A 144179-nucleotide genomic window follows, 5' to 3' on the forward strand; every position below is an offset into this window, starting at 1 on the left:
ATTCACAGAAGCGTGAGCTGAAATGAAGGGTTTTAAGTTTCCAGTTAATGGGTAAAAAGCTTGCTCAAGCCCTAAATAAAAAAAAATCTTTTGCCCTCATTCCCTGTGCTACAGTGTTTGGCAGGAGAAGCTTGCTTTTATGTTTTCCCTTGGCCAGAGCTCTCTTCCCACCCAGCCCCACTGTCCCCGCGCTAGCCTGTTCGTGTTATCAGAGTTCACCCCCTCGATGATCTGTTACCTGGTTCTCTGTCCAGGATATATTAATTTGAAAAAGAGGATCATCAAGTTTAACAGCTTTCCTTATCTGTGCCAGCTGCCGTAATTTCTCCTGTCACCTCTGGGGATTTTAGCTGAATAGTGAGACAAAACCATGCAGGAAAGGTAACAAAGTCCCTTGCTTAAAGTGGGCTTTTCACGAGGAATGTTCCTCTTCCCAGAATAAAGGCTGGATTCTCTCCTCTGATGTGTAGGAACGGCCAGCTGAAATGTATATATCCGAGTACTATATTTTGCTGAATGTTTACAGTTATGAGATTTCTGATGAGATGACTAGATGACCTCCTAAAGCCCTTTCCCACCCAATTATTTATGATTCTGGGCTGCTCTAAGTTCTCATAATGGCTCCTTTATGACTCCTTACATAGTTTACTCGCTATTGAAGTTAAATGAATTGGTTAGTAAATTCCTGGATGCCCCTTTTTATAACTCAGTTGAGTGCTGTATTTTGTTGCTCTGAAATCCTCTGGCACCTCATCTGTTCTCCATGAACTTTCAAAAATCACTGCTCAAGGTATCGCGCTTGCCTCTATTAGCTCTGTTAGCAATCTTGGATGCTGTCATTCAGTCCTGTGGGTTTATAAATACTTCCCCAGGAATTCTTTTCATCTTCCCCTTTGATTTGCTCATGGCTCAATCGAATCATCGGTAGAATCCAAGCCCCACAGTTCTCTTTTATTCTCTTTGATTACAAAAAGGCAGCAGTAATTGGCAAAGAGACCTCAGTTTCCCAACACAGGAGAAGCGGTCTTAGTTAAGGCAATCAGCTGAGACCCTGGAAGGACTAATTCCTGCTGTACATCAAACAGCTCTGTTTGTGATTGCAACCAACACACTGGTCGGAGAGCATGCAGATCATCCTTCTATAAGGGGCCATTGTTGGTAAACTATGAGCAAACATTCGATCTGAACATCAAAGCCATCATTGCTTGAAGAGCTGACCACAGCTCGTTAAGTATTTTTGTTTCAAAATTCCAGTTCTGGCAGCGCAGCAACAGATCAGATGGAGTATAAAAAAATGAGATTGAAAAAGTTAGTGTTGTAATCAGAAGAATGCAAATTAGAAGTCCTTAATACCTGTAACAATCCAGTGACGTTAAGTGTCCCGATAATGAGATAAATCTGATCAAATCTTGACTGAACTGGACTTAGTAAGGAATACATAGGCAAAAGCTCCCTTGAAAGTGTGAACAATTTTTAGTAGTTTGGACAAAGCTTCAGTAAAACAAAATAAGTAATTATTCAGATTAGTTTTCAGTGGCTCCCCTTTGTTACAAACTAATCTGTAGTTGAGTTTAGATGAAGACTAATGCGCCGTTATATAAAAGTACAATTAAGCAGATGAGAAGCAGCGTTAGCAGCAATCAAAACATTAGAATAAAGACAATAATAGCAGTAGTTTCCTGCTTATCAGAGGCTTTTCTGTTCAGTGAATCTCGCAACAGTAAACCCGCTGTGGCTGGACCAGCCGTGTGTCTGGGCATGGGCTGCTCTCCAAACACTCAGCCTGAAGGAAAGGCTGTGCAGGTAACTCTGCCCCAAACCCCTTGTGTGCAGTGCGCTTGTAACAATTTTAATGTGATCCAGAGAAAAAGAGTGCTAAGGTCCTAAATTTGCACACATGCATATGTTTACAGCCACGGGTTAGATTGGGAATGCTTGAGTGCAGAAAGCGTAGTGTATGTGTTGGTCTCTGCAGGACTGAGGTGCCCAGACCTGGTGCAGATCCTTGACAGCTTGTTTTCCTGCCAAGTGTTTACCCTGGGCTCTGAGCGGGCCAGCACTCCCTCCCTGCAGGGCGTGAGTTCCCCCTCATCAAGCTCTGAGATTTCCCAGAGCAGCTCCAAAAATATATCCTCTACAGAATTGTTTTTCCCACCTTCTCAAGTGTCAATCCATGTGACATAATAAACCATTTCTCGTATGTTGTGTCCCTTCTTTATAGGAAAGAGCAACACTGGCTGCTTTTCCTCTTGCAGGCTTCTCCAGAGGTGCACTCCTTGTACTTCAGCAGCTGTTCAGAACAGCGGTCTCTGTCCGTGGATGTAAGGCACAGCAGAGCTCTGTGTCATCCGTCTGTACTCGCAGACCTTGAATCTTGCTCTGCAAGTGGCAAGAGTCGAGAGGGGCTTTTGTAGAAATAAACAGCACTTATTTAGCCAAATATTGTTTAGTCTTCTGAACTCCAATAGTTACAAACAGCGAGAACTAGATTATTAGATTTCACTAAACTGAGACAGTATCTTGATGAGTGGGTGTCTGTTGAAAAATAGTGTGTGATCTTTAGAAGAGTCAGTTGCATGGTATTTGCAAACAGCCCAAATCCACATCGTCGTAGAGCTCTGCTCCTGTAGATGACAGCTCTGTCCACATGCTCCCTGATGTGTTCCTTCTGTTTGAGTCTTCCTGCTGGGACAAATTCTATCTAGTAACTATATTTTGCCGAGATCTTCAGTAATCTTCAGTAAAGCACTCTTTGTCCTCCCTTCTTCCTCCCCCACAGTTTCATTTGCTTTCACACTTGCAAATGTCCCTTCTACAGCTGATGGCTTACCTCCTGTTAAAGAAAAAATAACAGAAATCTAGCTGGGAGATTCATCTGAGGGAGACTGCTGGTGCTTAAACATAGCCGTTGTGCCCAGAGACCGTACCGAATGTGTGATGCGCAATTGTACCAACTGGTGTTTACAGCTGAAATATTTTCTGTGTATGTGAACAACAACAAACTGTCCTTCTGTATAAACACAATCCTGTACATCAGCAAGCAGGGACTATCCATATTCATGAACGTAATTGAAGATTTCTTTCAGTTAGCCGTTTAGATGGCACTTACTGCAGAAATTGGTGCTATTGTTGAAATCTGGGCACAGGAAAATGAAAGAGGGTGGATACTCAACATACTTAAACCACTGTCATTCCTAGAAGTATCACATTTTCTAAGCTTCCTAAAAGTGTGAAGTGTATCTCTGTTTCCCACACACATTACTCCAGAGACATCAGTCATCTGTTAAAATAGGTTCTGTAATAGTCTGAGAAATGCTGCTGTATCTCCCGTGTTTGTTTTGGCATTCGTGCTCCAGGCAGATGCATGGGAGATGGGACGGAGGCAGGAGGGGGTGATGGCTGTCCAAGGGGCCTGGGATAGCTGGGGACAAGGAAGGAAAGTCACAGAGTTTGTGAGAAGAAAGTCAGCTCTCCCAGTGCTCTCATTTCTTAGAAAGACAAGTGGATCAGCAAATCTAGGGGGACAGGAATATACATATTTGTGTGTGCGTGCATGTATGCATATATAGGACCTCAGGCCCAGGACATTTGCATTGGCACCTCCACCTAAGCAGCTGAACAGAAGAATTACTTTCAAGGTGCCCAGCAGCAAGCCCGGGACACCCAAAATCCCAGCCATAGCCCCTGGGTTCGTCTGAACCAAACTGTTACCCAGTGCTGGGGTAAGTGAGTGCCAAGGTGCATCCCTGAGAGCTTCGCTTGTGAACAGCCAGAGCCAGGTTGCTCCGTGTGTGCAGCCGGAGGGAATGCTGCGGGTCGCTGAGCCCAGCCCTCATGTGCGACTCCTGCTCAGCCTGGGGGCTTCTGAAGTCTTTCCCTTGAGGGCAGTTAACAGGAGGATGTCACACAGGGATCAAAAGGGATTCTCAGAGTATTGTGCTCTTAATTTAATCATCCTGTTTTTTTCCATAGAGTAAAACAGCACGTGCTAGATATTCAGTCCGTTATTACGTAGAGGAGCTAATAAAGATCTCGTCTGATCCCAGCCTGAAGCCTGGTAGTATTGCAGGGATTGCAGCTGGACTCGGGTTTCCAACAAGTGGGTAATCCCTGAGCTGGAGAGAGAGGCACCAGCAGCTCTTGCTGCCCGGAGCGCCGTGCTGCGGTTTGCCAGTGGGGCGAGTGGCTGGTGCTGCTACTTGCAGATGCTTTGTGCTGGGGGCGAAGCAGCCAGGAAACATCTCCAAGCATACTCTGTCAGTCAGTTCAGCAAGCTTCTTAAAAAAATGAAATCTGGTTTGAGTCTCAATCCACACAGACCTATCAAAGCCATGTATGGAAAGGATGATGTTCCTATGTAATTCAGCGAAAACAGAAAGGTTAAGTAACAGGATGCACACTGCACATGCATTTTCAAAAACTCCAACCCAAGCAGCGGCAAAATGGGCTGTGAAATAAGTTAACAGCTGTGTCTTTCTGTTCCCAGATGGCCTTTGGCTGATTGGTGCTTGAGTGTGCAGGGATGGCAAGGTGCACTCTTCTACCTTCTTTCTGTTTCATCCAACAGTGAGCTTTGTAGCGGCAGCAGTAGGAGTTGGAAGCAGCAGGGAATGGCATAGTTCAGTGTGCTTGTGCTTCAAGAGGGTGCTGTTGAATAACTGCTTAGCGATCCAGAGGCCCACTGCATCACCAGTATTTAACATGTCCAATTACTGCAATCTTTGTATTTTATGATAGGATATTATTCACCAGTAACGCACCCGAAATCAGAGGGACAACAAAGAAAGCAGTGAAGAGCTCTGTAGCTCTCATTTTTCCTAATGAAAGGGATTTTCTGTGCATGACAGCTTGTACACCTGATAGAAACTGTAGCAAACAAAATCCGGGTGTGTTGCTTGTGGTAAATCTCTGTAGGTAGCACGCATACACCAAGGCACAGATCTGCTCTGTAAAAGTCCTCAGTGTTAAGAAGCGCTTCCTGCAAAAATGCTTCTTTTTGCCTTGTGATAGTCCCACACGCTGAATTCTGCAGACATTCCAGACATGAAATTATCTGAAATTGGACGAGTATCTACACAAAATAAACAGCCGGAATGCACAGATAGAGAAAAATTTGGGAGCTACTTTTCAGTCTGCAGCAGTCAGCCCTGAAAATAGCAGGGGCTGGAAAACATACCTTAAGATAATGGCTTCTCAATGGTAAGCTTCAGAGAGGAGCAGGCTCTTCTTTCTGAAAGGGCTAAAGAGGAGTCTCTTCTCCTCGTGCACCCTCCAGCCACACTGTCGTGTAAGTGCCGCGGCGGGCTGCACTCCCTCTGCTCTTTTACAAGTGGACTGTGTTAGCGGAGCGTATTCATAAGAAAGCGGCAGAGAGACAGCATTTCATTCAGATGCTCCTCCTAATGGAGTCTCATGGCCTGCTTTGCTGTACCCTCCTGGCTATTTTGATGAATGCAGAGACCAAAATTAATCAGTGAAAGGAAGTGGACTTTTTTTTTTCTTTTTACTTTGCATTCTTACTATTGACTCTTCATCCTGTTAGCTGCTTCCCCCCTTCCCCTCCACAGCCCTGCAGGTGAAGGCGTGCTGCCGGCAGGTGGCTGGCACCACCAGCGAGACCCCGGGCACCGCTCCGCCAGGCAGGGAGGTGCCAACTCCTCGGCAGCAATTAAACTGAGATACCTGGAGCAAAAGGAAACGTCTCGCTAAAGGGTTCACGTGTGGAAGGCTTGACCCCTGCTTTTGGGGCAGGGAATTGTGTAAACGGAAAACATTTGTAAGCTTTTAGAGATTTTTGTTTTAAATTGCATAGCTTGTGATCTCAGTGTCCTCTGTGTGTGTTACAGGGAGTGCAGGGCTTCAAATGTGCACACCCATCAGCCTGGCTGGAGGGTCACCAAGATGTTTTTTGTGACTATGAAGAATACACAATAACATGTCGTAAATGAAGGCAGTCAGATAACAAACAATACTTAGGTGTTGAGGAGAGAGTCCGTCTAAGACTACGTGGGAGCCTTACTGGTGCATTAACGTGTATCCAGGATCCCCAGGGATGGGATATGCTCACCAAATGGGAGCGCAGAAATTCAATACTTTGTGTGTAAATCCGAAGTGTGACCTGGTCACAGGCACAGAAACAAACACATGTAATGCGTGGCAGATCTGGGAGCCACAGGGAAGCGTCCCGTTTCACTGTTAGCCATGCAAACTGCATTTCAGTTCTGACTGTGTTGTTTTGCACAGCACTGAGTAGCAGGATTTGTGCCAAATCATCCGGAGTCAGGAGGGATGAACGCCTGGCAATCCAGGTAGTCTCGTTTCAGAGGTAAGCGCCGTCTCCAGCACACTGTAGTTTGAGGGAAAGCATATAATTTTGTCATAAGGCAAGAGGATGCTTGAATTTGGGATGGTGTTAAGAGTTGAGCTGCTCTAGAGGAGATCTGGGGATGGAGGAGCGTGGCCCGGAGCTGGCACTGAGGGGAGCTGCTGGCCCACAGAGCAGAAGGGGAATGCCTCTGCTGTCACATGGTGGGGCGCATGCGATGTGGTGGAGAAATGAAAGCTGCCTTTTGGTGGTCTTGCCTTCAGCCTTTTCTCTGAGTGTGAGGTGTGTTGTCGCTGCAGGACTTGCACACCCAGGGTTTGTGCTGGGTTGCTGATTTGGAAGTTATCCATACAGTTATTTCTGCTCATGTCAGGGCAGTGACTCAGCCCATTCACAGAAAAATGCTCAAAGGTGAAACCAAATATTTGTTTGTGAAACTCAGGAGAAAACAGAGCCCCCCGCCCCTCCCCCGCCCCTTTCATCTATCACTGTTTTTAACCCATATAAATGAGTTGTAATGCCAGTTTCAGCAACACAGATGTTTGCAATAAGCATGCAGTTGGGAAGTGTAAAGTAAAGATGAATGTATCATTATTATGCGTAAGTAAACTTTTGTGGCCCATTTGTCAGATCAGGCTGAATTGCGTTCTGTCTTTCCAGATTACAAATGGCTTGCATTAAAGCAACAGCTTTTTAAGAAGGCTGGGAAAATGTCCTAATCTGATTGCTCATTGTAAAGACTTTAGTGCAGAAACTTTGCCCGGTCTCTTCCCTCCCGGCTTTGGAAATAAAAGCTTAGGTAAAAGCACTATTATTTCCAGTCCAAGATCCTGGCATGTGAGAGGCTGCCAGATCCTTTCCTATCAAGGAGAGATTCTCGTAGCTATCAACTATTGCATCTATGACAAGATGCTCCAGTGATATATAGATGCATTCCTCCATTTATTTTTAAGTTGCTCTTAAACACATTTTCTTTGGAGCAATGTTTCAGCCAAACAAGACAGGAAGGTGGATTTTTTTTTTGCCTTCAAACTAGTGAACATTTTTAAAAGTGAGCTATGCTTCAGTGTTTTTTGGCACACAGAATCCATCTTAATGTGGAGTACATGACAAAAAGTGCCATGCTTTCTATAAAGATCTTAAGGAGAGTGACTGAGCCCCAGTACCACACTGTAAATTAACTATTGTCCTTTGTCAGCATCAAGTGTGCCCCGTCATGTCAAATAACCCCAGTTGGCATTCTGTGTATGAGCATGGCCCATTCATTCAACCCAGCAGTGAATAATTCATATAGCAAGTTTTACCCTGGGCAAAATACACTGACATCAAGAGTCACTAAACTGTAGTCATTCACTGAACAAAATAGTTATTCATGCTTTCAATGTGAACCATTAAATCTTGCCAGTTAAATTTAAGAATGAATCAAATTAATTCATTTAACGTCTTCTCAGCTCACAATAACATTGTTGCACACTTGCTGTGCTTTGCTCTGCTTTTCCCTTATTTTTTTTCTCTCCCCCCAAATGTTTGTACCTGGCAAATGAGATGCTGCGCCAAGCACCTTTCAGTAAGCCCTGGCAGGGGAGACCTCAGGAAAGATGATGACCATTAAGGCCCAGCGCAGCGCCCTCAGCTTACAGAGCTTCTTGCACCACAAACCATCAGCTGCTGAACGGGGAAGTGGGTGCTGGTAGCAGGAGGCAGAGCTGAGCCAGCCGTGACCCCTCCTGGCCAACCGGGAGCTACAGAGCAGGGCGAGCTCCAGCTGCTTGATCTTCAGGGTCACCCCTCGAAAAAGGACGAGTAGAAGCATGGAGATGAGTCTTCTGGGGTTTCTGTACAGGAAAGAGACTGGCTCTTGCATGGCAGCTCCGTGTTGTGCATGTAGCAATTGAAGAGTGAGCGGAGTGTTGGAGCCCTCCTCACCTCCCGCGGGTCCCTCCTTGCTGAGGGGCACTGGCAGGGCGCTCTTGGGGCTGTTGCAGGGGCCTGGGAAGGGGTTTACGAGTGTTTTTTCAAAATGCTGTCACTGGGGGGAGGAAAAAATGTCTCCGTTGTTCCTTATTGGGAGTTTATCGGAGGATGGTAAACAGTGGAAGTGAATTTTTCATCTGCCATCACCAAGAGAGCTGGTGGGTGGGTGGCTGGTGGTGGTACGGTCCCACCTAGTTGTGTGGAGCAGAGATTGCATTGTTAGAGCTGCAGGCCTGCCAGCTCAGCCCTTTCCAAATCCCAAACACACAGAGGTGGAATGGGAGTGGTGCCTAATTAGGGAAAGTTAATAATTTACTCTTTTGTGAATGAGGGACGTGATGTTTGCACTGCGGGCTCTCTCCCCACTGTAACCCGTTGGGTGCTGGTCATTTCAGAGGTCCCGGGCACCCTCGGCCTAGCCTACACCACGTTTCCTAGTCAGGAAGGGATTGTTGTGGATTCATCTGCCCCCTGCCTGACCAGGTTTTCTCCCCAGCCTGCAGTACCTCTCTGTCCCTGTGCATCCCCTGCTATTGCAGCTAGTGCTCAACAGCTATTTCATTTGTATTGCACAAGGTCCAGCACATTTTCTGATTACTTGCTTAATTTTCTTCCCAGATGTGTTTAAGTTGCTTTATTTGGAAAAGAGTGATGAAAAGATGCAAGGGAAAAAAAAAAAGTGTGGTTGGCCCCATGTTGGCTGTGAGTGAAGCTGCAGCTCTGGTGTGGGCTCACCCGATGCAGGATGCATGCCTGCTGCCATCACCCATCCTGCCCCGGGGTCATCATCGAGCCTAAAGTTTTGTGCAAAATCCTGCTTGTCTTCTGAGCTGACAAGGCCTCCTTGGAGGCCATTTGCTTTAAAGCAGAATGTTTGGGTGCAAAATAATTAGCTCAAAAGTATTTATCACATCCTCCTGGAAAAATAGATCATATTCCCAAACACCTGCTTCCCTCGTAGAAATCGCAGCTTCTGATCTGTGTAACTTAACACGGCCAAGCCCCGGCTGCTGCTTTTATGGCGATTAAGGGCGCGTGTGCCTGGCTCAGCCTGCGAGCAGTGCTGGGGTGCAGCCGGGCTCAGGGCAGGCACAGCCAGGGCACGGCTGCTCTGGGCTGCGGGGGCTTCGCTGCCACAACACGGCTAAGCAGCGTTGTGCAGAACGAGCCCCACAGTTTCTGTATCAGCATTTGATCCCGTGAAGAGGTCGTCTCTCCTTGGTGGAAATGTGGTTTTGGCTATACGAGCCCTTGCTAGGAGCCCAGCTACATTTGCTGCCAGAACACAACGGTGTGGGTGCAGGTTAACAGGCAGGACCAATCCGTCACGGGCTGCTTTGGGTTGTGCTTCACCCAGGAGAGCTCCCATGGAGGCTGCAGAGCAGCAGGACATGGGTGCCAGGGTGGGAAAACCAAGCTGTCCCTGCGTCCCATCCTGCTGCCCCCCATGGGAGCTGGGGGTCCTCCGGGGCCAGCTGCAGGGGGCTCAGGAGCTCTCTGCAGCTCCTCAGCTCTACCAGAGACAGGAGCTCCTCATGGGGCACTCGACGTGGTTTAGTATGTGCATCCCGTTGTAAAACAACACAGAAGATAGCTCACTCTCCTCCAGTGATCCAGTCCTCATGTGGGATATATGCCTGAATGGGAAATGCAAGGGGGGAGTGCACTTTTGGGTGGCTCATCTAGGGACATGGGCTGTGTGGGGGCTTCTTTTCAGGTGCTCCTGGTTTTGAGGGTGCGAGGTATATCAAGTGTGGATTGTTCTTGTCAAAAAAAGAGAAATTTCCACTGAAGGCATGCTCATATTTTAGTAACTTGGCTTTCTGACCCCATGTCCTCACAATTGCTGTGGCATCCCTCCAAAAATTGTGCTGGTGGACAGCAGCGGAGCCCTCGTCCTCTCCTGTAGCATTTACCCAGGGGCGGCTGAGGCTGGGGGCTGCTGAGCACTGGCAGGAGGCAGCCCTCGGTGGCAGTTTGTCTGCACACGGACACATCTCTTTGGCTTGCTCTTGATTTGTTTATACCTTAGTCTTCCGGCAGCTTCAGGACCAAGTAATTTATTTCTGATTGCTGGTGATTTTTTAACCTGGCAGAAAAAGGCACGGGAACAGTCAGTGAATAAACATTAGAGCCAGACAAATTTGGGCTTGGGAGAAGGTGACCATTTTTCACAGTGGGCATAGTTAACCATCAGGGCGACTTGTGTAGGGATTTAGTGGATTTTCCATCACTTCAAGTCTTTAAATCAAGACTGCATGTAATATAATACGCTTTAAGCAGAAGTTGCAGACTTGATTCAGAGTTGCCTGGGTGAGATTTTTTGGTCTGTTTTATGCAGCTGGACGGAGCAGATGGTCAGAAAAGCTATGAAAATAACTCCCCGCAAGAGATCCGTGTTTAAATAAGCAAACAAACAAAACCCTTGAAAACGATACCCACACATACAAATGGATGAAAATTACACGTCCGTAGCAATACTGGGAAAGGAAATGTTTGTGTCTGCTACAGCTGACCATTTCTGCTGCTCCAGACACGGGGTAATTCACAGGGAAGCACTGCGCACTGCTCCTGCCGAGCGTGGGAGGGTGACCCCACACCTCGCACCCCGTGGTGGCGATGGGGCAGAGCCAGTGCAGCAGATCCGTGCCCCTGGCTTCTGGCTCCCTCCGGGGCCTGAGACCTTCGGGTCTCTGAGCAGCACCACCAGGCAGAGCCCCAGGAGGTGTGTTGGGCTGGCGAGACATCAGGTGGGCACCAGGGGCCTCTTGAGAGCCACCTGCCTGGCTCTGGTCAGCCCGTGTCACCCTCCGAGCGCTCGGATCCATCTCCCCTAACAGCTAACGTCAGGAGGCAGCAGGCCTCCCAGAGAATGTCAGTGAACAGTTGGAGCTCTTCATTAGAGAGAACCTAATTAGACATTTATTATTTATGTGATTTTACATTAATGGCCTGGCAACAAGATTTATTTCTCAACGTATTTGTTTCACAATGTGGTTTCTTCAGCAATCAATTGATATTTGGTTAGCTTAATAACTATCTTGTTAAAATTAAATTAAATGCTACTCTGATTTAACTGCATTAAAATAAATGTTGTCATTGTTAATGAAATGCAAATAACTATTTAAATTGTGGCAATGCTTCACTGAGTTGCCACTGCTGGATGGAAGGAGGCTGAAGAATGTGCCAGGGGGGCGCAGGAGGCGCTGAGCGCTGGGACCCCTGGCCAGCACCAGCAAGGCGAACGGGAGCTTCCCTCCCTCGCAGCAGGTCCCAGTGGCTAACCACAGCCGCATGTGAAAGCAAAGTTTCCTTATAGGAAAGCAAAATCCCCTTATAGGAAATAGGAAATCTGTTCTTTGACTTCCACTCCTTGATCTGTCCGCTGGGCTAGAAAACTTGAAGCCGGCGAGGGACTTGTGAGAGCAGACGGGGTCTGTCATGTCTGGATTGGGGTTTTATGAACACTGAATTAAAGCGAGTGCTCCGTAAGCTTTCTCTGCAGTGTGGGATGAAGCCTGACAGAAAGGCTGTCCCCACGTTTATTTGTTTCTGAGCACGGTGAGGTCCCACAGGCAGAAGCCTGAGCACCCTACATCAGCAGATGTGGACTGAGACAGGCGTTTATTTGCCACTGCCCACTACGTCACCATCACACCCCGCTCCTCTGGCAGGCAGCGAGCATCTACCTGGAAAAAGTCTTTAGTCTGGGCTGGAAATACCAAGCCTCCAGCAGGCCAGCAGCTCATTTGCCATGAACATTCCCTGCTCCTCAGGTCTGGGGAGGAATTGCTGGGGCAGGTGGTGGGTACCAAATGCCAGCGAACTCAGCTTCTTCAGCACGTTGGGCTGTGGTAAGGGGAGGGCGTGGATCACTCCAAAGTGTGGATGGAAAGAGCGATGTGCATACAGCAGTCAAAATGTGTTACCAAAACTTTTAATTTATATGAGTGCTAAATGAAACAGGAGAAACAGCAGCTGGAGTCTTCAGGAAGAAGTCTTGACACGTTGCCAAAGCTCTGTGCTGAAGCTATATAATCTAAAATGTGTGGTGTCTCAGGCTGATCCAGCTCGCCTTCTAGTTACTCGTAGCTTGTGTGGCTGTCGTGGGTGCTGGACAGGTCTGACCTGGGGAGAGGAAGGGGGATACAAGCCTGATACTCCTGTGTCCCAGTGTTTTGAGGGGTCTGTGCAGTTCCCAAAGCAAAAGAGAAGATGAAGACATGGTCCTGCACGGGGACTGTTTTTCAGTCTGTGTGTGTGCGCACGTGCAGATATCTCCTTGGTTTGTTTCCTAAGTGGCCAAATTTGTATGCACAAGTCCTTGTTATGGAGCTCCAAGTACTGCAAGCACAGAATTGCAGCAATGCTGACAAAGAAATCCTGGAAATAACTGGCTGCAACGAGGATTGGTGAGAGGGTGAATTCCTCCTCTCCAAAAGCATGTGCACATCGGGCGTTTAGTGTTCACACAGACTGTTAATCACCCGTGCTGAGCAAAGAACAGCCCCCTAACAGAAAGCACACTGTAATTTGTAACATTTGTGTTTTGCCCACATGTATTATCAGTCTTGACAAAAGTGGAAGGAGCACCCTTGTGATGCAGAGAAGTTATGCCAGATGAAATGCAGCACTGCATCCGTATGCCCTCCACAATTGAGACACAGCCATTTCATCACACGTGTGATTTTTTCTTTGCATTTCAGGAAATAACGATGCAGTAGCTCTAAGCCTGGGTGATATCATAGATAGGAGGAAGAAACAGGAGAGAAACAGGAATGAAGTTCAGCTCAGTATGAAAGGTCTAAAGATTTAAACTTGGCGGGGTTTTAATAAAGTTAGATGAACAACACATGATGCCTTGTGCTATATTCATCTTCCAGTGCTTGATGCTTCACATGATTTTCCAGAAGCTTTCATTTATTGAATTTCCTGCTTAGATTTTTAGCGAAAAGCAAGGAAGATAATGAAACGTCCCCATTTTAATTATAGCTTAATTGCATACAATTAGCTAAATAGATCACTTGCTACAACTACAGTTAATGCGTTGTTAAATATTATTTTTACAATAGTGTGCCAAATGACATATTAATAATATTTGGTATCATTAGCGCTAGATTACAAAAATATTTGCCTACTGCATATTAGGGTGTGATATGATGCGTTTCCGCGTTGGGTGACTGTATAGGTGACTAAGGATTATGAAGTAGCTCTCAACCCATATCCTGGATTTTAAAGCTTCCAGATTTGTTGGTTTATTTTAAAAAAAGAGGTAAAGTCAAGTTCTTGACACTGTTTTTATGTCATGGCTTTCTAGAATAAGCGCATTCATGCTTACTCCTGAGCAGCCATGCTTTCATAGTTACATTTAGCCTGCCCCAATTCCCTGCAGTTGGATTTCTTGGTTCCTCTCTATTCCTATCTGCCAAGAATGATGAGGAGAAAATTGATCCTGCCTTGGGGATGAGGGCTGCACTAAATGACTTCCATGGGGCCTTCCCATCCCTATTTTTCCTCAATTCTGTGTAGTCTGGAGCTGTCACACATCCAGCCAGCTCACAGAGGAGTCCGGGCAAGCCGGTGTCTGCGCTTTGTGCACCTTCTGTGCTAAGAAAATCAGAGTGGCGCCGCTCCAGCTGTTATTCGGTGGCTTTCTGTTGTGCTGGTGGGATGGAGAGATACGAGGCTCCCTCCAGGGTTGGGCATTCCCTCGGTGCTGTGGCTGCCCTGGGCAATGTGGAGCTGGGTCAGTCCCACAACCTGCAGGCTTCTTGCCTGGCCCCGGGACCCTGGCTCCTCCTGGCTCCAGGGCTGCTGTGGTGCAGGGTGGTGCCAAGCACCCTTCACTGAGGGGCCAGGGCTTTGTCGGCACACAGTGTGGGCCAGCAACGCACTGCGGAGTGCCTCAGAGGTTGCTGGAGCACGAGAGAGACTCGAGGCACCACATTTCAGCCAGGGTTCAAACTTTGCCTCTCCTGACCCCGGGGATGGCTCACTCCAGGGTTTTGGTCTAGCCCAAAAGTGATGACAGGAAGCGTTTGCAAACTTGAAATGACATTTGGCTTTCCAGGGCCACCCAGTATCTGGGCTTGCCTTTCCAGGGCTACAAGTGCTTCCAGGTGTTTGGGGCAGAGCCATGGGTGAAAACATCCTTTTGGAGACCAATAGCTCTCTGCCACTTGCGCTGGCCGTAACATGGAACCAACAGCAAAAGGGAAACCCTGGAGATGGACAGACAGAAATACAAGTTCTAGGGACTAATTGGAAGTGTGGAAAATGGGTGATTAATTCAGAAGAATAAAAGGGAGATGTTGCTTTAGTGGCGAAGGTCTGGACAGGCTGACCGGGGGGCTGAAGTTGCTGGGTGTGCTGTGCAGGGCAGCAGCTGCCGCGCAGCAGTCGGATGCAGTGTTTACGCAGTACTCTGACATTTGTGATTTGCTTTGAAAATAAATACAAGTAGCTGCAACGTGAGAAATGCACAAGCTCTGCTCCAGAGCTGCCTTTGCTCTTCACAAGGATCTCCTCTGGCAACAGGGGAGTTTTATCTGTGTTTCTTCTGCGGTTCCTGGGCTGGGCATCTGTGCTGGTGGAAACCCCGGGTGTGCAGCGAGGCTGGGGAGGCTGCTTTATGATGAGCTCGCACTGAAAGCACAGTTGCTTTGGCTTTAATGGTGTCCTTCTGTTCTTTTGTTCAAAAGTAAAACTTGAGGATACTTGGTAGAGGGTTTCTGTACTTCCTCCCTTCTTTCTCTCTCTCAGCATCTCAAGACAGAAGTGTTTAACAACAGATCTTATTAGAGGGGAAAGTAAGGAAGAGTAGAGTGAGCAGAGAGAGGTGAAGTGAACATGAACTTGTTTCCGCAGCCTTTGACAGCTCATCTGGTGGGAATAATGGGTAATTTATGTAGCATTCGCCATTCAGATTATTGAGTGGCTAGACTGAAGCTGGGACACACTCCAGGTCCAAATCAGATACAACAAAGGGGATATTTGTAGTCCTTTGTGTATTCCTGTATTGTATTCTTTTTTTTCATTAATTTCCTGATACTGGAAGCATTTGGGGTAGGGACAAGAGGGTCTCACTTCCTGCCCTGTCCTCGTAGTGGTTGCTGGGGATGCTGGGGCCAGCACAGCTGTGGTGGGGCTGCCCCACCATGTTCACATGAGGTCCCTGCGTATCCCCACTGCGCCGTCTGTCACCTGCCTGAGCCCACCACTGCCCTGGGAGGAGAAGCTGAAGAAAGCAAGTGTTTCAGTGTAGTGTACCAGTGGGGAAGGGTGATTTTAAAGTACTGCCAAATGGTTCGCTGGTGTACAAGCGAGTCGCTCTGCCTCTCTGGGTCTGTCTCTGACACTCAGCTCCTCCTGCTTTTCCCCAAAACTTAGATACTGAGAGATGTCCTGCTGCTCAGCCACAAGCCCTGCAGCAAAGCGCAGTCCCTTTCCCTCCAGCTGTGAGGCTGCTCTGCTGGCAGACAGCCTGAGCGTGCAACCCGGGGGTCACACGTGCAGTCCTGATCTTACCCTGCAGCCGGCGCTGTTGTAGGCAGCTTACCCTGTTTTAGGAGACGACAAAGCTCAGAGAAGCGCTTGGGCAGGGGTTTGGCTTCCCCAGCTCACCAGGGCATGTAGGAGACAAATTCTTGCTCCAGACAGCTCAAAGCGAGGCTGTAAAACCTTGGTAGGTAGATTCAGGGCAGAAAAGCAGCGTGCTCCTTGAAAAGCCCCGGTGAGGTGCAGAGGAGGTGACCGAGGCACATGGAGATGCGGCCCCGGCAGCTCAGCTACTCTGCGAGCAGTCGCACTGGGGCCAGGGAGCTGTGTGCGCAGTGCTCGCACCTAGAGCAGGCTTCTGGGGGTCCTGCGCTGTAACCTTTCCCACTGCTCCGCTAGCGGTGGGCGCCCTTCTGTGCGCTTACGGAGAAGAGATGCGCAGCAGACTGGGAAATACCTCCCATTCTGTAAAAACAAACAAGCGGAAAGAACCAACAAAATCCAAATAAACCCCTGAGAGGCCTTTTCCTACGGCAGTGACTCTGGTGTAAGGGTTTGGGAGAGCTCTAGTTAGAGAGGAAAACAGGAATTTCTGCTTGCAATATACTGTGCCTGTTTTGCTGCTAATGAAATCATATGCTACCCGTTACACTTAGGGGCATATTACTTTGCAGATTGCAAACAACCTTTTGGGGTAACTATTAAACAAATTTAAATGTGTCCTAATTACATTTATTCACGGCAGCTAAGATTCTTTAAAGTAATGTTACTTTTCCACTGTAGATCTTTATAGCCAATTTAGCATTTCCATTAGTTTCCAAACGCGTATGCCGTTGAAAAAAATATACCAACAATTCCTCTGAGCCAGGTTCACTCCCACTGCAATCCTTTTACACCCTTGCATCTGCCTTTTGCAGACGTTACTCCGGTTTTATACCAGTGCAACTAGAAATAGAATTAGGTCTCCTACCTCCAGCCAATGTTATTCAGAGTAAATCCTCTTCGACAAAGCAGCAGCCAGCTAGCTGCCAGCTCTTGGCAGGCTGTTGCGGAACCCTGGAATTGATGTCAGTTTTAGAAGTTGAAAATGCACACGAGGTTTAACAGAGAGGTATTATGCATTTCTGTAAAATGAGTGAGCACACTTAAAACCTAAGGCAGCTGTCAGGATGGGCCCTGCACACTCCCCTGAGCATTTGGTAGCTGCTAAGGAAGGAAACTGAAAATGGATCACCTATTTTTTCCACGCTGATGCTAATTTACTACATGAGCGTCTCAGTATCTCAGTTTGCCGTAAAATGGGCAAATTGCTTACCTGGGCACTCCACCACAGAGCAGGGAGGCTTATTAACGTCCAGCAATAGTAGCTGTAATTGTAACAACCTCCATCAGAAGGGCTCAGAGTGTTCAAAGGAGGACCCATTACTCCGGGTTTGTGAGTGGGGTAAATGAAACCGAGAACTGAAGTGACCTGGCGGAGCTGGCTCATGGCAGCAGCAAGGCTCCCTGGGGCGTGAGGCACACGCTCGGGGCAGCCACTACAGACACGTTGGTGGGACAGGTGCTTTCACGTGCATCTGCAAATGCATTGGGTCCACGTGAGCCTACAGCCCTAGGGAACCACCTTGCTCCCTGCAGAGCTTCGCGGGGCATTGCAGGTGGGATTGACTGTGGTCTTCTTGCAGTTTTGGGACTGGTTCTATCTGTTGTTGTAAGCAGAGAAGTATCCATAGCGTTCCCTTGCAGTATTTAGTATTAGGAATTTTGTAATGCAATTGCTTATATATTCTTCCTGACCCAGTTCTGCTTGTATCAGTATGAATTTGAACTTTTTCTCCTTTTAAGCAAAAGGCTAATATTTCTTTCCGTCCCCCACTAACTAAACCTAGAATACCTGCAATTAACTTAAACACCACTAACAAAGCCTCTATGTTTTGCAATGAGCTGGAGTCAAGACGATGTAAAGTGACTCATGGTTTATATACAAGTGTATGAAAGCCAAACTAGCCTTTGGATAGCTATGGATAATTCTTTCCATCCCATAAAAGACTGGTAGTTCATACTGTTTCTCATATTTTAGTTGCTGGGATTTCATGCCAATTGTGGTATTTACTTAAAATAACAAGCTATGTGAGTCTGTCCAATTCCCAAGAACCCCATTGCCACTTTTTGTTATGAGCTACGATTAAGTGACAGAATTACATTGTTCATGTCCGCAGGTATCCTGAATGTTAGACCTGTATCTTGTGTGTAGTTTTCCCTCGTTGTTACCTGGCGGTTGTCTGCTTGTATTCCCTCACCTCAAATCTCTACCAACCAGAAATTATACACTTGTAGAAGAGGCGTGCTGTTCTGTAACAGTGACTCAATGGCTTTGCTCGCAGTCCTCTTTTTGTGCGTTAGCAAAAATCCTTTTTTCTACCTGCAGCATGAGTGCTGTTGCTGATTAAAACTTTGTTGTAGATTTTGAATTGAATCCATAGTACCAGGGTGAAGCTTAAGTGTGCTGACAGCTTGTGGCTCCTTTGCACATTTCGTTGAAGCTGGAGGCAAGAGGAGGCATGGTGGTTGGGTCTTGGTGTCCACTTAGAGAAGGACTGGGTGATGGACTAGAGTTCGGTCTCCATTTCATCTGCAGAAGACGGTGTCTTACTTGCTAATACAAGCTGCTGTTGGCTTAGATCACGTTCAGGTGCTCAGATGAATTCTTGGCCAACTTGTGATGCAGATCTACTGTTTAGATTCATCTGTACCATCCCTAGCATGTAACTTAATTTTCTCATTGGCCTTCACTTTTATTTTAAAAGCTCATACATTTAAAAGGGGGACTCAGCTGCGGCTTATGGCTCCAGTTGCAAATCCTACAAGGAGCACATCTCAATAGCAAGAAGCCAGCAACAGCCATGTTGGCTGTGGCTCCTTGGAAAGGTAGGACAGCCCACACAACCACCCCACGGTTGCGCACACTCAATAAGCTGCAACACTGGACTCACAGTCCCAGAGAAGCTGTAGGTTAATTCAGATTAGAAGTGCTTTGGGGTTTTAGTTACAAGATGCATGTATCCTAGCACGGGGTGTTTACCGTTCTCCTTAATGCTGCCTTCAGGAGCTGTGCACTGCCCTGTACGTGCCTGCACGGTACAGTTTGCAGGGGTGGGAAGGGTTCTTGGTGGTCAGCAATGCTTTTTTGGTGTGTCGTAGCAAGGCAAGTGGTACTCGCCACACATGTAGCACAGTACTCAAAAGACAGGTTCAAGCGGTGTCTGTCAACCAAATATACTTCCATGGGAAACTGACTGGCAGATCATCTAAACACGATGCTTGCAGGAGATGGTAGTCTCTCTATCAGTGTAAGAACAAGGCAGCTTGCGCTGAAGTTAAATTTGAAAGAAGCCTTAATTCGGAGCCCCGTTTTAACATGTTCTTCATTTCTTTCTTTCCAAGTTGACCAAGCTGAAACCAATCTGCCTCAAATTTCATAGTCAAGATTGTGTGCCAAGATTATGTATAAAGTGGGTCAGCTATTCAAAGCTGGTAATTTATTTGAATACTGGATTTGTACTGATTTGTTGTTATCTAAACTGACTAATGTTTCATAAAAACAGACTTCTGCATGTGGATTGCTCTGAAAGTGGCAAATCCTGCGTTCGTGCTTCTACGTTGCTCTGAGGCGCTCCTTGAATGCCTCTGGGCACCCCAGCCAGGCGGGCTTGCCTCCCCCGTGGGGCACTGCTTGCTGAAGCGGGGAAGTGCTCGAGGAGAGAGGAGGAGTCATTTCTGGCACGAAAGAGGAGCTGTGCCAGCTGGGTTGAAACATATTTAGGACATCTTAATGTTCTTTGGGGAAAAAAAAACAACAACCACACAACCACAACCTTTTTAATACGTATTTGCAATCTTCAAGCTCCCTGAAGCTTTCTTGGGGCAGCAAACAGCTGTTAATCAGCACCGTATGCATATTGCACTGGTAAATGTCATAGTGATGGGCGTAACAGGTACATTGAGTTCCTGTCTGTGCCTTGCCCAGGTGTGGGTCATCTTAGCTGGAGTCGTTCTGCACCCACCTGGGAGCTGTGCAGCAGCCCCCCTGCAGGGGTCTGCAGGGAATTCCCCTCCTGCAGCTGCCGCCCTCCTGGCCCTCACCTTTCTGCCCCGTAGCAAAGCCCTTGTGCTCTGGGGTGGAGGCATCTCCCTGCAGAGGGGGCTTGTGCCCCGCAGCCCCCGTTTCCGAGGCACCTCCTGACCGGCCGGTACGTTCCTCAGCACAGACCAGCACACAGGCTGTGGCAGAGCATGAAGACGCAGGTGGGTGCGCACTAAAAGCAAAGGGCCATTTGGCATGTAGTCATTAGCTGTTGCCGAGTGCATTAGTCCTCTTATGTCTTTCAGAAAGTCATCGTTTTATAACAGAAAATTGCCGTTTTGTTCCAAGCAGACTTAATTTCTATAATAAGAATAAAACCCCTTAATTAGGGTTAGGAAGAAGCAGAGTCATGCACTCAGCAGGAAGGGTGGGAGCTGCCAGGCTCATGAGAGGATGGGGAAGGGGCACTGGGGCTGGCTGCAGCTGCTGTGGCACGGTGCAGGGGACAGCAGGGTACAGCCCTGCACCGGGGCAGCCGCGTGGGCACCCTACAGCCCGAGGAGTTTGTCCCGGGCACCTGGTGCTGCTGAGGCGGTTTGCGTGGAGGAGAGGAGTGTTTGCCCTGTTTTGGCAGCAGTGCTTTTATCTTAATGCGTTAAAATCCCAGCACATCACGAACGTGCTCTGCCTGAGCCTTTGGCTGCTGTTGTGGAAAACTCTGCTTTTTGCCCATGGCTGCTATTGTGCAGCTTTGGCTCTATCCAAAAAAGAAGCGTTGGTCATTTGTGTGGTTGTGAAACTGGCACAGCTGATGCTGTTTGCATTGCATGTGACCACTAGTAACACATCGTTTGTTGTGCTTCTCCTCACTCAGCATCCCTGGCTATTTTAATTAAGTGGCACTTGCACCTGGTTGGTGAAGTCCTCTCGTCAGTTTGTAGCTCAGCCTGAGGCTGGGTGCTGCAGAGTGTCTCTGGTGTGGGCAGAGCCTGCTGGAGTGTAACAAACACAAAACCCCGACTGGGGATGTGAAGCCCCAGGGTAGAGTGAGCTGGTCGTGAGCCGTGGGACACGGGAGATGCTGCATCAATTCATTATCAGCCATCACCACCTAGTGGCAAAAAAGCTTGGTCTGGATTCATCTGCAAACTCTGATGTCTGTTTCAAGTTTTTTTTTCCCCAAAAAGAGAATTTTCAGACGGGTCTCACATCTGATGGGCTGATTCTGAACTCAGAGCAGCTTTTAGCACAATGGGAAATGTCCTTCGTTGCAGCTGAATCCCATGGGCTGCCTCTCAGGCACCTCGATGGCACACATGGGTAAAGTAGAATTTATTTTAACTTTTGCCCAGGTGAACGGGCCTTTTCCACCATCCAGATTTCCATGTAATGTAACCCCAGTCCTGAAATCCAGGAAGACAGGGATCCATGATGCAGGTTTTCATCTACTTAGCGCAAAATGAAGAGAAGCCCCTGTCCCTAAAATAAAAATTAAGCTGGTTCTTGGGAGTCCTTTAATGGTGTAGGTTGGAAGATGGGTTAGGAATGTTGTGTGGGATGGGGGTGCAGTGTGCACCCCTGTCCCCTTGTTAACAAATTGTAACCAAAACTACAAAGTTGCTGAAGCCCAGTGAAAGAATAGAGGGGGACAGAGCCTGTACTGGTGCATCGATCCCTTCTTCTTTAGGGCATGCCGTGTTAATCTGTTTTGAGTGCACCAGTTGCGTCTTCCTTTCCATTTTCCCCACCTACGATTCTGGAAACTTGAACTTGTGCCTGTCCTTTAGCAAGTGTCCTGCCAACCTCGCTGGGACCCGGGCTCTGCCTTTTGCTTGCTGCCCTCAGCTGCCCTCCGCAGAGAGGAGGCTTTAGGTGAAGCCCGGGTGATGGCTGCTAACAAATCTGTCTTCCAGCGGAGCAGGACTCGGCAATAAAACCTGCTCTTGATGGTTCAGTGTGGTCACCATGGCAATTAAATGAACTGATAGAGGAGTTGCAGCTCCTTCACTATAGCTCTAATTACGATTTTAGTTTCTTTATTTGCAAATGCTTGAAGCCTGTAGGAGTACGTCCATAGGGCTCTGCTGGCAGACCGGGCTCCCCCTGCCCTTCCTCAGGGCCCCTCAGCTCCCAGCAGGGCTGAAAGCAGGGCTGAAACACCTCCTCTGCCCATGGGGAGGGGCAAAGGGCAGGGGGAGCCCACACGTGCACCCAAACAGCTGTAAGTTGTGTTTTCAGGGCTGCTGCATGCAGTGGAGTTTTTCCATGTGCCCCTGCGCTTCCCATTGCCCCCAAACCTTTTGCAGGGCTGGTGGGAGCCTGAGCAGCCTTGGGAAGCCAGAAGCTCTGCTGGCAGCCAGAGTCGTGCTGAGGAGCTGGAGCTGTTTGGCTCTTTGCACAGAAATGAGTTCAGTTCCTTTAAAATCCGGGTAATTTAGGCTGCTGACACCAGGCTGTAGCTGCTGATGGGTCCTTCTGCCCCAGGCTGCTTCCTGCAAAGTGGCCCTGGCCAGGGGTGGCCCTGCTCTAGGGTGGCTCGGCTGCCATGGCACAGCCTGGCTGCGGGCAGAACCAGTGCTGTCACCTGCTCCTGTCCAACAGGTGCCTGCACAGCCCTGCACAGAGGGGGATAATTAAACTGCCTCGTTTTTAGGAGGTCACCTCTGGACCTCAGGACAACTGGTGGGCCAAGCAGTCTGGCACAGGAACAATTAATATTGTGCTGCTGTGCTTGTCTCTTTGCCTTTTTCTTATTTCTTGAATGAATACCAGGGATGCAATCAGAGGAGTTTCTTGCAAAATTTCATCCTAAAACCTATTACTTTGAAATCAGTAATTAGGCTTCAAAACACAGGTCTAAGGCATGATTTAAGGAGTGAATGTGTCACGTTACATATGTTCTGGTAGGTTGCAGGGCACAAGATGTAGGAAACAGCCGGCAGTAACATGCCTGCGTTGCTGCTGTCCGTGTGGCTCTCATCTCCTCACCTTGCCCCAGAACACAGCAACTTCCCAGGCATCTGGGGATCCCTCTGTCTTCCTTCCTCTCCCACCTCAGAAGAGCCTCTTCCTCTGTTGTAACAGGTTGTAAGGAACCTGCCATCTCTCGTGTCTGTTCTGTCACCCTTTATGAAACTTTCAAGCCAACGTTTGCCTGTCCACAGTGTGCATGGCTAGTACAGACAAGGGGAAAAGGGCTTCTCAAACCAGTGACTGCATTTAACGTGTGCAGCTTGAGCCTCCTTGGAGGGACATGCAGAGGACAATTCAAGAAACCATACTGCAAAAAGTGGCTGACTAGAGGGTGGCAGCATTAGCAACAAACCGGGAAAGGACATTTTGTTCGTGTCACAACAGGATCTATTTTTAAGAGCTTGTTGCATGTTTCATGTCATAAAATCACTTCTGGGATTATGTTTTCTAAAAAAAAAATAAAAAATAAAAAATGCCTATGCCTACTGCAGAGAGCACTAAAATAGTCCACTCCAACCACTTCAGACAGGATGTATGGAAATAATCAGCATTAGCCTGATGTAAGAACAAATAGATGCAACTATTTGGTGACGCAGAATAAAGGGAGAGAATAGCAGGACTTCATTCAAGGAGACTGAAAGAGCTGGTGGCTCTGGAAGAGATTATTAGGGATGATAAAAGTGGTAATTTGTTTGACCTAGTACCTGGTTTAATTGGTGGCCATCCTGTTGAATACAAATACCCAGCTGAATATTTCCAGTAACTCTCCTGGAAACAAAACAAATGTGTTTAATCTCCTCTGGCAGGAGAAGGTTGTTTTTACTGCCAAGGCAGAGGGGGGTCAGATACCATCAAGTGCTTTAAAAACATGTGCTCTCTTCAGCTGGCAGGAGCATCTCAAAATAATTGTGTTTTTTATATGAAGTAGTCTAATTAAAGGTCTAGGTTTCAATTAGTCTCTTGTTTTCCTGGCCGATAACGTTACACGTCAGTCAGAACATTTTGTTTTAAGCAAAGGTCACCTGTAAGGGCCCATCCCGCATACGTACAGCTCCGAGGTGTTTTTAGTTTTAGACAAGGTGTTATTTTAAAATGTGTGCGAACTAGGCGGCCAGGTCCTACTGCATTTCACTTTGATGGGAGCATACAACCCACCTGGATGTCTTCAAAGTGTCTGGAAGGGCAAAATGGGCTTCAATTCAATTTCAAAGATGAGTAGTCAGCTTTGTCAGAACATTTTCAGTTTTTAGATTTTAAAATACTTTTAAACAGACATTTTCCAATTCCGGCGTTATCTGCTCCCAAAGTCGTCCCAGGCTAACACCAGTTACACAGTCTGGTGCCTGGACACATTTCTCTGAGGTGCTGCACCTCTGAGTGGGACATGACGTGTAGGTGGGATATGCACCTTTCAGCACTTGTGTCCTCTTGATGACCAGGCATCCACTAACAGATGGGCTAGAACATCACATAAACATGACTGAAGCTGCCTACATTTCCCAGTAGACCTTCTGCCCTTAATTTTCCATGGCTGCCCCTTTCTCTCCCCACCCCTGACGCAGGCAGGTTGTCTGACCATGTGGCTTACCTTAGGAATTATTTTCGAGCACCATTCCAGTAAGAGGGGCAGGTGGCACGATGTGGGAGCTGTGTGGGGCCACGATGCTGCAGGTGTCTCTCAGGTTAATTTGTAATGCTCTGAAAGATGAGTGGCATTTTATCTGAGGAATAACCAGAAGCCCAAATGGGACTATTATTCATTGTCTTTTTCTCTGCTATTGGGTAGGCTTTTGTAAGAAACATTTCACAAAGTTAAATGTCTGTATTTTCACAAAGGTAAATGACACAGTAACTGAGAAATATATCTTTATTATTGAATGTTTATATTCTAAAAGCTTTTATCCGGGGTTACAATCCGATCCAATTTCTCTCTAATTAACTAACCCAGCATTTGTTCAGCAAGTAACTGTAACTTAAATTGAAAAGTTTAAGAACATGCAGCATCTTTCACTCTATTTTTTTCTCTTCCTCCCCCACTTACAGTCAAGATTTTGGTGCAATAAATAACAAAATAAACATCTCATCTGTGAACTAGTAGTTGCACTTAACTTTGGTGACTAATAGATAGGCATTTAAAAATAAAAATACTCTTTCAGTGTCAAATGGATAAAGGAACATATTAATGTATTTACTTCCATTCTAAAGATCACCTTCATTATCATTTCTTCATGTCTGTAGGATGTGGGAAATACAAAAAACCTAAAGGTTGTTGCTATGATATGGTTTTCCTAGGCAAGTTCTTGTAACACACGACCCGACCAAAACCCATGCAACACAATTGACAAATCCTTTTCACCACACCATGGCAAGTGTAAGGCCAAGTGTGGCCTTGTGACAGTTAAACAAATATTAAAATGTCAGTACAAGCTAAATACCCGAACTGACTTTACATTGTGACTTCCTACCGAAACAGTGTTGAGAAACTTTAAACACGTATGTGATAGTTCCACATCCACTAGTTAAAATAAAGTGAGGAATAATACTCTTTCTTTGTTCTGCTACTTTCAGGGAGCTCTGTGCACTGGCAGATGTATGACACCTGTCGTTACCTGACCTGAGCTGACTGACTGGTCCTCTTCTGCTTTAAAAATATTGCAACTCGGGTGCTTATTGCAGCAGTAATCATAGTGATACACTGCCTTTTAATACTCGGTTCTGCTTACAGTCATAGTTATAAAAATGAAAAACATTTTTCACAAATCTTTATACACATACTGTAAAAATCACCTTCCACAAAAACAATTTACATCTGTTATGAGCATTTAAAAATAATTTACGCAGACTTGTCTCATCTATTCTTTCTGTTGCTTGAGAAAACAATCTCTTCAGTAACATCAACAAGATGTTCGTATTTGTAAACATGGCATGAGGATTCAGGTTACCAAAAAACTGTACACACGGAAAAATCATCTTAATAAATACTCTGATGAATTAAGGATCCTTTTAATTGGCACAAACCACTGTAAACACCCGTACTCCCATCCTGCGGTCATCTGTCTTCATCACTCTTGGACTTTTAGTTGAAATTTGAGGATCCATCTCCCCTGAAAGGACTCTTCATGGAGATGAAGATTTGAAGGGGTTAGGTTGTGATACAGCCCTTTTAGGCCTTTTCCGACCAACCCAAGGGCAGGCACTGCTCAGGGTGCCACGCATGCTGCTCCCTGCGGCTGGCTGCCTGCTGCTGCTCACTGCTGAGCTGCCTCCTGGGGCCCGGCATGCTCTGCCCTCGCTGCTGAGTGACACCAGAGGCCGGTGCCAAAGGAGAAAGCTGCTGGGGTGTGAAAGCTGTGCTTGAGACACTGCAGCAACCCAAACCTGCACCAGCAGGGACCGTGGCTGCTGGCAGGACTGGGCTGCTTAACGGAGGTAACGAAATGTGGAGGTGTGCCCAACTGGGCTTCCCGGTGAAAATCCAGGGTAGCAATCTACTGCTAGAGCAGCCTTCAAGCAGCCCGAGTAGGCTTTTTGTGTCCACGTATGCTTGCACAGGTAACAGTCAATCATTGATCTTACACCTGCCTAAGCTGGAAGAGTGACTATTTGGGTGCCGATTAAATGGATTCTTCTGAACTTCAGCAACAGCATAGATGGAAAATAAATTACCAAGCTACATGCTGCCACTAGAATAATTAAACGTACAGCCACAGTACTGCCCAGCAAGATAACTGCAGTTGTTTAAAATAAGCTCTATAAATAAATAAATAGATAGAAAACCCTCTGTGTAAACTTAATAAAATGTCATTTCTCTAATGTGCCCAAAGAGGGAATGGCGTTGCTAAATAATATAAATATTCCATATTGTATACATTTCTATATATTATATCTTATGTTTTGGCATGGCCAGATGGATAGGAAAAAGTGGGATGATTGACTTCATTCAGTATTTGTTCTGCTGAAGCCAAGCTCCTGTGTTACTTTCTATTGTTAGCCGTTCCTATAGCTGTTTGCTCTTTTTACCCATCTTGGATTTTGCACTCACTTTCCTGGCAGAGCAGACTGGTTCACCTTTCTTTTGGGCTCTCCAGATTTCTCTTGGGCAATCAACAGGTTCGTAGAAGCATCTGACTGGCTGCAAACTGTTTTTTTCTTCCTTTGTTTTTTTCAGCAAGACTCTTCCTTTCTGAAAGGAATGAGGCTTTGTGTCGGGGATGTTGTATGAGGCGTGTTGACTTCCTCGGCTCCTGAAATTAATAAGAGTGATTATTAATAATTATTCAGTCTTGCAAAGTGAAAGCTGCCCCCAAATGTCCCAAACCCATATATTTTTGCAGGCAGAATAGCCTTGCTTTACAGGACCAGGTTGAAAGTTAGGAACAGTTGCAATATAAATTACATTTCTCCATAATCAAAATCATCCCTTGCTACAGGAACTACACATTACTGATGGACTCTTCATGTACGTTCATCTACATTTCAAATGAGGATATGATTCTGCTGATTTTGGAGCACTGTCACCTTGCTCAGGTCTATATCCTTGTTAACTTATTAATCTAGAGATTTTAAAGATAACGCATATTCACAGCAACCTTCTGCAATTGTCCCCGTGTCTCTGGAAGACCACATGGTCCCAATGACAGCAGAAAGTGGGTGCAGGAACTGTGGGGGCTTCTGGTGGGATCTGAGCACTGCCTGGGACTCTGCCAAGTGCTAGGGGACCGCAGCTGCCAGTGGCCAGTAGCTCAGGAAACTCGGCTCTGCCGCTGTGCTGGCCACCCGGGACACTTTGGCTTTGCTTTAGGCTGCGATTTGGAAAGGGAGAAGAGGAAAGGGGAATAGAGAAATTGGCGTGAAGAAGGGAGCAAAATCTTAAAGGCCAAAGTGAGCTGAATTCTTTGTTCTCTGTGCGATGGTTCAGGCCTGGCAGGATTTGATGAAATCGGTGAGCTCAGGAGGAGTTAATACATGGTGGTGCTGTGCGGGCTGAGCCGTGCCCTCTGCTCCGAGATTTGTATTTTGAAACCTCAGTTCCACAGTTTAGCTAAGTCACATACCTTTTAACATCATCTCAGAATGTTTTATGGCGGATACATGTAGTGTAACAGCAGCACAGTGGATGTCAGACACCAGCTCGTGTCTGCCCAGATGCTGTGACTGAAGTGAAGAACAGATGTGTGTACTTGTGCGTCAGTCTCTTAAGGGCTCCCACAGGGCTATTTTCCAGAGCTCGTCCTTTCTGAAAACCTATCTGTGCTGTTCTCCTGGGAGCTGGACAGTACTGTGCATTGGTAAGGCCAGTTTTGGAAAAAGCTGCAGTTGTGTAAGTACCACAGCACGAGCCCTCTCCCATGAGGATGTGCAGCCTCACTCTGTTCTCCCTGTGCCACCCTCCCAGCTGGTCCTGCTTTACAGCAACAGCCATCAACGTTGCACTGTTTTAAAGCTACCCGATACTTCTGCATTCCCCTCCTCCTCACAGACTTGCAGAGACCTTGTTTGAATCACACATGGTACCAGCAAAATGTGTTGCTCTTCATGTGTCTCTCTCCAAATCTGCCCTCGTTTGAAGCAACCTCTGTGAAAGACCCGCAGGGTGTCTTGAAAACCTCTGCATGTGTTGGTATGAGGCAGTGAAAGCCAACTGTCAGCACAGGAACTGAGCCTTACCTACAGAACGGCTTTACCTGCTGGCAGCTTTGTTAAAACCAGATCAGGTCATGGTTAAGATGGCAGGAAGGGATTGCCTAAAAGAGCTGAACTGTATTTAAATTAAACCAGTTTGTGGCAGAGGAGATGGATTTCTGCCCCTAATTAGTAATCAGGGTGAAGAAGGTATTCAAGCTGGCTGAAGACACAGGCCATCGCACGCTGAAACGCAATGCTGCTGGCTCTAGGTGTGGGCAACGTTGCTTCACGGAGACAGGCAGCTCCTCAATACAGGTGACTCCGAGATGCTGAACTTTGAATCATGGGGTCGTGTGGGTTGGCAGGGACTTAAAGCCCATCCATAGGCAGAGACACCTCCCACTGCATCAGGCTGAGATTTGCTTTATACCCAGAGCAGGCAGAGCAAAATAAACCCTCCCTACCCCACTGAGCATCTTCTCCTCTATCCTCTCTGCTTTGTAGGACAAGTTGGGCTATTTTTAATCTGATAATTCCAAATAAAGGCTACCACTGAATGCTAGTTTTGCCAGTGTCTTTTAAAGGAGAACTGTATCAATAGGCAAACAGAAACCTCTGAACAATTTTACATATTGATCTCCCACTATTTGTCAGCAACTAATGGATCTTTCCAAACTGGGTTATACTCAGGCCAAAGACTTTACCTTGACAAAACAGCCCATAGTAGTTCTACTCCCAGAACAGCTGCTTGAGTAACCTGAGATGTTGCTAGCAGCCGTACTTTCTCAGGACACTTGTTTGCTTACATGTGATTAAGTTGACAGTGTTAGTGCCAGTTAGGAAACGACAACTGTCTCTCTCCTACCTACAGAATGTAAAAGATATTTTCAGCTGAAACTTGACTTGCATTTACCAAAGACATTCAACAACTGTAGCACTGCAATAGGCTATTAAAGTCAATCTGAAAGGTATCATTTATTTTACACAAAATTATTCTTCATTTTCCTTTAAAGAAAATCTCATTTTATTTTTGATTTAGCAGAAATCTTTTGATGGAACAGAAATCCTGATTTAGCAGAAATCTCTTTTTCTTCCATTACGTCTCATAAATACAGACCCCGCTAAGGTACAGAACTTGATCCAAACCCAACCTGATTCAGGCTTTTGGATCAATTTGAAATGCAAAAGCAGCAATTTAAGCATGTCAAGTTACATCTTTAAGTAAGAGAAAAATAAAAAGACATACATACAGGCATCTGGGTTTCTTATTTAATGAAATGTCTGTAAACTGCAAAGAAAAAAAGAAACAGGTGGTAAATATTAATATTAAATTATCAAGTAATTAAAGTATGGAGATAAAATATATGCAGTCTTCAAAATCACATTTCCATTCTCACCTGCTGTTAGTACAAGAAAAATGTTCATGAAAGAAACCTAGGGAAAAAAAAAACTTTTTCAGGTTGTGATTCCTCTAACTTACTTAGTTTTTAAAATTTGTTGTTAGTCGTTGGACTTTTCCCCGTTATTTTTGTCATAATTATAATCACAGTAAATTGCTAAAGAAGTGTGGGTTGAACAGAGATGCTTCACTTTAGATTAAACAATACGGTACAATGAGAAGTAATTATTGTGTTCAAGATAATTAATAAGGGACAGTGCCTGAATAAACTGTATTAAATTAGCTTTCTCTCAGAGCCTTTAATTTTGCAGTGATGTGTTTCCTTTACACAAGCAGCTAGAAAACCTCCACTACCAGCTCTTGTCTCTGCCTCCAGCAGCACTCCGGGCTGGAGGGCAGGAACACCAGTGTTTCTCTCCCTCCCTACCCCAAATCTCAAGACTAGCTAGGAATAGCGTAACCTTGGTGCCAGCAGCATGAACTTTGCATGACTTCATTTATTATGACCGCCTGATGGACAGCTTGGAATCACTTTGTCTCGTTCCTCTTGTAGTGGAGGTCAGGAAAGGAGGCATTTGATGCCAGCTCAGCCTAAATCAGTCTGCGTTCCTACAGGCTTCTGTGTATTGATCTCCCATCAGTGTCACTAGACCAAGGCTTTGAATATCATTTAATGAAGTCGCTGAGCCAAGCAAATGTTCCCTCTGTCCCTGGTATTCTCCATGCTTTGCAGATGGATTTTTGCCCAGCCTGACTTTGCTTGTCATACATCTTGGATGGGAGTCTGGAGCCATCCCATGCTGTGCTCTTCTGTAATTACCCCCGAAGGTCAGGCTGGTCAGTATTTGGATGGGTGGCCTTAGCAATGCTGAAGTCACTCATAGAGCAGGGCAGCTGCCTCAAAAACTACTGCCTTCCCCAGGGGACAGTGCTGAGCCAGGGACCCCAGTAAACATATCAAGAGCATGGGAGATTTAATACCGAGGCCCATCTTTACACCCCCCTCAGCGTTCTCACAGACACTGTTTGAGGTGCCCTACACTACATGTCAGTGCATCCACTGATTTGGTTCTTGCCTATAGGTCTTTGTCTTCCACGTGGTTACAGAAACCTTTGCTTTCTGCCACTACAGCCCTCTTTCGTGCTGTGCATGATGAAATGCCTCTCATCTCACCTCCACGAGGGTGAGCAATTACTTAGCATAGGCAGTATGTGGTATTCACTGAAACTGAAATGTTCTGGAGAAGTCGTGGATAAAACTTGCCATATAAATGTAATGCTTTGTAGGGAGTTTAAGAGGTAATAATGAGGGCTTTTAAAGAAATAATGTTATTTTTAAAAGCATTGTTCAGACAGCAGTGGTTTCTAGTCTGTGGAGTCTAGTCTGACAGGCCTGTGGGAATCCATTCACTCTTCCTACACGTCTACTGATAGGGAACTACAGAAAGCAAGCTGAAAGCTGCCAGCAGGTTTACGTGTCCATTACAGGGATCCACATCCTTTCTGAAAATCTTTAGGGATCTCCAGAAGACTGCCAAGTCGACACAAGGGAAACTGTTTCCAGCAAAGGTAACATCAGCAATAGCCAAAGCTGGAAAAAAAAAATCTGCCAAATATTTTATTATTTTCTGCTCTCCTTCTCCCATCTCTGATTACTGTTCTCATCCTCTCTGCTTCTTTGTTCAAAAGGAAATAAAGTCTGGCTCAAATGGAGTCCAGATGAGATAAACTGAGCTTCTACATGTTGTTCCTACACCCTTTTCCATGCTGCTGCAGACCCAAGAGGTGTCAAGAAAGTGTTCTCTGGGCAGCATGACTACCCATTTGGCCATCCCAAATCAGTGCAAGACCTACCCTGCTTTTTATTCCCAGTTTATCACTTCCAGTCTGACCCCGTTAGTCAAAGTCCCACTGCTGGCTCTGCAGGAAGCCATGACAAGCACAAGGAGTGGGAATGTCTGGTCACCAACAGCACTGAGGTTACCACAAGGCACAGTGCTTGGTTCTGCTTTTACCTTTTCCTCCTTTGCCAGGTTAGCTGTCCTGCCAGGGTCATTTTTTCTGCTGTACACTTGCCAGGGCCCATGAACAGCCAGCTGCAGCACCCTCGCAAAGGAGGAAGGAAGCACCAGCCTTGTTTTGTGTGGCTCAGGGTACCAGCAACGTTTACAGCCATCGCTGCTCTTCCCATCCCCAAGGTAGCGGTACCTGACTGCAGCTGTAAGGGCACAAAGCTGGAATTCTCATCTGCCTGCTGCCTTTGTTCATTACCCTATGATTTGGTTACAGCTGCAGGTTGTTTTCCACACCACCCATTACAGTGATGATCAAGAGCTCTAAGCTGCAAATAAAATTCATGTGAGTGAGACCCAGAACTTTTAGGTTTCTATAACGAGACTCAAAATTGTTTGAAACTCACCTTTTACTACTTAACACACACTCAGTGTAAGGCATGACAAATACGAGAAGTGGCGGTTTAAAACATAAATAAAACATAAGTCTGAAGAAGCATTTACAAATCCAGATCTGTCAGGAGTAGCAATTAGCCTGTCCCACTGAGCCTACTCACACTGAAAGTCAAGCACTTTCCCTCTGGTGGTGGGTGAGAATTAACGAAAGGACTTTGCTGGCTTACCACGTGGTCGCTGACATCCGTGTGGCTGCAGGCGATCTGCTGGTTTTGGTAATACTCTAGCTGCCTTTCCGCCAGGTCCACGCGCTGCAGCAGGTTCTCAATGAAGTGCTGGAGCCTGGCTTTTCCCCGCACTTCTTTTTCTGCCGCTTCTTCGAGGAAGTGGTTGAAAGTAACAACTTCTCTGTAAGACCAAAATATCACAGAGAGGCAACATGTAAATAATGGGGAGAGCCCCGGTCTCACTGCTGTCATAAAATTACTGATGGCTTCTCCTCTTCTGCATGGTGCTATCCCATGGTAGCTAATTACTGTCCTTCCCCTCCATTAAGGGATTTCAATCGTTTTGCGGACACTGACTAAAGATCTGAAGCCCTGAATGCTGAATTTAAGTTTATGGACAGTGTTTTTTGTTGTTGTTTTTTTTGTCACACTCTCAGAGCTCCTGGAAATAGTCCATAGATCCTGTTGGTCCACAGACCGCAGGGCAGAAATGCTTTCATTAAGCAAAACCATTCGCCACTCAAGGTACCTGTGCACAGCCTTAGCCACTTACCCAAAACCAGATCTACCTTCTCTTTTCTTATTTATAAATGTGCCTATCCGTCCTGAAACATGAAGAGAAGCGGATGAAACCCCCAGATCATCTTCCTGGTTCATCAAAATCTTACAGTGGTAGTTTAAAAGAGCCGCTGTGGTAGTTCCTAACTTAAAAGAGCTGCCGTGGCCATTAAGCTCTGTTTTGGCTGCAATCCTGCAAGTATTTCCAAGTGCAGCGCTGTGAGCTGGAGCTAGTGGGAGCACAGGAGATGAAGAGAGAATCTAGAGATCGTTGAGCAAGGAGTAAGTGTGTGGGAAGACCAAGGTTTAGGTCAGGAGTTTAGAAATGCTTCTTGTCTGGTAGCACAATTGGAAGCAACAAATAGCACTGCTGACTGTGAAAGGTCCCAGCTATGTATGGAGACAGAGCACATTTTGAAGGGCTCTGCATACCCGTGGTGCTAAGTGAGCCACTCTTTGGGCCTCGTTTCAGGAGTTCTGGGTGGGAAACGTTTGGATACAGCCAGCCATGTATTACAGAAAATGGCAAATCTGAGCATGCAGGATTTCCCCAGTTACTAGATGCCTGGATAAACAGTTCCTGCTCTGCCAGTGAAGCCACATTAATTTTTGCTCTGTACAAAACTCAGGGTGTGGGAGTTGGAGGAACCAACGCTTGCCAAATGAAACAGGGCATGATTGTTCGGTGGAAATAACAGCGCCTGAGAAAATAACATTTTAAGGCAAAACTAGGAAACATTTTGTAGCAGTAATAGCCTTTCAAAGCTTTGCTTGTTTATAACAAATCCAAATGTTCTCTGTGTTTCATCAAAGATTGTTTTAACTCAGCATACTTGTAGATAATGATTTTAAGTGAGCTGGTTTTGTCTTACGAAGTTAGGCATAAGTGGTCAACCATGGAAATCTGCCATTTAAACTTCACGCTGCATCTGCCTCCTCTAAGCCACAGCAGAGTGCGTCAGGAGGCTGTTTACATGGCTGATCCTAGCGGCAGGAATGAGCTAAAAACCAGCACGTACTGCTTGGATGAGCACACTCATGAAGGTTAGCTTATATGAACTTACCACAAAGTCTGGCTGAAGAAACTGAGAGGTACCTTGTTTGTTAAACTCCTGTTTCAAGGCTTTGTAGTTTCTGTGACTGCTCAGAGTGATTTGGTAATAAAAAGCCACTGAAGGATGCTGAGGAGGAAGCAAATCTAAACTCAGTAAGGTCACATTGAGGGCTTTGTTCTCACATCACTTAGAGCACTAACTCCTTTAATTTCATGAAGCTACTCTGGATTTACGAAGCCAATGGCACTGCCGCAGGTTACTCTTTTGCAGTGGACAGGAAGCTCAAAGGACAGAAACTTACCAGGTTGGCTCTAAATCCCTCCTTTGGGGAAGGACGGTGAGCTGCACGCAGCCTTCCAGCAGAAGCGCTGGGGCAGAGCAGGGACTGGCCAGCCTGGGACACCACCAGCACGTCCCTGCCATGGCCACGCAGCCAGCTTGTGTGCTTGGCTGTATCTGGAGGCCATAAGCATCACATCAAGGACCCGGCATTTGTTTTTAGGAGGCTGATAGTTCAATGAATGCTAATATTTGTAATTGTGCCAGTAAAGGTAATTAAAAAGGATTCATTAATCTCCTGCTCCATGGCATGAATATATTACCCATAAATTTTCCTTTCCTACGAACATGTAGTTAGTGAGCAGCACATAGGGAGATGGGGGAAAAGGGAATTTTTTCTGGAAGACTTGAATCACGCTCAGGAGAACAGGCACATAAACTCAATAAACTCCCTAGTATTCTCCTTGCTTTCTAGACTACTCAAGGTAACTTGGCATCCTACAAGTCACTACTTGTAGCAACTGTTACTAGCAGCAGCAGCACCATTTTGTTATCTGTAGGATAGCAAGAAAAAAAAAAAAGGAAAAATGTATCCATCGTTTTTCTCTGTTTGTTCAGATGTCTCGATACAATCTATGAATCTGCCTTGAATAACTTTTAGATAAAACTTTTCCTTTGTGCTGAAATTGTACAGCCACTCTGTAAGTTCCTTCTATGAAGACAGGAGCCGGAATATGGAGCCCTATAGAGAATATAGAGAGAGAGGAGCCCTCTCTCTACAGTCCTATTTCTAGTATCTATTTTTAATAGATGTGCTGATTTTGTTCTTATTTGTTTTCAATTTATTTCTCCAGGCCTCTGCCACATTTTGGGGGAATGTTATGCGATGGTTTCTGTCTTTTACTTTGTGCTCTGGCACTGTGGAAAGATGGATGTTCCCAGCAGGTCAGCTAATGACTCCTAATGAAGTTGGGGGAAGGTGGGCCTGCGAGTATTACAGGGCCCACTTGGTGGAGGTGTAAAACAGAGAGCACAGCAGCACAGGCCTGCTGGGCTCAGTATCTACAGAACAGCCTTGTCAGCAGCAGTCACCTGACAGAGGACTCATTTATTAAAGCCTGGCTCAGACCAGAAGCACTGCCCTTTCTGTTTGGAGGTCTCTGCTACCCTATGCTGATCCTTCTACATCTGGAGTGCTGCTGCTATATTAAGGAAAGGTTATGCAGAGCTGTTAGCTCCCCTGGAGCCCCTCTGCTCTCAGAAGCATTTCCTTCCCACTCTCCTCTGCTCCCGCTTGCTCTCTGCTCCATCAGCCTGCAGCCTCCTGCCTCTTCTCGTTCAGCACCACTCTGGTCTTCGCTGTAGGCGCTAGGTCCTGCCACCGCGTCCTCTGCGTGGACTCGATGATGCTCAGTGCAGCTCGGACATCTGTAAATGTCTGTAATGGGCAGCAGAGTGATTTATCCTGTTTTCTTACAGGATGCAATACTAATATTAACATGGGTTGTACAGCATAATGGTTTGTTGAAGGGCTATGACTGGGCAGCAGGGAGAAGGGGCAGCTCTGTCTTGGGTGCTGCAACCTCCATCAGACAGATGCTTTTATAAGGAGGGATGACTGCTCCTTCCCAGAGAGCAGAGGGCAGCAGTTTGTGGCATGGGGGGGGGGGCATGTGGCATGTCCAAGAGGAGCAGCAGGTGCCCGTGCTGCCAGACAGAGAAGAGCTCTTCCCAAACACAGTGTCAGATATGGTAAATAAAGTCGTAAATCAGAGCAGCCTAGGTGAAATTCATTCTTTCGCCTTCACCACTAGATCACAGGGTGGTCCCTGCAGAACTAGTGAGCTGCAGTTGTTGTTTACCAGGGCAGTTGCTGGCATGCGGACCCTGCAGATGCCCTTAGTGCTCGCTTGGCTTTCAGCGGATGAACACGTGATACGCAGAGTAGATGCAGAGGTTGGGACAGCTCCAGCTCCTTAACAACTGACAAGAAGGGATAATGGTTTCACACATTGCAACCAAACCCTCCTACAGATACATAGCGCTGGTCCCAGGACTATTTACAGCAACTTGGACACCTGCAACTGCTCCGTAGGTGGAGACAGGCACAGGGCTCTGGGCAGACTCTGCACCCAAGCATCAAATCCCTTTACAGAATTGCACTTTGCCTAAACTGGATAGAGAAACAAATTATGCTATTATTTTACCTAAAGACGGGGAAGTTCCTACCAAAGCAAGTTTCCATTTACTTGAGAAGCTATTTAAAATATGAACAGTCATTAAGTATGAAGGCTGCTGACCCGATCCATCATCCCTTTGGCTTCTCTGCCTGAAGGCTGGTATCTGTTGCTCATTAGGCTGCGGTTTCACATTCCTACACCACTATCAGCACATTTGATTTAAGAGGTTCACACCTCCTCCTCTCAGAAAGTTACTGTCCCATCGGTTGCACCCATTCGCTGGGTTGTGGTCTAGATCTGAGCCCTGAGCTTACTGGGGTGACACTGTGAGGATTAAAATGCTTTATTTCCCAGACCCATTTTGTGGGCTAGTCCTGCTACACTTCAACCAGCGCAGCTGAGGGGGGAGCAGTGGCTTGAGTGGGAAGATGAAAGGACATGGGGAAGAGGGAGCAGGACCCCATGAAACCAAGGGTGGAAAACCAACATCTAGTTGTGGTCATCAAAAGCAAAACTGGTTTGTTGTACAAGTGATACTCATATTTAAAGGCAAGCTGTTATTTCAAAGAAGCCAAAATTGCAGTGATCTTTAAAAGCCAGCTCTTAATCCCATTGTCAAGCTGTTATTTGAACAAATAGTTCCAATAATTGCAAATTTCAGGTGAAGCCAGTAGCAAAAATAACCACTGACCACAGTAGCTATTCTGAAATAGCCCTTTTATTGCAGGCTATGCCAGAGCAGAGGCATGACCAGATGGTCTTAAAACAAATGTAATAGATTGATTAAAGAAAATACTGTCAGAGATATGATGACTTACTACATGTATGCTCTTGCCCTATAATTAGGAGACAAAGTGAAATTAAGTCACCACTGAAGACTGTAACTTCAAATACCCTGTTTAGACCCAGTGAAGAAAAAGGTCAAACTCTGCTAGTTTCATTGTTTTTACATGACCTCCAGAACCAAGCCTCTAGGTGTCCTCTAGAAGGAGTTCATAACTGGTTTTATTTTCAATGGTTTTCTTGCTGTCTTATTCAATACAATCTTACTCCCTTTGGGAAGGCTCCTGTGTTAGCTTTAACATCACAGTGCTCACATTGAGTTGCATTCTCCTTCATCAGACATTGAATAATCCCTTTCAGGGCACATTTTCTAATTAAATCATTTGTTTGCTCAGCAGCTCTGCTGAAGGCTTGACGCTGTGGCCATCATTCACCAAAACTGTTCAGGGTCCAACTAAGGCAGATTGGTAAACTGGGACCTGCCTTTAGTAGCTGTGCCTGCTTCTCTAGAACATCCTCTGCCTCCCAGATAGTGATAATAAAAAAAACTTTGGTCATTCAACTTTCTAAGTTTGATGAGACTAAGTGACACAACAGCACCTGCTCTAGGACTTCTCAGTGCCTAGTGTTACTGCTTTAACTACGTATTACTATAGTTAGCGCGGTACCTCCACCTGTCCTACCCTTTACAACTCACCTCCATACCAGCTGCCAACTTTTTCTCAAAAAAAAAAAAAAAAACTCTAAAGGAGAGTTTCTGTGACCTTATCTAAGAGTTGGACTAGAATTTTTCTTTTTACAATAATTTTCTTTTTTAAACCCACAGACTGATCTCAAGTAGCCCTGTCTCTTTCTCTGAGATCTAAAGTGCTATTGGTAATAACCTGTTTCTGTTTTTTCACATGCACCCTATTCCTGATGTCTGGTAGTAGGGGAAACCATTCCAAACCCAAAGGAACACTGCTTTCCTTTACTTCCTTTGAAAAAGGGTGACAGAGACGTTTCTGGGAGGAAGGTGTTTCCTTTTTCCTCTTTCAAAGAGGACAGAGGAACAAGTTTTCAGCTATAGTGGATCAATATCAGTACTACTTTTGAGAGAAGTTATCCATATTCACAAGGTTGCTCATGGGAAAAAAAAAAATAGTCCAAAGAAACTGATGAAAGCGTTTGTTTCTGAAGGTCAGCAAGTATCAAAGCAGTCCCTAAGGGCTGCCTTTGACTTTTCACAATCTGCAGTGAGAACTCCTGCAATTTCCATTAAGCAGTCTTGTTTGGCTTTCTAATCATCTGGACTTCTTCCAGAAACCAAAGCCAAAGCTGAGATCTTCCTTTTTGAAGGAGAAAGTCATTTCAGCACACCACATAAGTTTCTGAACACACAGAGGGATGAATATATAGACAGGTCTCAAAATTTACCAGTGGTCCAAGAGAAAACCAAACAAGTGACACTGTCATTCCCAGAGCCATGAAGATCTGTTTTTTTCCCCTCTACCACAGCATACCATGCAGAGCTTCCCTGCTAGCATCACAAAACTAAATGTCCCAGACATTTTCAGAGGTTCAGAGTCAAGATGCTTTTACAAAGCATTATTTATGTCTTCCTTCTCAATTTCCTAATTATGGAGTCCTAATTCAAGCATCGTTGTATTCAATTGTTGTATATCAGTTTTCTATGGTTGTATCCCTTGCTGTCCCCCAGGATGGGAAATGCAGAAGCTGTCTGAGCAACAAAAAATCAGTTTTTCTGTGAACTCTACCTGTTCTCACACCCTGTCTGATCCTCCCAGCCTCCTCAGAGTGCCTTGACAGTGCTCTGCACTGAGGCAGCAACGCAAGGAGCTGAGAGGTCAGGGCACCCTCCCTTCTATCCCCTTGTCTCACCTCAGCTCCAGATGCAGGGCAGGGAGGGGGTGAGCAAGCCCTTGCTGGTGCTACGATGAGGTGCTGCTGGTGTTGCACGACTCCTCTCCCACGCACATTCTCAGAGATTTTGTGTGGGACACAATTCGTGCCTCTTCATTTTAGATATCCCAAGTTCAGCATCTTGCCTAAAACATCTGCTTACCTGTGGTCCCTCTCTAGTCTGCAAAGGGAAGAACCTCCACAGAGCAATTCCTCCCACTCTCAGATACTCTTCTAGAAGAGGTAGGATGAATCACGCTGTGACAGAGCCCATAGGGGGAGTTTGGCTAGATTGGAATATCAAAACTACTTCAAACTGTAAGTTACACATCTTCACAGCCTCTTTCCAGCATGCTTTCAAGTCTCTCTCTCAGTTCCACTATTACCTTTAGCTTCACCTTGAGTCCTTGAATCTTCTTGTCCATGAAGTTGACCTAATATTTCAGAAATCAGAGGTGCTGAATATCTATCCCCTCTCCTGGGGATCAGTTGCACTGCCTCACTGTCGATTACTCCTACTGATAGAGGAGCCATCAGCATCTTTTCTTTCTAGTCCTTAGACTGCAGGAAGGAATGATGAAAGCCCTCCAAACTTCCTACACTGAACTCCTACACCACCTTCCTTATTTCTTCTAAGATCAGCGTCATGGCAACTAGCATCTCCCTTTGTAAGCTTGTGAATTGGTTTGGAGGCACTCCATTACCAAGACTCTTCATTTGCATTCCTCTAAAATAAGTTGTGCTGCTCCAGAAAGCCTGAAAGGTTTCAGCAAGTGCTGAATAAACTAAGTAGTTCATGTATAAATAATATATCAGCTATCACTACATTTTTAATGGATGCACCACGAGCATATTTGTAGATGGGCTGGGTTAGCCAGAATGACTCTGGTTCCCGTGCCCTGTAAGTGACTCCAGGTTCGTAGTGCTGTCCACCCCAAGCACCTACTTGGTGTGGCCTTTTAGCACCGTGTCCAGCAGGGCTTTGCTGCAGCACGGGAGGAGGCCGTCTCTGTGCACAGGCACCCCTCACGCAGCGGGGTGATTTCAGGGAGGAGGTGCTGCTCAGTTTTGTTACACGTTTCCTCCAGCACTTATCCAGCCTTCTTTAAAAGATAACAGATTAAAGGTGTCAGTGTAAGTCAGATTACGTAGTGATGATAGCTTACACTTGCTTCTACCCCACGGAAGCAGGGTCGCAACACAGGCATAACAAAATTCAACAGTTAGTGACCAGAGAGCTGCTGCTCCCCGAAGCCACTGCTCAGGGGAGCAGTGCCCTACCTGCTGGGGACACCGCCACGGGAGCTGCATCTCTAGAAGTGGAGTCACCACCCGGGGGTGGGCACCAGGCCCTTTTACAATAAACGAGCAACCAAACCGTTCCCTTTCCGCTCCCCCCGAGGCTTTCGCTGCCCCAGGAGCGCGGCAGGCCCGTGCCAAGCCCCCAGCCCTCGCTCTCCACTTACTCCTCTCTCCTGTGCAGCTCCTCCTCGGACTCGGTGAGGCGCTGCTTCAAGGCCGCGATCATCTCCACCGCCACGTCCACCTGCCTGCTGAGCGCCCGCTCCCGCCGCTGCACCTCCTGCTTCTTCTGGGAGAGCTGCACGAACGCCGCCCGCACCTCCAGCAGCTCCGCCGTTTTCTGGGCCAGCTCTCTGGTAAGCCTGTCGATCCGCTTCTCTATCGTCTTGTCCACGGCTTCCACCATCCTGTTGAACTTTTCCCTGACGTGCGCCTCGAAGGAGGCTTTGGGGTCGGCGGCGGCGAGGCCGGCGGCGGGGAGGCCGGCTTTGGACGCCTGCTCTCCGGGCGAGCCGGCGGGCACATAACCGGCGAGGCAGGGCACGGGCCCGTCCGGCTCCGGCCGCCCCTCGCTCGAGGCGTCGCAGAAGGCGGCGAAGGGCGCCTTGCGGCTCGGGGGGCTGCCCGGGGCGCACGGCTCCGGCGGCGAGCCCGGCCCCGCGTCCCCCAGCGGGAAGAGCAGGCTGCCCCTGCCCGGGGCTCGCCGCTCCTCGTAGCCGTGGCCGTGCTGCAGGTGCGCCCGCAGGGAGGACAGGCTCCGGAACCGGCTGCGCTCCCCGCAGCGCGGGCAGCGGAACGGCAGGCACGGGCTGCCACCGGGCAGCGGCTCCGGCCACGGGAACCCGCTCTGCTCCGGGCCGGCCTGCTGCATCCCCGGCCGCGGGGGCAGCCCGCCCCCCGCCTCGGCGGGGCGAACTTGGGAAACTTCGGGGGCCGCCGCGGGGCCCCGGCTCCGCTCGCCTGGGCCGCCCGGGCCTGCGGGGCCAGGCCCCGGCCGCGAGGTGACTGCCCCGGCCGGAGCCGGAGCCGGGAGCGGAGCCGCTGCGGGAGCCGTTTGCAGCAGAGCCGTAAATCAGGCCGAGCGCCGCGCCGCGGGGCGGGGAGGGGCGGGGCGGGATGGGGCGGCCGACTGACGGACGGGCGGACAGAGCGCCGGGCAGCCCCCCGGACCCCCGCGGACCCGGGCCACCCCCCTCCCAGGAGCCGTCTCCCGCCCGCTTTGGGCAGCCGGCGCTCCGAAGCCAAATCTAGCAGGCAGGAAGAGTTCGGCGTCTAGCGCTGCCCCGGTGCGCTCTCAGGGTCCGGGCAGTGCAATACGGACGGGTTTTCCGTGCCCAGAGCGAAGAGCTGCTGCTCTGGGTGGCAGCCCGAGCACGCTGCCCCGCAGCAGGGCGATGTGCGTGCTGCTCGGCTTACTTCTCTGTACCACCGATGTGTGCCTGTTCTTAGATATCTCCAAAAACATGAGCAAGGCTGTAGAGTGGCAGCCTTTCTGAGGGAATAGTGAAATACTGCTCTTCTAAAATCTAGTGCTTCAGGCCATGGTGGTAATATGCTGCAGACTTTCTTTATTACAGTGGGAGAAAGCACCGCAGTAAAGTTTAATCCTGTGCTGACGTATCTGTTCCTTGAGTGCAGCGTGCAGGAGGAGTCCTGAACACTGAGAAAATCCGCTGCATTGATGGATGCCTTTGATGTGATTAAGACGTTCCCAGTAAATGATTCACCAGATGGCACCTCAAAGGAAGTTACTCGAGTTGCATTTCAGAGCTTCAGTTAATCTCCAAAGTGTGTGGGCTACCATCCAGGCTGCAACTTTTTGCACAAGTTATTTGTCCTGTATTAACCTTGTCTGACCGTGGCCATTTCCCTTTCTTTTCTCATTGTGCCTTGTAGGGTGCTACCTGAGGCCACATTCACATCCAGAAGAGCTGATTTCCCCCTGACAGCTGACAGTAATGTGAGCCCTTATAGAATCACAGAATGATTTGGGTTGGAAGGGACCTTAAAAATTGTCCAGTTCCAACCCCGTGCCATGGGGGCTGGTGGGCCCCCTCCCACCAGCCCAGGCTGCCCAAAGCCTCATCCAGCCTGGCCTTGAACACCTCCAGGGATGGGGCATCCACAGCTTCTCTGGGCAGCCTGTGCCAGTGCCTCACCAGCCTCAAAGTGAAGAGTTTCCTCCCAATATCTATTCTAAATCTCCCCTCTTTTAGTTTAAAATTGTTCCCCCTTGTCCTATCGCTGTATCATGGTCCTGGGGATAGAAAATGTTGATGGTGGCTTTGAGGGAGCCAGGTGATAATTCCTGTCTGGATGTGTGGTGCAGTCATTTTCAGAGTACTCGTCAAGGACTGATCTCCCCATGATGCATCAGCAAGTGTGCATTTTACACTGGGGGACATGCATCATCCATTACATGTCAGAGCTTCATTCCCTGTGATTTAAACCTGGAGTGGGTAGAACCCAACACTACCACTCACACAAGCCCAGATTTACACAGCCATAATGTATGACTCATCTCTGAAGCTCTGCCAAGTGCTGGGGGAGTGTTATCCAGTTTATTTGTATGCATCTCTTTCTTTCAAGATCCTTTTAAACACTTTTCAATAAGTCTTCTAGAGGGATAAAAGTTATTTAAATGAAACTAGCATGTAACAACCTGCCTGGTGCTGCACGGAAGGTGGGAATATTGAGAATATTCGGCTTTTTTAGGTAGTGATCCGTACCAACCAGGCCTGGTCCCATAGTTGCTGATTTTGGCTGGAAAATTATAAGTTGACCTCTTCCTATTTTGAGGGTGCTCACAAGGTTAAAATCATATTTCAAAGGTGAAGTAAATTTTGTTTGGCTGATAACTCCACTTTAGTGAAGGTAGCTGAAAAAAACATGCAGTTTGCTTTTCAAGAGTTACACTGGTTGTTTATCTTCCTAGATGGGGAGAATAGGTGAGTCAGTTTTGTTTTTATTTGCAGCCACTTTCCCCTTCAGGCTCACAATGCTGAAGTGTTTGCGGGGGCTTTTTCTTGTGGCGTAGAGCTGGATTCACTACTATCAGTCTGGCTGCATTCATCAGCCTCTGCTTTCCCTTGTTTGTTTACAGCTTTGCTTTGAAAAGGGTTGTCAGGAATTTTTGTCTCTCCCCGGTGTGCCCACACCCCTCTCTGGTCTTTATTGCGTGATCCAGCCGGTTTGCAGGAGACGTGAATCTGTGCAGCATTTCCTTGTGGACGTTTTATTGAACTATACATAGGTATGCCAGGATGCACGCACACAAGCACACGTCCGCTACCACTGCATGCAGATGGGATTTGGAGTTTGGCAAGTACCACAGCCCCCTTGTTCTGCTGTAAACGCTGTGCTTGAAATAGGTATGCCTTTTCAGTTCAGCTAATTTGTATGCTGGAAAGTGCAGTGTTTTTCTTGGGGTTTGAGCGTGAACTACAAATGCACATTACTTTGAGATGCTGAAACTTATCTGCATTTAATATTTATCTCCTTCCTCTGTTTGTTGAAAGGAAGTAACAAGTTAGTCCAAGGGAAGACCTTCAACGCTTGTAGGAATTATTTTAGTGGCTTTTACGGTAGAGGTGCCTTGGACTGGGATTCATACTAGCTTTGTGTGCAGATAAATTCAGGATGTATCAAACATACAACAAGCTCTATGTTACTGCCACAGACACTCATACCACCTAGTAGGAAAAAGACTTTCTGAGGTGCATTTCTAGCATAAGAATTGGGCAGCACGGCCCTTGCAGCGAAAGTGAACTGAAAGGAAGAGAACAGGAATGTACACCTGGTTTTGTGTGGCTGCTCAGTGCTGGCCAGCTTGTTGCCTTCCTCTTGTTAGGGGAGCCTTAGATCTAATCATTGAAAGTCAATTTGCTTGCTTTTTATTTTTATTTTTATTTTATTTTATTTTATTTTATTTTATTTTATTTTATTTTTTATTATTTTATTTTATTTTTTAAGTAAAATCTATGTTTCCGAATGAGTTTTGCTATCACGGTAACAAGAGGCTGCATGCTGTGAGGGTGCTCTTGGTCTGGTAGCAGTCTGTCACTCCAGGCTTGGCAGCAGCTTCCAGCCTTTCTGCAGAACTCCTTAGTGATCCCGTAGGCTACCCCTGGCTGGAGGTGAGAGTTGTTTCACTTTGCTCTTCTCTACCCATACTGATTCATGCTTTTCTGGTTAAAAAAATGGAACAAAGCGTTCTCTTGCATGTTAGTTTGCACTGCTTCGTCCATACCCAGAGCTGTCAGGTCATGGTGGTTTGGCTCGTGGTGGGGTGAGGTGGCTGCAGGTTGCCTTCCAACAGGGTTACTGCGCACTGTGCTCGTTGTAACATGGGAGATTTGTATGGGCTCAAAAGCTACAGCTGGCAGATTACAGATGCAGCACCAACCTGTGAGCCTGTCCCTGGCTGTGTCCTTGAGGCACTGCCTTGTTTTTTGCGAATTACATCCCTTGCTGGGGCCTCCCTTCCCATGTGAAAATGGGGACACCCTACCTGGGCATCCTCAAATGTGCTCTGATGGGCAGCACATGCTCTTTGATGGCAGCCCCGGGCTTGAACCTGTCCGTGTGCTGGAGGCTGCTCCTGCGCAGGCAGAAGTCCTGGGGCACTTTAACCATGAGGAGGAGGCCCTCGAGGACAGGAACAGCCACAGTTGGCACCTCTTTTTCCTAGGGGGATGAACATCTGAGCTGGAAGTTGCAATGTGCACCAGGATGAACTGAGCCTTTTAGTGAAGCTGCCTCTCCCCTGCTCCCCATGCTGGTCCCCTTTTGAGATCCTCAGTGGTGCAGCAGTACCTCTGGCTGCACCAGGAGACCTCAAGGTCTGGTCCGCGGGCACAAGTAGCAGCAGCTGCACAGGGTCAGGACATCCCTGGTGGCAGTGAGGGACAAACCTCTCATGGCTCTCCAGCTGGGGACAGGATGTTTTATATGGCCGCAACACGCTGGGCTTGCTTAAGCCAGCTCTAAGCAGCAAGAGAATTATAGTCCAGGTGCTAATTGTGGGATTAGCTAGCAGATTTATGCATTGAATGTTGATGGAAGAGAGCCAAGAGGTAGAGAGTAATTGCTGTTCCTAGAGCTCTTCTGAAATGAGAGGCAATCTGCTGCAGGAAGGGGGTCATTCTTTTTTGGTTGAAGCTGCCCCACTCGAAAAAAGAAAGTGAAAGACAGCAAAAAACATGCCAGGATATCTTTAAAGAAAGATTTCTCCCTACAGCAAAGCCTTTCCCTCATTGGGACTTATTAAAATATAGACATTTTCTCCAAAGAAGAGTACAAAGCACAGCATCAAAGTGGAATTTCAAGCTATTTCATTCTGATGGTGTTCTTTTTGCAATGGACACCAGATGGTAAGGAGCACTGCTTTTAAAAGTTCATACCAAATGCCTTCCACGTTTGAGGAATTACATTTGAAATAAATCACACTGATTTCCCAATTGTAAAAAGTGTCCAAAAAGGCCATAAGAAGGACAGAGAATTGCCATTAATACCTAATTAGCTCGCTTTGGTGCCTAATCCTATGCACTGGGATTGTAAAAGTTTTCAATTTACATAAGCAGAGACATAAAAAGAACAGCATTGAAAGGCTGCTGTGGCAAATTCAGTCCTCTGCCATCTCCAAATGCGTGGGAGAGCAGTCCTAAGCCCTGCAGGAAGCAGTGGGTCTGTGCTTTTCCTTCCCCCGTTCTGCCGCAACCCTGGCATCTGCGCTGCAGGCAGAGGGGGCTCTTCGCCTTCCGCAGCGATGTCTGCTGTCCAGGAGGTGAGAGCCAGCTGCTTTTAAAGCGGTGGTATTCCCTTCTCCTTTATTGGCATAGAGACGATGCAAGGCAAGTGCCTGTGTTTAGGGGTGGTTCCTTTCTCACACTTGCTTAAGGATCCCCTTGTGCTGTGCAAGGTGATGCCATGGTGTTTTTATCTGCTTACAAATGCCAACTAGGGAATTGTCCTGGTGGGTGGCAATGTTATGCTCGTGCATCTGTATCAGATACGTACCCTGGCTATAGAGAACATGCTGAGGAGGAGAAAATTACATTTCTCCAGGAGGGAGATACGTGTCTCCTGTGTCTTTAGTGTCATTGCAAAGTATGTTGATTTTATCTGATGCTTATGGACAATATTTTTTTTCTCTTTTCTCCTCCTTTTGGGTATTACACAAGCAGTTCATTTTCTAGTTTGCATTCCATGTAAAGGTCTTGGAGGGACCAACCACTGGCCTGCTGGCAGGAGGACAGGTAGGCTGGAGGTTCCTGCACCTGGGCAGGACACTGAATGCATTAATGAACACTGAAAGGAATTAATAGGGCTTTGAAAGCAACTGGAGAGGGGCTCATTTAAGCCAACAGGCTTCCAATATGATGGAGAGAAGGAGGACACGATCTACAATAAAGGGGTGGACTTAAAAGGAAAAAGGAAAGTACGGAACACTTACTAGTTCCTAAGCATAAGTGAGATAAAAAGAGAGTGCTTCTCTCTGGTGTGTTAGCTTTGCTGGCACTGTTCAGTATTCGTGTTGTAGTCAAGCAACAGCCCAAAGTGGGCGAGAAGAGCAACGTGGCTGCATGGCTGGTTTGAAGGGCTTTGCCACTTCCACAGTAGACTGCCTATGTTATTGACAGAAATTTGTTAGACTCACAGGGTGAAATTCACCAGGGGACATGGGGCCAGTATGAGGGCACGTGTCATTTGTCTCTCATCGCAGCCCTGCTCTCATCCAGCCAGAATGTATGGTGGGAGCATTAGGGCTCTCACTTGCTGCAGAAATGTGCCTTTTCTTAGTTCACATAAACTTCTCTTTCAGGCAGTAGGTTCTGAAGGCTGGAAACTGAACGTCTTGACCAAAGGAAAAAATAGTAGTATTGCGGTGGGGTGCATTTTGTCTTTTCCTCAAATTTCTTGCACCCAGATGGGGGTTAGCTACATAATTTGTAGCCACAGACCCTCCCACACAGAGCAGGAATGAAACCCAAATTGATCCCATCCAAATAAGGCTTGTTCTCATCTCCTGAGTAATGGACTGTATGTTAAACTCACGTGAGCCTTTCCAGAAGGTGAAGTATTCCACTGTACTTCTCTTCAAGGCTTACCTGAATGCTGACATTTTACCCAAGATCTGAGCTGGGGCACGTTTTCAGCTTCCCATTCTCTGTTGAAATATTTTATCCTAAAGAGGCTATTTAGTTAGATCAGTAATTTTAGTTTAGAAATGCCCAGAGGTGAAACTATTAGTAACAATGGAAAGATTCTTCCCTTCTAATACAGCCTGGAGAAGGCTGCTTGCTTTCTAGCCAAAGATCCGAATGAGTGCCAGTAAAATTCAGGTAGCTGCACATAAACCAATATGGTGCCAATTATACGTGGGAGTTATTACCCTTAAAATGGTAAAAGATGTTTTTGTTCTCCACCAACTTAGTGATGCTAGTTATTGAGATATTTTAGAAGGAATGTTGAAAAATTCATGCGACTGGGATGCTGATGAGAAAAACCTGTTCATCAGATTGGCAATGTGTGTGCTGACTGCACGAGGGCTGCCACCAAAGTTCTGGGTGCTTCAATGGCTGTCGGTGCCAATCGCCCATTTAAATGAACTCAGCAAGAGCATTTACTTGCCTGCGTGGCCAGTAAATGTAACGTGTGTGTGAAGAAACGTACCCCTTGCTACAGGGGTGGAGAGAGACATGCTGTTCCTGCGCTTCTGGGGAGGGACTTGGAGAGGCACTGAGGGCAGCCTAGGAGCTGAAGCCCCCTTGTGGCTTTTGAAACTCTCCTGGGCTGGCGTTTTACAGGTGGAAATTGGTGCAGGTCTGGAAGAGGCTGTATGGCAGAGTAGCGGTATATTAAAAAAAATGAGAAGGCAGTGCAAGTGTCCTGAGGTATTAACAGTAAAATGAAATGAAAGTGGTCTTTGTGTTAGATAGTGGCTTGCTTTTGCTTGTATTTTCCCCCACAAAATCTAATGCATATAGATGTAAGTAGGATGACTCAGAGTTGCAGAGATTGCTGAAGGATGGGGTCAGGGAAGACATTCCCAAATAGGGAAGGACTAAGAGAAAGCGTAAATTCATTTGTTGGTTAAAGCTGCCTATTGCAGGTGTTATTGCACAAATGGTGTTTGCACAAACATATCTGTAAGTTATCTTAAAAAGGTGATCCTTGGTGTCCAGATCACACCTGGATAACTTCCAGCTTGGGTTTGTGTTAGCTGCTTACAGAACCTGTTATGAAAAAATTATTTGCTGTTTGTTGACTCCACTTTAAACAACATAATTCCACTTTGATGATACTGTACAAACACACAGATAGCATCAAGTGCTAGAAACGGCTTCCTAGAACTCAAATTGGTTTCTGAAATAAGGCAGTAAATATATGTGTGTGTATAACTCATACATGCATCCAGGCATAGCTAGTTATTTTTATTCTTCCAGATTAAATTGCCTGTAAAAACACGAGGTGCTATTTATTGTTACCATTATTTGTAATTTAAAATGCTAACTATGACATGAAGTGTTGTCTCAGCTCATTTAACAGGCCATGAAATGGTTAGAAGGATGATAGAAATCTCCGACAAACCAACCTCAGGTGAAATGTAGTTACTTATATTTGCTATTCAACCCGTTTTTTTCATAGCGGTGAAAAAAATGGGTTGTCCTCTTAAACACATAATGCTATTACTAGTCAGAAATGTTTCCCTCTCACACTGAACTGAGCATAGGCATAGCCCAATTTCATTCCATTCCTTTCTTTTGACTTCAAAGGTAACTGAAGTAACAGAAAAAATAGCTGGACACATCCTACAGTGAAATCGTAGTGGGCTTTAGGAAGGTGTCCTGCCCTTCACTTTGGCTGTGAGGAATTCACAGGAACTGGTTTGCTTTGCAGGCACTTTCTGCCCTTAGATCTTTGTACCTCAGGAAAAAGATATTTTGGTCCCTCTTATGTGCAAATGGACAATTTTGATGGAACAGTTGAGTGATTCAACAAAAAATCGTCACCTCTCTAAAAGGGCCCGTCTCTGATCCAGGTTTGTTCCCCAGAACAGCCTTATGTCCTTGTGCCAGGTCCCAGCATCTGCAGTGCTGTGACAAACCCTTCCTCTTTCGTTTTGTCTCTTTTGGGGTTTCGTGGAGGCAAGCTAGTTCACACTTCTGTGGCACTCTGAGGGGAGAGGGAAATGCTCTCCAGAGTGCGCCAAGGAAGCAAATCACAGCGAAACAAAGCCCCCCTGCCCTCCATCTGCCCCCCTGCCTCCTCAGTACACCACCAGGAGAGCACTGCCTGGCTCCGACTGTGGGTGGCAGGACAAAGCAACAGCAGAGCTGAGAGCTAGGGGAAGTTTTGGTGGAGACATGGGGACCGGGAACATTTGCAATGGGAAACTGGTAGTTCTGCAAAGTTAAATCCTTTTTTTTTTTTTTTTTTTTTCCCCATGGATATATTTCTTTAAAAGAAGCACTTGAGCAGATGATTGCTCAATGGTTTCTTGTGATCTGTTTTGGTGAGAAATAGAACACAGCTGATGTTAAAACATAAGTGATGTTTTCCTTGAGGCCCAGAGGCTTAAAACTTCTGATAGAAATTTCCACCCACAAATGGTTGTTATGTGCCTTTTGAAAAGTATATTGATAGTAATGATACGTTACTTGGTTTTAACTGAGTTTTCTTTCTCTGAAATTTCCCTTAATCCTTCCTGTTTTGGCTCTTCCTCTTTCTTGGCCTGTCTTGCATGACAAATGCAGCTAGTACCCAACTGAAGACTCAGAAACGTGCAGAAGAAATCATAGCTTTGTGGCAAGGCAGGAAGAATTACAGAGCTATAGACAGTTATATCCCTAAGTATAACTGAGAAACTATTGACACAAACCAATGGCACACTGATGAGAAGCACTTCTTAGGGCAAAGTAAGAGTTTGCAGGAAAAACAATCTGAGTGTGTGAAGTGCAAAGAAATAGTGTTTGATTCACTGTGGTCTTACTTCGCCGACCAGGCATGAGCTACTGTGCCTCAGTTATTTGGAATGACAGCTGTCAGCTCGAAATGTGCCTGCCAAGGGACAGTCACTATTTACTGCCTTAGCAATACTATGCAGAGGGATTGTGAGCGCCTGTGGCTGCCCAGAGGGTAGCTGATGTTGCTCAGCCTCAAGACCATATAGCTCTGTCACTTTTCACTCCTTAGATGCCTGTACACCAGTACTTAGAAGAAAAACAGACCAAACTGCAAACTCACTTCAGGCTGAGATCCTTTGCCAAGAGTTGTGGTCTGCAGAGATACTCTAAATTGTATGAAAAAAATAAAAAAAAAAATTGAAGACCATCTGCAAATACCCTGTATCCACCTTCAGACAGCAACCCTGTTGTTGAGCTAGCTGGAGAATCTCTCCCTTTTACTGGGAAATTACTATCAGAAGCAGCTTATGTCTGCTCTCCCACAAATAGATGGTTGGCCTCTGGATAACAAAGGGAAAGGGATTTCTGTCACATTTTTCTCATTTAGGAGTTTATCTTTAGATTTGCAATATTCTCAGAGTACTTATTCCCAGTTTCAAATTCCATATGGCAAATCATTTAAATGGTCCACTGACTTTCCACTTGCCCATACAAGATCAATTAGGAAAAAATCGTAACAGACCTGATGCTAAAAGCAGCACATAAAACACCGGGTGAGATTCTCCTGTAGCACGAAATAGCGACTTCACCAGCAGGCTGCCCAGCCGATGTTCGGATGCAGCTGTCTCAGACTGCACCAAATGTCACCTGCAGTAAATGTATCAGAAATCAAAGCAGGGTTTTGTACCCAACAAAGAAATCCTGTATAAAGGTATGATAAGGAAGCGACAGTGTATAAAACCTCCTAGAAATCCTTTTAATACTGAACATCCTTTCAATATTCAACAGCAGAAAGGACCTCTCCGGGTTTACATAGGACTATCATTTTTGTGTGACCATAAGTTCTGTGTGTGTAAATGTCCCCGTTTGCAGTGCATCCAAGTGGCCAATTTCAACCAACTAATTTTGGTCCTTCAAATACTGCGAAGATAAGAAGCCACGTAGAAAAGAGAGACCATATAGATTTCTAAATGTCAGGAAAGGCTGCAGAACTCATGCTTTATTAAACACTGTGTGTACACATTGACTTCTCAGCTAGAGGAATGCTCTGAGTGAAGCTATCAATCAATCAATCAATCACCTGTGAGGATCCTTGTCCAACAGGATACTTCTCAGGGGGATGGCTTTACACTTATGTGGGGACCACATCTAAGTTGACTTCAAAACCACTGCCCCTGGTCTCACAAGCAGAAACTGAGGAGTATGTGTGACTGGTCTACCTCAGCTAACCTTTGTAACGTTTTTTGTGCGTGAGCAGCTTTAAGACATAGAGGATCATGAAACTGTGGTTTGAAGTCACATAGTGTCACTGACTTTGAATGTTTTCAGGTTTGATCTCAGAAATTGTTTTCCAAATGCATGTGGTGATGGATTTTTTGCAACTTATTATTTCTGTTACAAAACTTATTGGGGGTGCATTTAAACCACGTACAGTGTTTTTAAGAGACTACAGTATTTTAATCAGGAGGCACTTCAGGATGGGATTGACATACAGAATACTGGGCAGAGCCAGTTTCTGGACTCTTATCTGGGAAAAGGAAAAATGATTCCTTGTGTTTTTTCAGCCTTTTACTGTTTATTTTAGAAATCCTCCAGGAATATAAAACTATCAACAGAATAGTTCATTGAAGCACCTGATATAAATGTCTTGTTGATGGTGCCATAAATGTTATAGGAAAGCATTGTACGGAGAGGTGACCCCAGTGCCATTTGGAACACTGCAGCAGCAGGACTGCAAAATACTAAAAAAAATGGAGCAGAAGGTAAAGATACTCTCAAGGTAAAATTAATCTGTGAACACCTGAAATAATGTGTTTATGCTAAGCTGCTATGGCCTCTACGTTTAATTATCAAAAGTATAGATGATGCATCTTAACTAATTTATGCAGTTGCATATTTTAGGGCATCTTCATTGGCTACGTGCCTGCCTTAGAGAAGACGCCTACTTTAGACTGCTCAGGTAAAATGGAACCCTCAGACTTGTCTCTTGCCAATGTTTTCACCTTGGCAGGGTTAGGAAGGAGCTCCTTGTTGCTGTCTAGATTATTCCATTTCACCTCATCCAGTCAAAGCTGCAGCAGACACACAAAACAATAAAGCAGTTACTTTATTCAGTTTGTTGGCCTGGTATCCAGCCCAGTCAATGGGAAGACTAAGTGATGACCTCAGCAGTTTGAAATGAAGGAATGAGTTAAGGCTAACAGTTTTGCCTTTTATCTTAGCCCTATCTTCAATTCAATTCAGGTAAACACCCTAAATTCCAGAGTTTCTGTCCATTGAACCGGACTACAGGGGTCATGTGTGACGGCAGTCAATGGCAGCAGTTTGCTTTTCAGTTTAAAATGCAGTAAGTAGAAATCAGTTATTGAAAGCCTTGCAAATTCTTTTCCATGTGCCCAGTACAAATCTTCATGTATTTCCATTTAGGAGAAATCTAAATAGGAATTGAATAGATTTCTACTGGCACACTCTGATGGTATTCAACGAGTAGGTGTAGCAAGCTGTGGGAACTAAGAAATTAAGAAAAATATTGCAGTGCTGTCAAGAGTAGGTGTAGACATTTTGTACCTGCTAAACTAAAATGATGGGCCTAACATTTAAAATAATATGCTGATGTAACACTCAAGCAGAGCAGTGATTTAGGCAGACAATGATCTTTCCTCTGCTATCCAGTTTCCCTAATACTAGAAGGAAACTAAATGCTTTGCAATGCCGAGAGAGTGGCAAATAAAAGGATGCTGTGAAGGTGTGATTCATCTGAAAAAACGCTTCACTTAAGCAACTCCAGGAGGCAGGATATAGATCCCCTGTTTAATTCACCCGACCTGCTCCTGGCTTCTCTGTGCCAGCGCAGCAGCCCCAGCGCAGGCTGCTCGGGGCTCTCCCCGTTCGGCAGTTGTGCCTCCGCGGTCTGTGTCCCTCAGCGGAGGCTGGCCTGGAGAAGAAAACACAGGGGCAATGCTTCCATGGTTATTGTTGCTGTCTGCTGGGATTACTCTTAAATTAGGGAGCAGAACAGCTGCCAGCTGGCTCCCAAGTCTCTGGATAATAGAGATGGCATTAAGCCATCTGCACTTGGAGTCAGCATGCGTGCTGTGACGGCAGGGCAGCTTGGCTGGAGCGGGAGCGCGGAGGGAACGTCTCGCCCATACAGCTCCTGCAGGACAGGAGGGCGGTTTAAAACCTCGGTCTCGTGTTCTCTGAAGAGGAAGGACTAGGAGTTTGGTGAAACGTTCATTTTTTTAATCAAGCATCTGACAGATTGAATGAATCACGAAGCTTGATTTTATAAAGAAAAAAAAAAGTACTAAGTGAATGCAAGGGAGGACCAAAGCAGAAGCAGGTCCAAGTGTGAAAAGCCAGGCTTTGCAGTAACATGTATCTAACGTAGTGGAAAACTGGGCATTTGGACCAGCTCAAGAGCAGGTCTGCAGCCAGCTTGAGAAGGCGCTGTTCACGTTAGTTATGGCTGCGTCCCACCCGCCTAACTGCCACGGCTTTCTTAGGGGTTCCAGCACAAGCCAGTGTCAGCGGAGATGTGTAAGGGCTGCAGGCACAGGCTCTTCATGCCACTAGCAGTCACATTTGGGGACTTATTAAGACTAGGATTTGCTGAACAGACTGTACTGCAAAATCATTCTAATTAGCATCTAAAACTCTTGGAAAGCTGCCACCGATCCCAGGGAGCTGTCTGCACCACCGGGAAAAATGATTAAGAAAAGGGCTTTAGAGAGGCTGGCTGCCTGAGGCAGGCCGGGACGTAGCTTGTCTTTTGCAGCGGCGTTAGCGTGGTTTTATTTTTGACCTTTTGTTAACGTTGCAGGCAAACACGGGGGCAGGAGCCTTTGCGGGGCTGCCGGGGCCGAGCGGTGCCCACCGCCTCACAGAGGCGCCGGGGGGCGGGGCCGCCATGACGCGGCCGTTGCGGCCGTTGCGGGGGGCGGGAGATTTGAACGGCGGCGCCGCCGGGCACCATGAGGCGGCTGCGGCACGGGGCGGCGCGGGCGGAGCCGGTGAGGAGTGGGGCGGGCGGGAGGAGACCGGAACCGGGGCCGAGCTGGGTCCTGTCCGGACAGGCCGGTCCTCTGAAGGCCCATCCCGGTGCCTGTCGGGTTCCCCGGTTGGCGTTTAGAGGTCGCAGCCCGTGCCCTGGGGAAGGCAGAGGCTGTTCCTCGGGCAGCTCCAGCTGCGGGGCCGCGCGTCTCGCACCTGTTGCTCACCGGCTCCGCAGTGCCGGGGAGAGGGGAGGCCGCGAGGGAGCTGCAGGCGGCATGTGGCAGAGCAATGCTGGGTCGCTCCTTCCAGCCCAGGTGGTGTGCCCGTATTTTTAGATAGAAGCGGCAGGGGAAAGCTGACCAGTGCTTTTTGGTGGGTGTGGAGAACTTCCTATTCTCCAAATCGGGCTGCGAAGTCGTGCCTTCAGATCGGATTGGAGTGGCACAGCTGTGTAAGCTGCGGCCCAGCAGCCATGTACTGCTAGCCTGGAATATTTCACGTGAGGCTGGCTGAGATGGGGCTCAGACAAAATCCGTCGTGCAGCTCCCAGAGTTGCCATAATGATGCATACAGGTGCCCCAAGCTGGGAGGGTTCCTCTGCTCACTACAGCTATGAACCTGGCGGTGGATCTGGTTGGGGTGCCGTGCTCCGTGCTGGGTCAGTGTAGGAGCACATTCCCTGGGAGATGTCAGGGACAAGTGCTATTTCACTCTTCTGAGATGAATTTCAGCTTTATAACAGCTGATGAATACCTTAGACTCAAAGAACGTGTAATTATTTCTTAGGGGCAGTTGTGGGCCTTGCTTAGCTTTTCTGAGTTTTGTAAAATTTGACTTGGAATGAAAGAAGACTGACGAAAGCTATTTGCTTGTCATTCAGGGATGGGAGCTGAGAAGAAGGCTGGATACAGGTGCAGGGGAGGCAGAGGTGTTGGCTCACTGCTTTATGCTGTGCTGCCTGTGGTTGGAACCTCAGGAAGCAAATCTCAGAGGGGAAAACAAGTGGTTTGTCAGTGCTGTTCTAGGTCTCCATGTGTCGGCCGTGGAGAATACCAGTGGAGTTTCCAGCAAAACCCTGCAGTGGTAGCTCTGGGAGGCGTTTGCCACCAGACAGCCTGCTGGTGCCAGAGGGCATCCGTAGTGGTTTCCTGTGCACATCCCAAGCACTTCTCTTGGGCCTGAGCTGGAGAGCTCTTCATTTTGGAGGGGCCTCTATTCTTCTGTGACATCTTCCTTTATGGTGGTGACTAGTCACCGTTGTGTTCTCACATTGTGTCTTAATTGTCTTAAACACTGACAAATTCAGTAGAACTTGGGTTTGTCCTGCTTTGCCTGGTCACACAAGCCTGGGATCTTTATCATCTCAGGGGAAAAACAAAAACAAACACTTAATATATGTTGCCTGAGGAAAATGGGAAACTGTGTCTGTGGGCTTAGTGACTTGCTGGCTTTTGATGTGGGGCAGAAGAAGCTTCTGTGTGGTACTGGGCCCTATTTTTGACAAGAATAAGATGCTATTTGTAACGACAGAGCTGGGAAATAAAACGAGCCTTAACCTGCAAAAGGGTTCTGAAGTGGCTGGAAGTGCAGAGCATCACAGTTTGAGTTGTGCTGTGCTGAATGTGGCTTACAGACCAGAGCTGCTTTTTCTTTAGGGGTAGCAAGTGGAGGTGGTTTGGAAGGGAGAAATGCTCTGTGAGCAGATGGAGGAGCAGCTGAAACATTAAATATCTTTAGATGATGGCATCAGGCCTTCAAAAACAATAAAACCCACTCCTGCAAAGATAGGAGGGAATGGTTGGTGACTGTGCAGTGAGTTTCCACCTGGCTCTTGTGACTGCTATAAAGGATCACTTTCTCATGTCAAAGGCAGCTACAGACAGAGCGAGTCCACAGGCAAGAAGAGAACCTTCTGCCTTGCCCCATTCATGGGCTCTGGTTTTCTCTGGTATTTGAATTGTGGGGAAGTTAGTTCCCTTCTATTTCTAACCTGTTTTGAGGCTCAAAGGAGTTGCTGGTACTTCTCTACCAGCTGGAATACTAAACTTGTAAATTCAGTTTATTGTACTGGTTTCAGGCAATTGCTTATAGATCCATCTGCAGAGCACTTGTTTTGACTTAAGATGTACTACACAAATGAAAGCTGACAATGCTTGCAATTCCAGAGGTTTCTTAGTGTTGAAAAAGCCTCAACACTGATTTGCAATGTGTTTGCAGTACAACTTAGTGATGTAGCGACAGCGTGCTGGTTTGTGCATGTCAGAAATATTGGGTTGTTAGGGATGGCCACGTACTGAGGAAATGGTTATCATGGTCATCTGTGGCATCTAGCACACCTTTGGGAGACAGCGAACAGTCTGTGATCCTTCGCCTTAATTATCTTCTGGCTAGGTGTGGATAGACCTGCTTGAAATGGCAAGTGAGGAATAATGCAATTTAGAAATACCCCATTTCTCTGAGAATAAATAGGAAAAAGTTAATTTTCCATAAGGTTTTACAATACATTAAAAATGTATTTCCTTCAGAAAAACCCTGATGCAGAATTCTAGTGACTGACAGGAAAGCTTGTCTTATTTCATACTTTGGAATGAAAAAATCATTGCTTGCGTGACTGTGCAGTGAGGCAAGGCATGGTTCTTCTGTAATGCTGTTGAAGGTACCGCAACTATCTGACTTCTGGTTCATGGCCTGAAGTAATCAGGTATTGAGATAGCCTCCTTGTTTCACTTCTAGGTGTTCCCTGAATTGTATGTCAACCAGAAGTGAAAAAATATGTTATTCAGCCCTTTTCAAGATGGCCAAAGAAGTGAGACGATTGAATTTCAGATATAAAATATTTCAGATGTTGTCCTGAGGTTAGAGATTATTTAACTAGGGATCGCTATAAAAAGCGGGGTGTTATTTTATAAGCTTTGTTCAGTTAGGACTCACAACGACCATATATTATTATCCTGTGAAAGACACATTGAGGCACATGCATTTTTAGTAAATTTCAGATGCTATGGTGAATTACTTTTAGCACCTGGTTTGGAATTTGCATGCATAATATGTATAACAAATCTGTTACCTCCTTTGTTTGACAGTATTCTTGTCTCTGTCTGAAGCAAGAATAATCATTTTACATTTAGTAACAATTTTAATGGCTGCATATAATTAAGCCTAGGGCTTTCTATCCCAGCTGTATAATAAATAGAGCTCCTTAAAATTCAGAGTAATGTCAGTTGGATTTTTATTTAGTCTTTTTTTTGCGTATCTAGGAATATGACATCCAAGAGAAGATTAACTTTGAAATCCGCATGCGAGAAGGCATCTGTAAACTACTTGCAGTGAGTACGCAGAAAGACCAACTTCTGCAAGCAGTTAAAAACCTGATGGTTTGCAATGCTCGTATACTTGCATACCGGGCAGAGCTACAGAACCAACCTGGAGAGCCAGTCTCAATCGGAACTGAGGGGCGGTGAGTAAAAGCTCTAATTCTAATGGAGCATTATGAAGAGGCCTTTTGTGTTTGTGCATTGTTAAGCAGCCTGTCTAGGAAACTGGATTTAAACCCTTAATTCTGTCTTTCCTCGTGCGTGCATTCCTTACTGTTGCTTTAAATAATTACTTTATAAGATCAGTCTAATATAATCCTTTTTATTTTAGAAAATTAAATACAGAAAAAAACCCTCTACCCTAGTCTGAGAGAACAAAACAAAAATATCCAAGTCAAAATACACGTATTTCTACTTTTCTCTTTCTACTGTTGGTAAGGTCTCTTTAATGATGGAATCATCATGGTTAATTGGTACCCTCTGCTGGTCACTTTGTTAACTACATCAAAGTGATAGAGTACAACTTCATAAGTATGAGGAAAAGGCAGTTTGATAATGTTTTTACATTTTGTTTCTTGAATGAGATAAAGTATACATGATTTATTCGAATCACTTTATTTTTTGCCTAATGGAGTAGATTTTGGATGCAGTGTTAAGAATTGCAGTGCAGGGGTGTTATTACTTTAATGAAATACTACATTGCAATTAAGCATAGAAACTCTTCAAGTATATGTGCTTAGCTCCAGTGAATTGTATCTGTAGGAATAATCCTGCTATTGTTTGCTTTCAGAAATGCAGTCTTACAGAAGAAATTTATTGAAGGAGAGAATTGTATTTTCTGACTACATCAACAGTTATTGTGAAAGCTGATTTTTTGAAAACTAGCACTTGTAACTTGTGGTATTGTGTAATTATTGCAGTTGTATTGCTTTTTTCTATGAAGTGATGACCTTTATAGTGATTCCACTTTTATATTTTTAATAGTGGAATAATATGAAATAAATTTACACAACTCCTGGTCCTTGATGCCAGTGACCACAGGATGGTGATGGCACATGTCAAGAACAGGGCAGAGATACTTGGAGATGTATCTGAACAGCTGCATTGTTTTCTTAAAGTCACGGTCAGCTGTGTTGTTCACTTGACTGGTCTCAGCTTAAAGCTCTGTCTTAATGGGTCCTTTGAATTGTCACAAAGGTCATTTGAAAAAAGATTCATGCCCTAGGGGTAATTTATCTACCATTTAGATCTCATCTTTGATTGTTAATAGTGCATTTACAGTTATTTTTCGCATATGGTGGACAGTGGAATTTTGTTAAAACTTAATCCAGATAAGATGATGGCTGAGAATAATTTCTAGAAGTGACTTGGGTTTTCAGATAAAATTTATTCTTATTTCTTGTTACATGTGTCTGCAGTTTGTGAGTTCTGAAGATATTCCAACTGCCTATAGAAGTCAAGATATTTGTAGTGAATAGAAAGTTTCATTTTACCCTGTTTAGTTAGGTGTTGGGAGCAGTGGCAGATATAGTGAGCAACAAAAATTCTTTTCTGTGGATTGCTTTGATGCAATTTAAGGTTTAGCTTGTGGTTTACACTCTAGCTACTTAGTAAACTGTCTGCTTCACAATATTAACAAAACACCTTATTGTAATTGGTCTCTGTTAACAGGGGAGGAGGCATTTCTCTGTAACCAACAATAGAATTGATAAATTAAGTTGTTCATCGATGTGTACAGAAGGAGTAAAGTTGGTAATGTATTTGATTCTGTTGGAGCTGAAAAAGCCAGGAAAGATCAATCTAAAATTTTCTTTTAATACTCAGGTTAAATAAGCTTTGGAGTAAGATCTTCTAGGGAATTAAGAAAATTGATGGTGTACCTTCCTTCTGTATTATCCTCAAGAATCTAATGACTTGTATCTTAAAGCAGAGAGACCAAATTTGACTTTAAAGAAAAGCCTTTGAAATGAGTTATAATATGGATCCCCTGATTTTTCTTAAATGCTTAAAGGGTTGAGTTACAGAAATGGAAATGTGTGGATATGAGACCTCATATTTTTTTTCCTTCTTTTTGGCAGATTGTCAGGCACTAGGACGAAAGACCGGGTGGCATGCAGAGCAAAAGTTGCTCTATCAGGTAAGTGGCTGGGTTGTCAACTTAACTGTAGCAGCCAATTGGCAGGACAGTAACTTGTAATACAAAATTATACAAACAAGATGATATTTTTGAAGTGCTTTTGTGGTTCAGGGGTATAAATCCTCTTGTGCTTTAAGGTGATTTGTGCTTTTAAGTCGCACACTTGGTTTTAAAGATTCTACGTAGCATTTATATTTTCCTTTCAGGAACTTTCACAGTGGGAAGTGCTTTTTTTCTGTTTGTCACTAAACACTGAATACCTTTTAAAATTAAGTAAGTGTATATGTGCGGAATGTGCTGAAAACATCCTCTTCCTCTTCCCCCTCTCCCCCCCCCCCCAACAAGCTTTTGATATGATCTAACGAACTGCAGGCGGAATTGTAAGTAGTATGCAAATATAAATGTTCTTTAGCTAGTGCAGGTAACCACTAGAGCAAAGGTATAGTGGTATGGCTTTAATGCAAATTAGCAACAAGAATACTTACTAGTGATTTCCAGCAGGCTCATAAACAGTTTCCTTGTCTGGTCTCAAATTTCTTCACTATGAATTTATCACCTTATCTGTGCTATGTTCAGCATGCCTGTAGTTGCTTATTATGGCTGCTCTGCTAGCTTTTCTAACAGATCTGTTTGTGCTTCCTGAGCTGCTGCATTGAAAACATAATGCAGAAGGGCTCACTACTTAAACTGTTTAAGTTCATTCCGCATATTTTGACATATCTTTAAGAAAGGTAACTTCTAGTGGAAGAAGAGTGGTGATCACATGGTACAGTAATGTTTTCTGCCAGCACAGCTGTTTGCAGAATGTATATCTGTCTTTCCTCCTTATGGTAGTCAGATGAAAGCATCTGTTTGCCTGTCTGTGCTATGGTTGTACCTGTCATTGGATTTATAGAGTTATCTGCTGTAGAGATCATATATACTTCTGTTATCTTCAAAACATCAGAATTGCATAAGGGTTTTTTAGTTTTTAAAAAAAATCAAGTTGTGTAGGATGTGAAATACTAAGCTAGTTTTGATGGGACAAGAGGATGCGAGGGTGAAATATCACCATTTATGTGCAATCTTTTAATGATTTTGTTGTGTTGTTAATATAGTGGTTCTCACACTGGTGGTTATGATCCTCAGGAATGTGGAGTAGATCATGGAGAAGAGGTATTGCCTACTTCATTCTGAACTCAAGTCGTACGTGCTGGGATGCTGCCATGCCTCTTCAGATTGCAGGGAGCCTGGCCAGGTCCTGCTTACAACAGGAAAGCCTAACTGGCCTCTGCTTAGAGATTTATGCCTTGTAGAGATCATCTTATTTTCCACTATATGCATCTGAGAAGCAGAGAACTGTTACATGGGAAGTAGTTATGTATGCTTAGCGAGGGCAGGAGCCTCTCTGTGCTGTTCTTGATTAGGAATTCTGGCATGATGCTGATATGTGCCCCCCAGTTCCTCCTTGCATCGTCCTGTGACCCATCATCCTGTGCCCATTTAGCTTGCCAGATCAGGCCCTGTCTGCTTCAACAGCTGCAGTATGTTCACATCTGTGATGTCCCATTATATATCATTCCCTGTCTTTTCCATTCCTTGTATAGAAAATTGAGCATGCTACACTTCTTCCTTGTATGCTGACCCACAATGGATTTGCAGCTGGGGTTGCTCTGCATGTGTGGAAGGCAGACACGCATATGCACACGCCTACCTTGCTGAGAATGCAGTTGTGAATACAAGCAGCGGGAATCAGGAGATACAAGCACTGAATTGGCTGGGAGAGTTTGGAGATGAGGAGTCAATGATGAACCATGTAATATGAAAGGGCATGGAATTTAAGAATTGAGAATACAGAAAGGATTTTTTAGGGAAAACTAATCCATCCACTTATAAATATATTTGTGTCACGTGATTAGTATGCATCAGAAGCTTAGATCATGTGATCATGTGGCCAAAACTGAAAGTTCAGGAACAGCTTTTTAAGAGTACTGAGGAATGCACTCCCATGGAAAGCAACTGTATGTCAGATACTGAGTGGAGAGTGCATTCCTTAATACATAAATTTGCATAGTCCTTTTATCCCCCCACATTTGTGTAAATTATGTAGTTTGTGTCTTACCAATCAATTATTTTGTCAGAAGACCACACATTAAATGTTGATCAAAAAGCATAATCATAATTTAAAGTTATCCTGTGAAGTTCTAATAAATGTCATAAGGAATCATTAGCTTAAAACCTGATAAACTCTAGTGCTTGAATGTATCGAATTTGAATCCACATGGATTTACAGCTAATTGTAACTGAAATTAAGATCTGTGAAAATAGATCTTTGTTTTTGATAAATGGCAGCTTTTTCAATCCACGGGTGAGTTGAAAACTGATTTTCAAGCAACATGTTAAACTTGTTCATGCAATTGACAATCTGTATCTTGATGATTTTTCTGACTAAGGTGTAAATTTTTCAGCTAGTGTGCTATTGAAAGTGGCATACAAAACCAATCTTTAATTACTGTTATTGTTAACAAGAAATATCAAGCACATTAAAATTGTCATTCAAGCAATGCTATGGATAAAGATGCTAAAAGGCTTCTATTGTATTTCTTTATTTTCACATATTTATACAAATTTATGGCCTTTGCCTTTTAGGGAAAAAGTGTTCTGTGCTTTGTCTCTGACAGAAATGAATATTTATATTTATATGTAGTGTTTAAGAGTGACTTCTGCAACTGTTTTAAGGAACCTATTTTTATCTGTTTTCTTACTCTAAAAATAATTAAAGGCTTTTAAAAATGCTTACTATGCAAATACATCTCTAGAAGTGAAAGGCAGTTTCAGAAAAGGGTGATGCTTTGATTTTTAGGAAGTTGTGGTAGTCTAAAGCTGTATACTGATAGTTCACTGTGAAAGTTCATTAGATTTCAGGAACACTTTTAAAATTAGATGACTTAGCAAGTTTCAAAATGGAAATGTCATCTTTAGTGAGATGACCCATAGTAACATAATCAAAATTAGCTTAAATTAGTATTTTTTCCTTTAATTTAACTTCTGAAACAGTGACTATGTTTATGTAGCTTTACTTAAATCAACAAGAATTTGAGCATGTAATTCCATGTGGGAATACATGACAAATAATCTGTTGGAAAAATAGTGTTACTGTTTGGCACAGACTGTATGTGGATTTTTCCATTATCCTCATATGAACAGTGGAGTCAGCAATGCTCCTGCATAACAATATCGAAGATTTTTATCAAAAGACAGCTGAGGTATTGCTGTTCACTGCTGCCATCCTGTGTCACTTAATATATTGCATATACTTTTAAACAACAACATCTTGTACTTAAGAAACCAACTTTGGATTTGTTTAGCCCCGACTGCATTTATCTTGTAAGAAGGGACAAGTAAGAAATTTGGATATAAACTTGTGCCCTCAAAACTGGAGAAAAATATAACTCAGTGCTCTATTGGATTGGGTAGATAAACTATAAAGCTTGTTGAAGAAGATACCTTCTTAATATTAAAATGACAGGCATGATTTAAAATAATGTTTCTGTAATTGCCTCTGCTGCAGTCCTGGTATAGAAGGATATTTGCTATTTAAAAAAAAAAAAGTTTCTATTGTCGTATGCCAACTAAGACAATTCTAACTGGGTATGTGATTACAAGTGGTATTTTCTCTGTGGTTAGCAAAACAAGACTTAAATGCTTGCAATATCAGTATCCTGATTTTTCCATTAAAACTAGAAGTTTTTCCTCTTGAAGTTGGAGGAGTGGTTTCCAGCACCAGACAAGCAGAGTTTGTTACATCTCTGCATAATAATGGGCTCTCAAAACTATGTTACACAGCAACTCTGAAGTGTTATTTGGAGTACTTTCAAATTAGATTTAAAATAGTCTTTATGCTAGCATGATTTATGAAAGAAAATGTCACCAGATTGAACTAATCTATTTTTTTGATATTGATAATAAAATTGAAATAGTTCTATTGTTCATTGGGTAAAAGGTCCTGTTACCTCCATAACACTAGGAAAAGAAAAAATAAACTTTTTATATTTTATTTTGAGCACAGTTTTGCAGTATTGCCTAGACCTTAATTTCCCTGTCTTTTTCCTTCTTTAGATATCCGAATACCATTAATGTGGAAAGATTCTGATCATTTCAGCAATAAAGAAAGTATGTAAGATATAATGAACTGATACAAATTTACAGGCATAAGCAATTGCTTAAAACTTCATGGGGAAGTCCGTACTGATCTCAGCCCTGTTTCCCTGTTTTTTGATCTTTCAGTAGGTCCATATTTTACTCAGCTTGTTGCATAGTAGCTCTTAACTTGAAGTTGTTGATTGTAGCAAGCTGAGGTAGTTCAAAGTCCTATGGTTCTGTATATTTAAACCCTAGCTTTTTAAAAAGTCCTGCAGAGGAGACTTTCCAGAGCAATCAAAGCATAGTGATGTTATTAACTGGATAGCTAATAAGCTCCCAATTAAATATATTGTTCTATGCATTGTCTGCACTTGAAAGGGTATATTGGCAGTTGTTTCCAGTGAGAAATTTAAATGAAAGTTGTCTGTTAGTTTTGAATGGATTATTAGATAGTCTTCAAGTACATGCATTTTGCTGTGTCATGGAGATTAACCCCAAATCCGTTCCAGCTGTCACGTGGCATTGATTTCAGTTTGATTTTCAATAGGGTCAGAGGGGCTAAGCACGGCAAAATAGCCTAATCCTATATAGTGTGTTCATAAAATGATACTGACTCTGTAACAATTTTATTTTTTTCTTAAATGAATTTTATTAAACAAAATGGAATTTCTACTACTGTTTCTGATGTTATTAGCATAAACTGCCACTAGATATCAGACAAAAAAAAAAGATGAGTAGAGGTAGGTATGTGAATGTTGTACCTATACAGGAGCTTTGAAAGTTCAATTATCATAAAATCCTATGGTATAAAACTTAGGGTGCGAATAATTTGAGGGCAAATTCTTAGATGCTCAGATTGCCATTTCTTCTTTGTTGTTTACTGGAAGCACTTAGTATTGTGATGTGTAATAGGTGTAATAAAACGTTTATTTGACTCTTCCCAGGATCACAGCGCTATGCAGTGTTTTGTTTGTTCCGAATGGGAGCTGAGGTTTTTGATACAGAGGTGGCTATTGTGGATAAAGCAATTACAGATATCTGTTTTGAAAATGTAACCATATTGTGAGTATAATTTATCTGTGTTAAATAAAATACAAATATCCTGGTTTACTTTTGAAAGTGGATATGACTGAATATGGTTGGCTGAGATCCACTAAATTTTCCTGTGAGCAAAGGAATCAGTAGAGTTTCTGTTAATTTCAGTGGGTGGTGGATCCATGCCTCCGGAAGTTGTTTTTTTATGTAGAGAATGATCCTGCTTGTAGATATACCACTTGAACTGTGTTTCTTTTCTTTTATTATTTTTTCCATGCTGAGGCATTTTATTTAAAGATAAAACAAACTTGTAACTCATGGACAAAATCATATCAACGTGAAAAACAGAAAGCACTACAAAAATTTCCGTAGGCATGAATGTTGTACCCAGTGTTTTAGGTATTTTGTGCAGCAGGCTATGGTCTCTTTTGATGTTCCCCCAAGTCACAGTTTTCTTAAATCAGATGTTACAAATCAGATGTTACTTTCCACACCTCATGTTCTGTTATACCTATTTGAGCATGTATTATATCTACAGCCCTCATAGTGGAAGAATACTAGACAGGAAATTACTCCTTTATCTTTAAAGGTAACCTGGAAAGGAATAGAAAGGTGTTCTTATTTACTTTTATGTTACTTTATACATTTTAAAGAGTCTTGAGAGACACTTAACTATTTCTCTTTTTCTATTTTTTCTTGTGTGCTGCTTTATTTTTTGTATTAGCAATTTAGATTCAGTCTCCTGAGGGAGACTGACTGGAAATCTAGAACTACTGAAAATGTTAAATCAAGATCTTGAAAACGGAATAGTTGAGAGAGCACAGATCCATAAATCAGACTTGCTCTTTAATGCTTCTTCAAGTTAAGAGTAGGGGCAAAGATTAAAAGTTGATTCTTGAATAATACAACTGTTCTTGGAGAAATGACCGCTCTGATTTTCTGTGAGATACAGTGGGAAAAGTCATTCAAACTTCCCTTGTGTGCCCAGAGATAAAGGAAAACTGACAAAAGCCTTTAGGATAACTTCCTTATGGATACGTAATGAATGATTTGTACCTGAAAGATGAGGTTAGGTAGGCTTCTGGTTTTACTAAGCATGAGAATATGAGAATTGGTAGAATTGAAAACAGACAACAGGGTGTGGGCAGATTGCAGCAGCAGGTAATTGATGCTATGAATGACAAATGTGTTGGTTGTGAGTGAGATATTATTGAAAATAAAAATAAAAATCCTGTGAAGGGGAGAAGGTACAACTATGATACTGCCAAAACAGTTTCTCTGATTTGGGATCAGAGACAGGAAAGGTTTTCAGCCATGTGATTTTTGCATAACAGTAGAGGGCAGATTTAAGTGTGTTTGTGTGTCTTGCCTGTGTATTCCCATGATTTTTGTGTCTTTATTCCAGTTTTTAACCTAAACATCGAATTTCCTGTTTGCAACTGTTTATGGTTTAATTAAAACATCTATCTCATGACTTCAGCACGAAGTTACCGATGTGTACTCTAGTCTTGAATTATATTTTAATGAATATCTTTGTCTGAATCTGATATAAATCCTTCCCTTGATTAGCAATATGTGTTATTTAATGTATATATTGTAGCAGCAGCATTCCTTGGCTGTGTAATACTAAGTGAATTAACAAATACTCTGAAACTTTCTGCTCACCCCCTTCAGTGATGAAGCAGGACCAGATTTCCAAGTGAAGGTTGAAGTGTATAGCTGCTGTGCAGAGGAGTCTTTATATGTGACAAACACTCCTAAGAAACTAGCAAAGAAGTTTAAAACATCCCTCAGCAAAGCTACGGGCAAGAAACTCAAAGCTGCACTGGAAGAAGACAGCACTGAGTCCCTTTTGCTAACTGACCCAGTCATACAGTAAGGCCTACATATGGATATTCTGATTTTTATCATATTTTTAAAATAGAAATGGGCTAAATATATTGTTAATATTTGGAAAACTACCAAGAAAGTGATTATTTCTGTACTTAACCAGGTGGAAAAAAAATAAATAAGAAATGAGAAAGTAGGTGTGAATTCCAGCTATGTAGCTCAGCCTTGGGGCCTGGTTCTGATCTTTAACCATGCAAGTAGACTTCATCTTTGTTCTGTACACCTGGTAAATCCACTATTATTTGCAAACTCAGTAATATTTTGATCTGTGGAAGAAATCAAAATTGTGTGATCTGTCTGCCTGTGTCCCTCTGTGTGTCTACCCATTGTAGGCCTGCCCTTTTCCCCTTTATTCCTTCCCGCATATCATTCTTGCACCTAGGCAATTTTGCTAATTCTTTACAGAATGGTAGACATGTCTAAAAGTCGCAGGTTCTGTGAAATGTCAAAGTGTGGTGTGTAGGCAGGAGAAACCTTTCTTGCACCCTTTCCCCTAATGAAGAAGACAAGGCTGTTTGCTGTGCCTGGGCTGCTGCTGAGCACATGAGGGCATTTCCACTTGCTGGATTTCAGTGAAACTGGACTGGCTAGGGTATTTTACAGTTGCTAGCTGCTTAACAGAAATGTCCTTAATTGACATTAGCATGGAACATTTTAAAAACACTTACTGGTTTCTCATGTTCATAGAAATATGTGCTTTTCCCAGTAATTCACCTATGTTTCCTGTAAAAAAAAATCTTAAGTTTTTCATGAATTTTTAATGAAGTTAACTACCTAGCAGTATTTCCAGGCTCCTTTAACTTCATTGGGATTTAAGCAGGCCAAGTACCTAAATTATAAGTACTGCTAATATTGTTTTTTATTTTTTTTTTTTAATTTTTAAGAAGATAATTGTTACAAGGTATTACCTTTTTTTTTCCTTTTTCCACTCTGGTGGCTGAACAGTAAGGAATTAATGTCTAATTCTTACCAGGTGTTGAGAAGAGTCTTAGTCTTGCTTTATATATCTGTTTGCCTGGATTATAAAAGGAAACATTAAAGCATAGTCTTTGTCCAACTGATATTACTGTGTACTGATATTAGTGTTTTATTGAAAAATACGCATCCAAGAGATCTTAGCCATAGAGCAAGGCAAACTTTATTACTAACTTTCCAGTGTGTGCCACCTAATGACTATGTGTATTTTAACGTGCATCATCTTAGGTGGTCGTGCTTTCCACAGACTCCAGCTGGGTGATGATGTTAGGTACAGTTTGCTTCAGATATAACCACAAGCTTATTTGCTGGCCATACATGCTTGACTATAGTTCATCTGTCTCTTGAGGTACAAGCATCAATAGACAGTCTAAACAGTTGTCTCCTTCCTTGGGTTTTGCTTTGGGTTTCTCAACTATAATTTATTATATTTTGCTCTCCTCCATCTTTAAGTTTGATTTTTCTACTGTAAATCATCATCTCACAGTGACTGTTATTTCTTAACAGAATTGAATGAGTAATGATGTGTTTAATAATGGCTTTGCTAGCTGATTAAAAAAGATTCTCGGAAAGCAAAGTGTAACTGCAGAAAATAAGCTGTCATTTTTTTTGATAGCCTCCTCTTGGGATTTTTATTATTAAGTCCTTGGTATGTAGCACTTAAAAGAGTATGAGAGATTGCATCTTTCAAGTGTTCCCACAGAATTTTACTGGTCCAGCAGGTGAAATTAAACCATAACAACAAAAAAAGAGCAATTTCTGTATTTTAAGAGCACGTTTTCTCTGTAGAGTCCATTTGTATGGGCCTTTTCTTCTCAGAGCACATGTGGGATGAGGTGGTCCCTTTTCTAGAAACTCTGTGATCCCTCTGTGTCAAACTCCTCCACATGGGCTTGTTGCTACTGCCCATTACGTATTGTCCTCCTTTGGGCTGGAGGCATGGCTTCAGCGTCCTGTCTTTGAGTTGGAAAATTCAAGTTGATATTTTGCTGGAAGAACATAGTCTGATCTAATTTCAACATTTTTATATTTGGGTGCTTTTTATGACCCAAAGATCATATTTACTTACACCTTTTATTATTTAAGATGTGATTGGAAGGTGAACATCTTAGGCTTTTTTTTGACTTGCAGATCTTCCACTGTGTATATCTGGATGAGTAAAATAAGAATGGGATTTTTAACAGTAAGATTAATATTCTGGAACAGGTTCTGGAACCTGAGCTGTATTAATATGCATTGATAATAGGGTGATATAGTTACACCTTGTGCCAGTGTTTGCTTAGCAACATCAGTGCCTCTGCCTCTTGATCAGTAAACAGGTTTAACAATGAGCCTTTGCCATAGGCAGGCTGAGGATATTTTTTTTGCAAAGTTATTAAATGGAAAAATATTACAGATATGCAAAGTACTGCATGAGCTGCAGCAGGCAGATTGTTCCTTGCTGTACAAAGAAGCTGCCATTTAAGGCAGTTAGCTACTTCTGTGAAAAGTATAGGCAAAACACACTTAATAATCCTGATTAGCCTGTTAAATTTGAAAAACAGCTGCAGATAAAAACTTCTAAATTATATTGAAGTTGGCTGAAAGGAATGACTGTTATGTTTTAGAAAGAAAATGTTACTGTGAAACATATTTTAAAAGTGAAGTAGCTGATTTTTTTTTGGCAAGGTTGTTGTGGTAATTAGTCATGCTTTAGAAAAAATAACTAAAATCAGCACAGTTTTATCTGTGAGAAGAAACCAAACCTTTTTGTACTGCTTAAGTAGACTGGTAGTGTATAGCTTAACTGGATGGCAAAACATAACAAGTGGAGAATCTTTTGTTAGGGAGCAGTCTAGGAAGGAATATATTCAAATGCTGATGAGTTTTTGTTCAGATCGCCCTCTTGAAATGTTTCATAGCAATGGTTCTTTGCCCAGAATGCTAAAACATATTTAATTTTCTATTTATTGCCTTGAATTAGATGTGTAACAGACCTCTCTGCTAACGGTCTTATTTTTTTGCCTGTTCTTTCACTGGGGTTAGGCTTAGGTAGGCATCTGCTTTGTTCCTCTGCAGAGCCAAAGATTTTAAAACAGAATGTGCTCACTCTGCTATTAGGAAAGATAACATTTGGAAAACATATATATATATATATATATATATAAGTGATGTCAGTTCAGTACTCTGTTCTCACCTTTGGTCTAAGCTATTTTATGCTATACAGAAGATATTTTAGGGATTTAATGCTAGATCCTGTTAGGGGGAGTAGTTAGTGATTCTAAGTGGTTTGTTTTCTTGTGAACTTTGTTTAAACTGCTATTAGCCAGGTGGAATTCTTACTGCATTGCTAGACTGTAAATCTGTTACTCTGTCTGAAGAGTATTTGGGGAAAAAGGTTAAACATGTACCAAATTTATACTGGTTTATTCCAAGAACTGCATTCCACATACTGTGCTGAATTGCAAATGTGATTTTCCCCCCCCCCCCCCCCGGCAAAATCTAAAACAAAGAGATAGCATTCTGAAACCTGCAAGCACAATAAGTGAAAGAGTACTCCATGCTACAAAACTGGCTGTAGGATTTCTACACAGATTTCTTTTCTGCATGCAAAGATTCAAACTATTAGATACTGTTAAGTGTGTGTATGTGTATATAGTTTATAAAAGTTGTTTAATATACGCAGTCAAAGTGAAAGAGCAGAGTTAACATGGAAAAGCAGTATAAAACTTCTTAATTTTTAAACCTGTTTCTTTAAAAAGCTTGTCATCAGTTGTTCTATGGTTATATGCATTTTTGAACCTATTACCAAATCTGGCTGGTTTAGGCCTAGGAATAAAATCTGCAAACCTATTAAAAGTTGTCTGGTGTCTGATCAGAGAAGAGAGATACTTTTCCTGCCTCCTCAAGGTGCAGGAGGCATTGAAAGCACAGCCCTTGTGTCTGGGTTTGGCAGTGACTGGTGCACCAGTACACCTGAGGCAGCTCGGAGGCAGTGGCTATGTGAGCCATCTCCTCCCAGGTGTTGGGTCTGAGGGAGGTGGGCATGGAAATTGCTGTGGGGACTGAGCTGATGTGGCCTCGTGGCATTGGCATGGAAGTCATGGGGTGGGAGGGAACAGGCTACCACATGGGTGTGGTGGTTTTGCTCAGGTTGATGGAGCTGAGCTCCACCGCAGCTACTCTCTCACTCCCCCCTCCAGAAAGGGAAAGGGGGAGAACACCGCAACGGGGTGGAGGCAAGGTCAGAGATAAGGATACAGGAATCAGTTGACCAGACTGTGGGACAGTTTTCATTTAGAACGAAATATGAAGATGTGGGAGCTCTGTGGGAAGAGGCTTGGAGATGGCAACCTGTGGTCACTGGCAGGTGCTGCCTTGCATCTCAGTATGCCCCTGTAATCAAATGTGTTCTTGGGCACCTCTAGACTCCCTTTAATTTCTGCCTGAGCCATGCAAAGCAGAAATTACTGAATTGTGCCTTTTCTTTCATATACAGTGGAACAAAGTACAACTTGCTAGCATATACGACTTTGGGGCTGGAGAATGCTGAGAATGGTTTCAGGACCCACAACCTTACCATTACAGGAAATGGTAAGTACATATGGTACCAATTTAAGGAAATAGAAGAAAACAGAAACATTCTACATTTCTCTGTTTTGTAAACTAAAGAGTTTAAAGAGACTGTTTTTCTTGATATTTAATATAGAACAACTTTAAATAAAATATTTAACTGTTCTAAAACAGGCATCTATACACAGCTGAATAAACTATAAATTGATAAAATTTCAAGTCCAGATAAAAATTTAATTCATTTGGCAGTTTCTTCTGTCATTTGCATCTTGATCTTATGTGAGCTGTAGCCATATACAAATTATTTCCCTGTTCCTCACAACTAGGGAAAGGTATCAGAGTGAAGAACAGCTTTTTCCTCATCAGAATGAAAGATTTTTAAATAAAATAAGCTTTGTTTGAGCTAGGCTGTTTCAGGCCTAGATTTAGCACAGGGCATAAGCACATGTGCTTGCAAATTGCCTTGGTCGTTGTCTTTCGCTTCTGGGACAGTACAAACTGCTGGTGGCAGCAGTCAAGCAAGATGCTAACTTAGGTACTGTGATTATGCTGCAACTGAAGGTGATATTTTAAGTAGCAAGAGTACAGTTTTTCATACTTCATCCATTATTTTTTTAAAGTATAGCCCTTTCTGTAATCCATCCTCTAATTGTTAAACTAAGACACAGGCCTTTGTAGCTGACTGTCACTTCTGGGAACTTCATCTTTTACATGGATAGATCTGATCCGAAAGAGAATTTAATTCTTTACACTTCATTCATTCTGAATAAGTACAGATTTGAAGATTTATGGGACATTTGTTTCTTGAAGGTTTAGATGAAAAATTCTACGTATCTTTTGATATTAATTTGTAAGCCTTTCTTTATTACTCTTTTCTACTTTTTCTTCTTCAAATTTCTTTTTCTATCATTAATTTACATAACTTATTCTGGTGAGAAATGACATACCTGGGTTATTTTGGTTCATTACAAGCATTTCTAAAACATGACTAAAGACAGAGTCATGTCAATGGAACGTTGCTTTACCTGCTTCTAATTACAGAAGAGAATGCCTTTGGCATAGCAGAGCTGAGTGAGGAGAGAGGCTGCAATTTATTGGTACTTCCTTGGAATCCTGAATACTTTTATAGTGCAAAAGACAGAAGCTGATACAAATTCAAGCCTTAAACAATCTGGAGCAAAGTGCTCACATAAAAAGCTGTGCCCCAGTTGGGGTGGGCTCAGGGATCCTACTTGGATGAGGTGGCCAGTGTGTTCTATCTTTCAAAGTGTTTCTAGCTGTGAAATTAGATTTAGAGCTAGATTTCTTCTGTAAGAATAACTTGTTCTTGCAGAACGCTATCTCCATTTTTACTTGAAATTCTTTTAGAACTGATGATGATTAAAAAAAATAATAATAATAAAGATCAGTCTTAATCTAATCTTAAGGGATGAAGTCTATTTGAATGTAAAGTGCTTATTTATGTAAAAATGGATGTAAAAAGTTAAACTATGTGTTTATGGGAAATACTCAGAACTGTTTTTTTTCGTGTGTGTGTGTTTTTTTTGGTCTGGTCTTCTCTCCCAGAGGAATCTTCTTTTTGGCTCCCCCTGTACGGAAACATGTGCTGCCGTTTAGTTGCTCAGCCTTCCTGTATGACTAGGGACATGATGGCAGGATTTCTGAATCAGCAGGTAATAAGATCTTGCTTGCATTTATATCCTCTTCTGTTAATAGCTGTCACACTCTGCTGTTAAAACATTTGTTTTTTCCTGGAGTGGTTTCTTGAGAAGCTTATTTTTCTACCTGTCCTGTCTCTAGCAAGGGGGAAGATGGTACCTGACAGTCACTGTTTATAAACAGCATTTTTTTGTTCACTGTTTACAAACAGTGGCTAATAGTCAAGTAATAAATGTTTACTTCATGTGCTTATCAATAAAACTATTTAGGCTATTAAATACAGATCAAGTACAGTTGCTTCAGAATTCCTTTAAGCTGGTACTTGACAGCAGCAGTCCGAATAGTCCCATTGTTCCCACCTTTTTAAGTACCTCTTGTGCTAGAATGGTGAGTCCAGCTGGGGAACAATATTTAAACTCATCCCTCCAAAAATGATTCATGTGAACTCAGTTTTCTTCTCTGTTTCGGTTCATTGCACAACTAGGCAAACAAGATGGTGATAAGCAGAGGGGCTGGTTCATCTGTCAGGAGTACTAAATTATATGGTCTAAACTGGTCATGAAACTATAATGCATCTATGAAAGTGTTCAAAAATCATTTGAGAGTGTGGAGATCCTAGACAAATACCTTTGAATATATTGCATACTTCCAAAGTGAAATACTCTTTTTATTTCTTCTGTTGTTTAATAATATAGCTAATAAAGGTGATCTTTTTCTTACTGTAGACACCAATTCTAGGCTTCAGTCTGTGTGAGCCAGTAGATCCTGTATTGTGAGTGTCATAAGACAATAAATCTGGGAAAACTGTAAAATACCAAAAGACATTTAATTTTTTGAAATGCTAGCAATAGTTTGTGATTCTGAAGTGTTCCACAAGAGAAGGCCTTTGCTTTAAGAAAGAATTAATTCAGTGTAGAGAAGTATTTTTGATCACACAGGCTAATCTGTGTGTACCTCATACTATGCTCTTAATTTGTAGTTTATGGCTGGCAATTCTCTTCTTCTCCTTAGCAAATGATAGGAAGTTTAACTAGCTGGAGGAGGCTGTACTGCGTACTGAGAGGTGGAAAGCTCTTTTGTTATTACTCACCAGAAGAAATTGAGGCTAAACTGGACCCAGCATTGACAGTTTCCATCAACAAGGTAAAAATGCTTGTATGTGGGGCTCTTTTTTTTGCCTGTTTTTTTTTTTTTTTAATTATTATTATTTTGGAAGAGGTGGTTTTTTGTTTTAAGACATACACCTACAGTCATTTTGGCTTTAAGCTGCTGGTATGCAGAACACCGTATAGGTAGGATGTCAGTGGGATATGCTTCAGTGAAATTTGCAGTCGCTGAGTGTTTTTGCAAGGGCATTAAATGTCTTAGCTGTGGATATAAGTTCCTTCTATTGCGCTAAACTGTTGAACATAAAGGTGAAAAGGAGGATGTTTTTCTTTAGGAAAAGTGATAACTTGTTATATGACTGTTCCATTGTCTGCAGTCACTTAGCAATGTTCTGGGAGGCTTTTGTCCTCAGCAAGGTGGAATTTTAACAAAAGCTTTTTTGTTGTTTTGTGTTATTTGGCCACAGTCTTAATTAGAGGGAGAACTTGAAAATTGTTCAAAATATTTTAGTGCTTTAAAATAAGCTGCTTTTCTTAATACCGTTTTTGTACAGAGCACAATAACTTTGGACGTTTTTTACAGCATTATTACTTGGTTTTATACCCTGATATGCAAACTCTGGATTTAAAACTTAAAATGTTTCTATTTGGCTAAAAATGTTAAGTATTTATTTTTAAATAATTATTTACATATTCAATTTAGGAATGTTACTGGAAGGGCCTTTTAGAATGGAGAGCATTAGAGTGAATAGATGCTTTCAAAAACTGGTTTTGGTGCAGTCATCAAGAGCTAGTATCACATAAGGATGAGCAGAGGAATTTAATGTTAATTGCAATTGGCTTAGCTGGATTCATCTTGCATAAGTAGACAGAAACATTCGGGAACAGTGTTAGGCATGGGTTGATCTGGATTCTGGTGCTGTACTTGTGTGACAAGTTGATGCCAACAGTAACTCTGAAAGAAGCTCTCCCCCTTCCCAGTGTTGTTCTGGCTGCTGTGCTGCTCTATGCTGGGCAGGCAGTAGGGCAGCTGACTGATGAATTGGAGTAGGGAACTGATGTGGGTTAAAATTAGCTCAGCTAGGGGGGGAGGGTTGGCTTCAACCATGGTTCTCTTTAATGCATTCTTTTATCCAGATCTCTACATGACCACACAAGCACTTGTACGCGGAAGGAGCTGGGGCAGGATTGGCAATGTGTAGGGACATAAAGTAACAAAGAACTGCTTCTTACAACAGTAATATCAGCTCTCGGTGGCTTTAAAGTTCCTGGGAACTGTGATCGCATTCTCATGTAGAGTAAAATTTCTCTATAAACCAAACATTTAAACTAGGGATAACAATATGAACTGTTTTTGTTAGGATTTTTTAATGTGCTGTGTTTTAAATTGATTCCTTAATTAAAAACACCTTTCTGCTAGTGCCTTATATTTTAACAAAGCCATCTTTCTCTTCCAGTTCATTAAAACAATGTTTATACCACAGTACGTATTCAAGCAGTTTCAGTTGCATACTTCTTCAGTCACTTTTAATGATGCTAGTCAAGCTTTGTCATAACTCTATTTTCTAGTTGTTCGCAATATCAGTTAGGAAATGGTAAATTTTAGTAAAATATGGAGTGACTAAATCCATAGTTTAAAATGTAACAGGAATATTTTTTAAAATTATCTGTCAGGATATCTCTCTAATCTTTCCTTAGGGTTTGCTGTGTTGGGCTGTATCCTTTTTTTGCTTTTCCTTTTAAACTAACCATATTCTCCTAAGGCATTTTACTCCCTTGAGTTACCAATATGGTTAGAATCTAAAATCCAGCTTAAGCTTTTGCTGGGAGACTGTTTGTATGTTGGCAGAGTATCCTTACAGCTAACATGTACGAGGTACATAAATCACATATCTCTTACCATTTTGCAAAAATGTAAGGCTGCTGGAGAAGGAGACTATGAATCCTTATTGATATTAAAGCCAGAAAAAAATGCAATTTAATACATTTGCATACTTAAGTACTTAAACAGTTTCTCTTGAAAATAATGCAATGGCTGTAGATTTTTGGTTCTTTTATTATGAAACTGTCTTACAGATTAAATGAACACAAGCTTATCATATGGGCTTGTCTGCTACATGTTGTTTTTAAAAAGCAATTTCAAAACCAAAGTTGAGATTGAAAATCAACTCTAGATGTCCTAACTAAATGTATTCTATTTGCATACGTGGTACTGTCATTTGTAATGTGAAGCTGATCCTTTACATGTAATTGCAAGATACTTTGTGAAAAGCAATGAAGTCATCTGGATTTATGAGAAGCTCTCTGGAAAATATTCACACTGATAAGCTTATTTCCCATCCCTTTGAATTGAGACTTGAAGAAGCCATTAAGACCACCAAAGTCATTACTTCAACTTCAGATGACTTCACTGCTACCGCTGTTGAGCAAGAATGGTTCTGCAGTTCCTATTATGCAAGTGTTACTATTATTGTTCCAGCCAAAAGTAATTATAATATATTGCACAACTAAGTAGGAAAAGAGAAATGGTATTTTCTGTAGCGAAGAAATTTTGCTGGAATCCAAGTTGATCAAAAAATGTTCCTTATGGTCCAGTTCCTAAAATTTTGTAGCTTTCTTTAGTTTTAAATGAATAATATAGGCTTTGCCTACACATGATAGTTTAGCAAATAGGTGCATGTGCCAACAGTTCACATTGGTTGCTCAGTATCCTGTTGTGTCTCCTTCATATATTATAAATCTCTTCTGTGACATAGATGTGAAAGCTTCAGGAATTCTAGGACATCACTTCAAATTAATGCAGGCCCATGATTTCCTCCCTGGCATGTTTCACAAGTGCCCTCTTTGATCTGGTGCCGTGCAGTGCAGTAGGCATAGAGCTATCTCCATGCTTGTACTAGCTGTTGAGGTGAGCAGGGTGAGGAACAAATGTTTTCAGCCATTGGCTCATGTTTCACAGATTGCTAAACAGCGTAGTAGGAGAGTGAAAGGAGAAAATCAACCTGATACTTCTACAGACTTACTGCGAATGACAGCTCTTGTTGGAGCATCTGTTCTGGGTTAGGTCAGGTAGAGAAATTTGTTGGAAAATATAGTGATGGCTGCAGCAGTATAACTTCAAGGGGACTGTGCAGTGTTTTTAAGAAAACAAGAAGTACACCATGGGACTAGAACAGAAAGGTATTGGTACAAGTTCTTAACAATGTGAACATTTAGGGAGCCAGGACAATATTTACTATGAATGTCAGGCAATTCCAGCACTGGTGCACTTAGAACATCCCTGAAACTATCAGTGTTGTGTGTAGTAATGTTGCTGTCCCACTGTCTGGCTTAGACAAGCCTTTGTACATGTGAAAATACAGCACAGATCAGTTAAATGCCCCCAAATATCTCGTGTTGTATTACTCAGTTTAGTTCTGCAATTGCTTGAAAATTACTGGATGTGGCAGGGGAAGCAGATACAATACCCAGATACCACACAGCAGACCTTGTAGCACACATGCTCAAATTAAATGGTTAGGAAACTATGCTTTATAGCTCCCTGGTGCTCCATGGAGTGCTGGCTGGTCATATAATGATATCTCCTCCTCCTAGTATTTGGCTGCTGTGTTGCACTGACGATAGGTAAAATGATATAGCAATATATCATAATATTGCTCTTCCATTTTATACTTACCCCACGCTACTTAGCATCCAGTGGAAATGTGGATGTTACGGTAATACAAGTTCACAAAACAATGAAGATGAAAGGAGGGAATAAAGCTAATCTGGTAGATTTCGTCTTATGCATTACTGTTTTTGAAAACCATAATTTTAAAGTTAACGTTACGGCAGAAACCAACACATGAACAGATTATTTTTTGTTTCCAATGTTGTGTATTTATTTCTTGATTTGTTTTTTTGGTATTAAAATCATAGAAGAAATTTGCTACATGTGTTTTGGTTTGTTTAACCTTAGAGCAGATGCACAGAACTGGATTTTAGACTATTCAATATTTTTCTTAAGAACTATAATTTGTTTTGATGTCTTGAAGTGATCTTTATAAACTCTGCTCGTCAGTGTTTCAGGATTGGCTTAGCAGGAAATCGCTGCACCTTAGCAATAAAAAGCTTCTTTCTTTTGTTTTTGTTTATCTTTGCTTAACCAATGAGCTTTCCAGAGAAGTGTTGTCAGGCAAAGACCTTTCTTATTTGCAGGGGAAAGGTATAGATGAAGGCTTGTTATTTGCATTATGCTTAAAAAAAAACATCATTTTCCCCACCTTCAAAAAAAAAAAAGTATATAGAATGTAAGACTAGCTGCAGCCTTCCCAAAGGAGTCATTTGAGTTCAAGATCCAACTCGGTTTTCCTGCTGCAATCAGCTGGTTGTTCTGGTCTTTACAAGAGCAAGAGAGCTCAGCTGGTTAGCAGACTTGCTTCAGTTGTCTATAGGACTGTGAAAGGTTGGGCAGTTTTATAACATGGTACCTTAAGTCACTTTATTTTTTTTATTTAAGTGAAACTGGGCTCATAGTGTAATTCACCCAATTCATCAGCCCATTACTGTAATGGCATCTTGTATCACTCTTTAAATATTCAAGCATCAGGTATAGATTGTTGCATGAGAAGTTATCTCCTTTGAATAATAACACGGTTGTGGAATAAAACCTGCAGCAAACATCATTAAATAAACTTGTGTGTATGGTATGCTTGAAGTTCTTACCTGTCAAATGTTAATCTATTTGATTTAATTTTTTTGCTGGTATCTATGGTTACCTGAGTTAATGGGATATAGAGCACTTATGGATGAATTACTTCATCTCCTATTTTTAGACAGAAGAATTTAAATGAGCATATCCATCAGATATGCTACAAGCAGCTGTTAGTTATTTCAAACGTTTACTTCAGCAATGCGTTAAATCTGGGGAATATTGTATAGAATAATTTTGGGTTTTCTGAGTATCGGAACTAGGCATATCCCCGTGGGAGCCAGTGTGTAAAGTTAATTTCTGTAGGTGTGTATTTGACATCTGTAGCAGACTTTTGACATTTGGTTGAATTGTGTAAGAAGGAACATGGCTGATCTGTCCCCATTGTACCTTGAGGAGTGCCCCGAGGCCACATGGAGGTCAGTTTTGCTGTCTACCCAGATACCGAATGCAATCCTGGCTGTAGCAGTCGGCTTCCTTGAAAACACAGGGTGCTCTGTGTGCCACCCTTGCGTAACACCTGGCTGCTGCACGCCCTTACCATGCAGGAGGCTCCAGGGCTGGCTCTAAGGTGCCAAAACCCATCATCCTAATGGGATTTGGGATCATGCTGCTCTCCTGGGCTATGCTAGTGTTATAATAGCCCATTGCTCGTTTGGTCTGGTTGAAATGTATGTGCAAAGATATTTCAGGGGGTCTGATTTTACTTCTGTAAATAAAGTGGTGTTAATTATTTTCATTTGTTCATCACGTGATGAACAGCAGTGTTTTCTGGAAAATTTTTCAGTTGTGCTCTGTGAGACTTCTATTAAAATCTTGCTATATCTTACACATGAAAAATACATACTCAGTTTTCTCACTGAGTTAGTGGTAAGTGCTATTTTTTACTGTAGTAATGCCATAACAAAGAAACTAGATACTGTGAAAATACCATTGGATCTAGTCTAAATGATAATAATCAGTCAAACTATGTCCCTGAACAGAAGGGAAAACCTCTAAGAGTGCTGCTGCATGATGTTTGTGATATTGGTTGAATGTTAGAACTAATGATTTGTTAGTTCTGAATGACTTATGTTTTTGTTTCTATCTAGCTCTCTAAATAAGGCAAAACTAAATTTTGAAATGACAGATAAGATTTTTTTTATTTGATACTAGACCAAAAGTTCTTTTCATTGGAAATCTGTTCAGTAGAACTGTATGAATGACTTCTACAAATGCCACTTTAAATGTGGACAAGGTATGGTTCTTGTTAAATTATCTGTCACTGTAGCATTAGCCCTGAACATCCTGATTCACTGAAATGCAAGTAAAATAGATGTATGTTTAGAATCCATTGCATAAAAAATGACCCACAGGAGTATGCTAGGAGACCTAACTGTAAAAAAAATACGTTTCTCCAGATGAAAATTTTGGAGAAAAGGAGCTGGTTATTGCTGTTTTAAGTTATTCGCCGAATTGCTATGAAGGAAGATAAGCTGTGTGAAATGAGATGAGCTTGTAAAGGCAGAGGGAGGAGAAACAGAACATACATTCTGTAATTTAGCCCTAGACTGCAATAGTTCTGCTCCATTCATTATTTTCATATATTGTGACATTTGAATTGTTTTATGAGAAAATATTTTATAAGCAATTACTGACCTTACTTAGTTCCTTATTTTTTTTTAAATAAAAATCAACTTATACCCCCATCATGCTGTCACTGGCTATAAGCTGATGTGAGTGAGCTGAAGCAATAACTCATTACCACAGTTTGTTGTTTGTAGGAAACCAGAATTCGAGCTGTGGATAAGGACTTGAAGAGAAGAACTATTAACTTTTCTGTTACCAATCCTGTGTCTGGAGAGGCTGTGACTCAACTTTTTGCTACTGATGGTAGGGAAGAACTTCATAACTGGATGGAGGCTTTCTGGCAGCACTTCTATGATCTGAGTAAGTAAGCAGGCAGTGCTCGGCACCGTGCCCTTACAGAGGGATGTTATGTAACATCAAAGGAATTTTTGAACAATTTGAATTGAAATTGCCTCATAATCCTTTGTTTGCAACGTTGAGAAGAAAAATGTTCTTTGGAATAATATTGGGTGGTGGTCTAAGCCACTAGAAGACAAATATTTAACTGAACCAGTGTCCACATGTTCAGCCTGGCTTTTTGCAGGAAACCAGTAGTAGAACATGTCCACCAGTCTCAAATGAACTTGGCCTTTTAGCAACATTCTGGAAATTTTTAAGGACTACTAAATTCTCACCAGTTCTTCCTCAGCTGTAGCTGGAAGGGTCCACCCCTACCTGCGCACCCTGTCAGTGGTGTGGTGTGTTGCTTTTGTGGGATTCAGCATGTATGAGGCCTGGAAGTCTTAGTGGGAAGTGGTGAGGGTGTAGGATTCATTTGGGGCTTTGGATAGGATGCAGATTCAGCCAGCCCTTGTAAGTAGGAGCATGTATGTTCCTTGCCCAACAGCATTATGGATTAATTAAATTGCTGTCTGCTGCTTTAGGAATTACTTGATTCTGTTGGTAATTCTAAGGTTTTGGTACCCCTTGCTACAGGGGAGTATGCACACCTAGCTGAACGGTATGCAAATACATACTGCTTACTTCAACAGCTGTACCTGAGGCTCTGTAAAATGATATAAGTGAAATAAATACTCCAATCCCTTGTCTTTTTTTTTTCCTCTATTCAGTGCTGCAATGTTTGGGGATCTTCACTGGTTAGTTAATTTTTTTTTTCAGGAAGCTATCTTACTGACTTTGGCTAACCTCTGGAACAACACTGTTCTTACATGAGAAGAAATTTGCTTCTTGGTATGACAGTGAAATGCTATTGAGGTGGTATATCATGTTGCTTGTTTAACACTAAATATTAATTAAAGGAACTATATACATTAACTTGTCTTCCATCTTTTTCCTCTGCCTTAGTAGTTTGACTCACAGTTTTCTTAAGAGCAGAGAACAACAGTCAGATATTATGCTGTCATAGAAAAAGTACAGTTGGTTCCTTACAGTCCTTTTCACCAGGGCAGAAAACAGAATGAGGTAGACTAATGAAATACCAGTGTTTAATCAGAGGCGAAACCAATGAAATCAGTGAATTGAGGTTGTGGGACCTTGGTATTTTATTTTGTATTTCTACTTCTTTTTAGCTCTGAGTTACAATCAGAAGAGGCTCTATCAATTAAAGAAACACACCAAGCAAAAACTAGGGCATCCTCTTTAAATTAGCTGTGGAGTGGGGTAAAAAGAACTAGTACTTATTCATTATAGATAGAATACCCATGGATTTTTTTAAGACATTTTCATTGGGTTCAGAGAAAATGGGTCACTTGGCATTTAAATGCCTTTTTTCTTTACTGGTTTTAAAAATCTCTTAAAATTAATGTGCTCGGAAAACTTAGAATGATTGGTATGGATGAAGTAATTTTACTGTGTCTTGTTTTCCTTAAGGTCAAAATCTATTAATAGAAAAAGAGGTTTCCTTGTCTGCTAACAGATAAAAGGGAAGTCATCCTCTATTAAAGACAGAACTGTTCCTTTAACAGTTGTATAACATCCAGCTTGCAGTATACATCCCCTGATAAAAGCTTCCTTAACATTAAAGGATGATATTAAAAAAAAAAAGTGATGAATTTATACTGGGGTTGGAGATTTGAAGGCAAGTTATGATATTTAATGTTTATAGTGTAACTACTGCTGAGATGCTTCAATTAAAGGTAGTACCTTACATATAAGCAACTATACTATATATAGTATAGCTTAGTATGCTAAGAGTTGGTACGAGATTAGAGTTGAAAAGACTGAAAATGCATCCTGAGTGTTCCTGCTAAGCAAAAGTAAATGCTTACTGTTTAGCATTTTTTTGGAGATAGTTTCCTAACACAACCTAACGACTTAAGTTTTTTCAAGCTGAATTGCTTAAGTTCCAATCATTGTTCTCTTTTCTCTCTCAGGCCAGTGGAAACATTGTTGTGAAGAACTTATGAAAATTGAGATTATGTCACCACGGAAACCACCTTTGTTCTTGACAAAAGAAGCGACCTCCGTCTACCATGATATGAGTAAGTGGGATTTGTCTTTTCAAGTTGCAGGGTAACAGAAACAACATTGTCTGTATTCAGATGACTTCTGGTGTTGATGTTGAAACACTGAGTTTTTCAAGGGCAATTCAGACAATGAAAGAGCAACATAATTGCATGCCAAGGAGTGCACATTAAATCTGAATTTGTAATAGCACAAATAATGATTTTTTTTTTTTACCTTGACTCAAAAAATCTTCAATCTGAACTGTAACTAGGGAGCACTGAACACATTCAAAAAAACCATCACTAGAAGTAAATGCTCGCCGTTATGATAGTGTAAAGTTCAGAGAATGTAAAGGTAAAATAGTATCCCAAACAATAATGTCTTTAGTTTCATGAAATTAATTTGCTGTTCTTAAAGCTATTTAAAGGCTTAGCTAACTTAACTTACCTAAGTATTTGGTCTGTCATAATGATGTTGAAAAACACACTCTGAAAATCTATCTAGCATGTATTTGAAACTACTATTTTTGCAGAGCAAAATGGTACACAGCAGGATTACTTTAATAGTTTCATTACAGAAATAATATTTACAGACTAGAAAAAGTAGGTCACTTTATTTTAATGAATCCATTGCAGTATTGGCTAAAAAACACTGTACAGCTTTAAATGCTTGACTGCTTGCTGCTTGAGATTGGAATTGTGAAGATGCTCAAAATGCCATGTGGGTCACCGAGTTACTGTGCATCAGAGCACTGAACAGTCAAAAAAGTCCTCTCTGAGCTATGAACGCAGAACAGTAAGGGAGTAAATCAAATATATTGAAGTTTTACAAAGGTAATGCTGTAGCATAATTCTGCTCATGCTCAAATATACTGCTGTGGAACAGAATACAAACTGTTTCATTCTTTATATGCCAGTGTTTTTGTGCTTATTCGTAGTATTCATATGTAAAACCCTGTGTTTAAAATTGTGTTAAAAATCCTTAATGTGTGACCTGAAATAGAAAAGATATTGCTGTTGTTTTAGAGGCTAGCATTACTGCTGTGTACATAAAACAAACAAATAAAACTCAATATGAGAGATCAGAAATGGGGCAAGACAGTCTTAAAGCACATAAAGAAAAATGGTAAATGAAAAGATGTCCCATTTTCTGCAGGCTGTAGGCACAAGAATATTTAGTCATAGATGTTTCCATGGGCCTTTTGTGAAACAAAATTTTACAAATACTATACTGCAAAATATATCTAATTTGTAGTGTGTGTATATATGTATATAGTACCTTGTTTTTTTCTACTTGGTAAGAAATACCAATGTCTACCCTGTTCTCTCGATTCCAGCTGTCACACAAACAGTTCCCTCATGTCACCTCAGCCTTCTGTAGGAGAGTATATGTAATAATTTCAATTTTTTTTTCCATTAATACTCTTAGTAGTAGTCCAGGCTTCATGACACGTAGTTAATAGTTTTCTCTTCTGAATAGTAATAATGAAATAGGGAGGAGTAAAGTCATTGGTAGCATTTTAATCTGAGTTAATTGTTGTCCTTTAAAATTACAGGCATTGATTCTCCAGTGAAACACGAGGGCTTAGCTGATATCATACAAAGGAAAATTGAACAGAGCGATGGCGAGTTCCTCCTTTGCCAGCAAAAAGAGTCTGCATCTTCCTTATGGGCTTCACTCTTTGATGGATCTCATGAAGTGGTTGTTCAGAAAAACATGCATCCAGCCCCCAAAAGAGATACTGCAAGTCCCAGCGATGGCAGAGGGAAGAAAAGAAGAGCTCCACTACCACCCTCTGATAAGTCACCATACGGTGCAAAAGCACAAGTGGACACACAGCAACTTGCCTTGCAACTTGGCAAGGAAAACTGGGAGAAGCCTGACAGCGCACCTTGTAGTAGTTCTTTGGATTCAGAGTTACCTATGGTAACACACTTGCAGACACCTGTTGCTGCTCCTCGCAAAATTGGCCCTTGTAGAAAAAACTGTTCATCTGACCATGGAAATCCCATTTCTTTGGTTGCCAAGACAGAGTCTGAAACGAAACCAGTACCAACCCCTAGGCAGAAATACATCACAGAAATGCTAGACCCTAGATCATGGTTGTAGCCACAGGCATAATCATTAGCTTAAAAGAGTCCCTGGAATTTTAAGTTCCTCAGTCTTAATACTATAACTTTTGTGTGAAAATAGATTTTACCATACAGCTTGTAAGTATTGAGTTTAAAGTCTTTTTGGTTTAGTTTCCTGTCTTTTAGCCAGGACGTTACTACTAGCTGCATTCTCAGCTGTACTTGTTATTGGTAACATCTAAATAATTGCACTAGTAATGGGGAATGGTTCATATGAAATAATGATGCCACTTCTGAAACAGTGGTTTGGTACTTTTTGCCTTGAAAAGTTGGCAGTATTCAGGGTATCTCGGTGTCCCTGCACAAGGGATTTTACTGTTGCCTTCTACCAGTCCCACAGCTTATCCCATCTGCAGCTCCTCCAACTAGTTCAATTGGGAATTTCACACATTCAGCGCCAGGCTCGCAAAAATGATTTTCTTGGGCTCCATGCTTCGCTTCACCTGAAATATTCTCATATCTCCCTCGCTGTTTGGGAACCGCTGCTTATAAGATAACGTACTGTGAACTGCAGGTTCACAGTACAGTATACAGCTATTCAGAACTGCATGCTTCTGAATAGCTGTATATGAATTTCTGAAAAAGTTCTATCAATTTAACGTGGGATCTCTTCGGTGCTTCCTGGTGCATGCACTGTCTGAACCAGGATTATCTGTGTACGAGCAAAAATGGAATCCATCACTTTTTGGCTTATTTTGGACTAATGCAAACATGTAAAAGCAGTACTGCATATGAACACTCACTTGGGAATTCATTTTTATGGTGTATTTTTTTTCTGATGAAGGGGGCTCTGTAGGCTCTGTAGCATCGCTTCTTCATGAACCTCTCGGCTGCTTCTGGTAGATAGCCGGTTTGTAAACATGACCTACTAGTAAACATGTAGGTTTTTTTGTTCTCCCACTCATTTCTGAAATAACAGAGAATAAGTGCTTCAGATGAAAATACTGAACTTTGATGTTCTTACATCAGACTGCCATTTTTGTTAGAAGCATGAGTTATTACAGTTCCTATGGCACCTGCAAAACATCTTTTGCATACAGAAAAGGCTTCTCTGCTGGATTCACAGTTCAAATATCCAGCCCTTTCCTTGCTTGATGCATTTCCGTGAGAAGCTGGAAATTATCCAGGAGCAAAGGTCTACTCGCAGATTTCCCTCTAGAGCCTTTGTATTCAGACCTGAGTTGAGTCATATCAGCAACTGCATATGTCCATATCATTAACTTTTTTTCTAAAGTACAGATGGTTTTGGGAGCTTTACCATTTCTCCAGAAGATACTGTGTGCATGGTTGGTTGGTTTATCTATTTTTTGTCTTTGCTAAGCTCTTGGCTATACAGTTGTAAAGGTATCTGCTGGATTTCTTCCTTAGTTCATTGGCTATTTGGGGTGGGACTTGATGGGCAGGTTTCATTTACAAATCCCTTTGCAGGACTAGATCCCTGTTTCTAGAATGCCCTTGTTCCTTCTGCATTTAATCACGTTGCATTCTCCCTCTGAAACAACCATCATAATTCTTATAACAAATCATGCTGTTACTTAAGTGGATGGTTTGTGAATGGTTTATAAATAGGAACAGAAAAACTGAGGAATAACTGCATGATTATGTAAATTAGACACAGTCAACTAAGTGGACTGTGCAACTCTGAACAGGAAAGAGGAAAAATAAACACGGGGGGAGTGGTGAGTATTTTCCAAGATGCAGCAGCAGTTTATTTAACTTTAAATCTAGCCTTAAATGTTACTGTGCTCTGGAAAGACTACCTTTTTCTTGGTAACCTCCTTCCACTTAGTTGCTATATTTCAAAATAAATCTCTTAAATATAATAAGGCAAGAAGGCAGCATAATGAGGATTCATTTTTGAAATTCAACAGGCTATTGAATTTCAACGAGCAGTTTCTCTATTAAATTCAGGAGCTTTGTTTTGAACTACAACATACATATTTTACACAGCCATTTAATATTAAAGTCTTCAAGTGATGAGAATTTACCCATACCTCCTGTTGCAAAAGTTAATTACTCCAGGTACATTTTTCACTTGATTTTTCAATTTGCATTTCTAGCTCCACCTTAAGTTATTTTGGTCTTTTTATGCCTTTGATTGCTTGTATTGATCTCTGTAGTATCAGCTTTTCTAATTGCTTGTGTGTAGCTATAAATTGTGATTATGTCCCTTTTAACCTTTTCTCTGATGAGATGTGCTGAATTCCTTAACTTTCTTACAGCAATGAATGCTATTCAAGACTAATTAGTCTTCACGTTCTTCTCTGTACTTCTCATGTATTGAAATATTTTTGTGTGACCTCCGAATTAGATGCAATGTGTCAATAGCGATCCATCAGGACTATACTGAGACATAATGTGATCCGTGATCCTCTTATTCTTATTAATACCTCCCCACCCTATTTCCTCAAAAATCACATTATCCTTTTTTTCTGCGGAAGCATTACCTGGGATGCTGGCTTTTATGGCTCAAGTCCTCTTCAGCGTCTTTTTTGAGACTGCGGTACATCATCCTCTTATTATCCTACCTTATTTTTTCTTATAAGCGTGCACTGTATTTTACCAGCATTAAAATACTGCTTAAGAAGTGATCCAGATTGCTCTGTATAAGTGACCTGTCCTCATTCTTTACTACTCCAATGGTCTGCAAGTCCTTTGCAAATTTATTGCAAGTGATTTTTATAGTTTCTTCCGGATCATTGATTTTTAAAATTGAATGCAAGGCAAGGTTTGTAGAGAGAGCTGATAAGTTTTTATTAGATTGGTGACATGGACGAGGGGGACAGAGAAAATCAAACAGACACACCATTGAGTTCAGGTCTCTCTTTTTCTCAGAGTCTTTAAAAAATTGAGTAAGATGGAAATTCCAGGACAAACATCTGTGCTTTTTGCTGATTCCCTATTAATGCTGCATTTTGAAATTACCCGTCTGCCTTCAATACAACAGTCTATATTGATTTTCATCTAGCATGGGTACCTTAGAAAATGACAAGTTCATCTGCTTTCCACTAGGTGCCTTAGGGTTCCTGAGGATAACATCTCAGTACAGGTGTCTCTGCAAGCTTACTGTATCAAAGGGAAAAATGCAGCATGTTGTTCAAGACCTATTCTTCATGAAGCTGCGTTGATTGACGTTACACATCTATCCTTAAATTAGTCTCATATCCATTTCACTGTATTGCCCAGATCACCACTAAGCAGACGAGGCCATTAATTACCCTGATCATCCTTCTTCAGCACAACAATGTTGTTCTTGCAGTCCTGTGAAATGTCATGACTGTGTTGAGACTTGCTAAACTAATTACATGTTTAGGCTCCTACTGCTGGAAAGGCTTCTGCTACCGAATGTAGTTGCTGTTATTTTAAGCAACCACTCACTATGCAATCACTATTACGAAGCATTAGTTGACTTCAGGTTTCAATATTTTATTGTACTGACTTAATCTTTTTTTTTCCTGATGTGTTGCCTTTTATTACTGCCTTTGAATCTTCTGTGCAGCAGGCTGGTTTCACTGATTAAAAACTGCATGCTACCAGCAAATGTTGATCTTAGCAATACAGTAAAGTCAGGTTGAGGGAGTACGGTTGTACTCAGCTTTTGTCTACTCAAGAACATAAATGCAATAAACCCAGCAAATTTTAGAAGTATAATTACAAGATATACCTGTGAAGCAACTTTATTTTTTTTTTGGCTTTTCTGTATAGTGACAAATTACAAGTATTTCATTACTGCTACTGGTCCCTTTCTGATCATTACACAGACTTGTTCAGAAATTCGACCTCCTCCTTAGTTTTTTTCCTCAAATTTTACAGACCGTAATAAGGATGAATGTTCAAAACAGGAATTCAATAACCAAAAGTCATTTGATTAACATCACTAAACAATGCAGAAATAAGTCACAAATGAACAAGTGATACATGCCAGCCTCCTGCTGTGATGAGGCTTATAAGACAGCAGAGGCCTGGGGCTTCTTGCAGCCCCATTACCCAACATTCACATTTGTGCAAGCAGGTCAGTGCGCTGCTGCCTTGCAGCAGTCTGTGGAAAGCCAGTGTGTGTTCAGAGACATTGCACCTCTCGTGAGCGGCTCAAACTACAGGGTTAGACATCACTAGGCTTGTGCATCTTGTTCATCTGCTGTGGCTGAGCAACATGTGAAGAATTGCTTTTCTAAGGAACACGTCAAGCCTGCTCTGAAAATTGTACCTGTTTGTTCTCTGCTGGAATGAATTAATTTCTGCTTAAAAGCAATTAAGCAGTGGGACTGCAGTTTTGAAGTAGGGTGGAGAAAGTAGTCAACCTGAACTTTTCTGTTAGGAAGCACAACTTAAAAGCAATTGCTAGTCCGAACTTGAATGTAAATTTCACAGAACAAGAACAACTTCTAAAAGACTGACTGAACAAGATGTGGTTTAGCAACTTTTTAGGTTGTACCTTGTGTCATTTGCTATTCACTTGGCCTTGCAATGGTAGGCAGTACCTTTTGTTATTTTGAAGGCGTTAGCTTGAAATGTTTACGTTTTTACTAGTTTTGTGACTTTTTTCCTATGGTAATCATATTAATAGTCATTTTACAGTTTATACATATCTAGAAATACTGTCCTTGTGTTCAGAGAGTTGTTCTGTAATTAGTGTAGATTGCTGTTAATAGAAAAGTGCAGATTTGGAAACTAACGTGTTGTGAAATGTTACAACAGGAGTCCTATTTTTTTTGCTGCTAACATAACGTGTTTCAATTAAAATGTGCAAGTGGAATTAAAAATATGTCTTTAAAAAATATTAAAAGGTGTTTGGTATAATTTTCTTCACTCCTAGAATATATCAAGATTTGCTACAGTTTATAAACCATGGGTGATGGCTGTTATAAAATCAGAGAACCTAGGGCTACTTTCTGAAGAGCTCACATCCTACTTGGCCCCTAGACTATTTCTGACAGTGGCAAACAACCTTGCCCTTGGGTTTGTAAAGAGGAGGAAGAGAGGAAAAAAACACCTGGCAGTGAGCATTACTCAGCTAGTAGTCCCGTGTATCCAGTAGATTTGTGTGCAGACATCTAAAGTTAGGAACATTATCTGAGGTGCACCTTGTTTGCACAAATGTGCCCGTTTGCTTTTAGCTGCTGTCTCACTTCTTCCATAGTCACATAACAAAGTGTGATGAAACGTCTTTTGCATCATTCAGATGCTTCTGGTGCCAGGTTGCCAGATTTGTAAGGTGGTTGCAGAAATTGAGCCCCTGGACACTACTTAGACCATTCTGAACCCCCCCCCCCCCCCCTTTTTTTATCCTCCTTTCTTGCATAGGGCGGTCTTGTGGTGACTCCTGTTCCCCCAGGACAGAGCTCAGTGTAACTGCTTGTTTAAAGCTAACTGTACCACTCAAGTAAAGTATAATTTGGGCCCAATTATCACCAATTATCATAAAAGAGCTGTAATAAACATAGAGGGTGATGTTAGATGTTTTAATTTTAGAATATTTGACTGATTTATGAGTCCAGGAAAGAAACAAAGTATGATTGATAATTGCAAGGCAAGCCAATGCAGTTGAGCGTTTTAATGAAGATCGTGGTACAGCTAATGTTGTAGTTTGCTTTAAGCAATCCTAGCAAAGTAAGATACGATGATCTCTTCACATAGCCATTGCCAAATGGTTATATTTTAATCTTTCCATGCATGTATTATATATTCAGAGAAAAATCTGTTTGTGAGACATCAAAATAAATTGCTTTTCATGGGGAAAAAGCAATCTTTCAACATTTTTATATCAAGATAGCTTTCTAAATGTTCCTTATGTACCTCCCCAAAGGGAGAAAAATTATAATAACTAGTGAAGTGTGTTTTACTCTGTTAGAGCTTTTCTTCAGACTTCTATAAATTTACCCAGTGGTGACAAAATAATTTGGAAACGATGGCCTGTCTCACTTGAGATTTTTAGTGATATTGTCCAACATCACCCCTGACAAAAGGTGGCACAGGAATAACCGAACAGGGAAGTTGTAGAGTCGCCATTCAGACACAGGTAGGTTCTCCCTAGAGCTTAGTAACTCCAGCCTCTTACAGGCATTCGCAGGAAGCCTTACGTCCTGTCAAAATTTCATTGCAAATATGTGTCTGGATAAACGTGTAGAAGCAGTAAGAAGTTAAAATATCTATTTTTTAAATTAAATTTTGGCAGATTGTTTGCCCTGTTAAACTTGCAGTTTGGTGATATGCCATGAAACTTTTCTTTCTGAATTTTAAAATTTATACATTTTCTTTCACTAAGAGGGAAAAAGTCAGTAATAGTTCATTGCCTTTTTTTTTTTTTGTCACTGGCTATAACGATAGGACCAATATATCAATAACTTTTTTTTTTTTTTTTTTTTTCCTACCCTAAAGGCAAATGGTCCTAGTCTTTCTTTGGATTATATTTTCCATTTGCTAATTAGTGTCTATTTCAAAATCCCACATGTATTTCGATGATATCTTTCTTGAGATCGGTGCCCAGAGCTGAACAGACAGTTCTAGCTCAGGGGTACTCTTGGATTACAAGAACATAATATTTTAAATAGTATTGTCTACATTTTAGCTGCTCATTCTGCATTAGTGAAAAACAAATGTTTCCATTGATCTGTGGTTGGAATCATCTGTTCTTAAATAAAGACCTTAGGAAAGAAAAGGGGATCTTAGCGCTGCTGTAGTGAACTTAACATCTGACTTACAAATTTCTCAATAGCGGGAAAAATGTGGATGTGAAGCTGGCACAAGTAAGATGCTTTGTCCACACAACATTTGTTTTTCAGATGGTAGCAGCTGCTATGCTTCCTTTGTTTTCGAGCAATCATTACTCTTTAGTCCCTGATGTCTGTATGCAAGGGTTGAGAGTTTTTAAAATAAACTGAAAGCAATTTAATGGACCTTCTCATGATGTGAGTGTAGCAGCCGGAGTCACGAGAGCTGGAGTACAGTGCTGCCAGACTTGTAGCCTGTTTAGCTGGCTGGTAGGAAAATGTGGTGCTGGATACAGCTCCTTTGATGATATTGTGGGAATGGTTTTCTCTTGACTGCTCCATGGAAGTACGTAACGTGTGGAGAAGAAAGACATGAGAATGAGCGTGGTCTTAACATCTTTTCTCCCATTGCTCCGAATCTAATCACAGCAGATTTCCCTAGGGAGTCAGGAGGGGCAATTCAAACAGGAATAACACAGTAAGAGAGCATTGAACCCTTTGTATGAAGTTATATTTTGATGTTTTTCCGTTGAGCCATTTGCTGAGGCCATGATTATTCCTGCTGTAAATCAGTCATGTTGCAATGCAGCTGCCACGGGCTGCAGCACCATGCACTCCGTTAGCATTGCAGTAGGAGCTTCTGCACCCCTTTGGCCGCTGCAGAGGTACAGCAGCTTTGCACACCAGCCGAGTGTGCCCGTGGGCTGCCTTCCTGGGGAAACCTCAACCACTGAGGATGTTTTCAGGCAGGGGGATGCCAGGCTTGGGCCCCCTTACCTTCGCTCCGAGAGCAGGCAGAAGTAGGCTGCATTGATGTGACAGGTCAGAGCTGGACTCCAGCTTTTTGGTATGTGTGTAATCTTGTTCCTGCTGACATAGCTGAGATAACTTTCATACACTCACTTCTCACTTAACGTTAGTTGTTGGGCCTATGGCAGCTTTCCAATTCTTGCTCCTGGATCCAGACCTACTGACTGAATGCAGAGGAGGTCTGCTCTTCTCATCAGCATGGCTTTTCCTCGTGGCATGGGTAATTGGAATGGGCATAGGGCGGGCAGGCTCTTCAAACCTGCAAGAAGCTTCACTCAATGTTAGAAGACACTTAAATTGTATTGAACAACTGAAAAGCTTTTTATTAAGGACAAATCCTAATAATATTACTTCACACACTGCTCCAGCTCAAACTGGATTTACTACGCCATGCCTTGGATAGGTCAGTAATTTTTATTATTTTTAAGAAGAGTTCATTTGTATGTTTGATACATCGCTATTTATTCAGGGTACAGGTACAAGTGTATACAGTCAGTTCAGGCGCTTGCTCATATCATACAAGAGCCAGTGCAAGGCCATGGCTTCTCAGCTCCTCACCTTTTAAATGGGGACGATAGTCATGGTAGTTTCCATCACACTTTTTGAGGTATTATTCCTTAGTGGTGCTAGATTTGGCACAACAATGTGATGCCTTGTGACCATGACCAAAATACTGCTGTCCACAGAGACTTTCCTGAACTGGGAGCGTGCAGCAGCTGTCTGACTGATGGGCTTGTGGCAGGGCCGTCACTGTCACTGCTGCTTTTTCCCTGGAGACCCTGCAGTTAACAAGGTTTTGATGGAGCACAGCTGGAATGCCAGTGCTCCCTGCTACAGCACTTGCCCAGCATTCGGGAACTTCAGCCCTCGTGGCCTGGGACGCCTTCATCATGCTGCTGTGTTCAGCTGATGCCACAGTCACCTCCTGGTCACCTCCCAGAGGCACTGGTCATGCACACATTTCCTCAACAGGCCTGAGTTTTTTACTAGCTTCAACCAAAATAAATAAATAAATAAATAAATAAATAAATAAATAAATGAAGGTGAATTTATTCTTTCTTCGAAAAAGAGCAAGCAGTAACACAAAGCAGTCTGTGGTAGCAGGATGCCATGTTGGTTAGGCGTAATGTGACTGCTGTTACCGCTGCTGCTTCCCAGCTGGGGCTGCTGCCATGCGTTGCAGCGCCAGGCTCCACTTGCAACTCACGTTAAGCTTCCTCTGACTTTCTTCCCTGCCTCTCTTCAGATTTTAAAAGGGATCCAGAGGTGGAGGAAAGCTTTAAAAGGGAAAAGAATTGAAGTTCTCCTAATTTCTACAGATATTAATCAAAGACAAATATTTTTAATGTAAGAACATGGCAGTTCTGGAACGAGGACTATATGACTGTATGAGGAGTTGCATGCAGCCCACAAAAACCCCATTAGGATGCTTTCAGAAAAGCTATTTGACATTTTCACTGACTTCCAACTTACTGAGCAACTTTTTCAGCTTTTTGCAGTGACAATATCCAGAAGTGAGCTTGTTTAGTCCCTGTACTACCCTCATCAAATTAGATACAAGTTCTGGTTTTGGTAAACGAGAGCTGAAAAGAACAGCCAAGCAAACGAGCTTTTCCACAACCTCTGTCTCTGTCCCGGCCCAGCATCTCAAGGTGTGATGCTCATTTCGTGCTCTCTGGAACAGGACCACGGCTGACAAAGCAGGATTCCCTTCTGGCATTCCCATTCATGCATTCTGTCAAACAGCATTTCCTTTGATTTTATCAAGACCTTCTTGACTGTGATCTTCAAAGCAATTAATTCAGTGTTCCATGATTGCAGCTGCTGAATAATTGTTTGTTAGAGTATTTTCTTTCCCAGGCAAGAGATGTAAAATAGTTTCTCTCCTCAATAAACAACTTGTCAAATGTGATTAGTTAATGGACCTGTAATCACGCAGTAGCTTAAAGGTAAGGATTTGGTAAGTGCTATGTGAAAATGCATATTTAAATTAAAGCTATAGGAGAAGATTTTCCCATAGGAAATCTTGTTATCAATGCTGAAATAGACTATTTACCATTCAAAATGATTAACTATAGATCATTAATTAAAGAAAACAAGAGATTAGTCATCAAGCATTTCAAATTAAAGATGCATTGATTGTTTGAGTTACTTTTAGGTTGAGCTGGGAGATCAGGTTAGCACACGGGTCCCTGTGCCTGAGCTGGCCTTCCCATGTAAACCAATACGCAGAAGTAAAAGCCTGTTAAAATTAAGACCAAGATTTACTGGCCAGTCTTAAGCTCCAAGAGCCTGGAATTTGATCCTGTGTTGCTAGTCATCAGCCCGGTAATTCTCCATATCATTCTTGGTAAGATGCATGCTGAGAAGCAAGACACAGCAAAACAGAAGACTCCAGCCTGATATTTCGTGGCAGAGGGAGAACCTCTTATTTTTGGCAAGCAAACACTAATTTCCAAGCTAAATGCAGTTACAGTGAATGTGCAATAAAGCTCAAAAAGCTAATTAATTTGCTTGTTCTCATCTCTCAATATGGAATTTACCTTTCTGCCAGTCCTTTAGAAGAAACTTCAAGCAAACCTACAGTGGCATCTGCTGAAAACTGAAGCCCCATGACAAGGAATCTTGCGAAGTCTTTTTTTTCCCCACCTCATTTGGGAAATGTACATTCAGCCATATCGTTTCTTAAAAGAGTTCCTTGCCAGAAAAAAAATAAAACATTTTTTTTTTTTTCCTTTTTGGTTAGAAGCTCTATCTATTATAGAAATTAAATTCTCCATTTGGGAATTACAAGCAGTAATACAATAATAATAGCTGTTGGTTACCACACGCTAATTTCAAACTATTCAAGGCAGCTGCCTTCTGCTTTCTGTGCACTCTCTTAGCATTAGACTCTGATATAAAGCGAAATTACCCCAAACTGTCTGTCAGATAGGACTACTCCTTTAACGTTATTTAGCTGTTACTTACATGGTGTAATAGCAGCTGGGGGAATTTAATTACTAAGTCACACATGAAAAATAAGACTTCAGCTTGCAACCTTCAAGTAATTAGCCACCTACCTACATGTGGAAAATGGGTACCAGGGCACACAGCGCTGCGCAAGGGAGATGCCAAGGCCACCTCACCAGTGACGTACACGCACAGTCAGAGGCTGTGGGGATCATTGCTTCTGGTAGACCAAAACCTCCTCTTTTTTTGTTTGCTTTTTGGAGGCTGGGGGAGGCAAAGCTGTCATGAGCTCAGCATTGAACACCTCCCCAAGAGCTGCCAGGAGACGCAGCCACCTTCCCAGGGACATGGGCATTTTGGTGGCCTCATATCACAGCTTGTGGCCCAGCTTTACCTCAGGGGAGGAAAGATGCCAACGCTGGGCACGTTAGCCACTGTCAGCCTCGTTACCTCAGGTCCCTGATGCTCAGCTACCCTCCACGGAGCCGGGAGTTCCTCATTCCTCTCAGCCCCACCTTGGTGCCTCCCTCTATGTCAGCTGTGGTATCTAAGGACACTGGTTACCTCAGGGAGTGTTTCAAGGTACTGATCCTTTTACAAGTGTGCAGATTAACCAAATCATCACATAATCGTATGCATAACCATGCAGAAATGCATAAAATCATACCTTCATCTGCTCACATACATAAAAATACTAACTGCAGGACTCCAGCAGCTGGTGTTAGATGAGGCAGGTGGCCAAATGTCACAAGGCTTGCAATAACATCCCCAAAGCCAGCGCAACCAAGATCAGCACCAGGTCTCTCCCCCAGGTAGCTGCATTGTTCATGAGGGATGTGTGCCAGGGTTTTCCTTGAAGGCCACTTGCTGAAGCAAAGGCCTGGGTCACGTCTGTGCCTGCACGCTGCTTGCAGGCCCCACTTGTGCTGGTTAGTATGCAGCTGGTGCGGTTCACCAGCTCTGCCAAACAGAGCGTTTTAATTCTCCCTCACTGGAGAGAGGAAACTTCTAAACAAGAGCATGGTTAATGAAAAAAAAAAGCAAACAAAATTAAAAGAGGAATAATAACAAACCTCAGTGAAAGTGAAATGATGAAGATTTATGAGGATTTCTATGAATTCCTCGCATTCATTCAACCCAGGACTACATAAATTGCAGCACACTGCATGCCTGTTAATGAAAACAGCCGTGTGTGTGCGTTCTCTGACACCGCCTGCGTGCCGGATGCTCGGTGCAGGAGGCCTGCGCACCAGGACGAGCAGCCCCAGGCCCAGAAGCTCAGGACCACCGAGCAGAGCCAGAGCGTGCAGTAAGGCACCACAAGCATAGCTGTCTTTTTCACCATTCTGCATGAAGAGACCCTCTGGGCCTGCTGCAGGTGGTGGAAATGAGAGGGAAGATGTTTGCCACACAGGTAAGTTAGCTGTTCGTTTGTTGTTTTTTTTTCAGCTGCACAACAAGTGAGCCGTAGAGAAGTATGCCAGGGAAGAGAGATCTCCTCCGTGCACAGAGCTGCCTCTCATTTGCAAAGAAGCCACGCCAATGAAGCCTGCTTTAGTCAGACTTTTTCTCTGCTTAAGTGCAGACAGGTAGACACACAGGAAGTGAAATGAAGGCACAGCCAAAGCCATGGCTAAGTACAAATTGTCTTTTCTTACCAGACCCAAGCTGGATAAATCAGAGTATCAATGGGAGAGCAGAAAAGCTCACATTCAGCAGTGCTTGCTGTAGCCCAGAAGAGCTTTGTCAGGCTGTTGCTTTCCTCCTGTTCTCTTCACAGCGTTGATGCTGTTGGTCAGTGAAATGCTGTGCCAACACTCCATCTTCCCATGCTCCCACAGCAGTAAGCAGCCAAGCCGCATTAAAGGTGCCCTCAGTCTGCTTGAAATTAAGACTTATTGGTGCACATCTGCTTTAACACGTCTTTTTTTTTTCTGGCGAGAGTCCAGTGGAGGACAAGTGCCCAGGTCAGCTGTGAGACATTGGCACTGAACAGTTTCCTTTCAAAACGCTGCCCTCGAATGACCCCCCTGCACCCCCATGGCAGTCAGGGGCAGCTGTTTGAGCTTGAAGAACAAAAATGCCAGCTGAGTTCAACAGACAAGCACAGCCTTTTTAAAGGAGTGCTCTGTGACCAGCCTCTGCTGGTGTCTAATGGCTCGGCTTTGCCCTGACCCCTTGTGCTTGGCCTTCTCCACCAAACTCCCTGTGCCACTGCAGGTGTTAACAGCTGGCTAGTTTGGTAGTGTGAGCTGGGAGAAGTCATGTTGTCCACAGCACAGCCCTTACGTGGTTGTCTCTGCACGCAGCACAAGCTCGCTTTTGGTCAGTGAGCTCTCCTACATGGTGTGTTTCAGGATAACAGGTAGAAGGGTAGATAACAGGTAGAGATGGGCAGATCCATTACGTGAGCACAGAAACATCTCACCCTTTGCAAACAGAGGACGATTCTTGTGACCCCCTAGCTAGATGCTGCCAGTGGCACACCCCCGAGGCTTCTCACCTGGCCAGGACAGCCGTGTTGGTGAAGGGATGCTCACCCAGGCAGGGGCTTGCTCATTTGCCGGCTGAATGCTCGGCACTGGTCAACCTGAGGGCCCTGCTATACGTGCTGCAGCAGGGTGCCCCACAGAGGTCCTCGCTGCTCTCCAAATGGCCTGGGACAGGGCGATGGGCATGGCCACCACAGCACTGGGTGCTCTGCTCTGACCAGTACAGCCTGCTTTCGGGAGCTCTGATTAGCCCAGGCAGGAGCTTCTCTGGTTCATGCAGGTGGTTCAGAGCTGTGGAAGCACCTACAGATGGTGCTGGCTGTACCGGAGGGCAGTGTACTGCTACACTGAGATGCAGCTGAAGAAAAGTGTTGTCGTGGCTCTGCTGTGCTAGGGGACGATGGTCCTCTGGTGGCACTGAGCTCAGAAAGATGTCAAGATCCTGGGGCAGCCTTGCCCAGCCAACCCTGCCACACAGAGAGGGCTTCCTGAGAGAAAAAGGAAGCCGTCAGAACAGGAAAGATTGGGGAACACACATTCTTGGTGGACAGAAAGATCGGCCACTGATCCCTCAAAAAAAAGAATGGAGGAAGAGACTCTAGCTACAAAAGCAGCAGACAGTTCCCGTTGCTATTGACCATAAACTTCACAAGTGTGTCTGTGTGGGGAAGTCATGGACGTTACTAAGAAATCGTCACTGCCGGCAGAGCCCAGCCAAGCTATTTTCCATTGTTGAAGTATTTCACCACAATTTATTACTTTGACCTTGCTGTCTGTGCTCTTGTTTCCCCTCTCTTTCTCAGCATCCAGAGACTACCAGCAGCTTGCTGTGCCCACTCAGATTGCTAGTAACTTTGGGGAAGCTGCTGGTCTTCCTATGCTCCTCTAGAGCTCACACACAGCGCTATCTGTCTGAGTCACTGTGCAATGAGGCAGCAAAGCAACCGAGCATTCAGCAATGCTGTGTAATTAAAAAAAAACACGTTGCTTTGGGAAAGAATAAGAGGCAATAAAAATCAATAATGTATCCAAAGCAAGCTCCTTCAGACTGAGGAGAAGCTTGGAAGAGCAGGGCCAGCATAGCCCTGGCACGGTTCAAGGCTTGGTAGCAGGAGGGCAGAGCAGGAACGCGGCTCCTCCAGCTGGCACAGGGGAGTTGGAGAGGCTCCAAGTCACCTTGTTTCTTTATTTGAAGTATTCAGTGTGCAGCTGTAATTCCTTTGCATCTGATCCAGACGGAGACCCAGCCTAATTCTGATAGCTTGCACCTCCTGCTGCCCTCCTCGGGATGTTTATTACACAGCCTTAGAGGGACCCATGCGAAAAGCTACAGCCGGACGGTGTTGGGAACCGCTGGTCTCTGTCTTGCCAATTTCAGTCTTTTGATTCACACATTTCCTGCAAAAAGCACCCCTGAAGCAAGCAGGATGGATAATCAATAGGTGCTATAGGTGGGCTATTTAGTGGACCTCCGCCTGAATGTGGATAAATCATTTGACCTCCTTCTGCCTCCATCAATCCTGTTGTAAAAGTAGCTTAATGCCGGCTCTCAATGAGGAACAGATGCTCCTCCCGAGCGGAGCTACCCTGCCTCTGTTACAAGAGGGGTGGGATGAACAAACAAACACACACTCAAAGGAAGCCAGCAAAAAGCACAACAGAAAGCAGGGGAGTCGGTGTCTGCCTCTGCACATGCTGGCAGTATGCGGAGGGCTGAAACCTGGATGCATTTCATGCCACACTTTACATTACTGGAAAGAAAAATCCCCTTCCCATTGGCAAATATACCACCTTTTTGACTTGGTGTCCCTGCCTTCCCCTGCTTCAGGGACCAGTTTCTTTACTGCTGTGGTTCAGACCCTTCTCTTTTGCCTTTTATAGCTCTTTTGTAAAAGTTTGGAAAGGAGTAGCAGCAATAGCAGCCTTGTAAGAGGTCTGGTTTGGCTCTGAAGCTTGTCCACACTGGCATGAGGTAGACTCATAATGTGGTGGTTTATTGTCAGGCTTTATTTATTTATAATTTCTTTTACATCAATTATTGGTTCATATTTGGTTGGGATGCAATATAGCTACAGGTGGTAAAATGTAATCCACCATCTCCATCCCTTGCTTTCATATCAGACAGAACTGTGGCTCAATGAACGATCTGCTTTGCCTAATTCAAAACTCACCATAAAGGAAAAAAGCAACGTGCAGCACTTTTTTCCATACACCCCTCTCTCATTCTTCAGCAGGGAACAGAATTTTACTGTGAGATAAAGTCCTGAGACAAGAAGTTTGTAATGAAAAAGCAGGTGGTGGCTCAGCCCCAGCGTGATTCAGCAGCACATTCTGGTTTCTGCTGACGGGTGATACTTCTTGCAAGTATCAAGAGACAAAGTGTTTGGGAGACACAAAGTCTTTACCTTCGGGTTTCACTTTCTGCACAAGTTACCTCAACCCACGGCTGCTTGAGGCACATGTTGCATTTGCATTCATCAGAACTACACCCAGACAGAGGTTTGCCCCTCTGCAGGTACCTTACTTGACTCAAAACCCAATAGAGATTTTTATTTTTTTTAATCTCTTTTAAGCTTTGTTTTGAATAGTGAATGCTGCAAGATAAAAGAACAACACACAAGCACAGCACAGACCTAAGTGGGCTCCTAGGAATGGGCTACAGCTGAGACAAAAGCTCAGGAAGCAGTCACAGCCAGCCTTTGCAAGGCATGGGGGCACAGCTGAAAGCTTCAGCCTGGACGCTGCCTGCTGCAGACTGTGAGCTGTCTGACTACCCACAGACAGCAGCCTTCACACGTGGTGTAAAAACAACCTTTTAGAACAACCTGGGGAAGCAGAAAGTACCCTTAATGAGCCATAGTCAAGCCCATCCTTGTAGGAGCCCATCTAAGTATTACAAGTATTTGGGAGATTACGATGACAATGTGGGAATGAAGGAATTTGGGAAATTCTGATGAAAGCCAACACTAGTGATTATGATATGTGCGATGTGCTGCTCACCACCAAGCAGATACTGGTGGTACAGAATGGCAGACTGCACCTGGAAGCCTGGAGTCCCTGTATATTAACCACTCCAAGTCCAACTACGTGGCACTGCACGAAGAAACTGGAATAAAGCCACCACCCCCCTCCCTCTGGTGGGACAGAGGTGCTCGGTTTGTAGCAGCAGACGGGAAGGACTGATCCTGCTCATGGCTGTGCCCGCAGCCCCAGCGCATCCCCACTCCGTCCCGCAGCCCTGCAGCAGCCTGAGCTGCGTGCTGCTGCCACCTGCTCCTGTCCTCAGCTTCTCACTCCCCAGCCTACATCACCAATGGCTTTTTCCCCAACCCTAGCCCCACTGAAACTGTACTCAGTCAGGAAGAATAGAGTTGAATTCTTCATTTCTGAATCACAGTCACCACAAGAAAACATCACCAGCTCCTCATGGAAAGCCATGCCTGCAGGAACACCGATGGGCCCTCTCACCTCATTTCTCTCATGGCAGATGCTGGGTTCTCAGTATCTGAGAGGTTAACAGATACTCTCTTTTCTGCATTATTCTGTATTGCTCTCACTTTCTTGCTTATGAGACATTTAGAAAATGATTTTTCCCGTCATCCATCTGGCACGAGCCAAGGTGCAGGACCCCTTCCACACATGCAGCAGCAGCACTGAGCACACGTACACTCTCTCTATATGTTAGTGCTGTATATAAATCAATATTTTTCACTCCCTATTGATTTATTTCTCCATTAGAAATTCAGGTCTCATCTAGCTACGGTTCCTCGAACGCCACAGGCAGCTGGGGAATGTGGCTGGGAGGGTGGCAGCGCCCTGGCAGCAAAGCCCAGCAGCTGCAGGACGAAGCAAATACGCTGCAGCACTTGGCCATCCGAATTTTCTAAGCTTGGTTTCCTCAGGAAATGCTGCTTCTGCAGTCATGGTGTGTTTCTGTGTGTGCCTGTGCATTTCGATTTGTCCATCAGTTTCTTCCAAAGAAATTTTAAAACTAGCAATACCAAAATACCCTGGTAAACGATCCCAGCCCCAGGGCAGGGGAGCAGCTGCTCAGAGGTAAGCATGTTCCCATATGGGCATTAGGAAAATGGCCGGGCTGCCAGGGAGGGGAGACAGCTTGTACCCACTGCGGGGAGGGGTGAAGTGCAAGAGCAGCCCTTACAGGCACCAGCGAGCCTTCAGAGGAAGTCCCCACAGCTCAGCTCAGGCTGGTGGTGAGGAGCTTGCTCCTTCTGAAGTGGCAGCACGAACCCGCCACGAGAAGCCAGCCCACCAGAAAGTGACCACGTAGCCCTGCTGCAATCTGCCCTGCTTGTTCACAACTCCACAAGCACGGAGAAAAGCCTTTCCCCACCAAAACCTCACTGTCTCACTGTTCCAGGTGAGCACTGAGAAAAACATCTACTTTATGTTCTTCAAAGGAGTTTCCCAGCCAAAACAATGGATTTGCAGACCCAGCAGAAAGCAATCCTCTGCTCTCCTTCATTAATTTTCTGAGGGAGAGGATGGGGAGGGGAAGGAGACCTGACTGGGACTGGCTGGCAGTTGGGCTGGAGCTGTTTCAGACTCATGTTTTCCCCCATTACAAGAAATCAGAAGTGGCACAGATTTTTTGTACCTCTTTTGTAGGTCACCTTCAATAATAATGTTAATAACGCTTGCTATCTGTATATCTGAAATCTAATACGGTAACTCTGTAATTCACTGTCTTTATCGGCCTTCTTTAATGTATAATTTAATGCCTGTATAACTATTTTGTTTGGGTATGACTCTCAGAATTACGACTTTAAAAAGAAATCTGTATGCTAGTTAACTACTTTTTATGGAAAGCATTTCTTTCATGTTATTTTAAAACCGTGGAGCCTGGGGAAGAATTTTATGGACCACAGAACCTCGCAGGGTAGTTAATTTCTGTTTGAGCTGGTTTCTCTGCTATTTTAAAAAGTGCCATCAAGATCATCGCTATTTCTCTTGGTTGGGTGCCAGCTGACTATTCTGCAGTTGCGACACATCCTTGTGCTGTTAGTAAAGCGGGCAAATAGTAAACACGGGAGCTGAAAGCGGAGCTGGCGGCACGGCACCTGGCAGCAGGGCCGCAGGGAAGGGAAGGGAAGAAGCCTTCACCCACTGGGATGAGCAACCCTGTGCCTTAGTGTTGTGATGCTGGGCAGGGGGACAGCAAAACACAGGGTTTCAGGGAGGGCCTTGGGGAAATCTGACACTTTTTATGAGCGCCTGCACTCAGGAGGCCCAAATAATTGCAAAACATCTACGCAGTTAAAAAAAATACAAAAAATACCCCACCATTTTTTTCCCCATGTTCTGATGGGCATGAACTATTTCAGCCAAGAAACACAGCAAAATATATAACAATTAAGGCAGTTCCTGTACCCTCTGCCACTGGGTCCCATCCCAGCTCTCCCACCGGGTTGGATCTGGGGCTGCAGGAGCCCACGTCGTCCCATGAAAGCTGCTTTCTTCCTGCAGGCAGCGGCTGGGTCTCAGTCACGTGTGCGCTGCAGACTCAATGGAGCATGTGGGTCCTCGTTGTGTTTGTGTTAGATCAGAGTAAATGCTCTCAGCTTTAAAAGCAGTAATTGGGTGGTTAGATGAGCCCTAGGCGAGCTCAAGCTATGCACTAAATATTCTGCCTTTTGTTTCATAATGAATTATTTGTGTATCTAAGCAAAGCATTTTTTTTGGTCTTTTCTCTGCAGTTTGTTCCTAGCCTACTTGTGGGTGTGTGTTGAAATCTTTGCCTTTTGCTTACGAGGTCAAGTGCTTTAATCAGGAGCAAAAAATTTGCGTGCTTTAGTCCTAAATTCTCTGAGTGGCTGCCAAATATAATTAGAAACAAATGGCTTTATTCCTCATTTGAGAGCTCCACAGACACTGGAGGGGAGGGGGGAAGCTTTCTTCACCCGGCTGTGTTTTGGGGAGCTTGCAAACACAAACACCGCCATGGAAGACGTGGTGAGAGGGGAATGCTCTGATCAGAGGCGTTGAGCTGGCAGAGCCCAGCCATCAGGGAGGTGTGCGATGGCAGCGGGAGGCCATGGGGGCAAGGACCTGGCAGGGTTGGGGAACCTCAAAATGTGTGCTGAGGTGCAAGTCCCTGGGGGGGGGACAGCGGGGCCACCCTGCTGGGGCACCATTCACTGAGGAGGCTTCATGGGCAGCTCCTCACTAATGGCCTCCCCCAGGGCAGGGCTGTGTCACGCAGCAGGAGCAGTGTTACAGGGGGCACAGAACGCACCGGGGATAGCAGGACGTGATTTTGATAGCATGCCCACTTGACATGGCGGCATAGGTACTTGCTATTGAATTTCAGACTTCTTTACACACACAGCATCACAGAGACTTTCAGGATATCAGACCTCCAGCAGGTAAGCCCCAACTAGATGCACAGGTAATTTATAAATTAAAAGCTCTGACTTTGTTCTAAGCAACACCAGTTAGCACCACTCACTGCAGATATTCCCTTCATCTTGGCTGAAACACACTGAGACTGCCTGCAAATTCAATTACAGCACATCTAGTTCTATCCTTGAACCATCCACAGCCTGATGAAAGTGCAATAGTCTCTCAGATGAGAGTATTTTTACTGAGGGCAGATTCCAGAAAACATATTCCCCTCTGTTAAGGAGCCTAAGTTTGATCCATGGGTGCAACCACCCAAAATAAAGCTCACGAGCACCACGAGATTCCTGCTCTGCAGGAAGCCTGGCAGGTATGAAGTCCCTACTGCAGTTTGTCATGGTGAGAGGTTTTTTTGCTCAAGCTTCACACTGCAAAGCTTCTGATGTTGTTACATGTTAATTAAGCAATCCTTTCACCTGCCCACCCAACTCCCCACCATGCTGTGTTTCCCTTAGCATGAGACACAGTCTGTCAGTCCACCTTTAACATTGTTTGCAACCTGTCCCCAAAGACTTACCTTGTAGTTGAGGGTTTCCCTTTGCCTTTGCCTTCTGCTTATCCCTTGGCAGCTGCTCCTTCCCTGTGGTGTTGGCAGAGCTCAGCTCCTGCCATGGCGCCTGGCTCTGGCTGTCCTTGTGTGAGGAACAAGGTGTCCAACCTTGGGGACACAGCCTGCAGCTCCTGAGCCCCAAAATGGTTGACCCTAAATAGGCAGGGGCCGTTGTCCACCCTTCTGCTGCCTCCAAGTCTGAGGAGGTTTGCTGCATACACAAATATTTGGAAGGGACAACCTGGCTGCAGGTTTTAAACAGTAAACAGTTTGGGCGCCAAAATGGTGAAAGAGCGTCTCTTGCTGGCTCATGGAAGATGAGATTTTTTGCAGGAGCACCTCAGAGCATGGCGTCACCTCACGGCATTGTGTCACCTCATGGCGTCACCTTACGGCATTGTGTCACCTCATGGCGTCACCTCACGGCATTGTGTCATCTCATGGCATCGCCTCACAGCATTGTGTCACCTCATGGCGTCACCTTACGGCATTGTGTCACCTCATGACGTCACCTCACAGCATTGTGTCACCTCATGGCGTCACCTCACGGCATTGTGTCACCTCATGACATCACCTCACAGCATTGTGTCACCTCATGGCGTCACCTTACGGCATTGTGTCACCTCATGGCGTCACCTCACGGCATTGTGTCACCTCATGGCGTCACCTCACAGCATTGTGTCACCTCACAGCATGGCTCCACTGCCTGGCATGGCCTGGCAGCATCACGTCACCTCAGAGCACCACCTCACGGCATGGTGTCACCTCATGGCATTACCTGGTGGCACAGGGTGGCCTGGGGCACGTCCACCCCCTCAGCCAGGGAGCCGCACTGAGGGTGCCGTAGGGGGGTTTGGGGACAGTCCCCACCACGTACCTCCTCTGAGGGACATCCTGACACATCGCTGAGGGTTGATTTTACTTCCGCAGTTCAATTTCAGAGTGAAATGAGTGAAAATTGCAGTTTTTTTTCCTCCATTGCCTCCAAGTCTTCCTCTGCTGCACCTCAGCCCCCGGCCGCCTCCCTGAGGGGAGGGGGGAGGGGCGAGGCGTCCTGTGAGGTGGCCACCGGTCACCAGGAGTCTGCCAAGGGCTTTGTTGCTGATCACAGAAAAAAAAGCAGCTGTGGAGCAGCTCTGCCTCCTCAGGAGGAGGAGGAAGATTTTTTGTGTGGTAAATTCTCAAATTAAAACATTTTTTTTTCTTTAATTTTCTGCTGGTGTTGAGAAAAACCCTTCCAGGTCCTTGAAGCGTACCCCCCCCCCGAGAACAACGCCGTGGCACAGCGCGGGGTTTGTAACCCCCTGCGGCACAGCAGCCGCAGAGGCCTGAGAGGACATGGCGGTGCCACTGCCCCACTGCCGTGTCCCCAGCAGGGGCTGGCAGAAAGGGCAGTGTGTGCTGTGGTGAGGGACAGCTTCCCTGCTGCCACCACTCAGGACCTGAGCCCTTGGTGTTTGCCTTCGGTGTCCCTGGGCAGGGCCATCCCTGTCCTCCCCAGCTGCCACCACGGCCCCTGCAGCCCCGGGGCCGCAGCCTCCCGGCTCTCCCGGGCAGTGGGGCTGCTGATGCCCCGGCAGAGACAGGGCTTGGGGCTGGGCTCTGCGCCTGGGAGAGGCCCACTCGGTTCCCAGTGCCCCAACAGAGGATGTCCCATCCCCTGACAGCTCTGGCTCATGCCTCAGGTAAGACACTAGGTGGAGCATGTAACATTTTTAATACTTTTTTTTTTTTTTTAGTACTCCTGTAAAGGACAAATTGAAAAAGCTAACTGAAAACACAGCTGAAGCCACAGCCAGCAGGCCTCGCGTCCTGGAGACAGCCCCTGCATGGGCAGCGGTGCTGGGAGAGGCCCTCGCCCCGCACAGCGGGGAGCAGAGCTCTGCGCTGCTGCCCCCTGCGCTGCCCAGCCTTGCTGGTCCCAAACTCAAGTGGCCCCAGCTCCAGGTGCACATGAAGGGGAGATGCCATGTCCCCTGCAAGCCCCACAGGTGATGTTAGCACAGACCTCTTCCTCAGCTCCATCACCTGTGTGACTTGAGCTGTTACCCTCTGGGGACAGGGCTGCTTCCACCATGAACATTCCTCTGAAGCTACAGCAAATGACGGACTTCGTGCCTGTGTTCCCCCCACCTCCTTCAGTCAGACATGGGTAGAGAAAAATAAAATGTTTAACTTTGGAAAGGACAGAAGTGGAAGGGAGATGTTTGCTAGGAGGGGTCCCATCCTCTCCCACAGTTTCACAGTTGGTGTGGGGTTGGCGCATAGGACATGGCTATTTACTCTTTGTTACAAAATGTGAAAAAACAAGTAACTTAGAAAATTATTGGTTAAACCAGAGAAAGGTTTGTTCTGCTGGCTCACACACGCTGCATACCGAAACCGTGGCCATCACTGCACAGCCTGCTCTGAAGAGAGAATGATTGAACAAGGAGCCAGACATCAAAAGAGAGAGGAGATCTGCCAAGAGCCATTAAACACGGGCTGACTGCTCACTGGCTTGGGCAGCACCTGGCTGGGACGCTGCAGCTGGGCCAGGCCGTGGGTGCCCGGTCAGTCCCTTCACCAAGAGGCAGCGCAGGGCTGCCCGCTGCAGCGGTGCAGGGCTCTGGGTGGCCGTCACCCAGGTGTCCTCCAGGCAAACCCAGACGGTGCTTGATGTAGCTCCACAGCACCCAACTACAGTGTGCCCAAAGTCTGCCTTTTTCCCCAGCTGGTATTTCCCCTCATTTCCCCGCATGCACAAGAGTTGCTTTTTTTTGTGACTTTCCCTCAACCACAGCGCGTATCTGGAAGCCTCATCTAACGGTGACATCAGCCTGCTCTCTGCTTGCCCGCCTGAAGCACAGTTAGGGGAGCATCCCCCACCATGGCTGGGCACCCCGTACCGTAACTGCATATGAGATAAAACCCATGGCTTGGGGATGCTGAGTGGGAAATTGCTGCTCAAGTGCCAGCTCTCACTAGGGCTGCAAATGGCCTCACCCGGAGATGGGAGCACAAAGCAGCAGCCACCTCTGGCACCACCATGACAGGCGCACAGCTCTCAGGACCCCTGGGGATGGGGATGGCTCCCCCACGCTCCCCAGGACCACAGTGCTAAGCCACAACCTAGGACTGCAGGGCACATCTGCCCCTGCTGCTAGGGTTTGTGGGGCAGCAATGGCACGTTCCTGAAATACAGCCAAGGAAATTATTTTTCTGGCTACAGAGGACAGGAGCGTACCAGTGTTCTGATCATTCTTGCTGCACCACAGCTTTCTCAAAGGGCCACCAAGTTAAGGGGGGGTGTTGGACCCACTGAGCAACAGAACGCGAATTAATTTTACTTGATGGCTGCTTACTGTCATCAACAAAATCACGGTTAGCATCCGACTCCAAAATCTTGCTCTTGGTGGCAGTGGGAAGAACTGAAGGTCATTTTCAGGCCCAAGTCTGAGCCTGCCGTCCTGCTTTAAGATGCAAATGGAGCAAATTTGCTAGCAAAGCTACTGGCTGAGCATGAATGTCATCCCACCCAAAGCTGTGACTGCAGTCAGCATAACCACAACACACTTTAATGTGAGCACACTGCGAAAATAGAGGGGCACTGAAGATCTTGTCTCTTCCTCCTCTAGGAAATTGCAAACTTCCATTTCTTTAATCTAATCATTTGCAGGAGGGGATATTTTCTCTCGAAAAGCCAATAGAAGAGGGCTGAAAGGTCGGATGGGATAATATGTAACCCATTGCGATAAGGGCTGTTTACAGAATTATTAATCAAACACAAAAGGGAACAGATAGTAACATTTTTTATTAAATATTACAGTGGATCAAAAAGTACAAAATATCTTTTGCCTGCTATGTGATTGGGAAACTATTGGCACATAATACAGTATCAAAAGCATTAATAAGTACAATTTGGAAAACATACAAAAATTGAGTGTTTATAGTTGGCTCAGCTTTATTTCTGGTAGTGTTTAAACTAACGCAAAGGTTACTCAATAACCTTTTAAATGGGAAACTATATAATATTACTGGGCCATTTTTATATATACAAATCATCACCTTACAGAGCATATAGGCTACATAACTTGAATCACAAAAAGTATACAATATTTACAACAAAAGAAAGTTAAAAAAGTATAAACAGCTAGTAGATTATGCTGCCATTATTAGAACATATTTAAAACTATGGGGCCAGGGAAGGAGGGGAGGAGGAGGAAGAGAACAAGTGAAGTATCGACCACGTTAACAGCAAACACCATCGTAAGTGCTCATGGAAACAGTTCCAATGCCGTGGGCCTCACAGCAGCGCAGGAATTCCCAGGAATTCTCACTAAAATGTGACAACTATCCGATCAGCCCCGATGCCACCTGGTTGACCACTGCAGAGGAGAGCGCGCGAAGGAGCATCCCGGTGTGCCCCGAAAGCGCGGCAGCGCGGGGCGTACAGCCCTCGTGCCCCCGACACCGCTGCCACGTGCTGCTGCCTCATCCCGAACTAGGACAAACTACTTCCCATGCATGGGTACACCAGGGAAACACCTCCCGTTGCCAAGACAGGCTTGCAAAACACCGTCCTCACACACCTTGGCCCTTGCTAGGAGTACACTGCACTGACAGATGCTACTGCCGATGTGCTTCGCTAAGTCAGGCTCAGCCTGCAGCCAGAAGGCACATGTGAGCCGTTGCTGCTGGGCCGTTACAACCTTTAGCATCCCTAATGAATCCTGGACGTAGTGCGTTCAGCTTGCAACATTTCTTGGAACTGGTTCTTGGTAAATAGATTTATGACTCTATTGCCAATTAGATTCCACAGTTTCCTTTACAAACCTAGCAATAACAATGGTTTGATTGCACAAAGAGAGGCTTGTGCAATTTCATTCAATAATAAGGCCCCTTGAACTCAAACAATGCAAACAAAGCCCCATTTAAGACAAAAAAAAAAAAAAAAAAAAAGACTTTTCAGCCAATGGAGAATTCAATAGCCTTTCAAAAGATTTCCAAGATTTCTCTTAAGAGTTTTTAAACAAATAACACACCACTTCTGTTGGGGGTTTGCACTACCATTTCTTTTTATTTGTCCTGAGGTTTTGCCCAGCATATGATGAGCCTCCCCAGACTGAAGGGGCCAGTGTCTTCCTGGGGCAAGCGAGGGGCCTCCCTCCCCGCTCACCTTCCCCCTGCCCCGCACGGCGTTAACTCTGCTTCACAAAGGCTACGATCAAACTCCAACGCGACACAATCAAAAGGGAAAGCGGACACTTTGCGTAAACAAATGCACAAATCCAGGACACATGTTTTAACCTAAACAAGAAAGAGAAACACTTGCTTTGCCAAACACACAAGCTCCTAGTTGTGTTTGCTGTAGATTCTCGTATTGTCTCTCTGTCCCCCCACCCTCCTTCCCCCCACCCATCCCCAAACCCCTGATTCTCACATGATTCAGATCTAGTGCAACTTTACTAGAGATGTCCTCGACATTATGGCCTCTGCCCAGCTGAGCCTGCGGTTTTGTTCCTGTATGATCTGTGGAGCAGCAGGATGCTCTGCATTGGCACATCCATGTTCTAAGTTCTACTAGTCTGTTTATTGATCAATTAAATATAGTTTTACCACAGGAATATAAAGTATTTAATTGAAGAAGCTGGATCTTTAACAGTAGACGAGTATATTATTCTGGTTTCCACCTTTGGATATTAACTATGATACATTATATATTGTATTTGGCTTCATATCACGGGAAAATTTAATGACATGCCTAGCATGCAAAGTGTTTCTTAGTAGTTTCCATTTTTGTTTTCGTATCGATTACGCTGTCTTTGAACAGTAACTGAGATGGTTTGAATCACAACCAATTTTCACATTGTAAAAAGCCTCCAAGCCACACTTCTCTTTATCGATGTCTACGCTCAGCTGCATGGCAGTGATGTCCTTCAACGTGAACATGCATCCACAAGAAAGCTCTTTTGTTATCAAAACCCAGCCCCTCTGCTCCTGGCTTCCGCTCTGCGGAGGATGCCTGAGGAGGGCTGCGGTGCCCGGGGGGGGAAGGAAGGACCGTCCCAGCAGGCGCCAGCTCCGTTGCCACCTGAGGGGCTGGATGTCACCAGCAGAGACCCAGCCTGCACGTGCTGGCTGCGCTCATCAGTGGGGAGGCTGGGGCTGGCGGGGCAACCACTGCACACAACCCCAACCCATCCCACCGAGCTTGGCCCACGGCACGGGACCTGGCCACCTCTGGTTCAAACCAGCACAGGCTCCTGTCCTAATTTCTGAACTTCTCGACGTTCTCACAAACCACAAATTCGTTTTCTGGACTCCTCTGCCATCCAGCGACTCGTGTCAGTGAGTTTTTTTTTTTTTTTTTTTTTTTTCTAGATCTGGTACACAGGAGGGTTTCACAGCCTAGGAAAGGTAAGTGCGACTCTTGACAAATTCGCGGACCACGATACGGGAAAGCAAAGCTCGGTGGGATGGGGAAAGCAGCGCGTGAGCCACCGCAACAGCACGAGGAGAGCGGGAGGTGCTCAGCACCCTGCAGGACTGGACCGTAGGGAAAGGAGCCTTGCTTGTGTCCTTGCACCATAATATTACCTACAGTATGTTTATATCCGTTAAAATGAATCTGAACCAGTTGCTTCAGTTTGTAAACAGTAAACGTTACCACAAAAATAAAACAAAAACGCTGCTCCAAGTATGAAGAAACTGGAAAAATTACAAACACATAAAAAAAATAGGACAGCCACAGCCTTTAAAAAAAGTTGCAGATAAAATGATACTGTTTAATTTAAAAAAAAAAAGAAAAACAAAAACAAAACAAGAAACGAACATAAAGAGCACAGAATATACTGGACAAACAAAACTATATAAATTATTGTGACCAAATGTGACACTGGTAGTTTACGAAGTGGATATGTACAGTCAAATTAAACAGTGTTTACTCTTCTGTTCTAATAGTGTTAAAATGAAAAATCTATTGCCGTTTTACTATACATTGCATTGATTGAATCTTTAAAAGTCAGGAAAAGTTACCCAAAAAAGCACATCCAATGATTGTGTGGATTCTTGGCCCTCTTCTCCTTGCCAGGTTCACCTCGAGTGCTTGACTCATTTGCAACAACGCTCAGCCTCTGGTCCCTGGCTCAATGAAAAGCAAATGCAAACGTCACCTCTCATTTCAGTGAGCTCAGGACTGGGCCTGCATTTCCACGGCTCCCTTTGAACATTTGCTCTTACCATACACGAGTCCTTTCAGAAAACACATATGCAAAATCCAAAGACTTTTTTTGTGTGTTTGTGTGTTGTTGTTGTTGTTGTTTTGCCAGGGCAGGGGTGAGGGGAGAGGGGGCTGATGTGGAGCCAGAATTAAAGAAGCAGTCCTGTCTTGATCACACTCTGAAGCTTTCCGCTATGCGGGATACGACTGCGTCCTGGTTGACAAAAATACAGATTGCTAAATCTGCAAGACATCGTCACAGGGGAAGGAATGTCGCTAACTGAATTGTTTTTCTCAGACTTTTTTGCGAGTGAGGGGATTTACAGTTTTGTGCTGGGATGTACAGAGGACAGCTGGGAAGGTGGAAATGCAGCTTGAGGGTTTATAGCAGCTAAAGGATAAATGCTGTTATGCAAAAGGTCACCGTACGAACTTCCTACAGGTGTTGCTGCGGCTAAGTGTCTATACAGTTGCTGAGAATTTGTAGGGGACGTGAGGAACTGTCTCTGCACCATGAAGGAATGAAGAGCCAAAGGCTGCATTAGTGGGGAGAGCACGGTCTGATTTTTCAAGTACTGTAAAGGATGGGAATACCCAGGCGGGAGGCGATTGTTCAGCCCTGTGCACAGGGTTCCTGGATACAAGCCTGGGAAGATCGGGGCCGAGAGGGGAAATTTGTGGCTCTCCAGCACGCTGCCTGAATGCAGGCCGTGCAGCGGCTTGCTGCCTTCCCCCTCTGCATCGGGAACTTTTTCTTTCGCCGAGGTCTCCTTTGATAAGTGCAGAGGAGAGACAGCTCGGATTTTTTTTTCGGAAATGACTTTGTCCAAGTCCTCCAGGCTCCGCTTCAAAGGCCGGGCAGCCCCGATGGTTTGAGGGCTCGTTCTGCGGCTGATGATAGGATGCACCATCCCCTCCATCTTCCTCAGATTCTCCAGTCTCTGCGCCTGCTGCTTCCCAGACCTGTGCAGCAACTCACTGTGTTTTTTAGGGGCTGTCATGGCCATGGGGGACACACGGCAAGCTTTGGGGTTACAGTCTAAGCTCACTGCCTGGCTGCTCGCAGCCTGGAACGGGGAGATCCCTTTGCCTTCTTGCTGGGCCATAGATGAATGAGAGAGGCCGGAGCCGGGAGCCTTTGCAGTCTGTTTGTGTATGCTCTTTGGAAGACTCAAATCTGTTGGCTGATCATCTGAAGAGGCTTCCACTGACGCCTTTTTTTCTTGCTGATGCAAAGATGGGTGATAATTTAAATTTAGTTTTTCTTGGTGTTTATGTTGAGTAAAAGTAGAAATATTTTCAGACTCTCTGAACATGTCCCGGGGGAGGTACTTTGATGTCTGTTCATTATTAAGGTGGTGTTCTGTGTGCCTATAAAGGCTGTGCAGATGAGGTGATGAATAAAAATCTGCCAAGAAAGTGGGCACATGGGAGTGCTGCAGTGCCCTTTTCTCACTCATTTTATCTTTGCAGTCCTGGATATCTGTCTTCGGTACGTACGACTCAGCAAGAGAACTGAGGTGATGTTTTGAAAAATCACAGCGCTGAGGATCCGGTTTACTTAGCATGTCGTGTTTAAAAACGTCATTAATTGATTTCCTTTCTTCCTTGGTTTTAAAACTCTGTACATGTTGTATGACTGATGGCCTATTAATTGCTATGGGATCAGAATTCGGGATGTGGGGACCTTGTGATATGCTTGAGGACAGTTCATCTCTGCTGCTCAACTTCTTTTTGCTAATCAAAGGTGGAGGAGAACCATAAGGATAACTACATGACAAGGCTGCCCCACTGACCTGCGACAGCAGCTTTTTCTTTGCTAGGGGTGACATGATGCCTGGATTACCCTTTGAGTAGAGCAGTGGTGTGTAACCAAAAGTGGAGTCTTCATTCATGGACCCAGGCAGCTCCTTTTCTTTGAACATGTCGAAGTTCTGGACCACCAGTACTTTGGGCGTTTGCTTCAGTGCATTGTGGATATCTTCATTTCCCAGCTGATCCACTTTCACCGTGCAGTTTGCAATGTAATCAGCCATCTCTGGCAATTTGTCATCTTCCATGTCACTTTGAGTGGGCAGCTGGACTGGAAAAGCTGTGAAGGGCATTTCTGAAGGTTCGCTTTCTAAGCTCTCATTAAAAACTTTGTGTATTCTTTGTTCCAGCTTTGGGTCTTCCAGGGCATCTGCTGAGGGGTGCATTCGTTTTGTAACAGTGGCATCCAGCATAGTATCTTCTTCTGGGGGCACAGATATACTTGAGAGAGAGGACGAGTGAGGAACATCCTCCTTGGCTTTCTCACTGTTCGAGCTGTTTTCTGTCAAATCTGTCTTTTCCAGAGGTAGAGGCCGAGCTGCCTCTGGTAAAAGAGATGGAGGGCCTTGCATGGGCTGTTTCATCTCTCCTGCTGTAGGATGTTCCGGGAAATTTTTCTGGTCTGTTGATTCTTGATCCTTCTCTTGTTCTGATAAAACCTAATAAAACGATACAATAGACAGGAATAAGAATGCTGTGCATTTTGGCAGGCTATTAATAAGATCATACACAGTACACTATTTGCTACTCCTAGAGATGTACTTGTCAATCACCTTGTTGGAATGTGAGAGCTCTAATACCAGGTATCAGAGTCAAACAAAGAAACGTACCTCCTGGAAATATTAAGAAACACAACATCCCTGCCAGTGTCATAATAAGGCATTTCAAAACAGCAGATGTTTGTAACCTGACTAGAGGCACCACTGGCTTCACAAGAGAGCTAAATACTGAGGTTATATTCTTTTGAAATTAATTAGGCAAACGCAGAAGAGCATATTTCATAGCACAAACAATAAGGCTATAGAAATTTCTCTTGCTAGCCAACTTCACCTATGAAAACTGCACAAAGATCCTATGTTTTTTCTTACATAAAGACGAAAATGCAGTCTCTCCAGAATGGCTATCTTAAAATTCAGTGATCACAGAGGAGATCATTCACACCCAGTTCTGCATTAAAGTGTGAAAATGATAGAAATGGCATACTAGGAATCCCTATTGTAGGCAGCAAATCACTGCCGCAGCTTAACTAGGACACACATTTTTTTATTAACGGATTAAAATGAAGTTGTCAACATTCAGTAAGTGTGTGTGCACGCTATTACAAACATAGCTTTTATACGTTATCGTCAATGGGGCTGCAGCTCTTTCTGCTCCCCCATTAATACAGCTTGTGTGCACAATTCACACTATTCATCCCATTATGTCGCTGGCTGAACTGTGACCCGCAGAGGTCATCAGAGCGTCCCATCTGCAATCCAGCTGACTGACAGCCCTTTTCAAAACTGCTGTCATTCTCCTCTGACATGTCGTGGTATAAGACAATCATAAAACAGCAGCATTGTGCGAGTCCTTTATTATTATTGTTTTCTTTCTTTCTTAGTTGTAAAGATAAGACGCATCGAGAAAGTTACTATCTAAATGCTGCTCTATGGTTTGTCATAGGAGCGAGGGGCTGGAGAAGGTCCTAACAAATCTAGCCATCTCAGAGATTTATTTCTTTGCAGCTGCTTTTAAATATTCCTGTGTGTTTGGTTGGCCTATTAGTTACAGTGTCTGTTAGTCATCGTAACTTCTTCTTTTTAAACTAATAGCAGCCTTCTGCAGTCCAAATACCGTCATTAGGTCCTTTACAAAGTAATATCACTAGTCTCTTGAGCTTATAAAATTACGGGAAAATACCAGACAGATGAGCAAAGCAAGGCGGAAAAAAAGAGAGAAATCATATTTAATAACTGTACATTCTGCTCTTTGTTTCTGTTAAGCAACATTTTGATTGAAGTCTCAGCTATTGTGAGGAAATGTGCAGTCTAAGGCTAATAGCATTTTGTCTGGTATCTTGTTACACTGACAATGTCATTGTGACGGCAGGAAAACAGGGAAGAGCACAAAAGCAAATGCAACCCTAATAAATTAAAGTTATAGTATCTCCCCGCATACTTCTTATGCTGCATGAGTTGAGCATGCAATGGAGAGGACCGCACATCTGTAGCGTGGTAGGCTTTTGCAGCCCACTGCTACGGACACCTCCAAGGCCACGTGCAGGAACGGTTTAAGCAGTGCCTGGGCTGGGGCGATGCCTACACACCTACAGGGGAGTGCGCTCCAGGCAGCGGAGCTGGACGCCAGGCCCTGGGCACGGAGCCGGACGCCAGGCCCTGGGCACGGAGCCCTCCCTGTGGAGCAGCACCGGTGGGCGCTGCAGCTCTGTTCCAACCTCAGGGGGAAGCGCCCACCCCTGCGGGCCCCTTCCCTGCTCGGTCTTCGTGTAACCACCCATACTGTGACCTGATTGAAGGACGAGGTCCTTAATTGCCCACCCTGATTAAACTGGGGGCAGGACACCATCTTTCATCCCAGTCAGAGAGAAGAGATTAATTCTGCTGTAAAAGGTACCAATTTACAATGGGAAACTGCCATAATTGTACATTTTCATTGTCTTGCCTAGGCTCCTTATGCTTCTGATAAGCGCAGCTTAAGAACTCTTCCTGCGATCCACATACAAAAATAACTGCAGTTTAAGCAGCAGGAAGTTTGAGATAGGGAACAACAAAAGCAAGGAAATTCAAAGTTAAGTCTGACGCTCTGTTGCTGGCTTGTTATGCTGTGCTTAGCTGTGACAGTACCAACAGTATGTGAGGTATGTTGCTGATCCAAGACCCCGCAGTAAACAAGCAGACACAAAGGAGTGACAGGGGAAGGGAGCACGAGCCTTAACTCCACATTTCCTTGCTTTGGGCAATTTGTATTGCGACCTTCCAGTGACTTAAGGAGGCTGGGGTGCACTCTCCTCTCTAGGTTATTTCCAATCAGGAGCAGAATGGTTCTCCCCCAACAGGTTTCCCTGATGTACAATTACGGTGCAAGAGTAAACCAAAAAACCTCCCCTCTCTGGGGAGTGCTCTTATATTCAGTATTAAAGCTGCTCTTGATCAAGGCAATTTAAAACAAATTCTGGTTTGGACAGGAGATGACATTTGCCATCATACACACAACTTAAAGCGGTAGTGGGACATGCAAATCAGAATTTTTTGTTCTTGAAACACAAATCTCAGATGCATTTGTGTTTACTGGTTCTGTGATTTTTTTTAAACAACAAGGAAGATGGTTGTTGGTAGCTGACTCAATATTAATTTCCAAACTGGTTTAGAAACAGGACTTATGTACCTGCCGGATGACAATGAAGGCAAAGGAGCAGCTGTAGTCTGCCGGGCACATTGTGTGTCTAGACATTCTTTAAATACTTCCACTGCAACACCTTGAAGGCTGCTGTGACCTGGCAGACTAGGACAGGAAAAGCAGAATCTTGCGCACGGGTTGTGTGCAAGGAGCTTCACCACCTCACTCACACATGGGTGCACGGAGGGCACAGGACTGGGCAAAAGAAGTGCTTAAGAAACACGGCAGCAAAAACCCCACTGGTTTTATATCACTGAACAAAATATGAAACTTGCCCTTACCTGCAGACAAATATGAATCCCACTGATCTATCTAATCATGGGCTGTGAACACAAATACTATTTTATGAGAGCTGTCCTATGGGTGCACACAATATGGCTCTATCTGGAAACCAGGGCCTACCCATGTGAAGCAGGTGACAGCATAGGAACCTATCTCAGCTGGAAACCAGCTGTGGTATGTGAGAGACATCGGTCTCAGTTAAGGCTTCCCTCAAAATCCAACCTTTGAGTCTAAAGCGAGATTTAGTGTAACACGATAAAAATCCTGGGGAGTGATATCCTTGTGGTGGACATGTACATAGATCTGTAAGCACGGAAACGCTGATCCAGGAGTTACCACTAGAAAAACCAGCTGTATCCAACAGTTACCACAGCATTATCAGCAGTATTAGGGTTCCTGTACCCTATACTTAGATTAGGAAATAACTGTGGTAGTTGTGTGGTTTCCTTTTGGCAGCTGCTGATCTTTTCGTGGTGACCACTGTATAATACAATGAGCAGAAATGATACTTGTTACATCCAGAGCTTGGTCTTCTGCCATCACTCTTAGGCAATAAGAAACTAACTGGTGGCTGTTTGTAGCCCAGCGAAATAACAACACAAACAGTACCACAATAAATGAATTTCCATTGCTGAATAAACTCAAAGGCCAACTGGTTGGAATCCTCCAGTTTAAATTACGTATTTTATCATTGTATTTTGAGTGATTAAAGCTGCACATTTTTAATTGAAAAGTTGAAAAGCAGGAAAGCAACCAACCTCAGATGCATCTTGGGGTTTCTGTGCATTATCTTTTTCCTTCTTGCTCTTTTGGTTTTCATTTTTGATGCGTTTTGTTCCAGACACTTTTGTTTTCACTTCACCCTCCTGGGAACTGTTATCCTGTTTTCGAGGTTTCACTGGAGGCAGTGGCTTATCTTCCTCTCCTTTAATAAATCTTTCATACGGCAGGATTAATCTAGGGGATTAAGGAACAAATAATTGATCAGGTTTTGCCATTCTAGCAAAGAACAAAATGTATCTACTGTGAGCAGTTTACTTAATAAATCTATTTTCTTCCATGGCATAAAAGCAACACTGTAAACTCTATATCTACAAATCCAAGTATGATAAATCAATTTATTTGGCAAGATTATCATGTGGTGTAAATTCCATGGAGTTGGTATGTCTCAGTTGTCAGTAAGGCTGCAGCGGTTTATGTGGCTACACCAATTTGTAAAGATGAGGATATGAGCCACTATGTTTTAGACTGATTAAAAAAAAAAAAAAAAAAAAAAAAGCAACCATTTACTTTTATTTCCCCTCCTTACCCTTAAAAGGGGAAAACACCTCCAAAGCCACAGCCAACCTGATAACAGCTACTCAGTTCCCAGGCTGGAGGTTCCCCTGAGTGCAAGGGTAGATGCCAGGAACTGGGTAGAAGACACCAGAGTGCAGAACCTGCAACGGCAGGCTGAGCACGCAGCGGGGTGCAGCACCAGCCCACCCGGACCCTTCCAAACACACCCGCAAAGTGACAGTCACCATGGTCCCTGCCTTATCAAATGCGTCTTGTCTTTTACAGGAAAGAACGACGGAGGAAAAGAGTTAAAAGTGAAGGAATTTTGAGCCGTGGAACTTGCCTCCACAAAGCATACCAAATCGCTTTAAAAAAGAAAGAGACACAAGCAGAAAAAATATCCTCCCCCGAAAGCATCAAACACTTTGAGTTTTAATCTATCTGTTTTCCTTTTGCAATTCTTGATCTGAAAGGAAAAATAACTGATATAATTAAAAGGGATGGATTGCATTACAATCTCAGTTTCAACTTCAGTGATTAAAGTTTTTATAATGCATTTGGTATGATTAATGACTCACTGTGGGATTAATACAAGACTGAGACTTTAAAAATATGAACTTTAATACAGCAAACATAATTTGTTTTTAAAAAAAGACAAGTTGACTCTATGAAGAAAATGTACTTTGCTTATAAACAACATAAATCTGTTCAAATACCAGGAATCCGTAATTATCTTTAATCTAAGACTCCAAGGCAGAAACCTCTTTGGTTCAGATATTCGTTTGTTATCCTAGAATCAGTTCCTAAGCATGCAATTTTGATTTACATACTTAGATGTTCAAACACAGTTTGGGCTTAAGAGAGCAGAAATTAGATTGCTCGTGATCATAATATTTTACATTTTAATAAAATACAACATAAATTATGTTAAAATATAAACCTAATTTATGCTATATTAGAAACAAAATTCATTAACTGAGCATGCTCTGACATGGTATGTGCAAAGAGGCGTGAATAATACTTTCTAGCCCTGAATTTGGCAGGGCTCCAGTAATGAAGCTAAGCAGAGCCCACAGGGAATATTCATCTTCAGATCCCATTACAAACTGAGTTTAAACATGTTACAGCTGCTAAAACTGGAAACTGCTCCCTCTATGCAAACTTAGCAAAATAATATGTAGTTGCCAAATACCTGCTTCCCACTGTAATATTACAGTTAATGTTTATATAATAAAAAGCATAACTAAGCAGAATCAGAAAAAAATAATCTTGTTCATACTTGAGGCTGCTAAATTTCACTCTCAAAGCACAAATATTCGTAAAAGCACCGGATAACTCCCCGCGCTGCACAGAGCGCGCCGGACTTCGCTGGAGGCGAGGCCAGGTTTCACACCGGGCTACACCGACGTCGCCCTGCCACGTGTTCAGTATTTAAAACCCCTTTTAATGAAAGCACGTTTTACGACAATCACTGCGAGCGCTGCGAGGGGACTGTTTGACTCTGTTTTGTTTCCATGGGAACGCTCTGCCCGTTACGAACGCCCGCGTCCCGTCCCGTCAGCAGGCGAGGAGGCCGCCCCGGCCCGCGGCCCACGGCCCACCGGTGGCCCTCGCTGTGAGGAGGCCGCGCGCCGAGCCCCGCAGCCGTGGCGATGGGCGGCAGGCGGCTGGCGGGCCTCCCGCCCAGCCTCGCGGGGTGCCGCGGCACGGCGGCTCCTCCTCCTTGTGGTGCACCTCACCAGGACTCATTAGCTTCGGCGCTAATTAGCGACCGTGCCTTAAATTTCCTTTTCTGATCCGAAGAGTTCACGTGGGAGTACAGCATTTTCATTTTAGCTATTTTTCACTGAGCTCAGCAGTTGGCAGTACGACAGCAGTAAAAATACATTTCACATCGCCGGTCAAAGGCCTGGAGCCAGCAGCAGGAAATCTGGAATTAAATGTTTCTTGTATCTGGAAGGAGGCATGACTAAGGTAAAACGGAATCAAAACACAAGGATGGCTTGTTCTAGGAGCTCTCCCTCCTCGCTCGCAGCGAGGCCCGCGTGCCACAGAGACCGTTTTGGGGGGCTGCTGGGGGCGGCGGGGGAATCCCGGCGAGAAGGTGCACGCGAAGGCCAACCACACGAGCAACTGCTGCTTCGCGTCAAGACTTCCGCTGGTTACAATTTTCACTGAATGTTTTTTCGGTTATCCTGTCATGGTACAACACAATTACCCACAGGATATGATCTTATCATTTGATTATTAGAAGTTTTTATAGCACAAGGGTAATAAAGCTAACGCAGCTCTCGGAACAGTTAAAGCCCCGGCTCACATGCCATTACCACTCGCTGCGCAGCCAAGTTAAGGTCAATATTGCCCAACGCAGGAAGAATGCGATTCGCTATTATCCAAATAGTTTAGCAGAATGTGACATGTCTGAAATGAACACAAGGGTTTTGTCAAATATGTGCAGCGCAGGTAAGATTTAATCAATCTTTGCGCAAGGAAGGGCAGAGACGGTGCTCACAACTGTGTGCCCCAGCGCCTCGGACGTGCCCCGCTCGGTACAACGCCCGCACCGCCCTCAGCCGCGGCCGCCTCCCGCGGGGGCATCAAAGTGCCCATAAAGAAGGAAAGGGGGGGAGTATTTTGTGGGCTGAAGAATATTTACTTGTAAAGCCTGCGAGGAGACCAAATAAAAGGGTCTTTATCATGATCAAGATTCCAATATTAAGATTAATAAAATGTATTATTTATAAGTCAATTAACATAAATAGAATATGTAAGCACTAGTGTATTAAAAAATCTTTCCACAGGCAGCAGATTTTTAGCAGCATGACTTTTTTTTTTTTTTTTCCTGGAATAATACAAGAATAACATTTTCCAGCCAAGAGCAGAAACAGTAGGGGAGTCTTTGCTATCACAGAGCTTCTTATTAAATTCAGTCACTGTGAAAAGCGAGTTTTTTTTTCTTTTTTTTTAAATAAAGACAACTTAAAATCAATACAAGTTAGATTAACAAATCAGTACTATACTAATCCTGATTTATTACAATCGGCAATATTAAGTTTAATCACGTATAAACTGCTACTCAAAAAAAGATTTTGCTTTACTAAGTCCTGAATTAAATAATGGTGCAGAGTGTACTCAGTTTTTAGATCTGCATCATCTGATATTATGAAAAATTCAATGTACTTCTCTGCAGCAGATGTCAGAGGTCAGCAAATCTATTACAGTAATGTAAGTAATCTGGCTTTCTGCCAACCTTTTTTTTAAAAAACACTGAAGCAGATAATTTTATATTTACAAATTCTAAAATCCTCCAGGGACTGAATCTCTTTCCCAACAAAAAGCAGAAACTTCACATTAGAGAAATGTATTTCACAGTATATCAAACATGTCTTCATCATTAGCATTTCATAAAAAGAAAAAAAAAAAGCCCTTAATCCTTATTAGTCAACATTTTCTTCCCAGCTATAGAAATAACAATACAAAGTCTAATCCGAGCCAGTAACCACTACATTTTCATGTATTGATTATGCAGAACGAATGACTTTTTTGGCCCAACTCTGCTTCACAGGACACATGAGAGCACGTCTATTTATAGACATGATAAAAAAAGTAGTTACAATAATGCAAAGGATCTGACCAACCCAGAAAGAGGAAGGAAATTAAATGTTAAGGCTGCCAGTTTCCTCTCTAATTCTCCCCACTGTGTGTGGATATTGCGGGGCGCCTGGGCCAGGGAGGAACCATATGCCCAGGATGCAGCGCTCTATCCACGGGCTGCACAGGGGGAAGGAGGGCAGGAGGCAGTTCAGCACAACCCTACAGTATTTTTACACTGTTTGTTTCAGTGGTTATTTTTGCTTGCTTTCTGGCAGAATAAAATATTCCAGCATGTCTCCCATTGACATCATCTTGCTTTCTCAAGGGCTCCAAGCCCAACACAAAACAGTGCGCAAGGGAGCCTCTCAGCCACAAGAATAATCTTGGAAGGACGTAAAATACCAAAGCCCATTACTCGGGAGACGCTGCCCCGTTTCCATTCTTGGCAAGAAGGTTAAGGAAGCTGTTTGCAATGGGAATGGAAAAAGACTTAAATCTGCTCCACCAAATGAATACAGCCACCAGTTAACCCGTGGAACTCACTGCCAGTGGGTATCTCGGGGCCAAGGGATTAGCGAGATTACGCAAGGATTAGATGCTAATGTAAATCATGAGAACACTAAATGCTTAGAGTTTCAGGAACACTCAGAAGGGACAGGCAACAAATCACCTTACTGCTAGGAGTGCAGAAAACACCTCCCTCCTGGGCAAGTTATGCCACCGCAGGTCTTGCTCCTTCCTTCCTCTGAAGGCATTGCTGGAGCCGGCCCAGTTCCATCGGGAACCGTCTGTTAGGTCCTCGAGAGCAGGGGGCAGAGCTGCCTGCAGCCGTGGGTCTGAGCACAGCCCAGGACGAGTGGCCACCGAGACAGGGTAACTCCAGGGACAGCCCCCACACTGCCCATGGAGCAGAGGGCCCCGATCAATAACCTCAGTCGCAGAAGCCCCATTCTCTTTCCCTAGAAACTCGGTGGCAAAATATGCAGTTGTTTTAAGGGACCAGCAGGAATGCCCCACCTCTGATCCCGAGAGAAGGCTTATCTTTTTTGCAACGATGCTCTTTAAAAGGGACAAATCTTGGGGCAATGCTGTTGGTGCAAGAATAGGATACAAGTCACCTTCAACAGCAATCAGCTGGTGGGGATGGATGGGAGCGTCAGGCAGCTCTCCTGGGCACCAGCGACCAATTCCCCACAGAGAAGAGGGGGGAGGAATAACCCAAGCTCTAAGATCTCAGCCTATTTTCTGAAATGGGAATATAAAACACAATGAGGAAATCAAGCAGTGTGTTCCTCCAGCCTGATTTCCCCGTGCTGCATTGTACAATCCAGGGTTACGAAAGCAAGCCTTGCATGCTTTTGTGCAGAATATAATAGCAATAGGATTATTTGCATTTGTCTGAAGTACAAAACTGGCATGTATTTTATCAGCAAAGGCAAAATATGTCTGAGTTCAATTTTGTTCCCAAAGAACTTTCCTTCCTTAAAGAAATGGCTCTTTCATCCTTTCATCAACAACTTTCCTCACAGCCCACTGGGAGTGCTGGTGGGTAATGAGAATGGCTCGCTGCTGAAAGGTGGGAACTGCATTGCTGTAAGAGAATTCAAAGACACTTTGTTTTAAGTAAACTGGAAATTAGTGACATTACAAACACAGCTGTTGATTTAGCTGCACAGCCAGGTGATGGAAGCTCAGACACTCTCCATCCTATGGCTCAGCAGGGGGAAATGAACAACCATCTCAAATTTACTGCATGGGAAAGATTCAAAGGAAGGGTGATGGGGACCGAGAAGCTTCCCCAGGTGACCTAACAAAATCTCTACAAGCCTCTGTTTTAGCCACATTCACCATCTTCCACCTACAGGCAGTCATGCATTTTGCCCAATAGTGCAAAATGGTCTGCACAGTCCCTGCAACACCCAGCCCTGTGCTCAAGACAAGCTTACAGACATCATTTTGCACTGCTGACAGGGTGCAGGTCTAGAGGGAAATCCTGCTGACCCTGCCTGGGAGCTTGGAGCCACATCTCCACTGCACAAAGCTGGGCTAACCACACGCAGCCCCTGCCATGTTAGCAAAGCCCCGCAGTAAAATACAAAGTAGAGATTCCCGGAAGACTTGGGGAATGTGAGAGGGAACAACTTACTTCCCAGCCCTGGTGCTGCTCCTGCAAAGGAGAGGAGCACATCTCCCACTGCCCTCCTGGGACAGCTCAACTCCCAGCAAGGAAAGGGGCCGCGTCCCCGTGAGCAGAGCCTGTCCCTACTCCTGGATGTCACAAAGTGGAGTCACCAAGCAAGACCAACATGCTTGGCCTGATGCTGACCAGAGATGTACACCCAGCTCAGATGCTAAGAGTGCCGGAACCCCGCGTGTGCACAGCCACAGTGCCTGCTGAGAGCTGATTCACACCAGTACAGGGAGTGTGTGGACGGGAAGCTCTTCTCTGCCTGGATGACGCCCACCGTGGGGCCCTGGATAGCACACTGCATGCCCCAGTCCTGCTGGGACAAAATCCTGGGTGGAAAGAAGGCTGGGAGACAATTCTGACAATGGATAGAGACCATCGGTGTGCAGTCACTGGAAGGGAATGCCTGGTCGCCCAGCACACTCACCTAGCGACTCCAATGCTGGCCAGTAAGTCTCCTGGGTTGTAAACCCAGCCCGGATGAAATTCTGAAAAAACAGCGTGTTCTCAGATGTTTTGAATGGACAGTTAAGGATCTGTTTTAATGGTAAACAATTACATTCCTCTGTCATCTGATACTTTTTAAATTTTGGGGAGGGGGGCAGCTTTCTGAATTTTCAATAGTTCCTTTGTTACAGCATCTGTTACTCACATAATTGAAAAGATGTTTGTTCAGTGGTATGCTTGAGAGTACAGTTATTTAATCTTAATGATAAAGCCCTGAGGGCAGAAAATCCTAAGTAGAGACCTCTTGTTATTTATCAAAAAAAAAAAAAAAGGAAAAGAAAAAGAAGGAAAAGAGGACAGACACCTCATCTATCTTCAGGCTTAAATTCATGCTTGATGGAAAACTATTGAGACAATTTGAAACTTGCAAAGTTTTCTGGGAGTCTGTGACTAGCTGAAGTGGGAGGGGGGCAGGAAAGTGGGGTAAAGACGAAAATAAAATCATCAAGTTAGTATGTCATGAAAAAACTACTGCTTGGCATAATTTTTTGGGTCAAACAAAGAGCTAGCTGTAGTTTACAGGATGACATAACACTTGATTAATTTTTGCCTGAGGATGTTTTCACACTTAACATTGTAAACCAAAACCTTCTATTAATTATAATGTGTATTAAAAGACAACCATAAGCATTCGCATGTATATGTTATAACAGAATCTTATTTTTCCCCCCCTCTAAAAGACTGGCTGCTGTTTCCTACAAAACTCCACCAAAATGCTAACACTCCACCAAAGTTATCCAAACACTTTAACAAAACCAAGCAGCATTTGTGTGGAACGCAGGGCTCTCTTGCATATTGAATTACTTCACAATATCCTTAGGGTAGAGAAACTTTATGGCTGTTACAAGGAAACCATGTAAGGGACTGACTTTGACCTGCCTTGTGTTTCTGATAATGTGCAATATTTATGTGAGCGGTTACGACAGAAAAATGGCAGAAGGGACTCTGAGCTGCACAAGACACCGGACCTCCTTGTTTCCAAATCCTGGCAGCGTGTGGCCCCTTCCAAGGCGACACGCCTGCCCGCCGGGCGGCTGCGGGGCAGAACCTCATGCTGCTGTGCACCGGCCGGGTCGCCTGGGGCTGCTGAGCGAGCGGGGCTTGCTTCGGAGGAAGCAGAGATGAAACATGGCCAGGCTTTGAGGCAGAAAAGGCCCCAACAGGCCACTGCTCACATTTTTGTTTTGTTCAGTGAGCTTTATTTGGAACTTCTTATACCTTGTGAAATAGCAAGTCAGTGGTAGATTGTTGTTGTTTTTTTTTGGCGGGTGGAGGTGTGATATTTATGAAAAATCCCTAAGGACAACGTCACCAGCATTGCAGAAACACAGCCTATCGTTTACGCAGGATAAGTAAAGCTGCTGATCATGTGTTTTGAGTAAAAGCAAAAGAAACCTCAGCCCCTGCATGTGAAAACCACATCTGCATTATTAGGGGAAGGCAGCGGGGAGAAGGGTGCTTCGCAGAAAAGCAGCCGTTTCTGAGGGTTTCCTGACAACTGAGAGATGCGGGGCACCGACAGGGACCTCGCCGATTCCCAGGAAAGGCTCGGCCTGAACCAGCCAACAGCAGCCGCTCACACCCCTACGCTGCACGACTGGGCAAGGGGACTGCACAGAGAGGAGCAGAAACAAAGAAAGTTAATGACCAAAACAACAACAACTCACAAGCTCCGGACGGTCTGAATCATGTAGAGAGCAACGGCCCCACGATGGGAAAACATTAATGCTTTTTATATTGGTAATCATCTGTAACATGAGCAATTAAGTACAGTACTAATGGACTATAGCCAAGAGCCTGGTACTAATATTAAAAACTGACAGAGACGAATAGGTTTGGAAGGGAAACTAGGCTGACAAAGACATTTTTATGAAGTGCTTGGGCCTATGTGAAATAACCCAATCGGAGGCAGGTTCAGACCAGCCATGCCTACAGTGACAATAACGCATTCATTGGCATTATGTGATTCCTGCTATGCTTTAAATAAAAACACCCATTGCTTCCACTCAGCAACCTGCACTTTCATTATTATACTCATTAATAAAACAAAAAGTTGTCTAACTAATATACAAACAATGCTTACTGAAAAACTGGCAACCTCGCCTTGTTTTAAAATGAAACCACTTACTGGAAACCCAAACTGTACTTCATGAAATGAATCAGCTGACAGTGCGCACAAAATCTTCCTTTCCCCTTTAGGAGAGAAACAAAGCCATCGCCTCGCTGACCCAGGCGCTCTGCCCACCTGCAGCACCCAGCCTCTCCTCCCTGCCTGGGTGCTGGCGGGGGAGCAGAGCAGCCCCTACAGATTGGGCCATGCCCTGACTCCTCTGCTTCTGGCTTTGGTTTAGTGTTTGCCACCTCGGTACCGGGGGGTTGCAGCCATATCCTGCCTTTTTAGAAGTTATAAGCAGCAGAGGGCCTGTGCCATTTTGCTCCGCAGCATCCTAACGATGTCATTGAAAGGTCGTGCCATCTAAGCAGCCCTGGTATGCTCAAGCCAGTGTAAACAGCTGGTAGCTTCTCTGTCATGTTGGAAAGAAGCTAGTTATCTCAACACGGCTGCCCCTGACATCCAGTTGTAGAGACAAATGGCAAGGCTACGCCAAACAGCAGCGGTACCGGTGACGCCAGGGAACCTCGTGTTCTGCTGCCAGTAAGCAAGGCAAGGCCCGTGGGATTCAGAAAGGAAAAATCATGAGGTTTATTCAGCATTTACTTCCCAGCTTAATTCAATTTCCAGTTTAGCTTTACAGCTCACCTTCAAGTTAGAAAATGTACGTGTGTCCTGAATCATGAATGTGTATTCCTGTGCTGCAGTTCTAGTTTTAGATTAAATGTCATCTGAGCACTTCGGCTATAAATGAACATTACATTTACAGGTGCTGTAGTTAGAATTACCAGCTGAAACAAACCATGACAATTTAATTTACTTTTTTCCAAGTCTGAGGCTTAATACAGCTTTCCCATGGTGGAAAAAAGTGTCTAACGCTAGAAATCTAGAGATTGGACCAGTCACTGAGTTTTTTCTTTCTATACCTGTTTTCGTTTTTCAGACCAGATTTGGTAAAGCGTATTTTAGGTTAGCTCAGGGCTGATCTAAAAATTCTACAAGACATTTTCTCCAAACACCGTCTTCTGACAGCCTGCCACAAAGAGCTGAAAACTAGGTCCTGCCTTGTATCAGACCGAAGCCAGAATGACACAGTGGCTCTGGAACCCAATGGCTCACATTTGAGCTCTTTGGTGTCTTAAGACCCATCCTAACCATCGACTGTAGTTGTGTCCTCCCTCAGACTGGCTTGAGGCAAGCAGAATTGGTTTTGGGTAGCTGGGAAAGGCTGTTGAATTCTCAAGGCATGGTGAGTCTTCTCAGTTTTTCTAGTGAGTGTAATGGACTTTGTAGTACATCCCTAAGTAACAAAGTCACATGGAGGAGTCTCTGTGCATCAAAGAAGAGTGCAATTCCAGGGTTTTGCATGTAAAATAATAAACCACTAGCATGAAAGCAGAAGAAAGAGAGAAGGGTTCATGGAGTATTTGTGAATGGCTCATTTATATTTCCACCACTACAAGAGAGTTGCTCTCTCAGTGAATCTCAGATTTCATCACAGAGCCCAGCAACAGTCACGACCCAAACCCGCAGAGCCCTAACTCTCGCGTGTGCCTCTGTCTCCTCTGAGAAGTACACAGGATTTTGCATAGCGCATCTGGCGAGGGAAGACCCAGACTACCAGCTTCAAACCAATCAGCTGGCTTGGGTGCAAGAGAAGCCTACCAGGGCTGTAATAACGGAGGGGAAGAGCCGAATACCCACAATCTGACGAGTCAATTACAGCAATCTGTAACATTTGTCAGCAATGCAACAGCAGGGAAAACCCCGTCTGACGTGTACAGCAATGCACAAATTTTCTCTGATGCTTGGCTCGATCTGTGGAAAGCTTCTAACTCTAACTGTTATGGTGCATTAGATGCCATTTCTTTGTTCACCCAAGCCCATGTGGTGGAGATGCCTCCTGTAAATGAGGGTTGTTAATCTCCCCTCCATGATGAGGGCAGTGTTTTCCTCGGAGTGGCCAACATGTAAGGCACAAAAAGAGGGTGAAAAACTGCCCAACGCACACAGTTCTGCTGTGCCACCTTCTGCACAGGCAAGTACAACCTCTTCCTGAGCTCAGTACGGTAACTTGCTTATGCACAGAAACAAGAGATTGGACTTTCCTTATCTGAGCCTGAAATTGCAGAGCTTTTATTAACATTTGTTTGTCTTACAAAAAAAAAAAAAAAAAAAAAAGAGTTGTTTCTAAAAACCAAAGCAAACCAAAACAACATTCCAGCTCCAGTATTTTATTCAATGCGTGTTGGCTTCACAAGCCCTGGAAGTTATTATCTACATGCGAAGAATAAGAAATCAACAGTTCTGACCAGCAACAATGGCTGCAGAGAAAGAGTGCTTGGCAGCAGCTTGCAGGCAGGGAGGAGGGAAGGAATGCAGTGAAGAAGAGGAATGCAATGCTCTGCATGACCTACAACATTAACAGCACCCTGCATTGTGGGCCGCCCCGTTATTTTGATCACAACCACAATTTGCTTAATTGGTATTCCTAAAAAATGACAAAAGACAAGTGTTTGCATCAATTAGCTGTCGTTCCTCATTTTTCCTTGAGTATGCTTTGCTCTATTTTTTGGCTTCTTTACTCAGAAAACTGTTGTAAAAATTAAGATATGTACCAAAGAAGAATCAGATTCTTATTATTCTTATTTGTTTAGCCACCGAAGACACACACGCTGGTTTAAATTACAATGGATTATCTGACTGAACTGTTGGGGGAATATTTACCCTATCTTTAAGAAACCTCTCTCTCTCTTTCTCTAATTCTTTATAAAACGCTTTGAAGGCTCTCCAAATTAATTTTTCCATTATTAAACAAGCATTTCAGATTTGTTATCTTACCTTTCATAATGTCTGCGAGTACATGTAGCAGCACTTGTGCTTCCAGGGTTACCACCTAATTCATCATAAATATGTTTCCATTGTCGACGGGCTGTTATCTGTAAAAATGGCAATGGAAAATTTAATCTTGCATCTTTACAGATTCTACAGCGTTTGAGTTCACAACAACAAATGCATGTGTGACACTTTCAGAACAGCATGTACTACAAGCACTATAAAAGCCCCTACAGAATATATGGAGCGCGCAGAGCTTTGGGTGTCGTTTTTTCCTTTTTCCATTTTTTTTTTTTTTTTTTTGAAGTTAACACTGTGCCTATTTTCTCTCTCTAAAATGGAGTGATCTGACTGATTCATTATCAAGTCACAAGCAATCCGGTCTCACAAAAGAGAATCTCAATCAATACAGGGTCATTAACCATCAGAAGTTTTGCAGACAAATCCCACGGTGAATTATGAAAATGAAGCTAGAACCATACTCAGCACAAATAATGATTACGTAGTTATTTTAACTAAATTAGAGAAAATAAATCTGCTGCAAAACCCAAATCCACCACAGAATTCTCTAAATCCATAAAAGCATAGTCTGTAACTCTATATGTTACAAGCTGTTTATTTTTATCCATTTATGTCAGTAAAATATATAGATCAAATAGTAATGAAATCTTAACATACTCCAATGTTAATATTTGAGCTATGTACTTTATTGGACCACGCTGATGAAAATAAACATCTTGTAACATATTGAGTTGCATACCATGGCTCTGTTTTTTTGTACAGAAATTAGGATTATACAGAATAACAGATGGAAGACCTGGCAAAAGAATTGTTTCTGAATACCACTTCATTATTTTATATATTCTGCTATATTTAAAACAGGAAGAAAAACAGGAATAGGACAAGCACAACAGATCACCCTCCTTTGCCTGCAGCTCATAAAGAAGGCCAGTGGAAAATTGTGGGGGCAATTTGGGGAGAATTTTGTAATTTTCTGTGGAATGCTGTGGATTTTAATATATTCAGCCCCGGAGGCTTCTTTGGAGTTACCCACAGAGCAGTCAATGGCGTTTACTGAGGAGCTAAAGGCAGCAATCAGAAGAAAACAAATATTACAACTTGCAATCTGAGGCCTGTAATTTTAATCTAAACAAGGGGAGATAGCTACCGTCATTAAATATTACTGGGCAAGAGGTATTTCTGTTTTGCTCTATATAAAAGGAACATCCTCGCTTTGCAGAAATCACTCTCTGAAGCCAAAAGGATGGCTGGAGACTTAGCACTGGATAATGTTACAATTCCAAGTTCGTTGTTTGCACAGATTTCCTCAGAAAACATCAGCACCTCCTCCAACTCACTACTAGTACCTTTTTTTGGACTTCCAAATACTTGGAAAAAAGGGAGTATTTTATCTTAAAGCTCATTCAAGGCAAAATGGGCTGACTGTATTCAACTGTTTCATTTTCTGTCTTCTGTAACAAACCCAAAGAACATGGGTGCAAGAGAAAGACTGCAATTCAAGGCTAAATTCTCCACAAATTAATTATTTAAATAAAAGCTAAACACTCATCTGAGGAAAAGGCTCACTTTAAGTCTTAGTTCTCTCACTTAAGTTCTTACGCTGTCTCTTCCCCAGGCTACCCACACTTTGGTCTATCACTTTTACTAAAGGGATTGAAGGACTGGAGTCCTAATGAGCCGTAAAGAACATTGCCTCCTGGGAATATGAACGGATGCTCCTTCTGCAACCTGAAAGGTCAAAAAAGCATTGGACCAAGCCCCCTGCTGTGGAGGAATGCCTGGATGGAAAGCTAGCTGTGGTCCTGCCTCCCACACCTTTGTCACGGGTCCTTGGGACAGGCAGAGGGACAAGGCATGGCCAGGAAGCCCTTACCTTTTCTTAGATTCTTAGATCTTTCATGGATCCTCTGTGGACTGTTGCAAAGGGCTTTCTATTAAATGTAATCTGGCAGCCTCACAGGCTAAGGGAACACAGATGCCCAAAGCCAATCTGGGGACTGTGCTCTGACCCCTAGTAAGCACAGCCTGGTTGGCTGGCAAAGCTTTGTCCAGGACTCATCTTTGGCTGAGTGCAGTGATGCTGTGCAGAAGATATAAATTAAAGCAAAGGGTTCGTCCACAAGAGGACTACTGCGAGCCCCCTTTTTAAACGCACCCATATTACCAAGAAGCACAGCAGACATTTTCAAAAGGAGCATGGTAACCTTAGAGCCCAAGTCTCATCAACTGTGAGCTGAATCCAGAGTCAACACTCAAGCTGGAACAACACTAAACACATCCGTCTTTAAGGTGAAAGGGGAATCCCTCTGAAATCACTGGACCTTTTTCGGTGTCTATCTCCTCTAGGCTGTTTGGAATAATAGTATTTACATAAATATTTGCCCAGCTTTATCCAATTCTGCCTCTGCAGTGGATCAGAACTCCTTGGCAATTAGCAGCTGTGCCCTCCCACATTTCTATTTGACATTCCCTGAAACAATTGTTATTCTAACAAAGCCTAGGGTTGAGTTTTCCCCTGCTCTGGAAAGTTTAGGTTTTATACTTAATAAACTTCAAAGGACTAAAGTAAGTGATAAAATATATCCTTAAACTATCTGAGCAAAACGCTGCACTGTGGAAACCTCACAATTGTCATGTAGGGCAGCACTGTTCAAGCTGGATGCTCATACTGGCAACGTCCAAATTAAGGACTGCTTTCTTTCCTCATTGAAGTCACTCCCAGCCACCTTCAGTGACCATGAACTTCTTGAGGAGCCAGGAAAGGACACTGCTTGGCAATGCTTTGCTTATGGTTATTGTTTGTACCAAAATGCCTGCTTTGGCTGCTTTGCGCTTGGTGCACAGGGGTCTTCTACTGGGAATGGGCTCGTATGTGATCCTGGTAAGTAACATGGCCATGGCTGGGGCACGTGAGAAACAGAAAGGCAGGTAACAGAAGGTGCAAAAATGTTCAAATGTTTTAGTTGGCTGAGCAGGGAATTTCCTGTAAACATTCAGAGGTGTTATTTTTTTTTAAGGGCATAGAGCTACAGTGGAGTAAGACAAGTAAGACGCTGCAGAAGCTGTAACAAATACTTCCTAAGCACTTTCACTTCACACTTTTAGTAAATTCAGCTTCAGTTTCCTGACTTCAGTTGGTCTGCTGCAGTAGACTACATACAGACAACAAAGTTCCTTATCTGCTTTAATTCTCCAATTTGTTTTTCTCTACACCCACCATCCTTCACGTGTCTTGTACATTTCTACAGGTGCAGGATGCTCCAGGCTCACCTATTAATCAAGACAATTGCACAGGCCAGTCTCATTTCTGAGACCTTTCCATTCTGATGCTAGCTTTAGATTTAAAGTGGCCTTCTGGTTTGCAGACCTCTCCCACAATTTGCTCCAGCCTACAGGTCCACAGTCCTAGACCTGGGCCCATTGGGAGGCGGGAGCTTTGAAGATCACCACGTCATATTTTCCTATCAGGAGAATTTAGAGTTAAATGAGAGACTGCTCTGCCCAGGGACCTGACAGCAGATTCTGATCTCGTTCCTATAAGCATAGTATTAGGCAGTGACGGGTACTCAAAAGCAACCAAATAAAAACAATGATGTTATCTATTAAAGTAGAGGACTGTTTATACAAATGCTTTTAATGGTATCTTCTGCTTTGAGAAATTTAAGGTCTTCTGCACTGCCAATCCCAGCTCCCAGCTCTCTTCATGAAAAGGCTTCTCGCTTATTTCCTGCTGTAAATCTAATGGGGGTTTTTCTGGTCGTGGTATGTGATGTACATAAGGCTCTTCAAAACAGAGCTCTGGCTACTAGCTCTGTATGAAACAAACACAGGTAGTTTTGCATTCCTCTGAGATACCAGTTCCTGCAGGCCTGCCCAGACACAGAACGTTTGTATGCGTCAATCATTAATTTCTAAAAACTAAAGCACTTTATTGTTGCTTCCAGGAGGCAGCAGCTAAATGCGATCCTACTGACCTTCAGTGAAACTTAAGCTGCTGCACAGCGAAGGTTAAGCCCCACCTGTTTTTCTTTTTACCCTTTATCTTTGTAGGACATCTGCAGGTAGAGTCCATTCAGCACCACACAGTCTTCTACAACTATGCCAAGGCATTCCTCCTGTGTTGGCTCAGAGGGAAAGATGCCACTTCATGATTTGCCAAAGACAGCTCTTAAATAATTCCTGGAAGTTTCCCATCTATAAACATCTGCATCTTTTACTCACTTGACTTAAGGTGACTGACAAAATTCCAGGCCACGGTTGTTAAATGTCACTGCAGCTGAGCCCCCTGGAATGTGACATTTCATCCAAGGATTTGGGGACATTTTAAATCATTCATACTGTGAAGGTCTGCTATACAGAGTGCTTTCCAATGCACTCTCTTATTACTAGCAGTAAAGATGCTTATTTCATCTATCTTCATTTAAGATAAATGTGATCCCACCAACTCAAAATAGACAGCTTCATCTGCTAAGGAGTTAGACCAATTTGTATGGGTTCCTATTTTTATTAAGGCTCTATTACATCCAACAAGAACTACATGGCAGCGTGGTAGTACACAGTTATGGATAACAACTAAGAATTAGTAATCAAACAGATAAGAGATGAGAAATGACTCTCACAAGCAGTGTAACTGGAGAGCCCTTAAATAAAAACATGACACACAATGATGACTTGACACTACTAAATACCCTGTTCTGTACAGGTAACAGTCTCTGCCAAACCTCACTGGATACATTCCAGTACTTGGTACATGACAATTAAGGGAAGACAGACAGATGGTTAAGAAAGTTGTTCTCTGCCCTTCAAATCCAGTCCCCGGCAGTTTTCATTCACATTTAGATCCTTAAATAGGACTGGACTCAGAGGACATGCACTGTTCTGTGAATTTGAGCAGAAGCTGAAAAACACTGTAAATAATCTTTGCTTGTTTCTCATTTTTAACATCCTATAAAGGCTTCTGTACATGTACAAGGTGGACAGGGCAGGGGCTGAAACTGAAAATTGGCCAAATATCATTGTTTTGCCAAACACGAGGATACAAAGATTGCAACTGCTTTAACTGGGGAAGTTTCTACACTCACCTATGAAAAAATTGTCACCTGACCACTCCAAATTCCAGTATGTGATCTTAACCAATCTTTAATTTGCTGCCTGTTCAGAAAGTGGCTGTCACATGCTGAAGCCAAATATTAAGTATTCATATTAAATATAAGTATTCTTTTCTTCCCAATACTTCCAAGAGAAAAGTCCTGTTTCTATCTCAATGCATAAACTAAATTTTAAAAACAAGTTAAAGATGATGAAGCCCTTATGAAAACTGATGGCTCATCCCAGCCTGATGACAGGGTCCATACAGATGAATGTATGCTAATCAGGGTAGGCTCCTGTCACCCTAAAACTGGGAAAAGCCTTTGCTCTGCACATGACTTCTCATCAACAATAGTGCATGTGAGTCACAGTCACAACCGTGAGTGTGAGTGGTACAATTTAATCACTGCTGAATTACAGCACTCACTTGAAATTTAAATACAGGACTAAGCAGACCTCTCTAAGATTCTGGAATTCAGACTGAGGTCCATGTCATCTCAGTCATCTGATACCTTGCTGAAAAATGAAACCCAAATCAATCACAAAAGCCTCTCACCAATGCTCACCATAATAAAGTATGTACGGACAAACAGAGACAAACTCAATGGGTATAAACTGGTTATAAAATAATTCAAAAAAATGGGTGTGTACAGGTCAAAGTATTGCAACAGCTATTGGTTTAACATTCATGGAATATAAAGCAAAGGCAGATCTATACGGAGGATGAGGCTGCTCAAAGCAGAGGATGAGTTCAGGCAGCCTCACATTCCATGTACAACCCAAATCACATCAATGTGCTCCTCCCTACTTCAGCTCTTCTGTGGAGAGAGCACAGAAGCCACTCACATCCAAAAAACAGGATCGGGCCCATCACTTCAGCCAGAGGCATTCCCAAATCAAAGCTGGGCTCCCAGGTATGTCAGATAGCTTGACCTATTATTGCCATTTTCATCAAACGAGGCAAGCGTCCCTAACCAACAAAGAACATCTGTCACTGAGAAAAGGACAGGAGCCTCTCACAGTGCCTGCTGCTCTTGGTAGTCCTGGCTCTCCGGCCTCTTGTTCACAAACCCACCCTCCTATTCCTGCTCCTCCAGGCACAGGGGTTCACTTTCTTTACCATCTCTAAATCCTCCTGCTCTCTCTCTTTCTAGCACTAAAACTCAGCTCTTTCCAGCAAGCCACCATTTTGGCATCCCTACTTCTAGCCGCAGTCCCTTCAAGTAGGTCTGAAACGTTGCTGCCTACCTGAGCACTCTGAACACCTCGCTCTCCTCTCAACTTTCTTCCTAGCCTTCTCTTGTGCTCTGGGCCAAGATCAAGATTTAGCCCTTGTTTTCACTGTACTTTGCCACTCACAGCAATTATTGTTGGCTCATAATTTCTGTAACAATATATGTATGCTAGCTATTCATGCATATATACCCCTGAGCACACCTACGCACACTCCTGTACATAAGCATGGTATGTGCTGATTAATGAAAGATATAGAAATAACAGAAGCCAAATCAAGCATACATTTTTGTTGAGAATGTCAGATTCCATGTTTCACAAAATCCCAACCACACCCATGCTAATAAACCCAGGCTGTTAATTTGTAGAACAATATGCTTTATTGTATGGAAGGAAAACGGTGAGTTTTGTATTTTGGTTCAAGTAACTTTCAGTCTCTTGATAGTGCATTTCTTCTTGTCAGTTCTCTACAGCACAGATATGTCCCAGATTACTTCGTAAACAAAGCAAAAATAATTTCTTTCATCCAACTGCGGCAGGAACTGAACAACTTAATCTGATCATTGTGTGCAAAGAAAATATTTCCAATGACGACATCTTCCTATGTCAATTGGTTTTTATTACAGATGTCATCTCTATGTGCCATATTAATGCAGCTCTTTCTTCTCATTTCAAGATTTTAATCTAAGTTTGTTGCTCTAATATTTTATTGGTTCAAAATACATGCTGTAAAATCCATGGCCTTCAAATTTTCCTGTGAACTAAAAATAAACTGCTCTTGTCAGATATGGTTAGCTGATAAAAAGTGTCAGAGACTTTTCTGAATTACTTTGATAACTTCCTGTTTATGTGGTACTGACCCTTGTCTAATAAAGATCTTTTACACTTGGAATAAGAGAAGATACTGCAGCATACTATTCCTTAATGGACAATGCTGATTACTTTTGAAAGCCTTTAATACATTTCCCATATTAGACATGAACAGATGTCAGGGATGTTGCCAAGTGAAATTTCTTTTATGCAATCTTGGCTTGTTGTACAATAATAGCCCTTTCTCAACATGGGAAAAAATTACAGACCCAACTAATTTCCTTGACAGGGAAGAGTTACATATGTTTTCCACTTGTAGCTTTTACGACAAGTTTACAATTTTGCCAAACCTGGAACTAATTGGGACTGTTTCCAAAAACGGTCCAATAAACCCACAATGTGTACAGCTAGCCTAAAATGCAGCAAATGATTGTTTGCTTTAACTTTTTTTTTTTTTTTTTTTTTTTTCTAACAGGGAAAAGTCAGATTGCACAATTATTTCATTTAAGTTACTTAAACACTTACTGTTTCATATCCTCCCAGTTTTTGAGCAGCTTGAAACATAGTCCAAAGGTTAACTGTTAGAGGGACAATAAGTATTTAGATAAGCATTGCATTAACCAACATATTTCAAAGAAATGTAAATTAAACAGTTCTTTTTAAAAAAGCAGAAAAAAAGAAAGCTCACAGCCCCTGAAAAAGCTCCTGTGAAACATTTTCCAAAGAGATATTTACATAATCTGAAAAGTAAATATTAGCCCATACTATGTATATTTTTTTAATTACATATAAGAGAACACACTTGGATTCCTTAACAGGACTGGAAAAACACACTGAGACAAAGGTAATGGGCTCATTTGACTTTGCTGATAAGAAGCACAGCATAATGAGACTATAGCACGTTTCCATAACTTTGATAATAAAAATTACTCATTGGGAAGAATGTTGCTTTTAATTATTTGTTTAATACTGATTTCATTAGCAAGCAAGCATGGGCCACACACTGACTCCCAGAGAAAGCCTATTGATTAAACAACAATATCCAATATTTACTGCAGCTCAGATAATGGCCTCCATAATCAATAAGCAATAAGCTGTGTTCTAGTGGATCTTGTGTAAATGAACCTGGGGGAGCCCAAATGCAAATTACTATAATAATTATGGTATGGGGGGTCATGATGTGCCCATGGCTGTGGGGTGGAAGGAACAGAGGCAACTCCTTCTAAAGGCATGTTGGAAGATGCTTGTTGCTTCCTGCATAATTCCTCCCCTCTCACATGCTTTTCATGCTGGTTTTTATTTTTTATTTTATTTGAGAAAAGAAAATTTGATGCCTCAGCTTTATGAAAAGTCTACGCACTGTTCCACCAACAAGCAGCGACTCCCAACAGACACACTGCAAGCACTGCAGGCCAGACTCAGCAGTATGCTGCACAGCACAGCAGACAGGATCTCTTCCTCCACGGGGAGCATGCTCGTTTGCAGTGTACATACTGCTTCTTCCCACTAACCTATTTATATTGGCAGTGTTTGCACAGGTCTTGCTGGACAAATACAGAGCCCTGTCCTGCAAACATTTCTGCTCTTCTCAGCATACTTACTCTTGGCATTTAAGTAATTGCTGGATCTGGCCCCTAATTTCTAATGAATGACAGGCAACTTTCAGTGTATTTCATCTAAATGTTAGCAGAGAGCCCTACCTTAGATGGGGAATTTTAGAAGTAGTATTTTAGCTCGTCTTTCAAGCCCCCTGTCTCCATGCTTGAGGGAGTGCAAAATAAGATGGGAGGGGGGGGTGAATTCTTTCCTCAACACAGAACGTTCTGAAAGCCTCATTGAACCTTGTACTGCTTCAAAGCTATCAAGAGCTTTGCCTAGGCCTTGATTTAATCTGAATCAATGCATAATGCAACGAAGCCGTTCATAGTACATTAATTTTGCTTCCATTTCAAGCAGCCAGTTTTCAGACAAACACTGTAATCATTCGGAGTTATATAAGTTTATAATGGCTGCTGGAGGCCTGTTGCAATCAGTGCCAATTGCTATTAGGTATGTAAATTGTTATGTAAAACATACAGGTTTGACATTCTTCATCAAAATAACACATGGTTTTAATCTGGGAGATAAATTAGAGTAAATAATATTTCAGTCCATGGAGTCCTTCTTTTAAGGAAATAAAGCATCATTCAGCCTATAGGTAAGGAGGAAAAATACCCCCATTTACAGCTTTTGTTGGAAACTCTCAAAGATCTACATTGCACTGCAATATTTATGTGGAATTTAGTTACAACTGTATCTTCTCCACCTACAATTGCTTTACAGATTGTGGCACTACAAACTGTACATGCCAAAGCAATTTTAAACACTGTATTCTGTATTAAACAGATACAGTCTGGTTTTATATTCTCCAAAGTCAGTAATTTATTAACTATAAACACATTTTTGGGCTTAAAAATCTGATCCCTTTTGTGCCTTTCTTGACCACCTTTAAATGTCTTCCTTTAATATTTGTCCTTTCATAAAGAACATCTGGGCACAATAAACATACGTCATGTTATTAACTCAGAAGAAAGGCATTACAGACGCTGCAGATTTACAGAACAGAAAACTACAGAGTTTTCAACATGCCTATTTCTAGTCATAATCAGCGGATTTAAACCTATAAATATCCAGCAGCAACTACCCCAGAAGGAAGAGATGCAAATCTGGGCATAAGACAGTAAAATGCCTGGACTGGAAAATGTGTAGATATAAACATGGTCCCCCCATCCGTAAGGATTTAAAATAGGCTCCGTGTGCAAATGTTTTCTCCAGAGAAGCCAAACCGTTCTAAAATGTCAACAAGAAATTGAGAAAAAGGATACTTACTCTGCTTAAAACCTAAATAGGGTATTCGTTCAATTGGTGTTTTCCTTTCTTTCATATATTTATAAAGTGCCACAAGGAAAGCCTGCTCATCAGCTCTGCATTCTTCACCTACGGCAATCTTTGATTTATCCTCACTTGAGCCCTTTTTACAGTTGCTGTTGTTACTCTTGGGTTTGGGCAAAGCTGACTTAGCCTCACATTTTACCTGGGGAAAAAAAAAAAAAAAAAAAAAAAAAAAAAAAAGTCATATCAGATCTGGGTAACCTTTAATTTTCACTTAAGGAATAAATACCCTCTCCTAGCAGAATGGATTGTTGAAAAAACGGAGGCCAAACCATGCAACTGTGTTTGAGGGGAAACAAAGGAAGCTATTTATAGAGCTAAATGTCTTGTTCTGAATCTTAGTCACAACATTTTTAAATAGCCACATCTTTAAATCATTATAACCCATTGGTAATGCTCTCCAGATCTGCATTTTTATGACTATACATTGCTATGTCACAGACAGCTCCCATCTCTCACATACACTTGCCATTAGCAAGTCTAATAATAACCTTCGTTCCAGGACTGACACTGAGCATTGTCAACTCTCGTAGACAACCCTTGGAGCTGAGGGTGCTCAGCCCCTTCCAGGAATGCTCAGCAGCCAGCTGGGAAAAGACACATTTTTCTCTCTTTTGGCCCACCAAAATAGATGCAGACCTTGGCAAGCCTTACCCAGGCAGACCCCTCGGCACACACGAGTGGAGGTTCTGCCGTAGCACAGACTAAAGCCTAGTGGGTTTGAGCATCTGCTTAAAGTTAAGCACAGCCCTAGGTATTTAGCAGACGGAAGAGGCTGGTAACAGGAGCCTTTCCTGGTAGGCACCAGCAGCCCCAGTGCACGTGAGTCCCAAAGCTCTGTGTCTCCCACTGGCCTCTCTGGCTGACGTGTGCCAGTCAGGAAGCCAACAAATTGGAACCACTTTACTTCTCATCAGTATTCAAACACGGGAACCAACATCCAGTGAGACAGACTTAATCCTGCCGTCCTCCTGGAGATAATCCTCTCATTGAATCAAGTGAGTTACAGTTTGAGCATTCCCATAATTTGTGTGTACCGAAAACAAAAGAGCAGAACCTTGCAAACTGATGTTTACAAGCTCTCCACGTCCAAGACGGGATCAATCCATTTCCAGTGAAAGACTAGAAGTCATCTACTGGCAGGTAGCGGAGATGGTTACAGGCTGTGTTTTGGATTTGCACTTTCCCTTCAGTGCTTGCAAGTGCTGTGAGGAGCCTTCTGGCAGCTCCACAGCCAAACCTAGAGGTGTCCTTGGGGCTCTGGGAGCGAGCAGGGAGACCGTAAGGGCAGTACTTGGCATCCTGGAAGGGCAGCAGTGTATCTTGCTGGACAGGAAGACAGGGGCTCTTGGTGAAGTAAACCACTGACTCTCCTTCGTCCTCCCCATTTCCAAACCAGGTGCTTCATGGGTACTTCTTGACTTTTTTGAGGTAAGTGCTATAAAGAGCATTATACAAATGCTGTAAACAATATAAACATACCACTGGAAGGCCTATGATATGCTTATCTCAATAAAGCTGCCCTGTGCTCAGGCTCAGGGAAAGCAAAGTCCTTTCTTTTATACTCCCCCAAGGTGTTCATTTTGCAAAAAGCACTGATTTAGGGTTAGCTGTCTCCATAGTTTTCCACAGAGATTAGACAAGGCAATGCTGGAGGGGAGATGTGGCCACAATTTTCCAAGATACTCAATGCTGCTTAAAAACTCCCTGTTGGACACCGCAGGGTACAGGCTTGTTCCTCCCAGGAAATGCAGCAGGGACTGGAAAATGGACTTCTGCAGGGTTTTTCTTGGTCACTTACTCCTGAAGAATGCTTCCTGTATTGCTCAATATTCTCTGCTTGCATGTTACAAAGAGATATTGTCTTCCTATGGCACAACACACCATGCTTTGCCTTTTGGTAATAGATACGCTCGCTGATTGAACTTCTGTAAAGATCCTGGGTTTCATCCAAAACTCAATGAAGTTAATAGGAATTTTTTCCTAGTAAATTAACTTTGGATTTCCTCACTCCATTTTTCAGTTCAGAACTGTAATCCCTTGACTTTTTTACTTTGGCTCCTTGCAAAATTTTTTAACAGCTTCCACTTGTGAAGTTTACATTATATTTATATTATATTGTCATAATTTTCAATGCATTACCAAAGACTGGGTTAGCACTCCCAGTATAAACCCATAATTTCATTAAATACAGGATTTTGAATTTGAGCTTCAAATGTGTTGCAAGGTAAAATTTGCAATAAATTAACTGGACCTGGGAACAGTTTTTTAGTTTTGAAGCCCACTTGCTTGGCAGAGCCAATCTATCTATTTATCTGTCTCCACCTTTTTAGTGTTTTCTTTTTTTTCTTCTTTTGAACTGGGCAATTCAACTATGCTCGCAAAGGCAGCCTGGGCACGAAGGCTAAATCAAATCAAAGCTCAGTTCTCTGAAAGCAAACTAATGGTAAGGGATGTTACTCCTAAGGAGACAAAAGGAAACAAAGAAAGTAATGTATAAAAAAAGCCACTGGGAGTGAGAAATCCCAGTGTTCCACATAATGTCCTTCTCCACAGCGTACAGAGAAGAGAGGTCAAAGCGCCTGTGGATCTCAAAGGTGCCAAAATGCAAAGAAAGGCCTCCAAGTAGTGTCAGGTTCAATGAAGCTTTGATGAAGGCTGCAATGCTTCATCCACAAATGTTCGAGGCACAAGCCTCGTTTCTGGAACTTCCCCTGCATGCGACAGGAGACATGAATGAACGCCGTGACCAGTGATTAATGACAACCCAGAGGGCCAAATGCCATTCTGGATAACACCAGTGTAAATCCAGCATAAATGCACTCAAGTCAGTCAGAGCTATGCCAGATTTGCACCAGGGAACAGAGACCGACCTTCTCTCTCAAAGCACAGTTTCGAGTCTTCCTAGAAGGCAAAGACCTGGATGAACGCCCCAAACAGAGTTTGGCTTGGCTCTGCTCTCTTCTCTGGTCTGCTCAGAAAGCAGAGACGACTCCCTTATAAAGGGAGAGCTCAATTTCCACTGGAGCTAGAGCTCTTGCACTGTAGCTTCGGTGTGAGTAACGCATCCAAAATGAAACTGAGGGCTAATGCCCCAACAGGCAATCCAGAGCTGCAGTGCAGAGAGGCTGGGTGTGTGCTGAGATGGGCTCTGGAAACATCTGAGCACATCTTTCTGCTTGTTCCATCAGGAGTGCATGATCCGTGGTCAAACGCCCGGTGAGCATCACGGTTACACCCGTGTGTTTGTCTTCTCCTGCCAGAGGTCACACACACAGCAGACCACTACAGAGATGTAATTTTAGAGTTTCAATCAGATAATGTCTGAGGCTCTCAGAATAAATCTTCAGGTCTGAGAGCGTGCCAGGCCACCTGTGGCCACAGAAAAAGCAAATCCTGGCAACTTTTAAACTAATTTCACAGATCTTGCCAAATAAATGAAGTGAGAGATTTACTTTAGCATTTACACTAGGAGATGTAATGAGTAGATTCATTTGGGGACAATCTCCCTGTTTAACAAGTTAATCCTTTCAGCTCTTCGAAATGGTCCTATCAGCCAGTTGTAAAAAGCCTTACAGTGCTCTCTTACACGCTTTGAATGGGAACGCTCTTCGGGCACATGAAGTGAGAAGAGTT

General features: G+C 43.7%; 3 protein-coding genes across 7 annotated transcripts in view; 1 reads left to right on the forward strand and 2 right to left on the reverse strand.

The window, feature by feature from the left end:
• Positions 1-24702: 24702 nt before the first annotated feature.
• On the reverse strand, positions 24703-41464 carry ZNF365 (zinc finger protein 365). The gene is made up of 4 exons (XM_035329399.1): positions 40736-41464; positions 32513-32693; positions 29729-29766; positions 24703-27097 (listed from the first exon to the last, which is right to left on the reverse strand). The coding sequence occupies exons 1-4, from the start codon at positions 41440-41442 to the stop codon at positions 26851-26853; spliced, it is 1173 nt and encodes a 390-aa protein (XP_035185290.1). The 5' UTR covers positions 41443-41464; the 3' UTR covers positions 24703-26850.
• A 13099-nt stretch (positions 41465-54563) lies between these two features.
• On the forward strand, positions 54564-85827 carry RTKN2 (rhotekin 2). The gene is made up of 12 exons (XM_035329397.1): positions 54564-54696; positions 57952-58151; positions 60087-60145; positions 64244-64297; positions 65212-65329; positions 66977-67177; positions 71646-71740; positions 73286-73392; positions 74390-74521; positions 80938-81103; positions 83116-83223; positions 84744-85827. The coding sequence occupies exons 1-12, from the start codon at positions 54673-54675 to the stop codon at positions 85295-85297; spliced, it is 1818 nt and encodes a 605-aa protein (XP_035185288.1). The 5' UTR covers positions 54564-54672; the 3' UTR covers positions 85298-85827.
• A 23200-nt stretch (positions 85828-109027) lies between these two features.
• ARID5B (AT-rich interaction domain 5B) overlaps positions 109028-144179 on the reverse strand; it is a 129846-nt gene continuing 94694 nt past the window's right edge. For 3 of the 5 annotated variants that reach the window (XM_035330437.1, XM_035330435.1, XM_035330439.1), the window contains exons 5-9: positions 140481-140685; positions 138138-138190; positions 130467-130564; positions 118704-118902; positions 109028-114926 (exon numbers count right to left, since the gene is read on the reverse strand). In XM_035330437.1, coding sequence (XP_035186328.1) covers positions 112776-114926; positions 118704-118902; positions 130467-130564; positions 138138-138190; positions 140481-140685 — 2706 coding nt within the window. In that variant the 3' untranslated portion in view covers positions 109028-112775. The remainder of the gene's footprint in view (positions 114927-118703; positions 118903-130466; positions 130565-138137; positions 138191-140480; positions 140686-144179) is intronic. The other 2 variants (XM_035330438.1, XM_035330440.1) reach the window with 2 other exon arrangements.

Source organism: Oxyura jamaicensis, chromosome 6, assembly GCF_011077185.1.
Source record: "Oxyura jamaicensis isolate SHBP4307 breed ruddy duck chromosome 6, BPBGC_Ojam_1.0, whole genome shotgun sequence".
In the NCBI taxonomy this organism is placed as follows: domain Eukaryota; kingdom Metazoa; phylum Chordata; class Aves; order Anseriformes; family Anatidae; genus Oxyura; species Oxyura jamaicensis.

Excerpts from the sequence above, each read along its gene's own strand:
- ZNF365 (XM_035329399.1), bottom strand. The coding sequence starts at position 41,442 with ATGCAGCAGGCCGGCCCGGAGCAGAGCGGGTTCCCGTGGCCGGAGCCG. Across the intron at positions 32,694-40,735 it reads GAGCTGCACAGGAGAGAGGA|AGAAGTTGTTACTTTCAACC; the intron begins GTAAGTGGAGAG and ends TTGGTCTTACAG. Across the intron at positions 27,098-29,728 it reads AATAAGAAACCCAGATGCCT|GAGCCGAGGAAGTCAACACG; the intron begins GTATGTATGTCT and ends TATTAATTTCAG.
- RTKN2 (XM_035329397.1), top strand. The coding sequence starts at position 54,673 with ATGAGGCGGCTGCGGCACGGGGCG. Across the intron at positions 65,330-66,976 it reads TTTGAAAATGTAACCATATT|TGATGAAGCAGGACCAGATT; the intron begins GTGAGTATAATT and ends CACCCCCTTCAG. Across the intron at positions 73,393-74,389 it reads CAGGATTTCTGAATCAGCAG|CAAATGATAGGAAGTTTAAC; the intron begins GTAATAAGATCT and ends TCTTCTCCTTAG.